The 144179-nt window shown below is 37.9% G+C and overlaps 10 protein-coding genes across 13 annotated transcripts in view; 1 reads left to right on the top strand and 9 right to left on the bottom strand.

Moving 5' to 3' along the window:
• Positions 1-8072: 8072 nt before the first annotated feature.
• LOC115925178 (receptor-type tyrosine-protein phosphatase delta-like) lies at positions 8073-25125 on the bottom strand. Of its 2 annotated transcripts, XR_004064584.1 has the most exons (14): positions 25001-25125; positions 24245-24571; positions 23634-23771; positions 21950-22102; positions 20957-21207; positions 20284-20359; positions 19280-19383; positions 18430-18640; positions 17600-17699; positions 16024-16267; positions 14482-14521; positions 12901-13009; positions 11378-12513; positions 8073-8183 (listed from the first exon to the last, which is right to left on the bottom strand). XR_004064584.1 is itself a non-coding variant. In XM_030988600.1 (13 exons), the coding sequence occupies exons 1-13, from the start codon at positions 25026-25028 to the stop codon at positions 12486-12488; spliced, it is 1809 nt and encodes a 602-aa protein (XP_030844460.1). In that variant the 5' UTR covers positions 25029-25125; the 3' UTR covers positions 11180-12485. The 2 variants fall into 2 exon arrangements, 1 of the variants encoding a protein (XP_030844460.1); XM_030988600.1 differs by lacking the exon at positions 8073-8183 and having other exon boundaries at positions 11180-12513.
• Positions 25067-34201, bottom strand: LOC105438420 (protein sidekick-2-like). Its single transcript, XM_030988202.1, has 9 exons — positions 33628-34201; positions 32867-33181; positions 31158-31225; positions 30508-30739; positions 29836-30138; positions 29049-29366; positions 27976-28281; positions 25116-25285; positions 25067-25084 (listed from the first exon to the last, which is right to left on the bottom strand). The coding sequence occupies exons 2-9, from the start codon at positions 33138-33140 to the stop codon at positions 25067-25069; spliced, it is 1689 nt and encodes a 562-aa protein (XP_030844062.1). The 5' UTR covers positions 33141-33181; positions 33628-34201.
• A 7789-nt stretch (positions 34202-41990) lies between these two features.
• On the bottom strand, positions 41991-44374 carry LOC115925176. Its single transcript, XM_030988595.1, has 5 exons — positions 44300-44374; positions 43970-44050; positions 43656-43733; positions 43384-43509; positions 41991-42595 (listed from the first exon to the last, which is right to left on the bottom strand). The coding sequence occupies exons 4-5, from the start codon at positions 43393-43395 to the stop codon at positions 42008-42010; spliced, it is 600 nt and encodes a 199-aa protein (XP_030844455.1). The 5' UTR covers positions 43396-43509; positions 43656-43733; positions 43970-44050; positions 44300-44374; the 3' UTR covers positions 41991-42007.
• A 10936-nt stretch (positions 44375-55310) lies between these two features.
• On the bottom strand, positions 55311-68390 carry LOC105437861 (adhesion G-protein coupled receptor G6-like). The gene is made up of 12 exons (XM_030988194.1): positions 68355-68390; positions 68000-68075; positions 63943-64064; positions 62993-63139; positions 62165-62350; positions 60280-60708; positions 59904-60068; positions 59233-59348; positions 57713-57996; positions 56902-56968; positions 56182-56440; positions 55311-55995 (listed from the first exon to the last, which is right to left on the bottom strand). Exons 1-12 carry the CDS (start codon positions 68388-68390, stop codon positions 55318-55320), a joined length of 2565 nt encoding a protein of 854 aa, XP_030844054.1. The 3' UTR covers positions 55311-55317.
• A 7019-nt stretch (positions 68391-75409) lies between these two features.
• Positions 75410-76409, bottom strand: LOC115925034. Its single transcript, XM_030988189.1, has 3 exons — positions 76088-76409; positions 75456-75613; positions 75410-75421 (listed from the first exon to the last, which is right to left on the bottom strand). The coding sequence occupies exons 1-3, from the start codon at positions 76362-76364 to the stop codon at positions 75410-75412; spliced, it is 447 nt and encodes a 148-aa protein (XP_030844049.1). The 5' UTR covers positions 76365-76409.
• A 101-nt stretch (positions 76410-76510) lies between these two features.
• On the bottom strand, positions 76511-79616 carry LOC115925029. The gene is made up of 4 exons (XM_030988178.1): positions 79471-79616; positions 77601-77738; positions 76990-77028; positions 76511-76657 (listed from the first exon to the last, which is right to left on the bottom strand). The coding sequence occupies exons 1-4, from the start codon at positions 79597-79599 to the stop codon at positions 76511-76513; spliced, it is 453 nt and encodes a 150-aa protein (XP_030844038.1). The 5' UTR covers positions 79600-79616.
• A 634-nt stretch (positions 79617-80250) lies between these two features.
• LOC115924989 (angiopoietin-1 receptor-like) lies at positions 80251-88410 on the bottom strand. The gene is made up of 4 exons (XM_030988084.1): positions 88071-88410; positions 81881-82195; positions 80711-80953; positions 80251-80431 (listed from the first exon to the last, which is right to left on the bottom strand). The coding sequence occupies exons 1-4, from the start codon at positions 88147-88149 to the stop codon at positions 80253-80255; spliced, it is 816 nt and encodes a 271-aa protein (XP_030843944.1). The 5' UTR covers positions 88150-88410; the 3' UTR covers positions 80251-80252.
• Positions 88411-93268: 4858 nt separating this feature from the next.
• On the bottom strand, positions 93269-101655 carry LOC115925025 (putative tyrosine-protein kinase Wsck). The gene is made up of 6 exons (XM_030988169.1): positions 101419-101655; positions 100636-100735; positions 99903-100146; positions 99002-99104; positions 94614-94722; positions 93269-94227 (listed from the first exon to the last, which is right to left on the bottom strand). The coding sequence occupies exons 1-6, from the start codon at positions 101564-101566 to the stop codon at positions 93945-93947; spliced, it is 987 nt and encodes a 328-aa protein (XP_030844029.1). The 5' UTR covers positions 101567-101655; the 3' UTR covers positions 93269-93944.
• A 3531-nt stretch (positions 101656-105186) lies between these two features.
• LOC115925021 (fibronectin-like) lies at positions 105187-119297 on the bottom strand. Its single transcript, XM_030988162.1, has 13 exons — positions 118821-119297; positions 117583-117897; positions 116867-116934; positions 116255-116486; positions 115610-115918; positions 115000-115140; positions 113971-114156; positions 112336-112641; positions 109396-109689; positions 108272-108598; positions 107458-107595; positions 106211-106363; positions 105187-105467 (listed from the first exon to the last, which is right to left on the bottom strand). Exons 2-13 carry the CDS (start codon positions 117854-117856, stop codon positions 105187-105189), a joined length of 2709 nt encoding a protein of 902 aa, XP_030844022.1. The 5' UTR covers positions 117857-117897; positions 118821-119297.
• A 23183-nt stretch (positions 119298-142480) lies between these two features.
• LOC585728 (phospholipid phosphatase-related protein type 5) overlaps positions 142481-144179 on the top strand; it is a 19766-nt gene continuing 18067 nt past the window's right edge. The window contains exon 1 of one of the 3 annotated variants that reach the window (XM_011683178.2): positions 142481-142773. The gene's annotated coding sequence lies outside the window, so the exon portion shown is untranslated. The remainder of the gene's footprint in view (positions 142774-144179) is intronic. The other 2 variants (XM_785544.5, XM_011683177.2) reach the window with 2 other exon arrangements.

Below are 144179 nucleotides of genomic sequence, written 5' to 3'. Positions count from 1 at the left end.
GAAACAAAAGAATCGGGAGATGAAAGAGAGGAGAGAGAGGAGGAGGTAAGAGCCTGAGAGAGGAGGGGTTGTTCGGTGGAGTCGTCTCGTCGAGGGAGCACGGAAGACACGCATACATATTTTGCTGTGTCGGGTTGGCTGTGTCGGTATTCTTGCTCGATCCTCGTGTAATATATCAATGCAAAAGTTTGAAGTCGGTGGGATGTATAATGTCAGTCGGCCGACAAGTTTTTTTTCCCTACGAACTGTGACGCTTTATCCGCTGTGACGACTTCGAGAGAGACTACAACTAGAATACTAGTTTTTCTCGAAGTTTCACTTTCCTGTAACATCGGCTAAAGAAATCAGAGTTTTAAAATTTTCGGGGAAACTAAATTCAAACAAGGATTACGAGTCAAGAACGGTACAACGAACCGTCTTTTTTCCCCTAATATTTATTGATACGCCAAAGCTTCCGCGCTTTGCGCGAGAGGGGGTAACTGAATTCATACAACGATTGAGAGTCGAGAACGGCACCAAACATTGCCTTCTTTCTATGATAGTTTAATGAAACGTCAAAGCTTCCGCGCTTTGCGCGGGAAGGGGAAAAATGAATTCAGATTATTAGGGTTAAGAGTCGAGAAAACGGTACAACAAATCGTCTTCTTTCTATTATAATTGAATGAAACGTCTGAGCTTTCACGTTTCGCGAGGGAGGGGGCGCGGATTAAGAGTCGAAAACAGTACAACGAATCGTCTGCCTTCGCGCGGGATACGGTTAACTTCATTCAGACAAGAATTAAGGGTCAATATATGCATCTAATAATTTGATGAAACGTCTAAGCTTCGCGCAGGAGGCCCTTCAGCGCCCCCCCCCCCCCCCCCCCCAGGGAGCGCGCTTCGCGCGGAAGGAGGGAATACTGAATTCAGATGTTTAGGATTAAGAGTCGAGAACGGTACAACAAATCGTCTTCTTTATATAATAATTTAATGAAAAGTCAAAACTTCCGCGCTTTGCGTGGGAGAGGGGGGGGGAACCTCATTCAGACAAGGATTAAGAGTCAAGAACGGAACAACGAATCGTCTTGTTTCTCTAATAATATAATGAAACGTCTAAGCTTTCGCGCGGAAGGGGGAACTGAATTCAGACAAGGATTCGAGTCGAGAACAGTATACAACGAATCGTCTGCTTTCTCTCATAATCGGAAAAATAAATTCCGACAATTAGGGTTAAGAGTCGAGAACGGCACTAAAAATCGTCTTCTTTCTAAAATAATTTAATGGAAATTCAATGCTTAAGCGCTTCGCGCGGGGGACCCTTCGCCCACAACCAAGATTTAATTTTTTTTTAAATATAGTGACCTATACCAGTATTACAAATAAGTTATCAAATTAAGCTCATCTGACCGTAATTAAATGCCCAAAACTCCCAAGCTTACGGGGGCTAGCTACGCTCTACGCGATCATAAATAATGTATATACATCGAATTGTCAAACAGTTAAAATGTACTCAGAAATTCAGATATTTCTTTTCAAAAGATGACTTTCACGTCCTTAAATTTTATAATATGCAAACATCACTTTGGTTCAAACTTTGACTTTTGAGTTTTTAACAGTCAAAAGGATTCAAACTTATTAATTCTCTCGTTTTGTCACACTCAGTATAAAGTAACGTTACGCAAAAAATATCGGGGTTAGTATTATGTAATATGTATAGACTTGTATTGACTTTTAAAAGAGGAATTGTTAATGTATTTTCCCTTATTTTTACAGGATATCTAGTTTCTCTCATTCAAGTATACTTTTTGATTAAATGGAGGTTATTTACATGGTAAATCTATTCGTTAAGATAATAAATGGTGAATATTTACTTACCATTACTCGTAACAACCATGTAGAATAATACAAGCATGAGTCCAGAAAAAGAATTGCTCCAACACAGTAAGGATGCCATCATACACTAGCGAAAACACTGAAGACACTGCTTCAAATTGTCAATCTAGGAAGCATCAACGAGGCAAGATGAAATTGTCCAGGCCATATTCAGGAGTAGTGTTTCCTTGTTCACAAAATTTAGTCTTAAATTAAATTTATCATGGATATAATTTATTGTCACTCATAAAAATGGGTTTTTTCCGATGAGAAATTATCCAACAAGAAGGAAGTTTCGGCTGGGCTAAATTTGGCACCACTGGTGAGTTTTGTTCGTATTTCTCTCCTATGGTGCAGACAAAATAGCAAATTTAAGCCAGGTCTATAACTTACCTGGTCGCCCTAGACAGAACGAAACTTTCTGCATACTACTTCAATCATCGACAATAGCCCTTGTCAAGACTCGAGAGTACAAAGTTTCCTCCTTGTCTCACAATTTAAATTCGTCTATCGGGGTTGCGGAAATCTTTTAAAGCATATACTTACAGCGACCTGGTAATCACTCAAATGCGATTCAAACTACGTCATATATCGAGCCAGCTATTTATGGAACAGTCAATAGCGTGCTCCGATAGATTGTGTCTGATCCCCACTTTGCAGCTAGAAGATTTGCCTCATCCAAAGGGGAAAATACCACTACGATTCCGGATATCAAGGCGGAACCTTACAGAAACTGGATGTTTATACTGAAGATATTTGTTCTCCTTATAATAACTCAGCTTGTAGAAGGAACGCACGAAATGATTCCATTAGTTACTTATTTGCCATTTACTCCTTTTTCATGCCATTTTAAAAATGTCGTCTTTAATAGCGGTCGTATATTTTGATATGTAATAGGCCCGCATAATGTGTGGACATAATTATGTGGACCCGTATATTTGGGCTCTGTGTGCGAGAGCGTGTGTGGGTTGGTGTGTATTGTGTAGGTGCGTGGTTGTGTATGTGTGTGTGCGTTGATGATTGTGCGTGTGTGTGGGTGTGTGTGTGTACGCTGATGGTTGTGTATGTGTGTGTGCGTGTGTGTGAACATATGAGACGAGGATTATATGAATAGTGTATTTGATTCACTTCACTTACATTGTTCGAACAAAGCATACATTGATTATAATATACTTCTGCAAAGATTCCCCCCCCCCCCCAAATGTGTTTGAAGACAAATATTGATGAAAGAATACATAAATTGGGTTTTCTGTTGTACGCGGAAAACTTGAATTGTGTTTCTTTCATAAATATGTGTATGATAGTATCACGACATATGTAAGATAGTCAGTGAGGCATTGTCCGTAAACACTGCGTGTAATAGGCATGTTACTTCCCTCTCTCAATCACTCCATTCTGTCTTCAAACATGCCTATTGAGGGCGCCATACACTTCAAGCTGTAACCTTTACTAGTTGTTTGGGGTAGTTGTCCCGGGGGTAGAAGTTCTTAAAGGATTTTTCCCAAATGGAGTAGTTGTCCTAGGGGTTACTTTACTGGGGTGGTTATCCGGGGGTGGATGTAATAATAATAATTCATAATAATAATTCATAATAATTACTTTTACACGGGGGCCTACACCGTACAAACTCTGTTTTTATGTCGGTCCTCCTTCCCTTTCAACTGCATGTGTATTTTGTTGACGTATTGTATTGTGCTAATTGATTTACATGTATATGTGTTAAAATGTACCATCATTGTGAATATGAACAGTTGAAAGAGGAAAAATAAATGAATTGAATTGAATTGAATTGATGTCGGTGTCCCGATACGACATTTTAGATATCGTCTGGGGCATCGTCGTGAAATTCTTCTACACCCTGTACCTGGAACTCCATCTTCATATGTCTGGAAATAATCTACAAAACCTTAATTATGATTTGCTAGATTTCATGTATAGTTATTTCATATCAAAAAAATTATTTTACCGTTTTAAATAAAATGGTATTAAATATGTGTTCATAAGTCTTAATGAATAATTCATCGAGTAATTATTAAATAGTTACAATGAGAACGATGGTTGAGATCCCCCAAAAGCATGATAAATCTTGATTAGCATAGTCATGATGGGGTAATTTCGGTGATTTTTTTTCTTCAATCATCTTCTCCTGATTAATGCATTTCTTTAAATGTAATAATTGTTACCTTAAAGTAATCTGGCTTGTATCTGACTGGCTGTGCCAACAGTCTGCCAGATTTCAAACTGCTTTAATAATCAGACGGATTAATTTTGTTGAGAATCCGTTCAAGTTCCAATTGACGAGCTTACATTAAAAACAAAATAACTTGACTTGTTGCTTGTATTCTTTATTGTTTTTACTTCTTTGATGTTTACATATTGTGCGTTCTATATTTTCATTTATCAGTATTCATATTTAATATGTGCTTAAACATCCCCTGCTAATATGGTAATATATACATGTTGACTTGGATTGCATTATCTTACTCTATTAATTAACTTCTAATTCTACTATATAATGATTCACTACACATCCACCCTCATATAACATAATGCTTTCACTTTAATTTTATGGTGCATATTCTTGGTCTATATTCACAGCTTTTATTTTCATATTTCATCGTTCACATCTTAACACATTATCGTTGACCTATTCATCAACTTAAATTCCACTGTTTAGTAGACGTACAGGTAGCAGTCGTAGTCGTAGTAGTAGTAGTAGTAGTAGTAGTAGTAATGATATTAATAATAACTGGTAATTTATTTATAATTTCCACAAATGTGGAAATAATGCTTTCCACCACATTTCACGTGTACTTTATTGTGCATAGTCTATATCTGTATTCACATCTTATATTTCATATTTCATCGTTAACTTCCTAACACATTATCATTGAACTATTATTCAACTAGAATTGCACTGCTTCGTAGAAGTAGTAGAAGTAGTGGAAGTGGAAGTAGTAATAATAACATTAATAGAAATAATAATAATTATATACCTCACTTAAGAAATCCAGCCATCTGATTGGTCGAAATTGCATTCATAAACTTTACCTATTCCTGTAAAATTCCCGGTAAAATTCCAAACCCATGTAATAGTTCAAAAAAATAGTTCTAAAATCTCAGTAACCATGGTAACTGGGAAAATAGTTCAGTCTTGGTAAAATACCCAAAGGTTTACATGTTAAAAAATGGTTTGAGCGATTGCGGAGACCGTACGTGTGCGAAGAATTGGTCGGCATTTTCATACAAGACAAGACAATTCCAAACAAGACAAAAATGGCTAAAGAAACTCTCCCAAGATTTCAACTTATCAAATGCAAGACTCGCTGACAGCAAGAACAACAAAAAGGGTACGTGAAATTATCCATAAACATGTTCGTTTAGTTGCTGAAAATGGAGTACCAGCATAGACGTAGACGAAAATAGATCTAGGGTCTAGTATCGCGCACCCGATGTTGTGTGCTGAAATTGTTCCCATAGATATTGCACGCAATGCAGTCTCTATGCAGTCTACGTGCATTGCGCGACCATGCAAAAAAAGTCAAGTTTTTTTTTTCAATTCGAGATTCAAACCTTTATCTGTTGTGTTCCTGAAGGTGATACTCAAAGTGAGGTGTCATATGAAAGCGCAGGTTCTTCTCCATATTTCCCACAGGGCCGGCCCACCCCCAAAATTGTAAAAATATCTTGCTTAGACTAGAATCTCTACTCTCAAAGATACATGCACTCATAGAAACAACCGTGCAGATAAACTAGAGAAAGGCGCACCCGATGTTGTGTGCTGAAATTCTTCCCATAGAGATTACACGCAATGCAGTCGCTATGCAGTCTACGTGCATTGCGCGACCATGCAAAAAAAGTAAAGTTTTGTTTTTTCAATTCGAGATTCAAACCTTTATCTGTTGTGATCCTGAAGGTGATACTCAATAAGTGAGGTGTCATATGAAAGCGCAGGTTCTTTTCCATATTTCCCACAGGGCCGGCTCACCCCCAAAATTGTATAAATATCTTGCTTAGACTAGAATCTAGATCTAGTCTACTCTCAAAGATACACTCATAAAAAACAACCGTGCAGATAAACTAGAGAAAGGCCAAGGTGGTGTCATTAGTTGACTCTTTTGTTTTCTGCATATAAAAGTATTAATGACTGCTTTAATATTCGAGAAATAGTTGTTTTTATACGCTCTCGGGAAGGTTACAATTAGGGCTATTGCCCTCGGCACGCCTCGGGAAATAGCACAATTCTAACCTTCCCTTGAGCGTATAAAAACAACTATTTCTCTCAAAGCAGTCATTAATACTATATTTTATAACAGTAATAATAATAATAATAATAATGTATAATTTATTCCCTCTTGTCCAGCAATGGTGTAATGACGCTTTCCAACAGCAACAACAGGCAACAATGATGATACTAATAATGTTGATGATGATAATTAATTATAATAATAATATTAATATTAATATTAATAATAATGATAATAATGATAATAATAATAATGATAATAATAATAATAGTAATAAAAATAATGATAATAATAACAACAATGATAATAATAACGATAATAATAATAATTGATAAGTTTTTCATTCTTGTCCATCGATGTTGTGTTACGTGAGGTTTCCTCTACCCGTTGTCCCTGGGTCCTTTGTTCCACAACAACAGAATACACAACACAAAGTGGTTAGATTTCAAGGGCTGATCTTCATTATTGAGCTTCGTTCTTCAACTCCAAAAACTAGACTAACTCGTCCTGAGGACGGTCCATACAATGCATCTAGATTCGGTAGATACACCCATCACACTCCCCCTCATAAATTAGCACTCATACCAGTAGGAGAAGTGCTATAAAAACATTTCTTTTTCAATGTTGTTTCAGCAACTGCTGTAAGAATACAAAAACCTGAAAGTATTTATAAGTATGAGGTCTTTGTAGATTAAGAAATCTGATAAACAAGTCAGCTTGTAAAACTATACAGTACCAGCATGCAAATGGTATCACAGCGTTGTCTAGTGGTTTCCGTTCATACAATAAAATTGAGTATGAACAGCTATAAGTAAAAACATAAACCATTCTTTTATCATCCTGCTCTATCATCTTCATCGCTGACTTTTGCATATATCAGAAGTCATTTGTACTTAACATAAAACAAAATACAATTCAAATCGCAGAGAAGTTCACCTTAAATGACCTATCAATATTAATATGTCTTCATGCTTCTTCGCAAGTTTGAATCTAAACATATTTCTTTGCATAAAAATAATACTAAACAAACTCCAGCAACATTAAACCTGTCTGAAAGATAATATAATATAGCCTTCACGTCAGTTGTAAAAACATGTTACTATTAATCTGAAATTTTGCATTGTAGTGTAAAACCATATCATCTGTGTTGGTCGAGTATTGAATATTTTCAAGAATAACTTTGATTACTTTATATCCATAACCAAAAATATGGTAAGCCACCAAAATACTTTTTGTTCCAAAGTTCCTTCTTTTAATATATTTATCCTGCTTTGGATAAAACATATAAATCAATTTACTGTTTCTATTTTCATATATAAACATGCACAGACAAAATGATGACTCACTAGGCTTTCTAGTTCCTTGTGTTTGTACCAAAAGGGTTTTAACACAATAATATTATCATGCATGTTCAAATTCGTCAACGAATACGATAAGCATATCACATACATATATACACTGGTTTACAGACATCTGGAAAGCAAACATAAGAAAAATACATTTTTCTGTGAGTCCAATAAACAGTTTCAATGAGTCCAATCAGTCTATGTTCACAATGCTTTGTGATTATTAAAGAAACCATCAAAGTTAAAAGTTCTGGTTTCCTTTTTCACATAGAGTTCCAATGAATTCACCAATGTTCAACTGTTCAAGAATGATGCTTTACTGTAAGTGTTCAACTGTCCAAGAAATATCCTGGCACATGTAGAATGTCCAATTTGTATTCTTGGAGCAGCAAACTCCATAGCGTCAGTCTTTGGTTTTTGTTTTTCATTCTGTTGAGGAATGTCAGGGGATTATGATCAGTTAATACCCTCACTGGATGTTGAGATCCACTGACATACACGTCGAAACGTTCAAGTGCAAGTATCAAAGTCAATGTTTCTTTTTCCACAGTTTCTTTGAGAAGAATGATATGGGTCTGTCGATACCTTCAGCGTCTGCTTGAGTAAGAACTGCACCAGCACCCACATCGCTCGCGTCCACCATCATGCTGAACGGCTGGTTGAAATCCAGAGCCATCAGTACCGGATTGGTAGATAAGAGGGCTTTCGCCTGGTTGAAAGCACTCTCGCAGTCGATTTCCTTTTCAAGATTTTTCAGTTTTGTTGGGTTTGCACGATATGGTGCCTGTTTGATTGGGGTCATATCTCCCACACCTACATCATGCTTAACAACATCAGTTCGAGAGGGAACATCAGCAAATAACTGTGGATATGCACTCAACAGCTCTTTCACGTCGCTCCTCTCCTTCACAGATAAGTGTGTTCGTTTGTTATTGATGTGTGCTAGAACCTCTGAATTTTTCAATTTCACACATGGGTTCTCTCTCTCAATCTTGCACACTTCTTTCTCAACTTCACACTTTGAGTCACATTCAACAGCACTCAACACTGGTTGTGCTTTACTCTCGTCATCTCTTCGGATATATGGCTTAAGCATATTCACATGACACACACGTCTCTTCTTCTGCCTATCTGGAGTATTGACAACGTAGTCGACATCACCAACTCTCTTAGCAATAGTGTACGGCCCAGAAAATCTAGCCTGCAGAGAATGACCAACTATTGGCAGTAAGACCAAGACTTCATCTCCTACCTCGAAATTCCTCTCTCGATTTCCTGTCATACCATGACTTCATCTTCTCCTGAGAATCTGACAAATTCTGTCTGGCAACCTCCCACGCCTCATGCATTCTCTCACGGAAAGTACCCACATACTCCAACACATTTGTTTGTGCATCATCACATAACAGTCTCTCTTTCAGCAACTTCAATGGTCCACGTACTGAGTGACCGTATACCAACTCAAAAGAACTGAAACCAAGCGACTCTTGTACAGCATCCCGCACAGCAAACAATAACAAGGGAACTCCCTCATCCCATTGTTTCTCTGACTCCATACAATAAGTTTTCAACATATTCTTCAAAGTCTGGTGGAATCTCTCCAGTGCTCCCTGGGACTCTGGGTGGTATGCACTCGAAACTACATGTTTTACGCCCAGTTCCGTCAACAGTCAATGCCTCCTCCTCAGAAACAGCTCTCTCATTCAAAGAAATCAACTGAGGATCTGTCTGTTGCTCCTTTAGCAACTTACTCTTTTTCAAAGATAGTGGTTCAGATGTTTCACTATTTCCTACACTACGATCCTTTCTCGCACTCTCATCCACATTGGAATCAGACTCATCTTCAACCAAACGACAAAAGAAAGAATCTCCCAAGTCAACATCTACGTCATTAGACTTCTTCTCCGACTCAACTTTCTTTGCCATTGAACGAGTTACAGCACATGCTGGGAACACAACAGGAAATTCTGCAACCAACTCATCTGTTTCAGAACTTTCACAAGGACTAGAACTCACTACTGGACATGACACGACTCTATCACCGGCGAGATCATTACCTAATATGATGGATACCTCTTCCACAGGAAGTGATGGTCTAACTGCCATCTTCACCATACCAGAAACAAGGTCTGACTTCAAGTCTACCACATGAAGGGGTGCTTCCACAAAGCCGTCTCCAATGCCTTTGAGCAAAACACTAGCACCAACAGAAGAACTATCACAAAAGGGCAACGCACTTTCCAAAATCAAGGACTGAGAAGCACCAGTATCCCGCAAGACTTTCACTTTTCTTGCTACATCACTCTCTGCTACAGATACATATCCTACAGACACAAACGGTTCATACTCTTTCTGAATTTTTTCCATGTTCGCTGGTACAATTCTACTTTGTGAGTTTGATGTAGTTTGTACGAATGCATTAGGATGTGCACTAGATTCCTGTTTCTTAGCCTGAAGTGAAGGACACTTTGACTTTATGTGCCCATACTGTTTGCAAGCATAGCACATTCTTTCCCCTGTTACCTGTCCTTGCTGGGACTGCGGTTTTATTTCATCCTTTTCTTGTGATGAACTAGTTTTCTGGCTTTTGCTCCAGTTACTGTTTTTCTTAGGTTCTAGGCTCACTTTGTGTGAGATTTTGTGTGTGAGCACGTAATCATCCGCGATTCTTGCTGCTTCATCCAGCGAATCGACGCGCTGCTCCTCAAGATGTATACGAACATCCAGTCGCACGCTGCGCTTGAATTCCTCAAGTAGAAGAATTTCACGCAATTTATCATAATCATGATCTACATGGAGAGATGAGCTCCATCTGTCAAACAATTGCTCTTTTTGTTTTGAAAACTCCATATGAGTTTGCGATTCTTCCTTTCGCGCTTTGCGAAATCGCTGCCTGTACGCTTCGGGTACAAGTTTGTAAGCTTTTAGCACGCTCGATTTTACTTTATCGTAATCCGACACGTCGGCCATCGACATTGCTAAGTAGGCATCCCTAACCTTACCGCTAAACTTACTCTGAATCAGGTGAGCCCACATTTCCCTAGGCCACCCCATGCTTTGAGCTAATTTCTCAAAGTGTGGAAAGTACTTTTCCACCCCTTCCTCTTCGAATGGAGGGACCATTCTGACATGCTTTGCAACGTCAAAATGCCTATCAGCATTTCTGCTCTCTTTTCTGTTTAAGGCAACAAGTTTCTCCCTCTCCAACTCTACTCTCGCCCTCTCTAATTCCAACTCCTTTATCCTCACTTCATCCGAAACTGAAGACCTAGCCTGGGAATTTAATTCAGGAGACCGAGACCTAGACCCTGGAGGAGTCACACTGATACCGTCCGCCGCCTCTGAAGACAAAACCTCTTCAGAAACCAGAAACTCGACAATCCTGTTCAAAATGTCCGACTTCAGCATGTAACGTTTAATGCCAACAACCTCATAATGAGCTGCTACATCTAATAATTCAACTTTAGTCAACGAGCTTAATCGCTCCGCAGACGGATCCCTAACAAACTCTCCCAACGAGAACTCGCTAGCCATCATGCAAAAAACCTAGCCTCCTAAATAACCTAGAAAGAGCTAGAGCCTGGCTGTTATAATCCCCAGCCAACCTTACAACACCTAGATTCTACAATATCCGAGAAATCTAGACAACCTGACTGTTATAACCCTCAGTCAAACCCTGCAAATCCATGCAGAAACACGAGAAGACAACAATGTTTTTCTCACCACACATGCTCGAACCTGAAACGGCTACCCCAGCGGTGCCCGACGATATCATCTTAACGAACCGACATCGACAACACACACACAGTACACACCGAACAGTCCGCTCATAAGTAACGTGTATGAAACTCGTCGCACGCAATGTAATGCAACATGCCAGCGCTAATATGATCACAAAAATCACCTGAAAATCATACTTTTCACTTTATATACCTGGCCGAGCCCCCATTTGTTACGTGAGGTTTCCTCTACCCGTTGTCCCTGGGTCCTTTGTTCCACAACAACAGAATACACAACACAAAGTGGTTAGATTTCAAGGGCTGATCTTCATTATTGAGCTTCGTTCTTCAACTCCAAAAACTAGACTAACTCGTCCTGAGGACGGTCCATACAATGTATCTAGATTCGGTAGATACACCCATCACAGTTGTAATAATTCTTTCTACTAGCAACGAGAGGCATTAACACAAGTAATCAATACAATGCCTAAGTGGTGACAGTTGGTCCCCCATGGTCCCCTTTTATCATATTTTAATTGAGAGCTAATTTTATTAGATAACCTGTCAATGACCATACAGGGAGGTCTCATCCCTCCTGGCCAAACTAGTACAGATAGGCTTTAAAGAAACTAATCGCATACCTTTACTTTCATGTAGTGTGGTACCCAAGGTGTGCAACTATTTTTACCCAAATTTGTCAGACCTGTGCGAATCATGATTATTTAGAAAGGTTATATTACAAATGATCCCCAATATTAACAGATTTGGGAGAACGGCGAGTAGAGATGGTGAATGAAAACGAAGCCATGATACTTTTTGACAGCTTTTCGTCATGGTATTCCATTTGGATACTTAGGAGGAGACGCCACAGTCCATCAGCACAGTTTTTATTTCAGTTATTAAGATTCAATTTGATATTTCACGATAAGTGATAAAGCATGGTTTCATCTTCACGAAATTAAACAGACATAGACATATATTTGTAATATATTTCCCCTTAAAATTATAAAACTTTTTTTTTTGATAACTCAAAATCATCTTAATGGACTTTCTTCATCTCTTGTATTCAATTCTTCTTAAGCACGTTGACATAGTCTCTGTTCATGGCGTCAGTTACATCTTCGTATATAGCTTCTTGATCAGGTTTCTTAAGATCTTGGTAGGTATGAGGGTCAGCAAGATTCTGGTAGCTCTGCGCATCGGTATTAACACCTTGGTAGGTGTGGCTGTCAGTGTGCAGGTCTTGATAGGTGTGGACGTCTGTCTTTGACGGATCAAATACAGGGTTCTCATACTCCGGAGACGAATCGGACTCCTTCCCTTTAGACTTTAGTAGGGGCTGATTCATTGCTGAAAGTTAATATTAAAACAAAGATATAAACCGCATTAATGAAATACGTAATTGAAACAATAATTATGTCCCAATAAATAGGTATATATAAACATGTCAACATGACAATTGGTACGGGGGAATGGTATTTAAAAAAAAAAATTACTATTACATACGACTTTCAAACTGGTTGCCATGGTATTAAGAAAGCGTTATGATTTAGAGCATTTACATTGAATAGCATATTTTTAAACAATAAATTAAATTACTATACAGACCCAAACAAAAATACAATCATAATATATCTTGTTGTTTAATGACCATATGGTTTTAGCACCTTGCATGGAACAGTACGATTAGGATGGCCTGATAAGAGGGACAAGTTAAGAATAAGGTATTTCTCTAACCTTCTTCGCTTGTAAAAGATGATGATGAGAATTATAACGATAACAATCACAAGAATAGCACCAACAGCGCTTCCTACGACAGTTGCTATGGAACCTGAAGGAACTCCAGCTGAATTTGATGTTGATAGAGAAGAGACAGTAGGTGAAGAGGATGGTGTGGGAACAAGGATGGTAGTGAAAAGAAATGACAGGAGTTAAAAGTCACGAAGATAGCATCAGAGTTAATAGATAAATACTTAATAAATCAGATACTAGATTAGAAATACTGAGGTAGTATCAGAGTTGATATATATAAATGATAAGTAAATCAGATACACATGTACTAGCAGCATAATTATGATCATAATTGATTGTAATGGCATGCGAAAAGACCAGTCCCAGTAGTTAGCTTACTATCACAGGTAGACATTCACGATTCACGTATGGACATTTGTGTGGGTGCGCGCGTGTGTGTGGGTGTACGATTATTGTTCAATGAATGGAAAAGTGAGGTCAAGACGAAAAAATTATAAAAATTAAATTATAAAAATAATGATAATAATAATAGTAATATAATAGTAATAACAATTTAGTAATACTATCGATTATCAAGGAGCACTAAAACCAAAATCTTATACAAAATCATGCTCTGTGTATACATATAAAAGTTGATATAGTTCTACTTATGCGGACATCCAAGGTTTCCGAAACCAAAACCTTTGTTTTTAGATTCAAAAGATGCAACGATTTCAATAATTCAATACATTTGTCCATTATCGTGAGCATACCTCAAATAGGAATTGCAATTTCAATGTTCAGCAATGGTAGCTCTCAATGTACTTAGCAAAAATATCTGCCGGTCATGATCAAAATCTTACGGTGACACCATATTGTCAAAACCATGGCAGTAATGAGTCGCATTCTGGTATGAGTATTCTGATATGATTTTTTAAAACTCAGAAAATATAAGATTTCTTTCAAATCTTAAACCATTACAAATCACTTCATACGGTTTTGCATTTACCATTTGTCATTTATTTAACAACGGGCTGATAATCATAATAAAATAGGGAGCAAGCAAAGGCATTTGCATTAAAAAAAATCTAGAACCCTTGAGAGAATACTTAATAAAAACTTTATCTTATATTGGGGCGCGAATTTTGGGGGTCTGAAGGAACTATACGCGATGAGCAAAAAAGAAACTTTCGCATTTTAAACCTAGTATAGGTATAGAAGTATTGATATTCATAACTTAGTCAGACCTTGCATCCAAAATTGATGCAAATCACGAATCTTGGGCAAAAGTCATTAACTTCGAGAAATGTGCTCAATGAATTTTGACTGCATTTACCACTTGATTTCCGGATCGTAGAGAACCATTTGTTTTGGTACTAATTAACAATGTTTGCTTACATATTCGTAGTAAGTTAAGCCGCATTGATATTGAACATATTGAAGAGGTTGGTTTGATCTAAAAAGAAGTTACAAGTACAAGCAATGCGAACGTGCCATATCTCTTTAAACGTGGGACAATCGGGACAATTTCCATTCAAAAGCAAAAGCGATTTCAAGCTAAGACTCTCATAAAATAGGCCATCCTACCTGTTTGTACTTCAGACGGATCTCCGAACAGAGTGGATTTCTAAATAAAAGGTACATGTAAACAAGGAATATGAAGGAAAAAAATTGATGAAATGAAATGTTGATGTATTTATCCAGTGGCAGTTTAAATGAAGTTTAGTAGAACCTTTTCTATACCAGGGAAGCGCATGGCATGTGTTAATGCTTCTGCGATATATGGCCAATATTCTGCACTTCCACGTGACTCTGAGTACTAACAGGTACCAAGTACTCAAGTAGTTAGACCACTTTCATCAGAGTTCATAGAGGCGATTAAGTTATAAAAAATGGTATAGGCCTATTTGTAATGGTCCATCAAGTTGTGTAGCACAAATCATTACAAAATACTGAAATTCTTTGAAAGGCTAACCCATATCACTTGAATTATTTGATCCATAATGTGTTATTGTGTTTTTTCCCCACGGAAACTATCCTCTAAATAATACCACACGTTGCGTATTTCTGATAGGGCCTGTATCTAGAAGGAGCTATATTAGACAATGATAACAATTTCAGATACACCCGACAAAAACACTTATTCTTAAGCCACTCATTATTGTCCCTTACCACCAGGGGCGTAGACAACGGGGGGGATGAGGGGGATGCATCCCCCCCACCTCACAAGGTGGGGGGGATGGCATGTACAATCATCCCCCCCCCCCCAGGTTTTGGGGAATGATATTTGCTTACTTAATAAGTTATAATGATGATAATAATAGTAATAATAATAATGATAACAATTATAATATTAATAATAATAATAATTATGATGATGATAATAATAATCCTCATCATTATTGTAATTGTGTTTATTGTTATTAGCCGCATTCACAAGGTGAAAGCCAATTCAGACGGTAAGAAAAAGAAAATCTTACAAGTATTTTGTGGTTATCTTGTGGTTTGGAAACCACAAGATAACCACAAGATTAAACAGGCGCGGATCTACGGGGGAGGTTTAGGGGGTTTAAACCCCCCTTGGGCGGCCCAAAAAACAAACAAAAAAAAAAAGGGGAAAAAAGAAAAAAAAAAAGAAAGAAAAAAGAACGCACGCTGGAGAGAAACCCTTTCAAGTGCAAATATTGTGAGAAGATATTCAACTCATCTGGTAACTTAACCAAACACATGATAACTCTGGATATAACTGTGTATTTAACTGTTACTTGATTTAAAAAGACGTTATCATGCACTGCTTTTTATGGTCTCCATTGTGTTGCCAGGAAAACATCACTTACGGGGTTCAAATAAACACCCCCCAAAAAAATCGGCTCGCCGCTTCGCGGCTCGTGGACGATGCTCTGCATCGTCATTATTTTGGTCACCCCCCCCCCCCTTAGCAAAAAGCTAGATCCGTCCCTGAGTCATCCCCCCCAGGTGTACAAACCTGTCTACGCCACTGCTTACCACCGATATTTGCACTTAATATTACTTCCACAATATAATTCTGTTACGAAACCGTAGGCTCTAACATCGTGTAGGCAGGCCGTCAGTCCCTTGGGACATACATATCCACTATTAATATCTTACCTTTCCTCCAACATTGCTCTCAACACCTGTTCGAATATCATATATCGCCTTGTCTCTGAGGGGTGCATTGTGGTAAATGCCATAAGTCTCATTATCCCCTATAGTTAGCTCTATCGGAAGATCATCTTTGCTGATGCTAGCTGCTATGTATGAGGAAGGATTCTCGGCATAGGATCCATACGCTGCCTGTTGACGTCGGCGCCTTGTTACCGGAAGTCTTTCTTCAACAGCAACAAGTATGTGCCTGAGAGTTCAAAGGGATATTTTTCATGATTATACCCTCTAGACACTATCCTTTATTTTATCATTTTATTCTAAAGCAAGAACGAGGAAAACCTAAATTTATGTAGGACCTTGTGCAAAAAATGTTGATGCTCCAGCTTGTATACATCATCACATGACATCAGACTGACTGGCAGACTTTCTAAAAAAAAAAATCATATTACTTCTTGAAGTAAAAAAGCCTTCATAATTAACGAATTAATGCATTCAAGAATTAATATACCAAGAGCTTGTACGTTAAAAATGTTACGAGAGGGAGTCCATGATGAAAATATAGGAGGAATGTAGATTCACACTGACGTTAGAAATGGCCATTCATCTTGTCTCAAAGACAGTAATGAAACCCGCAGGCTCTTTACAAAAATGAGCAGATGAAGAGCAGTGTGTTAAAAGGACAGACATTGACAACATAATGAACAAATACAAATTATGATGATGGTATTATTGGTGGTAATAATAAATACAATTATGATGATAATAATGATAATAACAATAATAGCATCTATATAGCGATTAATACTACTGTTTATAAGCGCTGGTCTATACCGTGTGAGTAAAAAAAAGGTTACACCTAGACAATTTCAAGTTATTTAAAAAATGATATATGAACAGTAAATCATTTTACATCTTATGAAAGAGTGTTTTATCCCAATTCATTTGGTATTATTATGTGTGGTATGTGTTCATGCTTGGATGAACAGGAAGCATTGTTTGCGAGAGTGCAAAAATCGACTTGCGCCAAAGTCATGCCTACAGTATGTATTATGTGGGGGTTAGCGGAGTGAGAGAATGAATTGAATGTATCAAATGAAATGCATTGCTCATGTTTTTAGCAGAAGCAAAGTCACACACACACGCACAAATGTTTGTTGGCATTTGATATTCGATATTTGATATGTGTGGCATGATTTATTTTGTTATTTGGATCTGCAAAGACTGAATTAATACCCAAATCCCAACTGTTTTATTCAAACATCACATAAGCAACTTTGGCGCCAGTCGATTTTTGCACTCTCGAAAACAATGCCTCCTGTTCATCCAAGCATGAACACATACCACTCAAAATGTTACTAAATGATTTGGAATAAAACACTCTTTCATAAGGTGTATAATTATTTACTGTTCATAGATGACTTTTAAAATAATTAGCAATTTTGTAGGTGTAAACTATTTTTGGACTCACACTGTATATATACATAAATAAGATATGAAGATTGATATTATTTAAGGTCGACAATCATCTTTTGGAATATGTAGCTGGAGAACGCGAGACACGGCTTGCAAGAATACTTACGTTATATATGGAGATTCAAGCGCATCGCTAAACTGAATGGTAGGCGTACCGTCGGGTGAAGACACTATCACGGGTGGGTAGGGCTTTGGAAGCTCGTCAGCTATGGCACATTACAAGAAAGAGATGTCAACATCAAACTTAAACCTCATTGAGCAATAACTTTTATCTAATATTGAAATTAGAAAATCCTGCGAGACTAGTAATTATTTCTAAGTATCAGGTTTTCACTGCCGTACACGTCGGTTATAAGATGGATAGTGATGGTATTCTCTTTTTTCTTATTCGAAAAGAAAAGTAGAAGACGGTCGCACTAAAGTCCTTATATTTATCACATGGGACCTGGGCTTTTTGTCCCTGTTGTAATTCGAACCCCGTCATCTTGATTTATAATGAATAGTGTAAGCACTGTTTTTTATAAAGCCATAGGGGGTGTCATAGAGAATTGAAATGGTTAAACATTAGGGTCTGTGGTCAGCGTTAAACGCCCCTAAAACTTAAGCTAACATGCATGCAAAGACAAACTTAGTGTTGAATGGTTTGTCTATAAATCGCCTTCAACTTCATTGTCAAGATAGAAGGAATACAAAAACCATTCACAATATTATAATCCGTTTTTAAATAATTTTGTTATATTTATTTATTTACTTTAGTAATGTATTCTTTTATTTATCATTCATTCATTCATTTATTTATATGATTATTATTATAAATATATATATATATATATATATATATATATATATATATATATAAATATATATATATATATTTTTTTTGGGGGGGGAGGGGGGGGGGGGGTATTCAAACTTTCTACAAGTCTCTTCCAATACCTGCAGGAGGTTCTGTAAATTCTTCAACATGCTGACTAGACTCTCCCTCCCCTTTGCTAGTGGACGCTACAACGTAGACCTCATAGAGTGTAGCTGGCTCCAGATCATCAAGTACAAAACTCGAAGAGGCTCCCGCTACCTCATTCATTGTAAATGAATCTTCTGGCTGGAATGATCTGTCGTATGGCTTTCCTTTTACTTTGTAGGCCAGCTAGTGAGAGAGAGAGAGAGAGAAAGAAATAACGCAAATGTGGATAATACTATCATCCACTGATGTGTATTAAGGTCACCTTGTGGATATTTGCAATAATTGACCCGGAAACAACTGAAAAGGTCTTTGTCCGTTCATTTGTAAAAGATCGGTAAAATGCATCTGCATACATTTTTTTTTTTTGGGGGGGGGAGGGGCGTTCAAACGAATCTATATTAATGAGACTTCAATAGCCAACTGGTAACCTACACTGGGAAGCTTATTTGACTCATCTAAACAAATCTTGGTTGGACAAAGTCCACAACTGTACCTATACTTCAGCATATGATTCAGTGATTCAGAAATGATTCATTTGGGTCATGAGTTTCCTCCTGCTCGTTGATATATTTATTTTTAAAATATGTTTTCTTTTTCAATGGATTAAGTATATTTGTATATCAATATAATTATCATTCCCATTCAAGCAATCGGATGAATCCTAGTCACCTAGTCTAACCGAAAATACTGGAAACCTCAACTTTGAAAAAATATTACCTGATATAGAAAAGAACTCCAAAGAGAAGGTTAGAAAAAGGATTACAGTTCGGATACATTTTAAGCATTACGAGAACTTTCCTTGAAATTAAGTATAGAGAATACCGTATAGGAGATTATTCTTCCACGGGGGTACCTCGACTCCTTCCAGGTAATCAGTAAAGATTTTGATCTGCTAGAAACAGCCAACGCCTGAGGCTCACTAGGAACTGTAAAGCAGGAAATAAGATTAATACAAACAAGTGCAATAAAAGTCAATATTTGTGTACGATTGTATCATTTAGATTTCGAACCTAAAACAAAATGATCATACAGTTAACTTTTTTTCTCTATGCATTGGTTTGCGTTGTATTTGTGCAGATAATTTCAGTGTTTTAACATCTACTGTAGATTCGTTTTATTTAAATTGAAGGTTAAATTGTAGAGGTGTTGTGGATAAGTCACCCGAATGCAAATCACAAGGTACGGGGTTCAAGTCCCGCCGCAGCACTAATGTCCTTTGACAAGACATTGATCTACATTTGCCACTCTCCACCCAGGTGTAAATGGGTACCTGATAGGCTTGCGCGCTAGTTACTGACCAGGGTAATATGTGTAAAGCGCCATGAGCGTCAAAACCTGACGGATACCGGCGCTATATAAATAACCATATTATTATTAATTATTAAGTCCAAGATCTGGCTGAAGGATTTTCAATATGGTTCTCCAAATTTATGTCTACATCTGTGTCATCTGTGTAATTATTCCCTCTCTTACTCAACTAAAACTGTTTGTCTAAAGTGATATTTTTTTGTGCAATAAGCCTAATATTCCTGAACATATACTCAACAGAATATATCCTTCCGAACACTTCAATGGCGTTCTTACGTATTCTAAAGATGAATTCTACATAGCTAATACTAATACAATATGGTATTGAAATTGTCCTTGAGTTGATTTCTTGAAAGTCTCTGCGATCGTGTTCTATGAACAGGTCATTGTTAGAGCTTTTGTTTCCACGTTCTTTCTTTATTTTCCTTTTCTGAAATGGGGGGGGGAGGGGGTGATAATATGTCCAGAATGATCTATATACTTGGGACATTATAGAAATGAGAAGATAAATATCGTACTTCCTTCTGATGTAATCCTGACAACGGGTGGGACCGGGCTTGAGTCACCAACACCACGAATGGTCTCCGCCATGACCTGTATAGTTGAAAGAAAAACATTGTGATATAAAAGGGAGATGAAGAGCAGAAAAGTACTAATGCAGAGTAAAACAATTTAAGAACAATTTAGAGATTGACCTTGAATGGATGGACGGAAACGTTATGGACCTCCTGACACTGTTTCCATTTAGCATGAATTGTTTATTATAAAAGCATTTCATCAGAAAGAATATATAGATACAAAGATGGTGTAAAAGAAATTCTGCACCATACTCATATATATATATATATATATATATATATATATATATATTTCATTAGAAAAATCAGGAAACTTACAGATTGCTTCTCCTGGTTTGGTCCCACATCATCTATTAAATGTCATCCCTTAAGTTCTATAATGAGCTGTCTTACAACAAACATATCGTGAAACCTTACATCTTTTAGTTATCTTAGCTAGACGCAAGATTGAAGATGCCATCTCTGCAGACATTGTCAACAGAAACTCTTTTTACGGATGAATACTAATTTAAACCATAGGTCCGTTATCACAATACTTATGAAAAAGTATTTTTATATCCCATTTTCAATATACGGAATCCCTTTAGAAAACGCCTTCAGGAATCACACTTGCCTGAACCGAATAATTCGTGTCTGCCTGGAGTTCGAGAATAACTGCGGAAAGCCTGTAGTTAATGTCAGAGCAACGCCCGTCCCGACACGAGATGCTGACGTTTCTGGGCGTGGAACTATTACTAAACGTCTCCCAGTAGAGAATGTAGTAACCTATTATCTTGCCTAGAGGAGGGTTCGGTGACATCCATTCTACTGTGATGCTTTCCTGGTCGGAAGATGGAAGCTTTACTCCGATTGGCGGCGCCGGCTCTGTAATGTAAACATCATGGAGAAAAGTCGTGGGATAATTATTGTCGGAACAACTTAATGGTCTATAACACATCGGAAGTAATATAAAAGAATATCATGTTTCGTTTTCTGTCGGTTATTATCAATTAAAAAAATCCTCATAGTGAACCTAGGTTGGCGGAAGGTAGATTTCAACAAGTAATGTTAACAATTTAGATGATTATTACATTGACTGTGACTTCGAAAGAAGCAACATATTTTGAAGCAATGATATTATCTTATTGTACTCGCACATAGCACATACGCACACCCAGAGACAGTAACCCACCCTGGACAGCTGTCAATAAGGGTTTTGGGTGCACGAAATCTAGAATTCAAGATTACTCTATTACGTCTTATTTATGACTGGAAATAAATCCTTAATTAGGGATCCATTTATTTAAAAGGGAAAGATTCTCTATGCTCTTTTTTCTTTCGTTTGGGGAGGGGATGAAAAAAAGATGAATGATGTAACAACAACAAGAAAATTAAGGGATTGTACATGTTCTCATAACTTTAGTTCCTGTAGATGATCAAGTCTAAATGTTCAAAATCTTTAGTACACCATGATTTTTCGAAGAGATGTATTTCTGGTTCTATACATACACGGTTGACATTGTTACCAAACAGCTATATTTTTAAAAAGATATAATTTTCGTCCTTAACGATTTTTTTCTTCGTCGTTATCAAAATAGAATTGGTAGACATGCATTGTGAGACCTACTTGCTTCATCTGTCTGTGCCCAAATCGCGGGACCATATTCCCCTGCTAGTTCATAGTTCCAAGCTCTGATCCTAATGCTGTAATTCGAATAGGGGATGAGGTCAAATATCTCACGCTCAGGTCCTGACACAATACCATGATAAACCACGTCTCCTGAAAATGAACAACAAGAATAATAATAATGGCTTCTCTTAAAGTGTTCATATGCATCACACAGTGACGCTCATCTTCTTGAGTCGATATCGTCTAGATTTATAGTTGTGATCAATATTTAAGAAAATTATTTGCTATATAGGTCAGCATAATTCTACTCCCGTTTCTCACATCTTTTCATCTGTCTGTCTTGTTTAGTTTTTGTCTGTGCTTCAGTCCTTTTACTCGTAGTATATTCCTGTTCCTGTTGTTTATAGTCATTATTTAGTAGTCAGTAGATTTTATTGTACTTATTTATGTTTAATATTTTATCAGTTGTTTAGTTAGTTTAGTTTTGTAAGCATTTAAATGTACGCATTATTCTCATCTGATGAGTTTGTTCTTTTTGGACATACTCATAAACTACTCATGAGGGACCTTAAATCCACAAGCCTTGCTTTCAACCAAGGTCACCTCATCTTTATATTGTAACGCCATATTCTGTTCACTCTTTTATATTCATGTCATATGTGTAATGTGTTTTATGAAAGAAAGATAAATAAACTTGAAACTTGAAACTTGTCCCTTAGACAGTTATTACCCTACTTATAGCCGAGCATATCATGTACAAATTTATAATTGAGTAGAGTGTGGCAAGTGTAACGTCTTGCTAAATTACATTAGTGTCGTGTTGGAATTTGAATCCCGTACCTTGTGGTCTACAGTCCGGAGACTTATCTATTAGACTACAACACCTTTACAAAACATTATGCGTAAATTTTAATCTGAAATATAAAGCTAGTACATCGGAAACATAGCTAGACTGATTATTTTTTTAAGGAAATCTCGAAATGAGGCCCCTGGAATAGAACAATGCAAACCATTAACTGCCACCGGGTTAACTATTTTTATCCACACATCACTGACAAATACACCCTCTAGCTTACAGCAGTACTTCAGTACATACCATAATTCATCATTAATCGAGATTCTACGTTCAGAATATCCTAAAGGTATATCCACACAAAAACTCATGTTGAATGATTATACTGAGTTAGACAATACCACCTGTGCGTTAAATGAAATTAGTGTCATTATTATTATTATTATTTCCAAAAATAATTGCAAAAAATCTACATTGGTTGGCGCTTAGAATAAACAAAAATATTTATCTATTCGGTGTTATCTAGTGTTATTCGTCGAATCTATCAATTTCATCTACCAGAGAAAAAAAAGCAGGTCAGTTTTTGCCAAGAAATATGACACTAGAACATATTTTCATTCAGCAACAGCAAGCAATTCAGCTAGGAGATCTATGCTGTCAAGGTTTTACCTTGACATTTTATAGATGAAATTATCCTTTATCATTCTAACACACGAAATGAGTACAATTTATATGTATTTAATGAATTGTAGAAGCACTACCAAGGATGATGCCAAGGACAGGTACCCTTTAAGATAGATTTTTAAAATTTAAACTTTACTTTCAAACAAGCAATCTCTGGGATTTCACCATATTTAGTATTCATACCCTATTTCATATTTAGGTTACCTGTATAATTGGAGAGCATAACTTCGTAGCTTGAGATTGGTCCATTCCGATGACCACATTCTGGTTTCTCCCAAGAGAAGACAATACTGCGTTTCTTGGTGGAAGTGGACTGGATATTAGTTGGAGGACCAGTAGGATCTGTAAAATAGGGGAGGAAACCTCATTCTCATTCATTTTTCTTATTCTTCAATTTGTACTCGATCTACATTTCCTTCCTATCAGCTAATCTACATGTTGTCTTCGTAAACATTCTCAAACCCCCTGTAGTATACCTTTTTTAAACTGAAATTCCAGGCCAGCTCACTTCATATAACATATTCTCCACTGATATTTTGCAAGGTCTTATTCAAAGTATATTCGTTCAACTACCAGTTAGAATTATGGTTCCCCTTGTATTCAAATTAGTCAAATAAAGAACTTACTTAAATCTAGCGTCGTATAAAGTAGATCACGAGCTGTAAATTGGTCTAGCAGTACTGTCAACTCACTGTTTTCTCCTACAGCTGATTCAGAGGGACACACACACACACACACACCCTCATACTCACACCATAAACACACACCCCACCCGTCCATACACATACACACATACACCCACACACAATACTAACATGAATATCCTGTAGTAGCTGATTGGGAATCTGAATCGCCATAACCGCTACTGGTTCTGCCTCTCACGAACACCATGTACTCAGAGTTGGGACGCAACTCCAGGACATTGAAGGTGAAAGTTGAACCATTGACGGTCCCTGCTGAAATCATTATACGATCACTCGAGGTATCCTCACACATATCGCCTCGAAGAACATAGTACTTGATTTCATAATGTGTAGGCTGGCATGGAGGTGAGGAAGGAGGTTGCCATGTTACTGTTAGACCAGTAGTGCCACTGTCTTCCTGATGCGGGGTAAGCTCTGTAATAACTGGCATTCCAGGAGCTGATAAGTGTTCAGAAAGGAAGGAATAAACATTTCATACGGGCCAATTCAGGTTCCCAATAATTAATTGATTACACTGTGATTACAATCTAATCTCTATCTTTAGCATATGTATTGACTCCAATTAATTTATTTTTTCTAATTTATGTTAGATTTGTATATTTTATAAGCCTTTACAGCAGCAAAAGCTATTTACCTATCCTGGAGCAACGTTAAGAGATGGCCTGTAGCAAAACCGATATAAATTGGAATTTGAAACATACAGTTCCCCCATACTTTATATTATAAACAATTACTCTTTAATCGCCTAGAGTGCAATGTGTACAACGGAAAAATTGCATAATTCACGTATTTATAACCAATAAAATAATAATATGCCTCATATCACAGTATGCTCTTTGCGCTAGGCCTATATCTAATTTCTCAAACCTGATATATTAGTCATTGCCATTTCCATATGCCAATCGCTCCTTCTCAGCTGGGTAGTAACTACTCTTATTCTGAAGCGATATTCTGTGCAAGCATCAAGACCAGTTATGTGTACAAAGTTCCTTCGTGTGTACAAGATATACCGGGCAGTTCTCTGCCCACCAAAGAGCTCGTAGTCAAAGCCACCAAAGACACCAAGTAGGCTTTCACAAGAGGGTTCCTCCCACACAAAGCGCAAGGAGTGGGCAGTAGAGGTGTACGACACTGACTCGATAGCAGAGGGGTCTGTGAAGAAAATCACAGTGTTGAATTGTCAATTAACAACGTAGCAAATGTTAGTAGATATAAATCCAAATCAGAAATATAAAAAAGGAATTCGGATGTAATTAATTAAACCAGATCAAAAAAATTGAATTAATCATCACGGAAAGTGACAATATTTCTTTCAAATATTTAACAATTCCAAATCACTTTAAATGGTTTTGCAATTGCCCTTAATCTTATATTTTTAAAGGGCTGATGATAATTTGCATTAAAATAAAACTTGAACCCTTAAGAGAAGGGCGCGAAATTTCGGGACCTGAAGGAACATACGCGGCGACCAAGGCGACCAAGCTTTAGAACATTTTGCATTTGAAACTTTAATACGAAAAATATTTCTAATGAAAATTTGTTATGCAAATTAAGACTTTATATTATAATGATATTTATCTCCTCTTTATACCCTTTCTCTTTTGCGTGTTTTGCACTCTCTTCAAGCATAGGCCCTGGAAGTGGGGGGGGGGGGTGCAAAACGCATTCCCCCCCTCCAACACGCCCCCCTCAAAAATAAAAGCAGTAAAGGAGTAAAGATGGTTTGTATTTTTAACCCAAAAGAACATAGCAATAATAAAAACCTGAATTAAATGACGTATAAAATTCCATTCAAAGAAAAGGAAAGTTAACAGGAATTAAATTTCCTAAACATTGCGCATGCTACCTATATTTATCAATGGAGGTTTTTATAATAGCGATACGCGCATATCGTGGACATATTGTGAGAGAATGGGAAAGCGCGTCTGTTTTTTGTTATACATTGTAGTGGTGAGAAGCTCATGAGCCCCTGAACGCTGGCGTACTGATGGGGGGAGGGGGGGGGGCGTTATTTTGTATTCGATACCAGTGATTTACAAATGTTGCTGAAATGACATGATATTCCGGTATTTTTTGTCATTTTTTTTGTAAGTCATACCTTTTTATGCGTTTGTTGGAAAATTAGAAATTCCCAAAATTACAATCGGGTGAAAATTTGCTTATTTAGAAGCCTTTTTGTCAGGGTCTACAAAATTGCCGGACTCGGGGGCTTGAGCCCCCCTCACGTTTTGAAAAAGTTTGTTACAGAGAAAAAGAAAGAAAGAGAGAGAAAACAAATAAGTGACCGGCCAATGTCACAAATGAGGTATCAAAATATGCTCATCTGACCGTAATTAAATGCCTGAAACCCCAGAGCTTACTACCAAATTTACTACAGATTTAACCACAGATTTAACCCCAGATGTAACTACAGATTTTACCACTGATTTTACAACCAAATTTACTACAGACTTAACCCCAGATATGACTACTGATTTTACAACTCAGTTTACAACTGATTTCACTACAGATATGACTACTGATTTTACAACTCAGTTTACAACTGATCTCACTACAGATATGACTACTGATTTTACAACTCAGTTTACAACTGATCTCACTACAGATATGACTACGGATTTCACAACAGATTTTACCACTGATTCTACTACCAAATTTACCACTGATTTTACCACTGATTTTACAACCAAATTTACTACAGATTTAACCACAGATTTAACCCCAGATGTAACTACAGATTTTACCACTGCTTTTACAACCAAATATACTACAGACTTAACCCCAGATATAACTACTGATTTTACAACTCAGTTTACAACTGATTTCACTACAGATATGACTACTGATTTTACAACTCAGTTTACAACTGATCTCACTACAGATATGACTACTGATTTTACAACTCAGTTTACAACTACGGATTTCACAACAGATTTTACCACTGATTCTTCAACCAAATTTACCACTGATTTTACCACTGATTTTACCACCGATTTTACAACCAAATTAACAACAGAGTATATTACAGACTTAACTACAGATGTAACTACAGATTTTACCACTGATTTTACAACAGATTTTACCACAGGTATAACAACCGATCTCACAACAGATTTAACAACCGTTTCCAATGGAAACGTCACAAAAGATTTGACTAAACCTATTACTACAGTCTCTACCACTGACTACACTACAGATCTTACAACTGACGTTTATACCGAAGGAATGACTACAGATCTTGCAACATCAGTCATTAAAACGGATGCTTCAACACCAAGGGCCCTAAGGCGGTACCCTGTATACTTATCTGACCGTAATTAAATACTTAAAACCCCCGGGCTTCCGGGGGCTCTGCCCCCTGGACCCCACCAAGGGCCCTAAGGCGGAGCCCTGGATGCTCATCTGACCGTAATTAAATGCCGAAAACCCTAGAGCTTACGGGGGCTCTGCCCCAGACCCCACCAAGGGCCCTAAGGCGGTTCACTGTATGCTCATCTGACCATAATTTTAATGCCTAAAAAACCCTGAGCTCCTGAAGGCTCAGCCCCTGGACCCCACGGCAATTTACGCTCTGCCTGATCGTTAATAATCCACTTTGAAAAACGTTCCGCGGGTCCTGCATGCAACGCGTAAGAGTGGTGGTGATGCAGATTTTGCTTCTGCCCCCCCCCTTCCAACGTTTTTGCTCGTTACGCCACTGCCTCTGGAAGGTGAGCCCCCTGGAATGTTGCCCCCCCCCCCCCCAATCCCAAACTGCTTCCGGCGCGCCTGCCTTCAAGTGCCACCCGGAGCAAGTGCCCTCCTCATAGTAAACGCTAGTATTAGCATAATTGTTTACATACCTCCATCTTGTGTGTCTCCATTAACATTCATAGGTAGACTCTCTGTTCTCATTATCATAGCTATGATGTAGATGCTATAAGTTGCGTAATATTCCAAGTCTAAAAGGTATTCGGAGACATATGTGGTATTTGATGTGATGTTGAGTTCGTAGACTGGAGCATCTATTACAGGAGCATCTTGACATGCCTTACGTGAGATGAGTTGATATGATAATCTGTAGTAATCCACATTACATTGAGACGGAACACGCCAATTAACTATCAGACCGGGTTGATCCTCAGTTGCATAAGCGGATGCACTTGTGACTATATTCAAAACAAATAGAGAGAATATTTTCATTTTTTAATATTGCGAAATAGCGTAAATCTCAGGAGGGCGGCTTGTATTCTAAAAGGGTAACATTACACCGACCAATAACCATAACATGCATTATGGCTCATGGCATGGGCACACAGATGATTTTTTAATGTTGGAAACCGGGGTAAAATGCAATAAATTATGGAAAATTTATTGCATTTTCTTTGTGTTTTTTTATTTAAGGAAACTGTCCCCTACCCTAGCCCCCGCTGCGTACAGTCATGGTTCAGTGACAAAGCAATGGCCTCGTAACTGTGAGGCCCCAGGATCAAAGCGTGTCTATGTGCTATATTAGTGCCCTTTTGTGGGGCATTAATCCTCGTTACTGTCATTTATGACTTAAGGGCGTAGGTCCCCTAGTTGATAAGCATAGTATCATACACATGCTTTAGCAGTCACGCAAAACACACATTGTCAAATTATTATTCAATAAAATCTGAGAATGTATACTATTATCTAGATCTATTATTTTTAAATCATTTTTGAAATAATTCCATAAATTGGGGTAAAACAAAAATATTCCAACTTTATGAGCGACAGTGTATACTACACCCTAGTTGTAAAGAAACCTTGGTATCACGATAAGAATGTGGATCTTTTACTACGCAGTTTTTGAACGAAATTAATATATTTAGAGTGCGTACACAAAGCAGGGTAATGTGGCATCATAAGGGTGGTTATAACATGTATTATCTTTGTACTTGTTGACACTTACAAGTGACTCCCGTTACACCGATAGCATGAGACAGATTTCCAGGAGTAAACACACCACGGTTGACGGCATTGATATTTAGTTCATACACCGTGCAAGCCTCAAGACCATTGAACTCTACTGATGAGTATGAAATGTCATCATCCAAGTATGTCCTCCCACTCGCTTGATTACTCACATCACCATCCTTGTAGATTCTTGCAAAGTAGTACCAGAAGACTCCATTCACATTTCTACAGTTGAGAGGTTGCCAGGTGAATCCTAATCGTGTTGGAGACGTTCTTTCTGGATTAACCCTGACATTTGTAATGTTGGACGGTGCTAAAGTGAATCAGAGATATAAGTGAACATATGTAAATCAAACTTGACGTGTTGTTTGCTTACGTAGTAAGGCTAGCGTGAGGGGTGAAGGGGATTTACATCGCAACAATTCTGTACCATTCAAAATTGAAATAAAGCAAAATTCGTGAATATTTTATTCTTTAAATCAATGCGTATATATGCATGGAATCTTATACGGATTTTGACTGGTAATGTATATGATATAGTATTATTTGGACTTATATTTTAGCAAGGGGGTATATTTTCATAAGCGGGAGGGAAATATTTTTATTACGATACTCGCAATCGAAAATACGTGACGAGCTTAATTTGGACCAATAACAACTTTGTTCCTTTATATTATATCCAATATGCTTAATTACAACACGGATAACATAATACATCACCTTGTACATTTCTTAAAACTATTATGGGGAAAGGATATTTTGCTTATTAGTTCATAACTTACGTCCTGGCCTGGTATCTGAATAGCCAATCGCGGGTTCACTCTGCCCGGCACCATTTACAGCTGTAACTGTGATCTGGTATCGCGAGTAAGGCTCCAACCCCACTAGATTATTGAATTGTTTGGCGTTGGTGTTCACTTCAAACTCTGTTGGGGTGGTTTCTGGGGATTGGCAGGCAAGCTTCTGATAGAGACTGTAGCGTATGATATAGTAGTCAGGGGAGCATATGCTAGATGATAGTGCCCAGCTTACTTCCATTTGTGTGGTTGAAGCAGACATCTGTAAGGTTTCTACACGTGCGGGTCCTGGAAATGAATTTGAAATATACAGGTATAACGGAACTTGCAATTTGCAAATTGAAAGAAAATGTTAAGAAAAAATTGAATGATGATAGCATTTAGACCATATTTGACTACCATGTACTCCTGAAATTTCCTGTTTTCTTAAAATTTACTAAATGATTCAATGATATACATTTCACTTTAAGCGTAATGATATAGTCTTTCTGGTTAATTTTCTATCATCTGTCAAGGATAAAGAAGGAGTAGAAAACAAACTAACTTGCCATAATGAATAAGCGAATATAAGGTATTGTAAATGTATTTCAGCTCAAGCGTTATCATTGTACAACTCAACGCAAATAAACATATAAATAAGAAAACACATTTTCTTACGTATCAAAGACGTGCTCACTGACAACATTTCTGAATAGATCCCCAGCTCGTCTTTGTTTCTAAATGCTGCGCTGATGTTATACGTACTACAATCCTCAAGCTGTCCAATGTTAGCAGTACCTGCCGTAGTATCAAATGACAAGGTTCGAGGCAAGCCATTTTGTCCATTGGTGCTAACATTGATTGCTAATCCAGAAAGGGCACTGCATCCCCATGATCCCTCTGGTATTACCTGATAGTAATATGAATAGGAAACAATTTAATAGTGCGCCAATTTGACAAATTAGCGAAATGTAAAATTACCACATTTACCGTCAAACCTTAGATTTTCAATATAATCCGGACAAATCTTCATTGATGATTTCTTATGTTTTATATAATTATACAGAGTAAACATACAAAACGCTTTATCCAAACTAATTAATGTAAAAAATGATACTTCGAGAGGACTTTTTGCAATGTGTATCTCTGTGTATTTTAAATTGAAGTATTTAGATCCGTTTATAAGCGCGCATACTGAAAAGTTAAATCCTTTGTTTTTTCTTCCAATTAAGCAAATTTTAATTATTGAATGAAGTAAATTGAACTGAAATGTGCTTCTTGATAGTAATAATAAGAAATTAAATGCATTGAAGTCATTCTTAGCTCACCTCCCAATCCAAAGTGATGGGTGTTTGACCTCTATTTCTCACAGACAAAACAGGCGCCTGAGAAGGTGCTGCAAAAAAAATTACAACAAAACGAAGACAATTAAGTTGTTTTGGTTGTAATTCAGTTGCTGGTTAATACAAATAACTATACAATATTCATGTCACGTGAATATTGTACTGTGTACAAATTATTTTGCCTTTAGGGTGAATTCACTACAGTGAGTCCATATTTACCAGCCTAACATTTGAGAGCGGGAAATTTAACAATAAACAAATTTGAAACCTCAAAGGATCGCTGTTAAGGTCCTAATGGTCAAGAGAAAAGGTAATCATAATATCAAATAAACTAAACTGTTATTTTTATAATATTTATCATTACTTATGGTAATTTCGCCACAATATACTCTCGAGAAATGACAATGGCGGAACCTGCGAGTTAAAGGTTCTATGTCCCTTTTGCAGCCAACCTCAAATTCTGTAGAACTTTGCAGAAGTTATGAATATGTCATGTATGTCCTATCTGTGAAATTGAAACGTTAGCAGTGTCCTAATATTCAAATTATGCAAGGAAACCCGTTTACTTGGTAGACTTCACTGCCAGCCACTATTGAGTGACTGACTGGCTTCTTTTCTTCTTTGGTAATAACATACATAAAATGAGCTGTAAAGGGTACATGAGCATTTGTCTACATCAATAACCCACTTTTTGTGATGGCCAACATTAAACTGATTGAATCTTTGCACAGCATAAAACGTATGACCATTCGGTGCAATGGTCTGAAAATCAAGACTATTACTTATTGACTCTATAGCTCCTAAGTCGATTTGACAACTAATAGTCGTTATTTTCCCAATTGAAGACATTTTCAAGCCCCACTTTTTTTAGGGAAGTTCTAAATTACTATTATCTTTCAAATGCCGTTGGAATTTAACTTTTTCATTTTGTTGGGCCTGCAAATGGGACATAGTACCTTTAACGCTTGGTTGAGTGCTTTTATTTTCAACATCTTTGTACAATTTTTGACAACAGATTAATTTCATAATTTAACTTACTTTACCCACCAACAATTTTCAATGATATAATTGCCCGTAATTTCAAAATTATTGTTACAGAAATTGGATGCTCCACCGATTGCTAGGGAGGTCTGAATTGGGAGACTAGCTTTAATTTGGGCAAGGTTTTGGGGAGTGTGTAAAAGTTTGGAGCTGAGGCCGAGGTACTTTTCGGAGTCGAGTTTGAAGTATTTAGAAGGAGCTGGGAAGATGTTGCTCGGGAGTTTTTAAAGCCAAAAAGGGAAAGAACCAGTATACATGTGAGTAAATAGGTTGTGGCAAGTTAATATATCGGATACCACCTTCATGTTTCTTTTGAATAAACATCATTTACTTAAAAATCAATGTTCGATACTCTTTTCTCGCAGAGACTGTAAGAGTGTAATTGTATGCGTTTGTGACTTGGCCATGGCCTTGCGTGAGCATTAATTTAGGCTAGCCAACATCTATACCCTAGAGTCTTTAAATTCCCCATTTTCTTATTAAAGAATTCCCAAAAATGATTACATTATGTTAGAAGGTGTTAATAATATAAGGTCACGATTGAAAGATGCGAGCGACGTCAACGAGTGAACTCCATCCCGACTGCGCCCGTTAAAATTATGTTGATGATCTACCCATTATTAATTTTCATGATAATAGTATACTGTTCTTACCAGTACACTTTGTCCTAGCACTAGCTACTTGGCTGTACGTCCCTTCACCAGCTGGCCCCTCTCTAGAAGCAGTCATTCTGAAATCATACTCTGTGTCTAGTGTCAAATTAGTGATCGTGAAATGTGTATCTCTGATGAGATCTCCTGAAGCGCTGGCTATGTCATCCTGTCCGGGTGTGTTGTAGTAGACTCGATATCCAATCACAGGCCCATTACCACGATCATTATTCTCAATCCAAGGTGTCCACCTTATGGTGATTGAGTGAGATGTCATGTCTTGGACCAGTATGTTAGCTTCAACAAAGCTTGGAGGTTCTGAAACGAAAATTGAATTTAAAAAAAGGTTCTATGAAGCCATCAAATTTTAAGACTTTGTATTTAGACAAAAATGTAATGGTTGTTACAGAGAAATCATGAATGTTGTGTATGACATAAATGTTATATCTCAACCCCCTATGACACACCTCGCACCAACATCTGGAAATAATCTTCGACAAATAAACAAAAAACAACAACGACAAAAGGAAAACGAAACAGAAAATCATATGCAAGTCTTATTCAAGTTATCCTATGTTTTTGATACAGGAGAAATGTCCACAGGGGCGAATACGAATGAATATAGTTTCTGGCATTTTGTAAGTACATTGTATATCAAAACGTAACAGTTTTCTTACTCTGAGAGTATTTCAGAAAGGTACAAACTTTGATGCTCGTCAATGCATTGCTATTACAAAATGCTATTGAGGTTCAGAATTACTTACCATAAACAGAGACAGCCAGATCTTTCGAGACACTTTCTCCGTCCAGTCTGCGCAAAAGACAATTGAAATTCTGGGGTGCCTCAGCGAGACTCACCCTAACCTGGTACCGGGATGTCCTGGTTGATTCATTGACATTGGTCTCCAGAAGGACAATTCCTTCATCTCCACCGGCTGCATAGGTGACGCTGATGTTTTCAGAGGTCGGTGGAGGTGATCCTGTCACGACACAAACCAATGTTGTAGGGACGTCATTGTTAACCTTGGTGTAGAAGAAGCTCTCTATGGCAGAAGACGGAATCGGCTGAGGGGGGACGGTAGTGGGAGCAGGAGTGGTAGCACTAGTAGTAGCTTCAGTTATAACAGGAGTGGTTTCAATGGTGGGGATGATTGAAGAAGTGGTACCAGAACTTGTCGATTTTGTACCGGGAATCGCTGAATATGTAGATGAGGAGAAGAGGAAACATTTTTATAAATATCTGATGTTAAACCTTACGCACGTACATTCTCTTTACCCACACAAACTTTTACATGTTTAGATAACATAATCAAAGCAATTAGGTATAGGTATTCTGATCCAATAATGGCCAGTAGCAGTTTCGCAGGACAGTTATATTTTTAGTCTTTATTTATATTCCCTTGAAAATATATCAATCTCTTTCTATCACAGCATAGAAGGTCTATGCCTCTCATATTTGTGTACATAACGCGTTCAGATATTTAGCGGTAAACTGCAGTAGTTTTGTTGTCGTTGTGATGACGTTAAGTGTAATGAACTTCACATCTCTGTATCTTAAACGCAGAGCTCCAAATAAGCACAGGCCTCTGTTATTCAGACTCTTATTCTAATCTATTTCTCCTTGTGCACCTCTAAATAGAAGTTCTAAGTTGATGGCGCAGTACAACTGCCTAATATTTGTACTATTATAACTACCATCAGTAGCCGTAGTAGTAGTTGTTGTAGTGGTATTAGTATTAGTAGTAGTAGTCAAGGGTGTCGATTTGTATCCGTGGTTGGGGGGATGATAGGTGCCAAAATATTTTCGGCAATGGATCAAAGCAACCAAGAGGTTGAAGCGTATGGCAGGTTGCACCCCCTCCCTACCAACTATTAACTTTTTATAGTCACCCTCAATAAAGATAAGATTTCAGAGAATATGGGACCCATGTGGGTCGCACATGGGCTTGCTACCTGGGTTATTATCCTCTCAAGCGCGTAGCCAGGATAATATTTTAGGGGGGCGTTAGTGAGCAGGCGAAGCGCGCTCCCGGGGGTGGTTGCAGGGAGGGGGAGTTTCTCCTTTCTCCGCGCGTAGCGCGGAAGCTTTGACGTTTCATTAATTATTAGAGAAAGAAGACGATTCGTTGTACCGTTCTCGACTCTTAATAATTGTTTTAACGACGTTCCCCCTCTTTTCGCGCGTAGCGCGGAAGCTCTGACGTTTCATTAAATTTTTTAAAGAAAAAAGACGATTCGTTGTACCGTTCTTGACTCTTAATAATTTTTTGAATGAAGTTCCCCTTCCTTCGCGCGTAGCGCAGAAGCTCTGACGTTTCATTAAATTATTAAAGAAAGAATCAATTCGTTGTACCATTCTCGACTCTTAATCCTTGTCTGAATTCAGTTCCCCCCCCCCCCCCCCTCTTACCCGCGCGAAGCGCGGAAGCTTTGACGTTTCATTAAATTATTAGAGAAAGAATCAATTCGTTGTACCATTCTCGACTCTTAATCCTTGTCTGAATTCTGTTCCCCCCCCCCCCCTTTCCCGCGCGAAGCGCGGAAGCTTTGACGTTTCATTCAATTATTAGAGAAAGAAGAAGATTCGTTGTACCGTTCTCGACTCTTAATTCTTTTTTTTCCTACGTCCTCTTCCTTTCTTCTTTCTCTCTCCTTTCCTTTTTGGTCGGCTTTTTTTTAGGGGGGGCGCGATCGCCCCCACCACCCTCTGGCTACGCGCCTGTATCCTCTTTGTCTCTCATTATCTCTCTCTTCCACTCTCTTCTTCTTTTTTGCACTTTTGCGCTTCGCGCTTAACATTTACTAAGCTCGTTGCTTTTTAACGCTGCGGCTTTGCATTTGGCGCACTGCATTTCTATGATGCTGTTGATTGAATAAATTGAATAAATGTCTCATGAATGGTCGTCTCATTTACTTCGTTTTCTATTTATATATGTATGTTTTATGAAAATTTGATAGCAAAATGTGTATATTGATGGTCATCTTGTGAGTAATAACCATTAAAGAGAAGGTTGAGTTCTGGGAAGAGGTGAAAAATAATTTGTGAGCATTATCATTCTTATTATGCAAGTGTGGAAGAACATCATATAAGACATGTTCCCTGAAAAGCATGGCTCTTCAAATGCCTTCATATTCGAAATATGTCATGTAACATCGTAAAACTCGGGGGTAGGATTTTTACGCCACGTGTTCGTGTAGTCCCATATACATCTTTCTGTGTACAGTGTTTGAAACTTACCAAGACTTGGCCAAATTTCTTATCATTTTGATGATTCCAGAACCTTGCAATGCACACAAATTCTTATATGCTAGATGATTACCTTTTCTGGTCGATTCCACACCGATGCTTTCACAATGCAATCGCATGACCAGAACTCAACTTCATCTTTAACTACTGTCATTGGGCTCTCCTCATTAATTTTTTTTTTTTTTTTTGATGGTGAATTATTGGGAGGGGGGATGATTGTACAGGCCATCCCCCCCCCCCCCACACCTGAAATATTGGGGGGGGATATATCCCCCCCCCCCCCATCCCCCCCGGGATCGACACCCATGCTCACAACCCTTCATCGAATGACTAATGCAATCAAAATATTCCTATAAGATTTCCTCTCTGTAAGACAGCCTATCCACCCAGGTGTTAAATGGGTACCCGGTAGGATGCGAAAGCTAATGTGCTTAGATTAGCAAGTGTGCGCTTGTAAAAATGATGCACTGGCTGGAATGCTCCCTAGGGAGTGGAAAATGTGAACACATTGTGTACGGGTAAGCCTGAATCCGATGACCGGGGTAATAATAGGATTGCAGGGCCCTCAGAGAGAACAGTATGAATACTGATGAGGCTACCCTGGGTAAACAAGACATATTATTATTATTATTATTACAAACGGACAAATACCCAAGTAAATTGGGGCTTTCACCGTTCAACGTTATGTAAACAAGCAAATGTATCTCGCACGCAATACTATGCCTCATCGGCAACCAATGTAACCTTACTAAAAACATGTGTGATAGGGGAACGTTTTTATGAAATTGGATAAAAGTCTTGTACATGCATTCTGAGCACGCTGTAACTTGATTAATTGTAGATATGGCAAGTCAAACAATAATCCATTACAATAATCAAGCCTACTGCTATTACATGCAAGGACAAGGCTTTCCGTGTTTTCCGGTCTTAGTAGCTACGAATGTGATGGACATTTTATAAAACATAGAAGGCAGATTTGCATGTGTTGGAAACGAGCAGAAATTGGAAATTTCTTTTATTTCACCATGTCCTATTGCCTGCTCGTATTGCCTACAGATCTTCCACTTGAATGTCAAAGTTCATTCAAATCCATTATAATTATGCAAATTAGCGGCGAGGGGTGAGTCCAATTATTTGGCATGTTTGGGGATAGGGGGCTTACTTGGTATACAAAATGTAAAGAAACTAAAACCCGAGTGGGGAAATGTGTCTTCTCACGTTCTTCTTCACAATTATCCAATATATCTTAAAGGTTAAGACCAGTATTGGAAACGCCCCAATTTCAAAAAATGAAATGGAAGCTCTCATTACCAATCATGTGAAAGAATATGTTTTGACTAATACACGATGATAAAAAATTTGCCGGGAAACCGCCTACTAATTCATATATTTGGTAAATTTGTTTCTATCATGGTCTGTGAGAGATATAGGGTAGTCCCATATACATCTTTCTGTGTATAGTGCTTGTAAATTTACCAAGAATGGGCCAAATTTCTTATCATTTTGATGATTCCAGAACCTTGCAGATGCTAGCAGCTAGATGCTAGATGATCAACCTTTTCTGATCGATTCCGCAACGTTTCTTTCACAATGCAATCGCATGACCATAACTGGTCTTTACCTTTAATTAAGTGGCAAACCATAAAACGTATGTCGACGTATGAGTTACCCACCTCTAACGTATTTAACGTGTGTCTAGCGTATGTGTAACGTATGCCTAACGTATGCCTAACCTATGAAGAGGACGATACGCCCCAATTTTTTGAGCATGCTCACAAATTTATCTCGGCCTAAACGTACATAAACGTATGCCAGCTTATACCAGCGTGCCTTTAACGTATACAACAGTATACCAAATGAACCTACCCCTAACTCAACGTGCACTAGCGTGTTGGTGAAAATTCACATACGTCGGCATACCTTACTGCTATATGTTTGGTGTGACCGGGCCATTAACAACGCGTAATGCAAGCAATTTTGCATACTGTCATAGAGTTATTCATGAGTAGGAATAAAATATATCGAGGGAATACAAAGAGATGCATTTTAATACATTACGAAAATGGCTTATTGAGAGAAGCGAGCGACCTGTGTTATAAGAGACGCTTTGGACTTGAACAGTTTCACAACAGTATACTGATGTGAAATTGTTCATAATAATAAGAATAATGATAATACTATTATTATCATTACTATTCTTTAGTTAACAACACTCACACAAGGCTGAAATTTTACCTGAATAGTTTAGAATTTTTTTTCTTTATCAAAATAAAAAAACAATTTTGACATGAAAAACTGTCAAATAGCAAAGTCAATAACTTCACTTGGCCGCCCGCAGTGCCTGCAGTTTACAAAAGCATTTGTCATAATTTTGTCACTGATACTTTACTTCAATTAAGGTAGCTACAAGGGACACAAAATACATAAACTAATAACAAATATAAAGTTTTTAAAAAGTTTAATAAATGAATGTCAATAGCGTCCGATTCATTTTCATTTCTTTAAACCAAAACACGAACAAAGCTTTTCATACGAGTATATCAGGTCGAACAATTTTTTTTTTCTTTTAATATTTCATTTCAATCAAATTATTTTAGGATAAGAATTTCATAAAAATGCCAACAATCTTATCAGAATTTGAATGTATATACAATGAAAAATAATGGTTCATTTGATTACAATTTAGAATTGAAATTTAAAATTTAGAATTTTATTGAATCTTTGACCCCCTCTCGGGGTATTAGAGTACAAACAAACATAAAGGTATAAATAACAATGCATGACTTGTGAATACAATTATTATACATTATACATAGATAATGACACAAAGATACAAACGATAATAGGTATGAAGTGTATGAAAGTACAAACATGAACAATGAACCAACTAGTAAACACAAAGTATATATACATGTATAAGTATAATGCAGTCTATTTACAAGCTAAATAGTAAACAAAGTAGGCCGTTTCACTATCCTACCGCTACGAGTACGTGTAGGTTCAGCTCTAATTGCACTTCCTGAAATGCTTGAACTATCTTCTTTCTCTGTTTTTTGATAAAATTTCAACATAATAAGGCGAGTAAATTCTGCTACGTTCTTCAACTGAGAAGTGCTTCTGGTATTAAAAAGTTCTGTCATGTGCAAGCACTTGGAAGCTTAATACAATTGTAATTTCTTATAAATCTATCACTTTATTATTAACTTTCATTAACAACTTCATCCAAATCTTATATTAAGTATGATTAACTGTAACATTTCCGGAGGAAATCGACAATAGAATTCTATTACAAGGACTTTATATATTACGAAACAATTATTATACACAAATAGTAACTTTGCAATTTATTAATGTTTTCTTTCATTTGGAAATGGTTAAAATTAAATCAGCAGTGACGACACACATGAAATAAATCTCTCATTTTAGAGTACATTGAATCAAGACAGAACCAACAACAACAAAAACCCCCATAAATGAAAGAAAGAAAGAAAGAAAGGAATAAAGGAAGAAAAGTGAATTGTTTGGGGCTTACAGTGGAATAATAATAATATTAATAATAATAATAATGATAATGATAACAATAATAATGATTACATACATATGCCAATAAAATATGAAAACATATTTACAAAGCTGCCATACCTATTTTTCTTTCAGCTATTTCATATCTATAATTATGCAAATATTTATCCTTTTCATATTGCTTGTACTAAATATTTTGATCAAGATCAAATTCTTTATGCATTTCTGATTTAACCTGTAATTTCATTAGGAAAGTATGTTGTTGCACATTATAAATTGTATAATTATCCATAAATATAATATGATTACCAAAACAAGGTATGCAAATTAAACAATAGGAAATGGTGTTTAAATTGACTTTATTTTTCTTCAAGGAAATAGAAGTATACAAGTATCTTTGCCACTGCAGCCCCCTCTCCCCCCCCCCCCCCACCCATTTCTCTGTCAGATTTTGACCTAGGCTCTCTATTCACTCTCTAACAATAATAAGCGCATGATCGCAAAACTGGTTTTGTTTTGTTTGTTTTTTGTATCCAACAACATGAAGCCCTTGTTCTTAAAAGGCCGTTTCCCATTATGTGTAAGCCATTTACAGTCATCAACAGTATTTTCTAAAATATTAGTAAACATCTATTAAACCGCTTTTTTGTTCTTAGTGTCAGATGATTTGACCTTAGTTATTTTTTATACCTTAGAATATTTTTTCTTTTTTATTGAGGTATCAAAGTTTCTGTCATTTCAAGTAGTTGGAGTATGCAGTGTTAGATTTTATATTAATGGTTTATCATTAAGACTAGAACCTGTAAATTAGAGAAGTATAAATTTCATATTGGCTCAGTCGGTAAAGCGTCCGTCTGTCGAACCATAGATCCCGGGTTCGACTCCCACCCAGGCGGATGACTTAAGTCTGCGTTGTGTGTTAACGTGCCCCTTCCCTTGTTCATAGACGCAGGTTATGTCAAGTGGAAAACACTCCGTCCCTCGGATAGGATGTTAAATGGAGGCCCTGTGTACAGGAGAGTCACCACCCTTGCACGTTAAGAACCCATTGCACTATTCGTATAAGAGTCAGGCCGAGTATACGGCATCTGCAAGAATCTTCAGTATTGAAGGAGGCAGATTATCTTGAAGAAGAAGAAGAAAGAAGAAGGATGTTGGTAATCATTTGGCAAGTTTGGTGGATCACACGCATCAGTCCTTACTCTTCTGTTTCCTGGACATCAGGTTCCGGGAGACGCTCCACCTCATCATGTGACGCAAGATTCTTGTAGAAAGAATGGAACACCTCTGGTATAACGTTGAGTACACAGAGACTGACTAGATCCTTCTTCTTCTCTATGCTTACAGGTAGCTGTTCATTGTAGAGCTTTGTTACCTTTAAGCTGGCTACATGATCATAGCCGCGACTTGTCATCCTTACCTTCAATTGGCGAAATTCCTCATTGAAGTTGTACTTGAAGCGAATGATGTTGGGAGATTGTGCATCATACCGGATGACTCTTATCTCCAGCCATTTCACCTTTTCACCTTCTACATCTTTTTTGACGTTTCTGAACAACCTCTCTTCAAGATCCTTCATGTCAATGAAATCATCATGCTCCAATTGAACAACCTTATATGGGTTGCTCCTTCTTGCAAGCTTGATGACGTTCACCCAGTCATTCAGATGGTATACGTCTACTTTTTTCTTAGATGCTTCGATTGCTGAATGAATCGAGTCGACCTCCATTTGCGTGTGCCCAGACTCAAGAAACTTCTGCTCTATAACCTTGATGTGAGACGTTCTAACAACATAACTGAGACATGCGGAAATGTGCCTGTTCCGGTTTTGCCCCCCGCAGCAGTCTGAAAAGAGGGAGACGTGAGTAGTGCTTTTAGGCAAAGACGAAAGTGTTTTCATCAGACATGTACCAATCTCACTGGCACCACGTTTCCCTGCTGTTTCGGGCCATAAGTAACAGGTTCCCGCTCTTGTGTTCTGTTCGTAGGTAGTAAGGTTGTAGCTGCTCAACTTTCTCTTGTAGTAAAAGAGACTTGCATTGGATGATGGGGTCTGCAATGTCTGTTGCAGATCAAACGTAAAAGTCTGAAAACATGGATCTTTTTCACTGCGTTCTTTGTCAGCTCATTTCTCTTGCCGAGCCCTCTCCTTCCTCTCCAGGTGCAACTTGTGCTCCTCTGTAGCATCTACCTTCTCATCACTAGGGAGATTAGAAAAGGCTGCACACTTGTTGCACAGGTCCTTCTTGGGTTTGTGAAAGGACAAGTTGTACCTCTCACAAAACACTTTGCGATACAGGGCAACAGACTTGGGCTTCACATTTTCTTCCACACACTTCTCAGTATATAACCTATACAGGGTTGCAATATTCAGATCAGCAGGGAGGTACTTCCTGCTGCTCTCCTTGCGGCAGTAGTGAGACTCGACAGCTAAAAAAGCTTTTGATGTGGTCGCGAATTAAGTTTGCTTCTGCCACTGCCGTCTTGTTGTAAGGCGTATGCTTCCCACGTTGATCTGCTGATATGAAGTCGCCCTCATTCTTTTCAACCGTGTATCTTACCAATTTCGCACCAATACCAAGGGTATTGAGAAAGAAGGTTCGGCAAACAGGTTTGCGCGAGTTGGGAAGTGGGAAAGTGTAGACCTTTCTCTGTCTTTGACTTTGCTTAGATGAAGGGTGCTTGGTAGAAGACCTATTAATGACATTACGGCGAATAAAATCCCGTTGGCGAACAGCATCTCCAGCACTCCAGTAGTCTAGGAATATCTGATCTCTCATTTCTCTGCTGAAGTTTTCGCTACACTTCAACCAGCAACTGTTTGAACATGATGACCGCATCACCTTTGCAGGAAACTTTTTCCCGGTAGGACTGATATATTCCTTACCTTCATCTTTGTTTCTTTTACGCATATTCTTCTTCCACTGTTGAGGATCACCAGATCTCTTTCTAGTCTTTTGTTTCTGAAAAATAATGAAGAGAAGAAAATGAAGATGTAACATTATGTAATATTGGATATTGTTACATGTACTTTCTCAATACGCCTCTTTGGTTGAATTATTACAAAGCTCGATATGCTAATGGAAACCTAAAAATAATCAAATAATATTCCTCAACAAATTATCTGAAATTATTTTCTTTTGTTTACTCCTTGTTTAAGTAAGTAGATTCAAATCAAATGAAGTTACATGAAAGGAAATCATAGAAAATGAAAATGAAAAAGAAACATATAAGAAATAATAATGATAAGCAACAAAATAAAAATGAATGAAATCATAAAATATCATATCAAAAATGATAAGATAAAGAAAGTACTTAGCTTATTTGAAGACATGATTATGTAAATGCTGTAATTATTCTTGGGCTTGCTGTGGAAATGGGAAAAGGGCAGAGGCATATGATTTAGAATATCTCTTGATAAGGTATTCTTTTGTCAACATACATTGTTACGACATGAAATATATATTTGAATGCTTTTATTGTTATGATATAGTAGCCTCCGTTTGTATTGATCACGGTTTGTATTTTTCAATGGCTGAAATAAATATAAATTTTATGACCTCCACTACTACTGTAATGATGATCCTACGACTGCAGTGATGATACTCATCTGCTGTTGCTATAGTAATATGTTCATGGGAGACAGTCATCCATCCATTATGTGTACATATCCATCCTGGCATCCTGTAACTAATAGAGCATACACTGGGAGATTAATAGACATGGTAAACTTTCTTTCTTGATAAAGTACCTCATTTGACATGTTTGAAGTTGCGTTACATCCATTGTCTGGCACGTCCGGTAAGTCTAGGTTTCCAGAATCAGCTGCAAAATTACTCTCTGTTGCACTATGCAAGGATCCAGGGCTTGTATCATTCTGTTAAAACAAAATTTTAAAAAAAAGTTACACAGAGTTACTTTTCAATGATCATTTCTATTTAGTCCATTTTGAATAAAATATCAATCATAAATTTGTTATTATGATAATGAAAATGAAATCACATTAAGTATGAAAATACAGACCTGCTCTTCATGAATCTGTTCTGATCTTCCTTCATCTTGGGTAAAATGGATAGTCGAGTCCTGCCAGGTCTCATGAATCTATTGATACATAAATAACAAGATTAAACATTTTCCCCTCTCCTTTTTTGACATTATGAATATGTTGACAAAGAAATAACAGGATTGAACATTCCCACCCAATGCCCCTCTCCCATTCTCTCTGCACTTTGAAATTATTTTTACAGTGAACTTTTATCATAACTAATGAACATCTAGAACTGTTTTGAATATATCCTACCATGAATAAATCACATTTTAAGCATGAAAATACAAACCTGCTCTTGTTGAATCTGTTTTGATCCTCCTTCATCTTGGGTAACATGGATAGTTGAGTCCTGCCAAAATGGGATTGTTTTCTGTTGAAAAAATAAATACACAAAACGGTTAGTTGTGTCCTTGGTACCATTGATAAAATTTACTTCTTTTAATTCAATAGCCTGCCTGTTAGATGAATAGTGATATTTTTAAATGAAAGCTATGATATCATAAATGATAATTCTAACTTGAACATGCATTAAGTAGATTATTTGAGTAATGAAAATTGGTCTTCGAGCAACAGCACCGGCAACTTGATACCTTATCTTCACATAGGAATATGATTTTACCTCTTGCCCTTCGCTGCCAACATCGTCAAAGAATGAAGGATCACAATGCTTCAGTATCCAATCTGCAGAAATTGAAAACTGTTGGAAGAAAGAAAAAAATCACGATTTGAATGTATTTATATAATATGTATTAGTTGTGTAATTCTATGTAGCATGTTTCTCCTGGATGGAAATTTATTCTTTTTTTTTTAAAGACAATAAACAATGTTCTATTGTATTCCAACCATGACTTTAACAGTCAATAAGACATTTCACTCAAAATGTAAAAGGACTAAAATTACATATCATTAATGTTAATATATTTTACATTACAAAGCATATTAGAGAAATCATAATTACAACACATTTTGAATACATTATCTTTACCAGAATTGTCATTTTCATCCTTCCCAATGTTTTAAAAAGAAGTATACCTTGGTCAGTCTTTTTATTTTGAATTCAAGGGTTGATCTGGATGACATACAAAACTATAATTTTTTGTTTACAGCTTTAAATCTCAGTCAAATGACTAGAAGCCTGGAACAAAAGAATGATGTAAATTATTCTAACCTTCTCTACATGATGTTTGCACATGTCTTCCTTGAAGTGTTCAAAACATAGCAAGGACAAGCACCGATTACATGCCGAAAAGATTCCTTCCTTGTGGTCGTCATCCTGCTAAGGCAGTTTCGCAAAACTGCCTTAGCAGTATGACAACCAAAAGACCCCCCCCCCTCCTGATAATTGTACTTAATTCCAGAAGGAAAAGAAAAAAAAATAATAGAGTCATTACAATTTCAACCAGTGGAAGAATGGAAAAACAATACAGTATTGTTTTTCCATTCTTCCACTAGTTGAAATTGTAATGACTCTGTTTTGAATATGATTTCCTTAGTGTATCTTATGAAAATAGAAAAATATCTGTGTTTCATTTTTTCAAGTTCTTACCTAAACTCTTCCTTTTCACCTGTGCCAAAGGGATGTCATCATCGTCAATCTCTTCCAGAGGTATATCAGCCCTCTTCAGTTGCGCCAGTGGGATATCTTCGGATGATGAAGAAGATGCGTCATCCGATATCTCTTCTATTGCGACTATCGTTCCTTCCCACTCCTCCCTGTTATATATCATTATAACAGTCGAAGAAACCTTAAGGGGACCCTTACGACAAAGCAAGTCACCCACTCGTACACAGTTTGTTTTTCCATTCCTAGTCCACTTGACAAGGACATCTGTGTCAGGATCCATTTCCCTTAGTATGAAAAAAAAACAAAAAAAACATTACACTTTTCTTAACATTGTTAATCTATCACATGATAAAAGAACTCACCAGGCAAAATTACAATATGTTTCAACCTGATCAATAACAGATTATTTCGTTATTTCTATTGAACTCAATAGATTATCTGAAAAGAATTTCTTTTGTTTACTCCTTGTCAAAGTAAATAGATTCAAATCAATGAAAATACATTGAAATCATAGAAAATGAAAATGAAATAGAAACATATAAGAAATAACAATGATAAGCAACATAATAAAAATGAATGAAATCATAAAAAATCATATAAAAAATGATAAGATAAAGAAAATACTTAGCTTATTTGAAGACATGATTAGGTAAATGCTGTAATTATTCTTGGGCTTGCTGTGGAAATGGGAAAAAGGCAGAGGCATATGATTTAGAATATCTCTTGATAAGGTATTCTTTTCTTAACATACATTGTTACGACATGAAATATATATTTGAATGCTTTTATTGTTATGATATAGTAGCCCCCGTTTGTATTGATCACGGTTTGTATTTTTCAATGGCTGAAATAAATACAACTTTTATGACCTCCACTAGGTCTAGATCTACATTGATGATCCTACAACTGCAAAGATGATCCTACTACTGTAATGATGATACTAAGTGCTGATACTTTAGTCAATTTTGAATAAAATATCAATCATAAATTTGTTATTAGACTTGATCTAGATTAGATAGGCCTGGTCTCTAACTAATAGGCCCTACGTTAATTGTTAATGAAAATGAAATCACATTTTCATGTATGAAAATACAGACCTTCTCCTCACGAAATATCAATAGAAACACCTTTAAAAACATGATTAGTCTACAATAGACACAGTATACTTAGAATAATCACTGAAAGTATATTTCATGAATTTAGCTCATGAATTCTGAGTGAGATCTAAGTTAAATGTGGATGCATGAAATGACACTGACTCATGCAATACGCAGATGTCAACGTATGGGACTGTTATGAAAATAAACAACGAAAAAGGTGTCCTAAATGAACGATTTCTAAAAAATTACTTCACCGAAAGCTGCATTATATTAATACATATTCAGATATCAAAAATACTTACATTTTTGACGAAATTGATGGACGTTAAATCAGTTTTTTTATTAGTTTTCGTGATCCAATAGCCGTAGCAGAGGCTTCCTGGCAAACCAAAAGTGCCGCGAAACAAGAAGCCAGAAGATGCCAGAAGGGCGCTAACTACGATACGGCAGGTTAAGGCCCTTTTGGCATAATGCCGTGTAGGTTAAGGCCCTTTTGGCGTAAGGAAAAGATGAGATTCGCGTTAGGGCCTTTTTGAAATTCATAATTATCTTCATAAATAAATCGAATTTCAACAAGTGAAGCACATCATTTTAAAGAGAATGTTGAAATCTACAAGGTGATGTTAATAACTCAATAACCCCAAAAATCGGGTTAAGGCCCTTTTGGCATAACGCCGACGTTAATATTATTTCTCTATTTTTGTCACACCTAGATCTAGGCTAGCATAACGTAACGGTACGCAACAAATATCCGGATATTATACTGTAATATGTATGGACTTTAAAAAGAGAAATTTGTTATTTTTTGTTTTGTGTGTGTTCCTGATTTTTACAGCATAGCTAATTGTATTTCTCTTATTCAAGTATATTTTTTTGAATGAATGGAGGTTATTTTATAAGGCACATCGTTTCGTAAAGATAATAATGTGTATTTATTTACTTACCATTACTTGTAGCAGCTATGTAGAACAACACAAGTATGAGTCCAGAAAAGGACTTGATCCAACTTAGTAAAGACGCCATAATACGCAGGTGAACACACTAGTAAACAGGGAAAATAAATTTGTCAGAGATTAGTCGAGCCCTCTACTCTATACACCATTCCAAGTCATTTAGGTATTCTCTGTAATGGAAGAAAGGCCTCTAAAATAAGTTTGCAGGCTCCAAAATTAAGATTTTAAACAATCCAGGCGCACCTTTGTACATGTAGCTCTTCAATACCAGTCTTTTTACAACTGTTTGGTTCGCTTGGGTAAGGTACAAGTTCTGCCGTTATTAATTTTGTTTGGTAATTGACAGTGTTTCAGGTGAAACTTACGGTTCTACGTTTGGCTATTTGTGGAATCCTAAACGAGGACCGTATGATATAGGCCTTTCTTCTTTTACGTACAAAAAACTCCAATCATGATACGAAGATGCAATATTAGGTCAGCATCGTCCTTATCTTAATCAAACTGGTGAAGTGAAGATCAGGACCTTGTAAACACTGAATACATATAATAGTTGAGCCAACCGCATCCACAGATGGACAGAAAGGACCGATTGAAATAATCAATCTAGAAAACATCAGCGAGGCAACATGAAATAGTCCAGGTCATACTCAGGAGTAGTGTTTCCTTGTTCACACAATTTAGTCTTAAATTTAATATATCATGGATATAAAATGGGTTTCCCCATATTAAATTATCCAACAAGAAGGAAGTTTCGGTCGAGCTTAATTTTGAACCACTGGTGAATTTTTCGTATTTCTCTCCTAGTGAAGACAAAATACCAAATTTAAGTCAGTTCTATACCTTAGCTGGTCGTCCTAGATAGAAGGAAAACTTTCTGCAAACTACTTCAATCTTTGACAACAGCCCTTGCCAAGACTCGAGAACACAAAGTTTCCTCCTTTTCTCACAATTTAAATTCAGATATGTTCTGATTTCCTTGTGTTGGAAATCCGTCTATCGGGGTCACGGAAATCGTTAAACGCATATACTTATAGCGACCTGGTAATCACTCAAATGCGATTCAAACTACGTCATATATCGAGTCAGCTATGTATGGAACAACCAATAACGTGCTCTGAGAGATTGTGTCTGATCCCCACTTTGCAGCTAGAAGATTTGCCTCATCCAAAGAGGGAAATACCACTACTATTCCGGATATCAAGGCGGAACCTTACAGAAACTTGTTCTCCTTATAATAATTTAGCTTGTAAAAGGAACGCACAAAATGATTCCATGGGTTACTTATTTGCCATCTTCTCCTTTGTTATGCCTTTTTAAAACTGGTGGTATATTTTGATATGTAATAGGCCCGCATAATGTGTGGGCATATGTGGACCCGTATATGTGGGCTCTGTGTGCGAGAGGTTGGTGTGTGTGTGTGTGGGTGTGTGTGTGTGCGTTGATGGTGGTGTGTGTGTGTGTGTGTGCGTGTGTGTGTGTGTGAGCATTTGAGACGAGGATTATATGAATAGTGTATTTGATTCACTTCACTTACATTGTTCGAACAAAGCATACATTGATTATAATATACTTCTGCAAAGATCCCCCCCCCCAAATATGTTTGAAGACAAATATTGATAAAAGAATACATAAATTGGGATTTCTGTTGTACGCGGAACACTTGAATTGTGTTTATTTCATAAATATTTGTATGATAGTATCACTACATAATTATGTAAGAGAGTCAGTGAGGCATTGTCCGTAAACACTGCGTGTAATAGGCATGTTACTTCCCTCTCTCAGTCACTCCATTCTGTCTTCAAACATGCAAATTGAGGGCGCCATACACTTCAAGCTGTAACCTTTACTATAAAGTTGTCCGGGGTAGTTGTCCTGGGGATAGTCGTCCTAGAGGGTGTTTCAAAATGAAGATAAATGAAGATAAATTTATCTTCGTTAACACAGCTAAATAAAGATAAATTTATCTTCATTTAACAGCTAAATGAAGATAAATTTATCTTCATTAACACAGTTTAATGAGGATAAATTTATCTTCATTTAACAGCAAAATGAGGAAGAACTCGGAAAAAGACGAGTTCACTGTTGTCGCTTTCACTTTCCGGTATCTTCGTTAACACAGTTTAATGAGGATAAATTTATCTTCATTTAACAGCTAAATGAGGATAAATTTATCTTCATTTAACAGCTAAATGAAGATAAATTTATCTTCATTTAACAGCTAAATGAGGATAAATTTATCTTCATTAAACAGCTAAATGAGGATAAATTTATCTTCATTTAACAGCTAAATGAAGATAAATTTATCTTCATTAAACTGTTAAACGAAGATAAATTTATCCTCATTAAGCTGTTAAATGGCGGGCTGGTCACTGTCCGGCCCCTGGATCCGCCAAACTTCTTCATGTTTCCCCGAGTCCATGTGATCGCCGCCCCCGCACTGCGCCCCTGGTTGACCTTTTTGTGAATTTGTATTCATCTCTGCTTCAGTGTGGGTTTATAATTAATATTTTCAGAGTTAAAGAGCTAAAGAGAGAGAGAGAGAGAGAGAGAGAGTTAAAGAGTTGGGTTGGGTTTTGCGGCCTCAGCGGCCGGTACATCCCCGTCTTTACCAAATCTGAGTCCCCCCCCCCCCCCCAGGCCGGCCCCGGCCCCTCCGGGTCCCCAGCACGGAACCTCATGAGTTACATCTCTTAGGTCAATAGGCTGTATATAATAGTGGAGGTACTATGGGAATTGGAATAGCACCCGACGGGGTCTGATCAAAGATTTCCCAACAATAATAATTATGAATAAGACGCCTTGAAATTTAAAAATCACGCAAATTCCAGGGATTCCCAATTATTATTATTATTGTTATTATTATTATAATCATTAGAAGGGGTCTAGTAGTAGTATTTTAATAGTAGTAGTAGTCCGAAGGGGCGGCGGTCCGGGGGGACAACGTACCCCTCAATTTTCTTTTAGAGGTGGGGAGGGGGGGGGGGTCGTTCCCGCCGGCAATTTTGAAAAAAGTGCACACAAGAAGCTCTGGAGGGCCCAAAAAATGCAGCGTTTAGACTCAGAATGCAGCGTTTAGACTTATTTGCTATAATAGCAAATACTGAGTCTAAATGCTGCATTCTTGGGCCCTCAAGAGCCTAAAAGTGTGTTGCAGTCTTTAGTCAGTATTTGCTTTACATTTCTTGTGTGCACTTTTTTAAAATTTCCGACGGGAACGACCCCCCCCCCCTCCCCCTCTAAAAGAAAATTGAGAGGAAACGTGCCACCCCCCGGATCGCCGCCCCTCGGACTACTACTACTACACCCCTACTAACGATAATGATGATAATAATAACAATAATAATAATCGGGGGCCGGAGGGGAGGGGGTGGCTCTGTAAATGGAAATAATAATTCGGGCTAACTCGGACTTATATAGGGACAACTCAGCCCGACGACTCCTACATGGGCATGCATGATGTATAAAGGTGAGCACATTTTGTTGGGGAACCCTCTAAACTTTGAAAATTTGCACCCCCCTTGAGCCCCTTTAGCGGGGGGGGGGGGGGCCATCTCCCCAAAAAGGTAAAATTAACGTGTTTTTACAAGATTTTTCCCCGGGGGGGGGGGGGGCGGGGGAGGCGTGCCCCCCTTGATCCGCCACTGGCGAGTTAGTGGATGTACACACCCTGATAGCTGGAGTATTACTGTTTATGATTATTGTCACTTAATTCTGCTTTGGAAGCGGCCGCTCGCGCAAATTGATGGGAATCCCTGGAATTTGCGTGACTTTCACATTTCAGGGCGTCTTATTCATAATTATTATTGTTGGGAAATCTTTGATCAGGCCCCGTCGGGTGCTATTCCAATTTTCATAGTACCTCCATTATTATATACAGCCTATATTGACCTAAGAAATGCTCATGAGGTTCCGTGATGGGGACCCGGAGGGGGGGGGGGGGTACTCAGATTTGGTTTATACTTTCTATTAAATATAGGCATGGTTGCCCGAAAGATTTAGTTGCACTTCCTATGGGGTATCGATCATATCAAAAAAGAAACACAGTGTTTCTTTTTATTCACAGATTAAATTCTTATAAACGCCTGATCTGCAAGACTACGAAAAAAGTAGTTTCAATTTTGATTATTTCAATTTATAAAACGAAATTTCTATTCCTTAAACATTTTAAACGACTGATGTGAAAGACTAAGTCGACGCACCCTTTCGAGAAAAGACCCCCCCCCCCCCTCTTTTCTCGAAAGGGTGTGCTAAGACGGTCCTCCGTTCTCAACGCACCCTTTCGAGAAAAGCGGGGGGGGGGGCTTTTATCAAATGGGTGCGTTGAACTCACCACACCGCGCCGCACCGCACTGCACCCTTTCGATGTAAGCCCAATTGTTCGTTGATATTTGATATGTGTGGCATGATTAATTTTGTTAGGGATGTTATTTGGATCTGCATAGACCCAATTAATACCCAAATCCCAATTGTTTAATTCAAATATCACATAAGCAACTTTGGCGCAAGTCGATTTTTGCACTCTCGCAAACAATGCCTCCTGTTCATCCAATCGTGAACACATACCACACAAAAATGATACCAACAGATGTTACGATCCAGCTCAATTCGTACACTTATTTATTAAGTTTCTGTTCTCACCTTCGTATTTTAAAGTCCGAACTGAGAGAGTTCACCTCTTCGAATGGCTGTTCCTTGATGTTTAAAACTTGCCCGAAGCAGAACAATCCGATAGTTAAATGGTGATTTGCGTTCGCCTTGTGCAAATAAAGATGGCGTCTGAGTGCATCCAACTACATACACCGATGATTCTACTTTGCACGTATGCCTGCATATCGTACATCAATAGGCAAGTAGAGGAGAACATGTGTGTCATGTACCATGATGTGTGCATTGAGGCCGCGACACTCATTAGTATACTATCCAACAGTGTGGCCAGGAATTTTTAAAGGGAGGTATTTGTTTTCCCAATTTGTGAGAAAATATTTAGTGGCGAATCAGCCAGCCTGTGAATAAGCGGAGGAGAGGGGGGATGGGGGAGGGGGGGGGGGAGCTAAGGAGCACTATTGTTTTCCCTTCCAATTCGTGAGAAAATATTTAGCGGCGAACCAGCCAGCCGGTGAAAAAGCGGCGGGGGGGGGGGGGGTAAGGAGCACAATCTGTTTTCGGTCAAATATGTGATAAAGTATTTAGCGGCGAAAAGCCAGCCGGCAAATAAGCGGGGGTGGTGTGGGGATAGCAGGAGGTGGGGGGTATAAAGCACTAATTTGTTTTGCTTCAATGGGAGATTGGGGAAAAATATTACTTTTACCCCCTCAACATCCACCCCATACACATAGATGAAACGCAGATAAAGGGTGTCTTTAAAATTCTAACCCAACCCCCCCCCCCCCTTTTTTCATTATATTCCGTTGAGAGCCAGAAGGGTGTAAACTCTTTGTTTAAGCATATGAGTTAACGCCCTTATGGCTCCAAACAGAATCACCGTACGTACTCTCTCTCTCTCTCGTTTACTCTCTCTTTCTCTCTCGCTCTCTCTCTCTCCCCCTCGCCCCCTCTCGCTCTCTCCTTTCTCGTTCACTTTAGTAGTACACATCTTTATCTATTCACACTGCCACCCCTCCCCCCCCCCCTCTCTCTCTCTTTCTCTCACTCTCTCTATCTCTCTCTCTCTCCTCCCGGAAAATTACCTTCGAAGTTAACCACTCTCTAAGGACAACTACCCCTATTATAAAAGCAAACTTATTATAAGGGTAAATTTACCAGTGGTGGGGGTAACTGTCCTCGAGGGGGGGGGGGGCAAGCGCGTACGCAGGATTTATTCAAGGGGGGGTTCAAATTAAAAAATTCGCCGAAAATTTCGCAACGGCTCAGCCAGCCTCTGAATTAGCGGGAGGGGGGGGGGGGGGGGGGGTAACAGGAATTGTGTGTGTGGGTGTGTGTGTGTCACAAAATTTGAAAATTTGACCGATCGGTCTTGGGGAGGGGGGGGGGGGGGGGGAAGGAGCACAATTTGTTTTCGGTCAAATATGTGATAAAATATTTAGCGGCGAAAAGCCAGCCGGCAAATAAGCGGGGATGGGGTGGGGGTAGGAGGGGGTGGGGGGGGGGGTATGAAGCACTAATCTGTTTTTGTTTTGGTTCAATGGGAGGGCGAGGGAAAATATTACTTTCCCCCTCAACATCCACCCCCATACACATAGACAAAACACAGATAAAGGGTGTCTTTAAAATTCTAACCCAACCCCCCTTTTTATCATTATATTCCGTTGAGAGCCAGAAGGGGGTAAACTCTTTGTTTAAGCATTTGAGTTAACGCCTTTCTGGCTCCAAACGGAATTACCGTACGTACTCTCTCTCTCTCTCATCTAGTACTTTCTCATTATCATTCATTTATGTGTAGGTACAATATCACTAGCATGACATAAAGTTGCACGAAAGGGCAGCATTTTTTCATCATTTGAACGCATTTATTTCAAAAAGATTGATATATTTCATTCAACCTATTAACATTTAGAAAGCGTTACAAACACAACAGCAGATGCAGATTAAGTGTTGGTAACTAAGAAGAAATTTTTTCCCAGCATAAAATCAAATGCTGCTGACTTATATATTACATGTATATTCATGTAATCAACAGATAAGAAATTTATATGTCGAGATGCTAGGCCTCTAATTAGTCAAAATTATAATTATATTATAATTCTTATATAGCGCATATTACAAAATTGTCTCTATGCGCTTAGATACGAGAGAGAGAGAGAGAGAGAGAAAGAGAAGAGAGAAAAGACATAATTTAATAAAAGTAGAAGAAAGAAATGAAAGAGAAGTGACTACTCAACAATTGATATCATACTTTGAAAAATCCTTTTTTTTTGGTACATCGATTTAAATCTGTTAATTGTAAAACTTGATCTTAGGCCATGATTCAATCAATTCCATAAACATATATATATATATATATATATATATACAAACAATACGTAGACAAACACATAAATTCTTTTACATGAATAATTTTGTCCAAGAGAGTCGCCAAAGCGGTTGTATAGGTTATTTCCTTACATCTGTTTACAATTATTCTAAGTTATACGTGAATCTGAGAACATTCGCTTGGAGCGAACTGAGTCACGCGGCTTTTTATTTTGTTCATAACTCGCCTCCCCAACAAAGGAATTAGTAAATGAAGGTTAGAGATTGGTCTATCTGTCTGTCAATTGAATCTGTGTGTATCCGAAGCCACTGGCCCGTTCCTGTGGTATATTGGTTAAGACATTGGCGTTCTCCGCCAGTGACCCGGTTCTATTCACAATGGAAACAGTTTTCAACCTTTGCACATACGTCAGAAAAGTGGACAGAAATTTGGGAACCTCGATTTAAGCTACGCAACCTTTATTTTCTAGTATCCCTTTCGCAATACCTATATTTATCAAGTCATGTTTAAAAATGACTAAACAAAACAAAAAAACATCACACCATCATTTTAGCATATTCTCCCAGAAAATTACAAAAACACTCTTTTCTGAGTAATACACCACAACATATCTTCAAAACAAATGTATATGATCATTAATACTTTGATAAACTACCATATAGGTAGAGATATGATTTCGTCATGGAAATACAATGAAGATATTAACATATAACAAATTGATCACCTATTTCCCGAATATGTGGTGACGGAATATTGGTAATTACCAGATGCTCGGGGAAAGAGGAGATTCAGCTGACGCCCATCCCACCCCTTCCCTGCCTAGTATGCTAATATACGATCATGCTCTCTTAATACGACATTCTTGTGGCTAAAAAATAAGCATAATCGTTTTTAATCAGTAAAAATGAATGCATCGCTATAGTCAAAAACTCAACTGAGACAGTGGCCCTTGAAAAATTGATGGTGCCACTGGAATATATCGTCCCTATTTTCACGAAGTGACGGTAGTAAGGAAAATCGTAACGCAAAGTGAATGCAATTTTTTTCACTACCGTCACTTCGTGAAAACAGCGACGATATGTTTCTGCTCTAATTTCCTTTGCTGGCGTCTGTTAAATCCATTGGAAGATTGACGGCTGCATCACTTGTTGCAGAAGCAACATCATCACTCCTCTCATTGTGGATGGTGCCATCCGCAGCATCCTTAGGGAGACTAACAGGAGCATCATTGTTGGTGGAAGCAAAATCATCGTTGCCCTTAGTAGCTTTTCTGACATCAGTTAAATCCAGAGTAACACTGACCGTGTCAGCATTCGTGGTGCAGGAAACATCGTCACCTCTGACAGATGCATTAAGAGGGAGACTTACCGTCACGACACCAGTGCTTGTTGCATCACGATCCGTGTCCCTTTTCTGTTTCTCGGGGGAACCTTGGATATCTGTGTTCATAGGTGGTGTGACCCCTTCCTCAACCTGGCTAGCATCATAGGCCGGATTAAATATCCACATAGGATCGGGATTGTCGTCTTTGGTAGGCAACAAGGAATTACCCGAGGTTACAGGGCGCAATTTGCTTACCATGCCAGCTGACGTGGATGGCGCCGACAAGCTCACCACACCGCTTGAAGAGCTTGCTTCTTTCCTTGGGAAGTTGTCGAAACAAGTTAACCCCCATTTCTTACGGATGTGAGGCTTCCGGACGCAGTAGAGTAGAAAGATGAAAAATCCTTGAAAGGAGTTAAGGATGACGAAGATTGGCTGAGCCACCTGTTAAACGCAAATATTTCAGAAATGATAAATTAGGTATGTGGCATTCTCTCCCATGTTCTTCAGATACTAAACATCTAAATGGGTATTACTGGTGTATTTAATAATTATAACTGAGCTTTCAAGATACTTCTAAGAAGAGATATATACCGCAAAGGAGTTATTCTTGAAGCTAGTTTGCTTTACCTGACTAAAAAACGGGATCAAGAGAAGATATCCGGCAACCCAGGTCAGACCGAGCAGGAGCAAGATGCAGATTGCGTTCTGGACGCGTTGGACAGTCTCTCGACGTTCTACCTTAGCCTCTCTTTTCACCCGACCAGTGATGTTGGCTGACCGGAGCAATTGTCGAACCACCAGAATGAAAATGACAATGTTGATGAGGAGGATGATGGCCATGGGAATCAGGAGACCACCGATTTGAGCCCAGAATTGTAGAAAGCAGCTGTTGATAGTAAATTTGCATTTTGTAAAGTGACTGAATTAAATCAACAAGTACTGGCTTGCATAGTTAAACAAAATGTCCATGGTCCTTAAATCATTTCAACTGAAGAATTGTCATGTTCATTATTTCCCATTGTATAATTTGGCAAGTCCAAGCTGTATTGTCCCATCCATTACCAAAAGCATCTGATATTGTAGTATGTGTGGTCACTGAATTCAGTTGGTGGCCTTTATAGAGCTTGGATTACACCACATACCCGCGAAAGCGATACTTAGATACAAATTCTAGATCATAAATGATTGCATACTTGCTAACTCATGAGATACCAAACGGCCAAATGCCTATAAAGTTACAGAAACGTGATTTTTGCTGAATCTGAAATTTGAAGATCATATATATTAGGTATACCATATGCTATGAAATCCAATATTCTAGCTCAACTTTCAAGTATTACCACTTACAAATCATCATGAGCATAAGAGCCTCTAGCAATAGCTCCGGTAAGAACCACGATGAAAGCAGGAATCCCTGAAATGACATACGTGTATGAGAAAAATACATTTTCATAAGTCATTCATCATACGCCTACATTGGACATGGGCCTAACTTATTCCTTTCCTAGTTTCTTAAATATTTGAACATGATATCGTTGTGCTGTCCAGCTCACAAGTTTTTTTTCCGTCAGTTATGGCGACACTATTTGTTGTGTGTAATGAATTAGATATCGCGATTATAATACTTTCTGGGGTTTAGAGTCATCTTTTGAACACATCACATGCCATGCCGATTGTCGTTCAATAATAATAAGGAAGAAATTACACATAAATGGCAAAATTGACTAATTCATGTGCATTATTAGTTGATACCTGTTGAACTATAGTCCGCCCTAATGTGATCTTTCCATAATTAATGACCATTCAGTCAGCATGGAGAAATTAATGCATCCTGCTAGAGTTTTTGATTTATTTTGTTCATTAATAAACAGAGAAAAATAAACATTTCCTTGTTATATTGATATAAAAATAATTTCCTTTGATCGTCCATTCATCATTATTTTGATTGCAGAAGGTTGATCGCAGCGGAGCAGGCTGTCGCACCTTGCCAAACTCATGTTTCTATGGACACTTTTAGTCCCTACATGTATAAGTTCAAACAAGTCGGTCGAAGGTTTCTGATATATAGACATCTATATGTATGGAGAAGAAAACAAACAATTCATGTCATAAGCAGCACTATTCCTAGAAAAAATACTGAAATAAACAAATATCCTACCCCATGCAGCTAAGAAAGCCTTGGTCATGAAATTCTGGATGTAGGTGTTAAAGATCTTCACAAGGATGAGGTAGGTATTGTATCCTTCCACACCCATCCATGCAATGGAAGACAAAACAAAGTAGTGAACTAGGGCCGTCAGGAACCCACAGGGTCCAGCTTGGACCTCACGATAATCTCTGATGGTATCCAGAGAGATCATGATGACAAATGTCGTGTATAGACACAGCAAGGTCAGGCACAGACATATGAAGATTTGGTTAGTCTGTCTTGTCCTCAAATCCCTATCAAGATTGAAACATTAAAATTTGGTTAGGAAAGCGTCGAAGAAATACTGTACCATGCATGTACAAGCTTACCATCACTTCATCAGCAACACAGACGAATAGAAAGGTCACACAACAAGAACAACCAAGAAAAATAGGTGGAAAATGTGTGTGAAATGAAGCAGATCACGTGATTTTGCTCTACTCCCCCCATCATTTATTAATCAAATGATACGTACATAAGAAACACAATCATAAGTATATTGATTACAAAGAAAAACATATGAATTATACTTATATCACAAAATTAATTATAATTTTTTCCAGAGGTGATACTTTTCAACATTTGCCCTCCATAATATTTCCTTCAAATAAATACCGAATATGTTTGTATAATTAAATTTTCTTTTTGGCGTTTATAAAACATAAGAAGCTAAATAATCAATAGATTTAAAGAAAAACTACTCAATTTGAGTTCACATAATCACACAGCTTGCCTACAATTATATCACTGTATTCAATGTTTTCCATTATCAAACAATACTTTTATTTTTTGAGAAAATTTAAGACCTTGTTCCAAAATATTTTTTGCTCTACTTATATATCTCTTCTATTACTGGGCACAAACCCTCAGAATAATGACTCGTGTTGAATAAAATCTGGGTGTAACTATTCACGATCATGTCAAATTACAAAAATATGTTCACCAAAGCTGTTCGAAATGAATATGATTCCTATTTTAATACAAACTGCACACCATGAAGCAAAAGATTTGATCTACGAATTTGATATGATATTAACAAATTAATATTGTATCCTATTTATTACCCTCGTCACACAACCCTTACATCACTAAGCAAGTAAACATATTATGTCTGTTTCTCTTTATCTTTTTCTTTTTCTTCTTCTTCTCCTCCCCTTCCCCTTTCTATCATGAACTGTACATTGTTAATAGTAGTTCGCAAGAGCCCTGCTAGTTCTAACAGAAGTGATACCAAACAGAACTGTGCAGCAAGTTTACACATATTTCACAAATCATTTGATTACGAGATAATTTGTACAAAAGGGTGCATCTTTTAAATTTGCATGATTACTTAATAAAAATTCTCAGAATGCATCTCTTTCATAGTCTATGTAAACATCCCTTGTTCAAAAGTTTTCAACTAAAATCGAAGATAGAAGGGCCAGAGAATAATTACATATTTTGTCTTCTTTGTATCACATTAATAATTGCATTTTTTTTAATGAGCTCACTTGTTCCACAGGTAGGTTGCCAATGTGATAAGAAGACTGAAGATAGAAATACAGCATCCGATGTAAGTCATGATGTTGTATGCCTCGATTAATGAATCCTCCTGTCTATGGATATCCTGTAACATGAAATAAATTTGGGCCCAAACTGAAACATCTTCTTCTAAATGAAACTTAATTTTTGAAATGAGCTCTCATAAAGTTTCTGTGTAGTTAATTGAAAACTGAGAAAATGGGGGGGGGGGGGTTATTTTAACAGAATGGGGTGAACATTCATATATCTGTTGGTAAAAAGAAAAGGATATAAGTTTACTTCTTTTCACACAAGAGTCCATACCTTCAAACTTTATTTGATCTCAAGAGTGAGATTATGATTCATACCCAATTGAAGACCAACTTTATACTATATTTTTTCGGAAGTTAAAGGGTTACTGTTAGAGGTCGAATAATGACAAGTCGTCCCCAAACACCTGTTACGTGTATTTTTTCACCAGTCTGGAAGGAAACTAGGAGCCGTATCCATTCGCATTACCGCTGGCGTAATATATACTGCTTATAGCTCTAGTAACCAACTGCGTTTAGTTAGTCGGGTTATAGTTGTCCGGGGGAAATTGTTCGGGGAGTAGTTGACCGGTTCAACGGATATAATAACTGCCTAATTGCTTTTCACTGACCATTATAACAGCGAAGTTGGTAAGATGATCACATGCACAGCGCACGCTCTCCTCATCATAGCGCTCATCAGATGATGTGATTTCAGAAACAAGAACACACCCATCTTGGGACCAATCTTCCTGCTCCTCATCCCAGAATGAACACATGGGATTCACGTATCCAGACTATACAACAGCAGAAAGAAAAAAAAAAGAAAAAAATGCATAGACCCAGAATCAAAAGAAAGATCAACAATTTTGATTGGTATAGTTTAAAAGCCCACTTATGAAGGAATCAGACACATATTATCTATAAATATTGCTAAAGGTAGATTACAAGTACGTATAATACATGAACAAAAACGCTTTCCTGCTATTTTATAGTTAAATGTCTTACCTTTATTGTAGTGAAGGTAAAATTGATGAATTCGGTCAAGCTTGCTACTTTTCCTTGACCAATACTGAGAGAAATCACGGGCGAGTTAGCCGATCGCTTGAAGCGTTTATTATCTGCACTGATATTGCGCAATGACTTAGAAATGAACAGGGCAGGTGTCGAAAAAACGTAAAAGCTGACCCGGACGTAATCACCGCTGCCATTTGACGGCGATCCTCGGAGTGGGGCCGTGGACGAAATGACGGATAAAACTGAAGGTGGAATGTTGACCTGAGCGATGATGTCTGGTCTGGTAGAAATGACGTCATTGCGGTCATCTTTGGTCGGCACATTGATGGTAATATTGGACTTGGTCAGGTCTGAAAGACTGGATCCAGCTAGCGAAAGCACGATACCACGCATTACGTCGTCAGCAGGTACTCTCTGGACCTGTTATGTGAATTAAACTTCAATACTTGATTTGTTTTCAATTCGATTTGCCCATGGCTCGGCCTTACAGTACAATTCTTCCCTCTAGATATTTACGCTCTAAAAAAAAGTTGGACTACTTGTTCTTCAAACTAAATATAAGTGAGGGAAGGGAACCTCGGGCAGGGCCTTCTCTGCGGAATGCCTCGAAAGACTAGTGATAGCAGATTAGTTGACATGTTCAAAAATAATCTATACAATAATTATTTGCGCTATATAAAGTTGATTTGGCACTCCACAAATCTTGTATTATTATTATCATAATTATTATTATAATTATTGTTATTATCATTATCATTGTTATTATTATCATAATTATTATTATAATTATTGTTATTATCATTATCATTGTTATTATTATCATTATTATTATTATTATTATTAATTAGCTACACATAGGAAGTGGGGGAGGGATTCTTCGCTGTGGAATATTCCACCTTGACAGATTCGTAGTAGCAGATGAGTTGAGGTGTCAACAAATTATCTAAATACGTTTCTCTTTGAATTGGCATATAATAATTGTTCCCTCTCATTTACGTATGTTCAATCTTCTGAAGTTTTTTGTGTTTAATGCAGATGATTTAAAGTGATTTCTCCTTTGCACTAGTTCACCTTAATTATTTGATTTCAAGTAGGTTTGGTGCCTTGCAAATCTTGTAATAGTGAACATTCATAATGCGCTATGCCTGTCAAAATGACACTCCTCGCGCAGTTGTGTGAAAATTGTATAATTGTGGGCATACGGCTATCAAGTGATTCAATAAAGAAAGTAAAATACACGTAAGTTAAAGTTTAACATACTTCAGGAGTCAGGACATAACTTTGCAATAATAGAATTACAATAAAAACATTTTTAAACAAGTAGTATCAGTAGTATCATCATTCTAAACAATAATATAATTATTAATTTTGTATGTAATCAATATTATTTATTTGAAGTATTATTGACAGCTTTATTATTATTGTTGTTGTTATTATTATTATTATTACTCTTATCATTGTTTTAATTTTTTGTTACTGTTATTATTATTTTTTTTAATTATTACTTTTATTATTGATGACGAAGATTGAAAAAGAGGCGATTAGCATCATGCACAACCGCATACAAGCCATCCCCAAAATAAAAAATGTGATGTTACCCGCACACATAAATGCACATTATAATGGTGATGGTTGGGTAGATCTTATTTAAACTGTAAAGAAAAATGGTGGGAGTGTTTCGCCTCGTTGGATAGAACGAGACCACAAATGGATAAATGGCAGTGTCGATTTTGTTGTTGTTGTTTTTGTTGTTCTTGGAAATCCATGCATACAATTACATAACTTATAACATAAACTTGGACATGACTCTATATTCTAGAGTCGTGGTTATAATCACATTATTTTTTTCAAAGCCTGTAATATAAATTGAAATCACCTGTACGGCTACATTTGGCTGCTGAATGTTGAGCATCCCACCATCGGCAACCTCAACACGACTGATTTGTTCCTCAAAAGCCTGGACAAATTTACTTATTGCCCCACTTTCTTCCTCAGCGGCTTCAAGATCCTCTGTTTCTACCTGAGCTATATTGCTCGCAATACTTGTTATAGACTCTGTTATCTGTCAAATTAAACACAAACTATGCAAATTATTTAAGACTATAGTAGGGAAAAGTTGGCAAATCTCGGAATAGTGTATATACAGTGCGACCCAGAAAAAAACGAAACCGAGAGTTATCGATCTTTTATCATAACTTAATCACAATTATAATTAATAAATGACACATATTTGTAAAGCTTATAAGCCTCTTCTTTCATTTGATGCAACTCATGTGATGCATATTTCACGCATGAGTGATTAAAAGCAATTTGAAGGAAGGAAACCAAAAAGTCATTTGGCGGGCGGTATCTGAATTTCGAAGACAAATTCACATTTCTAGAAAGTTCAGTTTCTGCCTTTTTATATGACATCTCAAGCAGGAAAAATGAGCAAGGAATAACAAAATTTTGTTTGTTTAAAGTGATGCTTGCATTTCCATAATTTGATTTTAAAAGTTCGTTTTCACTGGCTGCCTGCCGTAGCAACAAGCAGAATTGACAAAACACTTAACTCCGTTTCATTGACAACCAGCCATGCATGAAGTCTTTCGTCTATGTCTGACTCCAATTTTCTTCCCTTTAGATAATCATCGGAACAAAATAAAATTCATCATCCATCGCAACTTCATGTTTAATAGGATAAGTCTGGTAACTTGCAGAATACCTTTTCACTTGTAAGATTTTGCTGCACAATTTTTGATAATATCTCTGCCACAAACGTGATGTCATCTGATGTGATATTTTCGATGTTGGAAGTAACAGATGATACTTGCTGGCTCACTTCACCTGCGTTTTCTTCACTTACGATTACCTAAAATTGGATGGAAAAAATCTTACAGCATGTAAATTTTAAGTGACCGACTTTCCCTCATTAAGGTAATACAAAAGTTGCGAACATGTTTCCCTTTGAATATTGAAATGATACATGTTAGGTTCATTATGTATACCATCTTTATTATTTAAAAAAAACAGTGTCCCATAATATCTAATTTCACAACTCATGAACCGGTAGATAATTTCCGAGTGAATTTGGCGGTTATAATCGCCTACTGTTTTCAAAGGATTCTAAACAGACCAACATCTTATAATAATGCAATCAATCCGTTAAACTCTACCATTTCAACCTGTTTTTTCTGTTTTTTGTAATGCCTTATAAAGAGTTAAAGAGTGAAGATGAGTAGGCTTTTTGCAAATGCTCTTATTTAAGTATTGTCAATTAATATTTCACTGAATATGTTGGCGCCTGGACTAAAAATCGTCCAATACTTTGTGAATGGAATGACATTAAAACAACCAGTAGAATTGATGGATTGGAGCTATGCATTACCTATTATCCATGATTGTATGGTTTACAGTAGAGGTACACTAACACCAACAAAAACAGTTGATTAAGAAGGGAACATGAAATGGTTTTGTGTAAAATAATAAACCAAAATGGGTAAAATCTACCCAATGAAAGGTCATTTTATATTTATCCATCAAAAAAAAAAATGTAGGTTGTAAAGATAAGCGGTGCCTATAATATACTAAACACAATTGCGGTACATACTATATGAAGATTACAAACAAAGTCTCTTTTCGATGACCAAATTTTAAAAGAATAATTAACAAAACCTGTGCAATTTCGGTGAGAATATCTGTCACATTTCTAAATGGTCCGCAATTATCCACGTGTTGCCATTGGCTCTGGTTAATACCATCGCTGATACACAGAGCCCGTCTAATGGGTTCATTGGCTGTTCGGTATAAAACAAAATAACATATATATCAAAAACACTGGCAAACAATTGTTACCATATAAGAAGAAACGAGGAGACATAAATCAAGTAAAGAAGTACTGTTTCTAATTGAAATTTTCTCAAGTAATTCATGATTCTGGAACTACACAACACATTCAACAACATGCGCGGATCTAGAAAATTAATTTGGGTCGGAGGGCTGGGGGTTCCTGTATTCATTTTCTACGTGTGCCTCGCTTAAATTCAGTTTTATTCAAGTAACAGTTTGGGGGCTTGAATATCTATAGAGAAGGGCTTTGAGCCTCCAAGCCCCCATCTTGATTCGCTAGTGTTCAATACTGAAGTGGATAACAACTTTATCGGTTGAACATCATGATATCAAGGCTATTTTTGCTTTTCATGCATGTGCTCCGCGACTCTGGAATGAGCTTCCACGTTTTATTCGATTAGCACCATTGCTGGATGTCTGGATGTCGAAAATGTCTAAAAACTCTCCTCTTTGACCATGATCAACAATAGATTCTTTGATAACTTTTTATGTAAAGCGCTGTGAAACAACAGGTAGTTTGTAAGAGCGCTATAGAAATGACTTTATTGTATTGTATTGTATTGTATTTTAGAAATAATATCGCGAGTAAATAAGTCGTTTTCCACTCAACAGTCATCACAGTCTAAACGGAATTTGCGTCATAGCTTCAAATGTCGTTCATAATCTCGAGCTACTTTTGCAGGCCTTTAGGCATCCATGGTAATACGCTTATATTTTGACACAGAGAATACGCCCAAGACAATTGCTCCGCGTAGTAACCATTCACACGTTACCAAAAATAAACCCTGTTGTCGCTTTTTTGCGGCGGTGTGCCGCGTCATATCTGAAAAACCCTTTATGCCCGCGTCACACTGTCCCGAAGTTGACATAAGATGGACACACGATGAAGGAAATTTGAACTTCGCACGAAGATGGCCCCCAAGTTGGTCAACAGCCAACCAACAGCCGAAGCAAGTACGATGCCTACCGAGGGTCACACGATGGCACCCAAACCACTCACGAAGGCAACACGAAGATGTGAATTTGTAATAAGAAGTGAACCCGCAGGCCACACGAAGGTCGTATTGAGAGTACGATACGTTCCAAACTAGGTCACGAAGGCGTCACGTGACCTCCCGATGGTATAAAACCTTCGAACGACGGTGGGAAATTCAATTGCTGATCGGAAATTAATGATGCTCAGAGCAGGGGCGTCGGAGCGACTTCCAAATTGGGGGATGGGACCAACAAAAAAGGGCACTTTCAGGACAAAAACGGGGAAAAAAGAAGGGAAAAAAAAGTTGAAAAGAGAGAGAGAGAGAGAAGGAAAAGAGGAGAGAAAGGGAAAAAAAGAAGAGGAAGAAGAAAATAAAAAGTGGAAGGAGATCGGGAGGGGGCGAAAAGGGCCTCGCCTCCCAGGCTGTTGCCTCCCCCCCCCCCCCCCCCAACAAAAAAAAATAAGAGAGAAGGAAGGAAATGGAAAGAAAAAAGGAAAAGAGGAGATAAGGGGAAGGAAACTTAAGGAAGAAAAAAGAAAAGAAGGGGGTATCAGTTGCAATTTTCCCGCCAACAAGTTGTGGATCGGATTGAGGGCGGGGCAAAAGGCCCCTGCCTCCCCCGCCCCCACTAAAAAAGGATAGAAGAAAGGAAAAGGAAAAAAGGAGAGCTAAAAGGGACCGAAAAAGAGGAACAAGAAAAAAAAGGGTGAAAAGAAGGGCAAATAGATTATTTGCGGTTAATCCCGCCAACAACGTGTGGAGAAGGGTGGGAGCCGAAAGGACCTTGCCCCCCCCCCCACCCCCCCCCCCCCCCCCCCCCTCCAGCAAACCTAAAAGAGAGAGAAGGAAGGGAAGGGAAAGGGAAAGAGGAGAGAAAGGGAAAGAAAAACAGAGAAAGAAGAAGAAAGGTAGGGGAGATCAGTTGCGATTTTTCCGCCAACAAAGTGTAGATCAGGGGGGGGGGGGCGGGGCGGGGCACTGGCGTAATGATCGGGGAGGGGGCTTGGGGGAAATAAAATTTAGACGTGGTTTATTTCTAATACCATATCGGTGGTTTACACATAATGCTGAAATGACATAATTTTCATAGAATTTTCCTTATTTTTTAGTAACTTATACTTTTTTATGCGCTTGTTGTAAAATGACAAATTCCTAAATTTACAGCGAGGCAAGAAAAATGCTTCTTGAGATGCCTAATTGTCAGGGCCCGCGGAACAGCGGGGATCGGCAGCCTCCAGCCCCCCCCCCCCCCCCCCCCCCCCACACTTTTTTGAAAAATAATATTAAAGAGAAAGAGAAAGAAAGAGAGCAAGAGAGAAAGAATAGTTAACTGCCAGTGTCACAACAAAATAAGGTATCAACAAAAATTATCTGACCGTAATTAACCGCCTAAAACCCCTGAGCTTCCGGAGGGGCTCCGGCCCCGGGACCCAACCAAGGGCCCTTAGGCGGGCCCCTTGATGCTAATCTGACGGTAATGTAATGCCTAAAACTCCTGAGCTTCTGGGGGCTCCGTCCGCTGGACCTCACGCTAATCAGTGTCCTGCCAGTGTCACATATAAGGTATAAAAATATGTTCATCTGACCGTAATCAAATGCCAAAAACCCCTAAACTCCTGGGGTTTCCGCACCCTCGACCCCACCAGGTGCCCTAAGGCGGGCCCCTGAATGCTTATCTGACCGTAATTAATTGCCTTAAACCCCTGAGTTTCCGGGAGCGGACAAGGTACCAAAATATGTTTATCTGACCGCAGGCGCAGGCGCCACCCAAAAAAAGAGAGGAGAGAAAAGGAAAAGGACGTAAGAAGAAAAAGGAGCCGACAATTTTTTTTTTTGAAATTCAGACAAGGATTGAGAGTCGAAAACGGTACAACCCATCGTCTTCTTTCTCTAATAATTTAATGAATTGTCGAAGCTTCCACGCTTCGCGCAGGAGGGGGGGGGACTGAATTGAGACAAGGATTAAGAGACGAGAATGGTACAGCGAATCGTCTTCTTCCTTAAATAATTTTAATGAAACGTCATAGCTTTCGCGCTTCGCGCGGCAGGGGGGGGGGGTACCTGAATTGAGACAAGGATTAAGAGTCGAGAATGGTACAACAAATCGTCTTCTTTCTAATGATTTAATGAAACGTCAAAGCTTCCGCGCTTTGCACGGGAGGGGGGAAATAGAATATAAACGAGGATAAAAATGCGAGAACGGCACAATAAATCGCCTTCTTTTTCTAATGATTTCATGTAACGTAAAAGCTTCCGCGCTTCGCGCGGGGGGGGGGGAATGGGGAACTGAATTCAGACGAGGATTTTTTCGAGAACGGTACAACGAATCATCTTCTTTCTCTAATGATTTAATAAAACGTAAAAGCTTCGCGCGGGAGAGGGAAAACTGTATTCAGACGAGGATTATTTTCGAGAACGGTACAACGAATCGTCTTCTTTTTCTAATAATTTAATAAAACGTCAAAGCTTCGGCGCTTTGCAGAGGAGGAAGGGGAAAATCGCCCCTCCCTGCACCCCCATTACGTCAATGTTGGTTACCATTACGTACCAATATTTGGATCGCATAATTTCAAATTTGGCCCCCCCCCCCCCTAAGAAATTCTGGATCCGCGGCAGTGGCAGATCCAGAGGGCCGGCCCGCCCCCCCCCCTTTCCTGGGAAAAAAACGTGTAAATACGTGATTTCTACCTTTTTGGGGGATGGGCCCCCCTGGCGCCCAAGGGCACATTTTAAAATTTTCGATGGCCCCCTCCCAAAAAAAATGTGCTCAATACCTCTCCCCCTATATATTTCCCTGTGTCTGAACGTTTTTTTCTTTCCCTTTCTGAATGGGGATGAGTATATTTCTACAATAATTACTTTGATCTACATGGGACATTAAAGAAATGAGAAGATAAATATCATACTTCCTTCTGATGTAATCCTGACAACGGGTGGGTCCGGGCTTGGGCTACCAACACCACGAATGGTCTCCGCCTTGACCTGTATAGTTGAAAGAAAAACATTGTGATAGAAAAGGAAGATTTAGAGCGGGAAATTACTTACAGATTAGAACATTTTCAGGAAATTTAGAGATTGACCTTGAATGGATGGACGGAAAAGTTATGAACCTCCTGACACTTTTTCAGTTTAGCATGAATTGTTTATCATAAAAGCATTTCATCAAAAAGAATATAGATACGAAGATGGTGTAACAGAAATTCTTCACCATACTCATAAATATATTTTTTCTTTTTTGATTAGAAAAACCAGGAAACCTACAGATTGCTTCTCCTGGTTAGGTCCTGCGTCATCCATTAAATGTCATCCCTTCAGTTCTATAATGAGCTGTCTTACAAAAAACATATCGTGAAATATCTTTTACTTATATTAGCTAAACGCAAGATTGAAGATGCCATCTATGCAGACATTGTCGACAGAAACTCTTTTTACGGATTGATACTAATTTAAACCACGAGTCCGTTATTACAAGTATTTTTATATCCCATTTTCAATATACAGAATCCCTTTAGAAAACGCCCTCAGGAATCACGCTTGCCTGAACGGAATAATTCATGTCCGGCCGGAGATCGAGAATAACTGCGGAAAACCTGTAGTTAATGTCAGAGCAAAGCCCGTCCCGACACGGGATGCTGACGTTTCTGGGCGTGGAACTATTACCAAACGTCTCCCAGTAGAGAATGTAGTAACCTATTATCCTGCCTAGAGGAGGGTTCGGTGACATCCATTCTACTGTGATGCTTTCCAGGTCAGAAGATGGAAGTTTTACTCCGATTGGTGGCGCTGGCTCTGTAATGTACACATCATGGAGAAGAGTCGTAGGATAGTTATGGTCGAAACAACTTGATGATTTATCATACGTTGAAGATAGTATAAAATGGTATCACGTTTCGTTTTCTGTCCATTCGTATCAATAAAAGAAATTGTCATAGAATTCTACTGACTGGAAATGTTGGCGGAAGATGGATTTCAACAAGCAATGTTAACAATTTAGATGATTATTACATTGACTATGACTTCGAAAGAAGCAAAATATTTTGAAGCAATGATATTATCTTATTTTCCTCGCACATAGCACATACGCACACCCAGACACAGTAAACAACCCTGATCCATTTATTTAAAAGGGAAACATTCTCTATGCCCTTTCTTTCGTTTTGGGAGGGGATGAATAAAGGGTGAATAATGTAACCCCCCCCCCCCCCCAATTTTTTTTTTTTAATTTTTTTTAATTTTTTTTATTAAGGAATTGTACAAGTACATGTTCTCATAACATTAGTTCCTGTAGATGATCAAGTTTTAATGTTCAAATATTTTAGTACAACATGATGTTTCTCAGAGTTGTATTTCTGGTTCTATAAATACACGGTTGACATTGTTACCGAACAGCTATATTTTGAACAAGATTTAATTTTCGTTCTTAACGATTTTTTTCCCTTCATCGTTCCCTTCAAAATTGGTAGACATGCATTGTGAGACCTACTTGCTTCATCTGTCTGTGCCCAAATCGCGGGACCAAATTCCCCTGCTAGTTCATAGTTCCGAGCTCTGATCATAATGCTGTAATTCGAATAGGGGATGAGGTCAAATATCACATGCCCGGGTCCTGTTCTAGCTGACACATTACCATGATAAACCACGTCACCTGAAATTGAAAAAAAAGGAATGTGTTCACTTGCATCACACAGCGACGCTCATGTCCCTAAGATATTATTACCTTGCTTATAAAGCCGAGCCGCCAAAGTTACTATTCATGCATATCAGGTACACATTTATAATTGAGTAGAGAGTGGCAAATGAAACGTCTTCTAAAGTACGTTAGAGCCGTGTTGGGATTTGAATCCCGAGTATAAAGGTAGTACATAGGAAACATAGCTAGACTGATTGTTTTTTTTTAAAGAAATCTCGAAATGATGCCCCTGGAATAGAACAATGGAAACCATTAATTTGAAAATGTGGCGCAGATTTTTCTACATCTATGATTGACGGACTAAATTAAAACATAATCATGATGCAAGACAATATTAAATACTACATCTTATTTGCTTATGCCGGTCGTGATCATTTGATCAATGTTTGAACTTAAGTCAATATTTTTTCTAACTATTTTTATCCACATCACCGACAAAAACATCCTCTAGCTTACAGCAATACTTCAATACTCATTAATCGAGATTCTGCGTTCAGAATATCCTAACGGTATCCAAAAGAAAACGGTGGGCATAATTATTTCATACTTTAAAAATTGCAAAATATTAGTCCGTAATATGACCTATCCGCTTAGGTTGAATGATTATACTGAGTTAGACAATGCGCTTAGAAACGCACGTATAAGGCGCCCTATAAATGTAATTAGTATCATTATTATTATTATTATTATTATTTCCAAAAATAATTGCAAATAAATAAATTGATTGGCGCTTATAATAAACAAATATATTTATCTATTTGGTGTTATTCATTGTTAGAACATATTTTCATTCAGCAATAGCAAGCTAGGAGATCCATGCTGTCAAGGTTTTACCTTGAAATTCTTTATCATTCTTACACGCGAAATGAGTACAATTTATATGTATTTAATGAATTGTAGAAGCACTACCAGGAATGATGTCAAGGGCAGATACCCTTTTAGATAGAATTTTAAACTTTACTTTCAAACAAGCAATCTCTGGGATTCCACCTTATTTCACCCTATTTCATCTTTAGGTTACCTGTAGAATTGGAGAGAATAACTTCGTAGCTTGAAATTGGTCCATTCCGATAACCGCATTCTGGTTTTTCCCAATAGAAGACAATACTGCGTTTCTTCGTGTAAGCTGACTGGCTTCTAGTTGGAGGACCAGTAGGATCTGTAAAATAGAGGAGGAAAACTCATACTCATTCATATTTCTTATTCTTCAATTTGTACTTCATCTACATTTCCTTACAGCTAATCTACATTTTGTCTTCGTAAACATTCTCTAATCCCCCCTGTAGTATACCTTTTCATAACTGAACTTCCAGGCCAGCTCATTTCATATAACATATTCTCCAATGATATTTTGCAAGGTCTTATTCAAAGTATATTCGTTCAACTGAGTTAGGATTATGGTTCCCCTTGTATTCAAACTAGTCAGATAAATAATAATAATGATAATAATAATGCATTTATAGAGCGCAGAAACTATCCAACATTAAGTATGTATTCTACTGCGCTACGAGAGCTCCTGATATGCTTCGATTTACAGTTAATTAAAAAGATGTGTTTAAGAAGTACTGACTTAAAGTCTAGCGTCATATAAAGTAGATCATGAGCTGTAAATTGGTCTAGCAGTACTGTCAGCTCTCTGTTTTCTCCTACAGCTGATTCAGAGGGACACCCACACACACCCTCATACTCACATCATAAACACACACCCCACCCGTCCATACACATACACACACATACACCCACACACAATACTAACATGAATATCCTGTAGTAGCTGAGTGGGAATCCGAATCGCCATAACCGCTACTGGTTCTGCCTCTCACGAACACCCTGTACTCAGAGTTAGGACGCAACTCCAGGACATTGAAGGTGAAAGTTGAACCATTGACGGTCCCTGCTGAAGTCATTATACGATCACTCGGGGTATCCTCACACATATCGCCTCGAAGCACATAATACTTGATTTCATAATGTGTAGGCTGGCATGGAGGTGAGGAAGGAGGTTGCCATGATACTGTTAGACCAGTAGTGCCACTGTCTTCCTGATGCGGGGTAAGCTCTGTAATAACTGGCATTCCAGGAGCTGATATATGTACAGAAAGGAAGGAATTAACATTTCATTCGGGCTAATCCAAGTTCCCATTAACTAATTGATTACACTGTGATTACACTAAATCTAATCTCTATCTTTTGACTACAATTAATTTATTTTTTCTAATTTATGTTAGATTTGTATTTTTTATAAGCCTTTACAGCAGTAAAAGCTATTTACCTATTCTGGAGCAACGTCAAGAAATGGACTATATAAAAACCGATTTAAAATGGAATTTGAAACATACAGTTCCCCCATACTATCTATTATTAACAATAACTCTTCAATCGCCTATAGTGCAATGTGTATAACGGAATTAAAATTAAAATTATTATACCGCATATCACAGTATGTCTCTATGCGCTAGGCCTATACCTCATTTAGCAAACCTGATATATTAGTCATTGCCATTTCCATATGCCATTCACTCCTTCTCAGTGGGGTAGTAACTACTCTTATCCTGAAGCGATATTCTGTGCAAGCATCAAGACCAGTTATTTGAACATTGTTTCCTCGTATGGGCGTTCGATCCTGGACAGTTCTCCCTCCACCAGTAGTATCATAGAGTTCGTATTCGTAGCGATTAAAAACACCGTGTAGGCTTTCACAAGAAGGTTCCTCCCACACTAAGTGCAAGGCGCTGGCAGTAGAGGTGTAAGACACTGATTCGATAGCAGAGGGGTCTGTGAAGAAAATCAGTGTTGAATAGTTAATTAACAACATAGCAAATGTAAGTAGATATAAATCCAAAGCATAAATAGAAAACAGGAAAATTGGATGTAATTAACTTTACCAAATAAAAAAATATAATTAATCATCACGGAAAGTGACAATATTTCTTTCAAATGTTTAACAATTACAAATCACTTTTAATGGTTTTGCATTTGCCCTTTGTCTTATATTTTTAAAAGGGGCTGATGATAATTTGCATTAAAATAAAACTTGAACCCTTAAGAGAAGAGCGCGAAATTCCGGGACCTGAAGGAACATACGCGGTGAGCAAGGCGACCAAGCTTTAGAACATTTTGCATTTGAAACCTTAATACGAAAAATATTTATTATGAAAATTTGTTATGCAAATTAAGACTTTATATTATAATGATATTTATCTCCTCTTTATACCCTTTCTCTTTCTCTTGTGCGTGTTTTGCACTCCCTTCAAGCATAGGCGCTGGAAGTGGGGGGGGGTGCAAAACGCATTTTTGCCCCCCCCCCCAACACGCCCCCACCCCCCCCCTAAAAAAAAAAGCAGTAAAGGAGTAAAGATGGTTTGTATTTTTAACCCAAAAGGACATAACAATAATAAAAACCTGAATTAAATGACGTATAAAATTCCATTCAAAGAAAAGGAAAGTTAACAGGAATTAAATTTCCTAAACATTGCGCATGCTACCTATATTTATCAATGGAGGTTTTTATAATAGCGATACGCGCATATCGTGGACATATTGTGAGAGAATGGGAAAGCGTGTCTGTTTTTGGTTATAGGGGTGAGAAGCTCATGAGCCCCTGATCGCTGGCGTACTGATGGGGGGGGCGTTATTTTGTATTCGATACCAGTGATTTACAAATGTTGCTGAAATTACATGATTTTCCGGTATTTTTTCTCAATTTGTTTGTAAGTCATACCTTTTCATGCGTTTGTTGGAAAATTAGAAATTCCCAAAATTACAATCGAGTGAAAAATATGCTTATTTAGAAGCCTTTATGTCAGGGTCTGCAGAATTGCCGGGCTCGGGGGCTCGAGCCCCCATCACTTTTTAAAAAAGTTTGTTACAGAGAAAAAGAAAGAAAGAGAGAGAGAAAATATAAGTGACCTGCCCATGTCACAAATTAAGGTTATCAAAATAGCTCATCTGACCGTAATAAAATGCCTGAAACCCCAGAGCTTATGGGGGCTCCGCTCCCGGACCCCACCAAGGGCCCTAAGGCGGTACCCTGTATATTCATCTGACCGTAATTAAATACCTAAAACCCCCGAGCTTCCGGGGGCTCTGCCCTCTGGACCCCACCAAGGGCCCTAAGGCGGGGCCCTGGATGCTCATCTGACCGTAATTAAATGCCGAAAACCCCAGAGCTTACGGGGGCTCTGCCCCGGACCCCACCAAGGGCCCTAAGGCGGTCCCCTGTATGCTCATCTGACCATAATTTTAATGCCTAAAAAACCCTGAGCTCCTGGAGGCTCAGCCCTTGGACCTCACGCCAATTTACGCTCTGCCTGATCGTTAATAATCCACTTTGAAAAACGTTCGACGGGGCCTGCATGCAACGCGTAAGAGTGGTGGTGATGCAGATTTTTCTTCTGCCCCCCCCCCCTCCCCTCCCAATCCCAAACTGCTTCCGGCGCGCCTGCCAACGCTAGTATTAGCAAAATTGTTTACATACCTCCATTTCGTGTGTCTCCGCTAACATTCATAGGTAGACTCTCCGCTCTCCTTATCACAGCTATGATGGAGATGCTATAAGTTGCGTAATATTCCAAGTCTGAAAGGTATTCAGAGACATATGTGGTACTTGATGTGACGTTGAGTTCGTAGACTGGAGCATCTATTACAGGAACATCTTGACATGCCTTACGTGACATGAGTTGATATGATACCCTGTAGTAATCCACATGGCATTGAGACGGAACACTCCAAAGAACTCTCAGTTGATTCCCAGTTGCATAAGCGGATGCACTTGTGACTATATTCAAAACAAATAGAGAGAATATTTTCATTTTTTAATCTTGCGAAATAGCGTAAATCTTAGGAGAGCGGCTTGTATTCTAAAAGAGTAACATTACACCGACCAATAAACATAACATGCATTATGGCTCAAGGCATGGGCACACAGATGATTTTTTTATGTTGGGAACCGGGGTAAAATGCAATAAATTATGGAAAATTTATTGCATTTGGAAACTGTCCCCTACCCTAGCCCCCGCTGCGTACAGTCATGGTTCAGTGACAAAGCAACTGTGAGGCCCCGGGATCAAAACCGTGCCGATGTGCTATATTAGTGCCCTTTTGTGGGGCATTAATCCTCGTTACTGTCATTTATGACTTAAGGGCGTAGGTCCCCTAGTTGATAAGCATAGTAGCATACACATGCTTTAGCAGTCATGCAAAACACACATTGTCAAATTATTATTCAATAAAATCTGAGAATGTATACTATTATCTAGATCTATTATTTTTAAATCATTTTTGAAATAATTCCATAAATTGGGGTAAAACAAAAAAATATTCCAACTTTATGAGCGACAGTGTATACTATACCCTAGTTGTAAAGAAACCTTGGTATCACGATAAAAATGTCGATCTTTCACTACGCAGTTTTTGAACGAAATTCATATATTTAGAGTGCGTACACAAACCAGGGTAATATGGAATACGGGTGGTTATAACATGTATTTACTTCGTATTATTTGACACTTACAAGTAACTCCTGTTACACCGATAGCATAAGACGCATTTCCAAGAGTTGACACATCACGGTTTCCGGCATTGATACTCAGTTCATACACCGTGCATGCTTCAAGAGCATTGAACTCTATTGATGTGTCTGAAAAGTCACCTTCCAAGTATGTAGTCTCAGCCGGTGTATTACTTCTATCACCATCCTTGTAGATTCTTGTAAAGTAGTACCAGAAGACTCCATTCACATTTCTACAGTTGAAAGGTTGCCAGGTGAATCCTAATCGTGTTGGAGACGTTCTTTCTGGATTAACCCTGACATTTGTAATGTTGGACGGTGCTAAAGTGAAGCAGAAATATAAGAGAAGGTCTGTACCTAATCCGTTTAAACTTGACGTGTTATTCGCTAAAATAGTAAGGCTAGCGTGAAGGGTGAAGGGGATTTACATCGCAACAATTCTGTACCATTCAAAATTTAAATAAAGCAAAATTCGTGAATATTTTATTCTTCAAATCAATGCGTATAATATGCATGGAATCTTATACGGATTTTGACTGGTAAGGTATATGATATAGTATTATTTGGACTTATATTTTAGCAAGGGGGTATATTTTCATGAGCGGGAGGGAAATATTTTTATTACGATACTCGCAATCGAAAATACGTGACGAGCTTTGGACCAATAACAACTTTGTTCCTTTATATTATATCCAATATGCTTAATGACAACACGGATAACATAATACATCACCTTGTACATTTCTTAAAACTGTTATGGGGAAAGGATATTTTGCTTATTAGTTCATTACTTACGTCCTGGCCTGGTATCTGAATAGCCGATCGTGAGTTCACTCTGCCCGGCACCATTTACAGCTGTAACTGTGATCTTGTATCGCGAGTAAGGCTCCAACTCCACTAGATTATTGAATTGTTTGGCGTTGGTGTTCACTTCAAACTCTGTTGGGGTGGTTTCTGGTGATTGGCAGGCAAGCTTCTGATAGAGACTGTAGCGTATGATATAGTAGTCAGGGGAGCATAGACTAGATGACAGTTCCCAGCTCACTTCAATTTGTGTGGTTAAAGATGACATTTGTAAGGCACCTACACTTGCGGGTCCTGGAAATAAGTTTGAAATAACGGAACTTGTAATATGCAAATTAGGTAGACGTGTTTTGAGTATAAAAAGAATTGGAAGAAAGTTGAATTTAAAAAAAGTTCTATGAGGCCATCAACATTTTAAGACCTTGTATTTACAAATATGATGGTGATGTTATAAGATGCGTAATATTTCAAGTTTGAAAGGTTTTTGGAGACATCTGTGGAAACTGATGCGACGTTGAGTTCGTAGACTGGAGCATCTATTACAGGAACATCTTGACTTGCCTTACGTGAGATTAGGAAAGTTCGGATGTTTGATAGAAGGGCGCCTCAGAATAGAAGTTATAGATAGATGGCGCAGTACAAATGCCTATTAGTTTTACTATTAGTTTTACTATCACTATCAGTAATATCAGTAGAGGAAGTAATAGTCGTAGTAGTATTAGAAGTAGTATTTACAAATATATATTATTTGTATTATTAATAATATTTGTTTCTCGCAAACGAGATTCATTTACACGTTATATAAAACAATCAAGGCGCTGATGTTTTCTGCTTCATATCTTAACACGCCTTTATTCTTATGTTAATCTATGATCCCATGTTTAATATCTTACGTGTATCACCGTCAACGTCCTGAATGGGGGAACTTCGAACTGTAAAGAAAAGTAAATCGATAATAAAGAAGGAAACTATTAAGCATTGTATACAAATACACTCGTCCTATCATCCAATCAACACATCTTGCCTACACACGGCAGGGTTCAAATTTACCACTATGGGAAAAATCAATAAGTGTTCAAAATATTATGATGCTTTTGAAATATAGCTTTTAACTGGAGAGCCCGTACTTGAGAATATCATAGAACTACTTGCAGTTCGTCTAACAATTAATGTGCGGAAATCTTAATCGTTATACTAGATAGGAGAACTAATTTTATTGTTCAACTCAGCATAATAGACAAAAGCAGGGAATGCATTTCAAACGATAACTAACTGCAAATCTAGCCACAAATTAGCTAAAACTAATAATCTGTTTAATCAAAAAAATGCGCTTATGTGTCTTTACCCCTTGCTTTGACAAGTGCAATAAATGAATTTTGGCTCTTCAATCGTGATATGTTTATTCTGTGATAATATTGTATATTAAATAAATCAAAATTTAAAAAAAAAATACTATGAAAACTGAGAAGAAAAAAAATTAAAAATTCGGAAAAATAAAAATCACCTTGACAGTTGACACCAGTCCAGCCTTCATGACACGCAGTCCCATCAATGCATTCTCCTGTATCCTTGGTACAGATGTTACGTGGAGAGCAGTGGCACTCTTGCAAACAATTTGCTCCATACGTTCCTGGGTTACATTCTTTAACAAAATCATGGGAATTGATAAGTAATAGAACATAAGGAACATCATTATGAGGTAGGCCAAATGTGCTTTTGAAACATCACAATTTCACATTGAGGAGCAGGACCAAGAACCCAATCCTACATTAATGCAATTGTTGCCTTCATATCAAATTTCGAGAATGAATTCAAACAAATCCGAAATAAATGAGTCAATGAGGTATCTAGGGTGCGTTTTGAATTCTTGGTAGATTTGTATCAGCTGGTTCGGGGTATTTTTTTCTCGATACGCTCCCACCCACAAGTGCATTAGAACGTCTTTGATAGTTCGATATATGTAGTGATAATTATAGAAAGATCGATTTCAATCATTTTTAAATAAACACTTAAATTCGGTACAGTTTCGAATAAAGTACCTAAATATTTTTGATATGCAAGTTTCTACTTGTTATTGTAGAATAGGCTTTTTTTAAATACCTATTTAATTGAAATGGGGCCGCTTTGAAGGATTTAAATAGAATCAATAAAGTTTATAGTACATGGGTTTTAAAGCAAAGAACTTTTGTACATGTATGTTGTTTTAGTAATGCAACATTGTGCCTTTACAGAACTTGGCTAGGAAAATGCTTATATTGAACAGATTTTTGTGGCTCCTTGCCAGAAAGTTGGATGAGGAAGCGTCATCCTTTATAATGTGGAAAATTGTCAATTCAGTTTTCGTTCCTTCTTATCGAGCACATTTTTAAAGGGCTACGTGCTTGCACATTAATGGCTACTTCAAAATCTTTCTACGGAAAAGAGTCCATGGCTTTCCAGCTCTTCCTTATTTATAGAAGAAAGGTACAACCATTTTGACTATACGATAAAACGTCATTTTATTTTCGCTTTTCAAAACACGGATAAAGGAATTAATATCCCTTGGAAAAGAATATAAATATTTGTTTTCAGTTTCATGATGACAGAATAATAAAAACTAAAACACTTTCACTTTCAACCCAAGCACCACTCGTTAAAAGATAACAAATCTCATGTTTCCAATGGCAGAGTATATCCCATTGTGGAATCTCTGTCCACCTCAAAGAGGTATCTAGTTCATGGTTATATGTAACCATGCTCCTTGATACACACTTAACATTACTATTGAATTACATTGTTCAGGATATACTGTGCTTATTTTAAGTTCAGGTATCCAAAATTCAAAAGCGGAACAAATTGAACCGTGCTGAAATGTCATGATAAGAACACTAATTGTCATTTGAAAAGCATTTCTATGTAGACAAATACTTCTTCCCTTCACACGAGTTGCAAGCTCGCACATAGGCCAGCCTCTCTTTCAGTCTTGAAAATCGTATGGTTTAACCCATTCAATACTGCAAATATAGATATACCTTCTTCTTCACTCATATCTTTCGTATTTTAATTTTGCCGGCACTAAAAATGAAAGCTGCGTCAGGGTTGATTTTGTTTCTTTAATATCTTTTCTCGTTACCTTCACTTACGCCAGAGAATATCTAATATTTTAAGCGTTGTAGTGTAAAAACCCCTCTCATGAAAGACACAATTATTTGCCGGAAGAGACATGTGAAGAACTTTTGTAGTATACATGTACATGTACATTTATGAGTAATCCATATTTACACACGTATGTTATATCACATTCTCCTTTAAGATTATGTATTTTTGAGCTCTCTTATAATATACATATTCGCTCAGGAATGATTCTATAATTTGATTTACATGATTATAAGTACCTGTTGTACAATTGATTCCCATGAATCCTGCTGCACAGGTGCATCCAAAGGGGTCTGGTAGGCAAAAAAGTTTACCCCGACATCCTGGACTGTGATCATCTCCTGAGGAATCACAAGAAAAGCTGCCATCCTGTCCGAACCGGTTGCTGCCCAGTACTTATGATAAAGAGATATGGATAGAAATGCTTTCACGATAGAGTTTCTAGTATTATTCTATCGACATTGAGTTGATTTGATTCTGATTCGAGAGATAGCTTTATTGAAAAGAGTTTTAGGTATTGAAAGATAAAAATGTACGAACTTGCCGATGAAACAATGCTGTTTTCTTAACCAAGGGTTTCATCGATTGAATCTGATCAATGAAAGATGATGTTGTTATGTTCATTACTATATATTAGAAGAGTATTACAGATTGAACCTTATTTCAAGCATGTATTTTACATGAAATCATTGTTTTCATTCACATCAAACAAATATTGAGCTGAATCCAAGACAAAAAAAAATAGTTTGGCATGTGTACAAATAAATTGTGTAAACTAAAAAATGATATAACATTTCGCTTCGGAAGCTTGGTGTCGAGACATATGGGTAGTCAGGGTGTGTGTGTGTGGGGGGAATTCATTCATCCACTTTGAAAAAAGGGTCATCCATGGAACTTATACTCTTTATGAGTGCGCTTGTGTGTGCACGCGTGTGTGTGTGTGTTTGTAAGTATGTGACTCTTTGCTTGTTGTGTCCGTCTGTCCCCCCCCCCCTCGCCCCAACTTGTTCAACAAGTATGTCTATGCCAGTGTCTCGACGCGCAGAGGACCCAAAGTGTAAAACCTACCGTGTTCACATGTTGTCCCGTTGAAACCAGGAGGACATACACACTCTCCTGAGTCTACATCGCACTTGCCTCCATTGAGACACTCATTACAGGTATGTTCACATTCGGATCCCCAACGATAAGCTGGGCATTCTGTTTGAAGTAAACAGTATTAGTATTTCAAAGTGGATAAGAATCCAGCATCTAAACAATATCAGAAGTAAATAACCGATATGCCAATATGCATTGACATGCCTGCATTCTAACTTTCTATCTATACATCCCCCTAACACAATAAAAAGATAACCATTGTCAATATTCAATTTTCATTTCACTGATATTTTGCTGGCAACAGAATTATAGACAATTTCAACGATGTTTGAATATAAAGATGCTTTAGATACATGTACGGATAGTAAACTGTCAACTTACTGACGACATGAAGAAGGAGTATTGCATTTCCTGCATCCCATCGGTTTCCAACTACAAAACACTTATATACCCCAGCTTGGTTTAGCTGCACGTTCTCCAAGGTAAGACTCTGCTTTCTTCTACTGTCCGGTACAACATCTCCATTAAACCGCCACCGGAAGTCATCTACATTGGTGACAACATCGAGTGTAACATCTTCCCCCTCATGGACAGTCAACGTTGTCTGTTCAGGCAAGATTGTCGCTGTAAAGTAAATGGGAATAATATGCCAGTACAAAAAATGGTCATGAAGTGCAAAAGCAGCTTTGGGGAAAATTTCTTCTGAAAAAAGTTAATCATTGTATGGGAAAATTCTGAAGTCAGTGAAAGATCTGTTTGATCTGTATAGGCCTACCAATTTGTAAGCATACGAGTGGGGTCTTTTATACATATGCAGATATACGCTTGCTCGAGTATTATTTAAAATGTCTGTATAGACTTACATGTACATTTGGCGATTATTTAAGTCAATCATTATATTGAAGATGTCGTATTCTACTAATAAAGTAACTGAAGTACATGGTATGGATTCGAATCTCTGTTACGGCAATACTTTCCTTTGGCAAGATATTAATCTACATTAGCCACTCTCCCCACTATGAAACAAATGGGTATCAAACCGGACCGGTGAGAATTAATCCTTCAATGCTTCTGGCCCTTATTACGATGGTTGCCCGGCTAAAGTGTGTGTGTGTGATTACAGGCCATCGGGAAAAACAATATCACAATTAACAAGGCTACCCTAAGACATGGAAGACCATATCACATGAAGTCAGGAAATGAGGAAAATTGCTCAGAAAATGCATCTCGTGTTCATTTTAAAAGTTCAAAGGTCTTCTTGAAATTATTTCCAGTTTTAGAGAATGTGTTTTTCTTTAGACTGGTACTACCAGTTTTATGTTTCAAAATAATAAGGAACGTCCAGAGGTAAATAAATCTGGTCCCTGTGTTAATTTTTTTCTGAAAAAGGTGGCCCTCAGTTGGCTGCGCATGCTGATATTACGTTCCAAGAAACTCAAAATAACGACACCAACGAGATATATACAAGGCCGACTACAGACCCAGTAAACAAGTTACATAATACCTCCAGTGGCCCAAAACTGGACGGATTTCACAAATATGTGTACTCACCATTGTGCATCAAGACAACAGTTGAAGTATTACGTGTGGTTCCTTCATATTCGAAAGCTGTATGGAATGCTCCTGATGCCTTGGTTTGATTGGACTGTTCGAATATTAGCTTTCTTATACGTTGACCTTCGTTTACTATGTTGATATAGTTTGGGAGATTTGTAGTATCGCCGGTCCGGATAATTCGATGAAACGTAATACAGTCTCTGATGCTTGCATCTTTCTGACCTAGGTAAGCACCGATATATTGATCACGTGTGTTGGGAGGATCCAGGAGGGGGTGATTGGTCACTAATGTCAGGTCTACGATGTATCCTAGAAAAACATTACAATAGTCAATAATAGATTTAATAGCATGCACATCTCAGTGGACTACATAGACTATAATTTAGGCTTCCGGCCCTGAATGAGGGGAGTAATCTTTAACAGCATTCACCATAGGGCCTAAGCTAAACGTGAAATTACCTAGGAGCTAGTCTGAATCTTTCATTAAAATGCTCACAGAAAGATGCTTTAACCCACAGTGGACGTATCAGAGTTTAGTATATAAAAAGTAAAGACATCCCCCTCCCCACCAAAAACAAAGTGTATTTTTAAATATATTTTTAAAAATGGTGAACCAATGCTTCGACCAGGGGTTCTTAAGGGGCCGTCACATATTCAAAACGGAGTCCGCCCGACTTTTCTGCGAGCTCAAAAGGGCATTTCCGCCAGAAATACGGCCAGTGACTGCTCGATCTCTGCTCGATCACTGCGGGCTCCGCCGCTTTTCTTTAGGGGTTGGCCGACGCTCGCAAGGCACCGACACCTGCTCCTTATTCAGCAATTGCCCAATGGCGAATGTTGAGGTCGCAGAGCTCGTAAACAGGTCGCGCGTACATCACTCGGGCATCGGCAAATAGACGATCGATATTCGGGCGGGAATCCGACTATTTTAAACCATTATGAAATTTAAAATTCGTGCGGAGGTCGGCAGAGCGTCGCGGCCGCCGCAATGGCTCCCTCCGATACTTGAACGTCACCTTTCCGTATCCCGCCCCCGACTTGTACAAAGTCGGGCGTGCTTCTAGCACGCTCCATGATGGTTTTGGGCCGCTGCCGGGCGGCTTCTACGGACCCCGGCCGGGCTCCTCCTGTGGATTCTGGCCACTGGGGTATATATATCCCTTGAACAAGGAACAATGATAAACATATGATAATATGAGCAAAGATAATAATGTGACATAATTATTCTAACAAATTTTGCTAATTTCTTTAGCTGGAAAGCATGAACTGTATTCAAAACCTTGTCAATACGCAACGCACTTCTTAGCATGGTCTTAGGCTACTATCACACAAGTTTTTTGGTATACACATTTTGTCTCATTTTGAAAAAATGGACGTACACAAATATAATGGAATTCATCACCAATATATATGAGGTACAAAGTAGATATTGAAAATCATGTACTATTCTTTGCATCAAATCAACCTTTATTAACTTGTAATATATGTGATCTACATCTAAATTTACTTAAAGATAGTGCTTTCTTCTGACATAGTAAACTATGTGCAGGTACTTTTGATAAACAAACCTATTCCTAAACATCCTATAGTTCGAGCAAATACGATTTGACCAGGTAGCTGTGCTCCATTCCTGAATAGACATGACAGAAAGCCTGGTTTTCATAGTATTCATAATCCAGGCAGCACTATATCCTTCTCCTTGAGCTCGCCAAACGTTCGAAAGTCCTGCATGATAAAACTGTCTGCATGAAACTCAACCCATTGCGACTTGATATTAATTGACCTCTGTGCTTCAATTTGAGACTGCTATAAAAAAAAAATTGAAAGAATCAATGAATACTTGATTGCTTCCCTTTAACTAGTCTAACCTAGTATCCAATCATTCTACGCTTAGTTTTATCTAATATTTTACCACGTCCAGTTTCACGGTAAACCATACAGTGGGGTGTGCACTTATTCTTAAACAATTTCTTTGGAAAACTTCAAGTTGAACTATACACTCATAGCCCCATAAATCAGCACCATATAATAGAATTGGCAAAACTAAGTGATCAAATTAATGACAACAGATGAATGCAACGTTTTTGCCTTTACTAGCATATCATACATTGCCTTTCTAGCTTGTATGACCATTTTAGCAGAAACAAAAATCAATTTCAATTATAATTAAACGCCACTCCTAAATATACAAAGTCATACCCAACTTCCAATACACCACCATCATAAACAAATTCTAGAATTCTTCTAACTTTCCCGCGTAAATTTTTTTTTTCTCCTTTTGCTGGATGACGAGCGAATATTTTTGTTTCGAAAGAGAATTTTATTGTTCATTTAATGATATAATTGAAAAACATGATACAATTTCGCATTTTTACATTTTTTCATCTCGTCTTCAAGCTTACAAAATAATGCATAACAAAGCATAAATACGTTCAGTCACCAATTACCACAGAAACATAACAAAATCATATACAGTTGAAAGATATTACTCATTTATAACAATATAACATGTTGTGAACTGAATGAACAATATTTCAAAAAAGAGCCTCACGCGCACACGCACACACGCAAACACACAAACGCACATACACATACACACACACACACGCGCATACAATCTTACGTATCCACTTTCCCCGTCCGTACCCATTCCTAAACTCCGCAAGTTCCCCTCCCTTCACGAACACAGCCACATCTACACAATCGTTGGAAATCCATCTTTCATGTCCCACTGAGCAAATTATATAACAATTTCGAGTTTGAAATAGAAATACTTGCCTCTATCCCCCGCTAACTCCCTTTCTTCTTGTCTATTTTCTCAAATTCTTTTTTTATTATTTCTTGAGGAGTTGGGGTATTTTTGAAGTCCTGTACATAAACATCATATGTTTTATTTAAAAAATAATGTGATTTTACAGTTCTTCTTCTCCTGCATTGGATCCTTGATTATGCCGATATTGATTTCTTGCCAGTATACACTGTTGGTTATTCATAAAGGTCACCGCAGTCCCTGCAAATACTTGCTACCTTCTCACAGGGTTAAACGATACAGATGTTCATAAGACTCTCCGTGTTTATTGCAAAAGGAGCAAAGATTTTACAATTTTTACCTTCAATTTGATATTCTATTGGTTATGTTTTAAATAGATATATATATATATTTTTTTTTTTTTTTTGATTAAATATTTTTTTTATTGTGTTTTATTGTTTTTTTTTTAAATAGTTTTTTAAACACGATAAATATTATACCCATCCTCTTATTCCTGTCTTGTGTTTTTTTTTCTTCTTATGTTTACATTGATGTTTTTTGTGTTATGTTATCGGTTTTACAGTTTTACTCGCATGCTTGTTGTCGTCCTAGTTGAATATCTGCAATCAACTGTCTTATTGCTTGTTTGTTTTGTACTTTAATCTGTTAGATATTTATTTGTTTGACTATACATGTACATATTCATTGCCTTACTTCTTGCATTTGCAACGTTTTACATATTATTGTATAATTCACTGTATATTTATTGTTATTTTTATGTTTGTGGACCCCTTTGAAAATCAGCTGTGCTGAAAGGGCCATCCACCCTATGAGAGGAAATGAATAAATAAATAAATAAATAAATAAATAAATAAAAATTGCTCACTGCATGTTCGACAGTGTATAGATGCTTATTTGTATAAATTAAATTATATAACATTTTATATTGAAATTCCCTCAGCTTTCTGTCCAAATTAGATTTTCGGGGGCTTAGGAGAATTGTTCTCGTGTCATTTTCAACCAAATCATATGTACGTTCTAAGTTGCATGTAGCATGACATTTTAACTATGTCCTATAGATTATCTTTGATGTTATGCCTTGCAAAGAGTGGGGGTTTCCGTTAAAAATAAATTCTAAACTCAATTCGGTATCCTTACAAAGATGTTTATATATATTTCAAAAAAGTTTTCAAGGAGAACGGAATGCCTTCATTTAACTGTTTTATCATATTTATGTCCATGTTGTTTAAACCCATTTTCTGAAATTTTTTGATAGATTTTAATTGACCTCTCCTATATGATGTATTTAAAAAACATTTTTAGAAATAAGTCTTCATGCCCCTGAATGTGGATACATCTATTATTGTATATAATCTGATTTCTTTTTAAAATTTCTTTCTTTACCAAAAACGCTTTTGTCCCAACCGAAGCCTGAAACTTGCTACAAAAAAGTCTGGTAATGACAGTTCAAGTAAATATGAGGATATATTACTGAACAATATCAAGAGGCTGCCGAATTTTCTGGTCAGGTATTTAAAAAAGCGTTTCCCAATCAAATTTGAATTTTTTGTTATAAGTTTCTTCATCCACATGATTATTTGTGTTCGAATGAATAATCCAAAGTCTGTCGATTTAAGACCTCCGTTATCGTTATCTAAAACACATAGTACTCCGTTTGATGTTATCTTTTCCATTCCATAAAGAGTCGTTAACATTCCGATTTCACTAGTAAATAATGTTCTCAATACGAAAATATCCAGTTGATACGTCTACATTGAATAACCCAACGCCGAGCCGTGCTATAAATTGTTTTCACCCATTTACAAAATGACGGTCCAAAACCAAAAGCTACTAAGACCTTTTGCAAAAACATTTATGAACCGAGTCAAAAGCCTTTTTATAATCTATTGCCAACAAATAAACAGGTATTTTATTTTGAGTTGTATGAAAAATCATGTCATTAGTTAACCGAACTGCCTCATTTACATTTCTGCCTTTTAGATATCCCACCTGATCAATCCAAATATACATTCCCTCTCTGTAGCTTTCCCTTCACAATTAACATTATTGTCTTGACTTAGGTCCGGGAGATCTGTAAAAAAAAAAGACCGCGGAATGTGCATACAGTTTGCTTTAAAAAATGTGTATTTCTTGAATTATATCTCTCTGATCAAAACGTTATTTTCCCTTCATTTATCATTAGTTTTCTTAAAGCCCCACTATTCTACTTGTAGCTACTTGCTCCCTCTATATAGAAAACTTCCCCAATTGCTAGGGGAAGAACATTCTGATAGGGGCAGCAAATTTAGAGAATCAAACTAGCTTTAAAATATTCCTTAAATACGAAAAGTGAATTATATCTACTAAATAATTATATTGGGTAGAATAATTTATGATAAAACCATAGACCTGAGTCATAATAGGATAAATGAAATAATATTATAATGAGCCAATTCCTTTCGACATGCATCAACAGAACAAATAATTACTTTTTTATATCTTTAATTTGTTGGTTTACATTAAAAAAAAAACATTATGTTTTAACCACGTTTACTATTTTTAAATTCAACTGTATTGACATAAGGCCTATTAGCATTTAATTACTGTCATTATACTTAATACATGAAACTGAGTTTTGAATAGGAAGTACCTTGCCCTTTCCGCCTGTTCATACCATGTTTTTCATCGCTTGTCGAAAATGACATGTGTTGTATATGCGCTTCTTCATGTTTAAACGAGAATCAAGCCATAAATAAACCCTACCTAACGACGCATAATGCATGCAATTTTGCATACTCAGCAAAAACTTATTCAGGTGCATGAATAATATCTATCGAGGAAATACAAAAAGATGTATTTGAATACATTACGAAAATGGCCTATTGAGAGGATCGACCTCTGTCCGCATTACCCTGTGTTATAAGAGACGCTTTGGACCTGTACAATTTCAAAACAGCACTGCTGTGTTCTTAATTGAATACCGGCACCGATTTTATGTCCTCGAATTGTCAAACAGTTAAAATGTAATAAGAAATTCAGATATTTCTATTCAAAGGAAATGTCACAAACTTGACTCTTAATGACTTTCACATCCTTAAATTTGATACTATAAAAACATCACTCGGGTTCGAGCTTTAACTTTTGAGCTTTCAACAGTCAACAGTTTCTAAGCTTAGTATTTCAATCTCTTTTTGTCACACCGAGGTTAGTATAAATTAATGTTACGCAACAAATATCCGGATACATATACTGTAATATGTATGGACTTACATTGACTTTAAAAAGAGAAATTTGTTATGTTTTTGTTTTGTGTGTGTCTTTTCCTTATTTTTACAGCATAGCTAATTGTATTTCTCTTATTCAAGTATATTTGTTGAATGAATGGATGGGGGCACATCGTTTCGTAAAGATGATAATGTGTATTTATTTACTTACCATTACTTGTAGCAGCTATGTAGAACAACACAAGTATGAGTCCAGAAAAGGATTTGATCCAACTTAGTAAGGACGCCATAATACGTAGGTGAACACACTTTTAAACAGGTATAATATGTTTGTCAGTGATTAGTGGAGCCCTGTGCTCTATACACCATTCCAAATCCTTAAGGAATTCTCTGTAATGGAGTGTGTTCAATACTAAATCCAGGCCAGAATGGCCTCTAAAATAAGTTGCAGCTCCAAAAATAATCTTTTAGACAATCCAAGCGCACCTTTGTACACGGAGCTCTTCAATACCAGACTTTTTACAAATGTTTGTTCGCTTTGGTAAGGTACAGGTTCTGCCGTTATTAGTTTTGTTTGGTAATTGACAGTGTTTCAGGTGAAACTTACGGTTCTACGTTTGGCTATTTGTGGAATCCTAAACGAGGACCGTATGATATAGGCCTCTCTTCTTTTACGTACAAAAAACTTCAATCATGATACGAAGATGCAATATTAGGTCAGCATCGTGCTTCCCTTAATCTAGCTGGTGAAGTGAAGATCAGGACTTTGTAAACATTGAAGACATATAATAGTTGAGCCAACCGCATCCACAGATGGACAGAAAGGATTGATTGAAATAATCAATCTAGAAAACATCAGCGAGGCAACATGAAATAGTCCAGGTCATAGTCAGGAGTAGTGTTTCCTTGTTCACACAATTTAGCTTTAAATTTAATATATCATGGATATAAAATGGGTTTCCCCATATTAAATTATCCAACAAGAAGAAAGTTTCGGCCGAGCTTAATTTTGAACCACTGGTGATTTTTTCGTATTTCTCTCCTAGTGAAGACAAAATACCAAATTTAAGTCAGTTCTATACCTCAGCTGGTCGTCCTAGACAGAAGGAAAACTTTCTGCAAACTACTTCAATCTTTGACAACAGCCCTTGCCAAGACTCGAGAACACATAGTTTCCTCCTTTTCTCACAATTAAAATTCAGATATGTTCTGATTTCCTTGCGTTGGAAATCCGTCTATCGGGGTCACGGATATCTTTTGAAGCATATAGCGACCTGGTAATCCCTCAAATGCGATTCAAACTACGTCATATCGCGCCAGTTATGTATGGAACAGCCAATAGCGTGCTCCGATAGATTGTGTCTGATCCCCGCTTTGCAGCTACAAGATTTGCCTCATCCAAAAGGGAAAATACCACTTCGATTCCGGATATCAAGGCGGAACCTTACAGAAACTGGATGTTTATATTGAAAATATTTGTTCTTCTTATAATAATTCAGCTTGTAGAAGGAACGCACGAAATGATCCATTTGTTACTTAGTTGCCGTCTATTCCTTTTTTATGCCTTTATAAAACTGTCGTCTTTAATAGCGGTCGTATATTTTGATATGTAATAGGGCCACATAATGTGTGGGCATATGTGGACCCGTATATTTGGGCTCTGTGTGCTAGAGCGTGTGTGGGTTCATGTGTATTTTGTAGGTGGGTGTTGTGTATGCGTGTGTGTGTGTGTGTGAACATTTGAGACGAGGAGTATATGAATGGTGTATTTAATTCACTTCACTTTTTACATTGTTCGAACAAAGCATACATTCATTATAATATACTTCTCCAATGTGTTTGAAGACAAATATTGATAACAGAATACATAGTTTGGGTGTTCTGTTGTACGCGGAAAACTTGACGTGTGTTTCTTTCATAAACATTTGTATGATAATATCACTATAGGTGTTAAAGAGTCAAGGAGGCATTGTCCGCAACAATACAGTGTGAGTCAAATAAAAGTTTACACCTAGAAAATTTCTAATTATTTTAAAAATCATCTATGCACAGTAAATTATTATACATCTTCTGAAAGCGTGTTTTATCACTAATCACTTGGTACCATTTTTGTGTGGTATTTGTTTACGCTTGGATGAACAGGAGGCATTGTTTGCGAGAGTGCAAAAATCGACTTGCGCCAAAGTTGCTTATGTGATGTTTGAATAAAACAATTGGGCTTTGGATATTAATTCGGTCTTTGCAGATCCAAATAACATCCTTAACAAAAGTAATCATGCCACACATATCAAATATCGAATATCAAATATCAACGAAAATTTGTGCGCGTGTGTGTGGGTGTGTGTGACTTTGCCCTTTGTAAAAAGCATACGCAATGCATTTCATCCGCTAATCCCAACATAATACACACTGTAGGAATTAATTTGGCGCAAGTTGACTTTTGCACTCTCGCAAACAATGCCACCTGTACATCCAAGCGCAAACACATACCACACAAAAATGATACCAAATGATTTGGGATAAAACACTCTTTCACAAGATATATAATAATTTACCGTTCATAGATGATTTTAAAAATAATTAGCAATTTTCTAGGTGTAAACTTTTTTTTGACTCACACGGTACATGTAATAGGCATGGTACTTCCCTCTCTCAGTCTCAGTCACTCCATTCTGTTTTTAAACATGTAAATTGAGGGCGACATACACTTCAAGCTGTAAGCTTTACTATGTCCTTCCCAGTAGTCAGCTATGTGCATGATTGTAAATATTTCATTTTGTATTGCTGTTGATTCCATAATATCAAATTGAAGGTGAAGATTATTTCCTTTCAGAATGAGAAAGTCTAGTGGAAGAAGAAAAAAAAATCACAAATCTGTTATAAAAATCACACTTTGTGTCCTTTTGAAGCCAGAAGGGCGTTTACTCATAGCATTTTATACGGTTTCAATTTCCCTCAGTACATTGTAAACTCAACCACAAAAAAAAAATTACAAAACAATACGAAAATGGAAAAGTGACTGGCCATTTTATCAAAACCGTTTTTGAACTACATATCCAGTATAGAATATAAAATATTTTAATTGTATTAAAAAAAACCAGTGAACCTTACTGAAAATGCATGTAGTTACAAAACTATACCCAGCCTCTGTGTATAGAGAATGAAACAAAATCTACATGTAAAGAGAAGGTTTAGATAAATACTACCAAATAAATTATAGTTGAAGTGAAGTCGTCACAGTCTATGCATATATAGAACTGAATACTACTTTGGTTTGATTTGATTAATGGTTTGTTTTGGTTATGTTTGTATCGTAGGAACCAGGAAACCAACAGCTTTAAGTGCTCTCTGAGGGTCTTGGTGATGAGGATTAATATTTTTATTATTATTGTTAAAATTATTATCATTATTATTATTATTGAGGTTCTTTATTAATGCGCCCAATTTAAGGATATTTTGTTGCTTCACGGCCTCGATCAGGGGGCAGAATCCGACACCTACCCGGCTGTGAAATTGCATATTAAAATAATACGGTCTTTTTGGGGTTAAATTAATTAATATTCACACATACATTTTAGAGTACTAGGACACCTACCCCCTACACACCCACATCCCGGATAATCACCCCCAGTCAACTACCCCCTAGGACAACTACCCCCTAGGGCAACCACCCTCTAGGACGACTACCCCCGGGACAACTACCCTCGGACAACTACCCCGAACAACTACCCCCTAGGACAACTACCCTCCGGACAACTACCCCCGGACAAGTACCCCAGGAAAACTACCCCCAGACAACTACCCCCTACACAACCATCCTCTATGACAACTACCCCCCAGACAGGGGGTAGTTGTCCGGGGGTAGTTTTCCTAGGGGGTAGTGGTCCTAGATGTTGGTTGCCATAGTGGTTCATAATAATAATCCATAATAAGTAATTTTACAGGGGGGGGGGCTACGCCCTACAAGCTTTGCTTTTAGGTCGGCCCTCCTTCCCTTTTAACTGCATGTTTATTTGTTTGATGTATTTTATTGTGCAAATTGATTTACATGTATATGTATATTAATATGTGAATATGTTAAAACGTACCCTTATTGTAAATATGAACAGTTGAAAGAGGAAAAATAAATGAATTGAATTGAATTGATGTCCAGTGGGTAAGTGTCCGGATACGACATTTTAGATATCGTCTGGGGCATCGTCGTGAAATTCTTCTACACCATGTACCTGTAATTATGTCTGGCAATAAGCCACAAAACCTTAATTATGATTTGCTGAATTACATGTCTAATTATTACATATTAAAAATTTATTTCACCGTTTTCAATAAAATGGTATTAAATATGTGTTCATAAGTCTTATTGAATAATTAATCGAGTTATTATTAAATAGTTACAATGAGAACGATGGTTGGGATCCCACTAAAAGCATGATAAATCTTCTCTTTTTTTGCATAATGGGGTAATTTAGGTGATTTTTTGTTGTAATCATCTTCTCCTGATTAATGCATTTTTAAATGTAATAATTGTTACCGCAAAGTAATCTGGCTTGTATCTGACTGGCTGTGCTAACAGTCTGCCAAATTCCAAACTATTAATAATCAGACGGATTAATGTTGAGAACCGTTTAAAGTGCCAAATGACGAGCTGAAACAAAATAACTAGATTTGCTTTTGTATTCTTTATTGTTCTTACTTCTTTCATGTTTACATATTGTGCGTTCTACACTTTCATTTATCAGTGTTCATATTTAATATGTTCCTAAACATCCCCTGCTCATATGGTATATATACATGTTGACTTGGATTACATTATCTTACTCTATTAATTAACTACTAATTCTACTATATAATGATTCGCTAAACATCCACCCTTATATAACATAATGCTTTCACGTTAATTTCATGGTGCATATTCTTGGTCTATATTCACAGCTTTTATTTTCATATTTCATCGTTCACATCCTAACAAATTATCGTTTACCTATTCATCAACTTAAATTCCACTATTTAGTAGACGTAGAGGTAGCAGTCGTAGTAGTAGAAGTAGTAGTAGTAGTAGTAGTAGTAGTAGTAGTAGTAATAATATTAATAATAACTGATAATTTATTTATAATTTCCACAAATGTGGAAATAATGCTTTCCACCACATTTCACGTGTACTTTATTGTGCATAGTCTATATCTATACTCACATCTTATATTTCATATTTCATCGTTCACATCCTAACACATTATCATTGCACTATTAATCAACTTGAATTCCACTGCTTCGTAGAAGTAGTAGAAGTAGTCGAGGTGGAAGTAGTAATAATAACATTCATAGTAATGATGATAATGATAATAATATCAATAATGTTTATGATAATTATAATAATAATGATAATAATATTAATGTTGATAATAACAAGTATAATAATAATAATTGATAATTTATTCATTCTTGTTCATCGATGCTGTAATAATGCTTTCCACCAGCAACGAGAGGCATTAACACAAGTAATCAATAGAATGCCTAAGTGGTGACCATTGGTGCCCCCACGGTACCCTTTTTCATATGTTAATTGCGAGCTGATTTCATGAGATAATCACCTGTCAGTGACCATACAGGGAGGTCTAATCCCTCCTGGCCAAACTAGTACAGATAGGCTTTAAAGAAACTAATCGCATACCTTTACTTTCATGTAGTGTGGTACCCAAGGTGTGCAACTATTTTTACCCAAATTCGTCCGACCTGTGCGAATCATTATTATTTTAAAAGGTTGTATTTCAACTGATCCCCGATATTAACAGATTTGGTAGTAAGGCGAGTAGAGATGGTGAATGAAAACGAAGCCATGAGACAGCTTTTCGTCATGGTATTCCATTTGGATACTTAAGAGGAGACGCCACAGTCCATCAGCACAGTTTTTCTTTCAGTTTTAAAGATTAAATTTGATATTTTACGATAAGTGATGAAGCATGGTTTCATCTTCCGGAAATTATAAAGACATAGACATATATTTGTAATATATTTCCCCTTAAAATTATAAAAACTATTTTTTTGATAACTCAAAATCATCTTAATGGACTTTCTTCATCTCGTGTATTCAATTCTTCTTCACTACGTTGACATAGTCTCTGTTCATGGCGTCAGTTACATCTTCGTATATAGCTTCTTGATCAGGTTTCTTGAGATCTTGGTAGGTATGAGGGTCAGCAAGATTCTGGTAGCTCTGCTCATCGGTATTAACACCTTGGTAGGTGTGGCTGTCAGTGTGCAGGTCTTGATAGGTGTGGGCGTCTGTCTTTGACGGATCAAATACAGGGTTCTCATACTGCGGAGACGAATCGGACTCCTTCCCTTTAGACTTAGCAGGGGCTGATTCATTGCTGAAAGTTAATATTAAAACAAAGATATAAACCGCATTAATGAAATACGTAATTGAAACAATAATTATGTCCCATTAAATAGGTATGTATAAACATGTCAACATGACAATTGGTATGGGGGAATGGTATTTAAAAAAAAACTTACTATTACATACGACTTTCAAACTGGTTGCCATGGTATTAAGAAAGCGTTATGATTTAGAACATTTACATTGAATAGCATATTTTTAAACAATAAATTAAATTACTATACAGACCCAAACAAAAATACAATCATAATTTATCTTGTTGTTTAATGACCATATGGTTTTAGCATCTTGCATGGAACAGTACGATCAGGATGGACTGATAAGAGGGACAAGTTAAGAATAAGGTATTTCTCTAACCTTCTTCGCTTGTAAAAGATGATGATGAGAATTATAACGATAACAATCACAAAAAAAGCACCAACAGCGCCTCCTACGACAGTTGCTATGAAACCTGAAGGAACTCCAGCTGAATTTGATGTTGATGAAGAAGATACAGTAGGTGAAGAGGATGGTGTGGGAACAAGGATGGTAGTGAAAAGAAATGACATGAGTTAAAAGTCACGAAGATAGCATCAGAGTTAATAAATAAATACTTAATAAATCAGATACTAGATTAGAAATACCGAGGTAGCATCAGAGTTGATATAGATAGATGATAAGTAAATCAGCTACACATTTACTAGCAGTATAATTATGATCGTAATTGATTGTAATTGCATGCGAAAAGACCAGTCCCAGTAGTTAGCTTACTATCACAGCTAGACATTCACGGTTCAAGTATCGTGGGTGTACGATTATTGTTCAATGAATGGAAAAGTGAGGTCAAGACAAACAAATTATAAAATTAAATGATAATAATAATAGTAATATAATAGTAATAACAATATAAAAATACAAATATCGATCATTAAGGAGCACTAAAAACAACAATTACAAAATTATGCTCTATGTATACATGTAAGTATCATTATAGTTCTACTAATGCGGACATCCAATTTTTCCAAAACCAGAAACCAAAACCTTTGTTTTTAGATTAGAAATATGCAACGATTTCAATAACTCAATACATTTGTCCATCATTTTGAACGTACTTTAAATAGGAATCGCAATTTCGATGTTCAGCAATGGTAGCTTTCAATGTACTTATCAAAAATATCTGCTGTTCATGATCAAAATCTTATAGTGACACTATATTGTAAAAAACATGGCAGTAATATAGTCGCATTCCGACTGATGAACGCCTAAACAAATGTCATTAAGAATGTGGTCTTGAATCCAGCATTGCGACATCTTCATTCTCATAATGTTACATTTATAAAGCACCTTTTTATTACATACAAAGCGCATAAAAAGAAATACTGACTTACAAACCAAAAGAGAGAACATTACCGTACGAAACTTACATAAATTACAAACGGACACCTCTTGAAAGTTGTGAGAGTAGGGACATTTTTTAGTACAGGGGGTAAGTTCAAGGTTTTGGGGACGATACCGGGGAAAACCTATCATCTATCTGTTTACTGGTTCGAGAGACGGTAACTGTTTTACTACTGGCTGATGATGTAGTATACATGGATGTGTGCGAATGGAGTAGATCACCTCGGTATGATGCGGCCTGATTATTGAGACACTTGTAAGTGAGAGTTAAGGTGTCTATATAAGTAATACGCTAAGGCTCCGCGGGGGGGGGGGGGGCGCGACGTCTCCGCGAGTCTTTGTATTCTATGGTTTTTTTAATGAGATCGCCGACCCAAGTTGGTGCGGCTATCTCCTCCTGAACCCTGCCCTCGGGGTACCCGTGCCCGGTGCCATCGTCCGCGGGAGAGTCTACTCTGTGGAATTGGCTATACTCCGCCCGAGGTCCTCCTCCGTGTCGACGTCCAGGGCGAAAACAGACGCGATATGCATAATGCAGGATATGCGTGACGACAGAGATACCTCATGGATATTCAACATTGCATCCGTAGACACACGACCGATGACTATCCACTCACATTAAGTTGCGTATTAAATGTACCATGCACAGGATCGGGATTACCCGAGTAAAGCATCTTTCTATAGGATATCCTTTGTAGTAGCGCTGCACAAGCCAGAGAGATACACGGGGCTTCCCGTCGACGTCCAAACTTAGAGACCTATTTCCATCATGATTGCCGCGATTTGTATATAGTTTTCGTGAATCGAAGTATGATATCAAAGCTTATTTTGTGATTATTACGGCCATGCTTACTGAATTTTGATTGTCATTTTCTAAAGGAAAGTTTTCACAAGAAAACCATTGGACTGACAGTTCAGTCGCAAGCTGCCTTCAGTCTACACACAAATACATACAGTACACACAGTGCTGCTGCGCTGTGTCGGCCGTGGGTAGCGTACGAAGGTGCGAAGTAACGCTAGGCTAGCGGCCTCATGAATAAACATGAGTACTAATTGGCTGAGTGAGGTAGAGTCGAAGAGTATGGGGGCCAAGCAGGCCAATAATCGTACAACTATACAATTACACATACGTCTATCCATCCATCGAAGAACCCGTCAACACAACAGCGTGCGGGCCGAAGTGCCATAATTTTGTACACCTATACAACTATACGACTCTCAGCTATACAACTATACGACTCTACGTCTACTCAGCCATCGGAGACTAATATTGTCTTATATCTACAGTTAATTAAAAGAAAATTTAAACAAGGTTATGAATTGTACATTTACATATTAATAGTTCAATATCAACCAGACAGAAGTATGTGACTTCATGCATTGCAAAACAGTCAGTTGTGTAATGAGTAAAATCGTTTGAGTGGGGGGGGGGGGAGTGCTGAAAAAAAAATATCTGCATCACCTGCCTTGCACCATTCTTACATATTACATGCAGACTCCAAGAAACGTTTTTCAAAGTGGGGGGGGGGTGGGATCAGTTAGATCGCAGCGAGTTGAGTATATTTATAGGCGTGGGTCCACAGGTTTCAAGGGGCCATAAACCCCCGAAAGCTCACGGGTTTTAGACATTTAATTAGGGTTAGATCGCAGCGAGTTGAGTGTTTATAGGCGTGGGTCCACGGGTTTCAAGGGGCCATAAACCCCCGAAAGCTCACAGCTAGGTTTTAGGCATTTAATTAGGGTCAGACGAGCATATTTAATACTTTATTCAGTGACACTGGCAGGTCACTAATTGGCGTGGGGTCCATACGTAGATTTGCGTAGTGTTGCGTACCAACTACGCTGGCCTACGTTACTACATGCTGATGGACGCAAACAATTCAACATGCTTAATTTTTTCCGCGTACTTTCGGCGTAGAAATTGACGCAGAAAGTACGCCTTTTCACGCAACACTACGCTACTGTACGCCATGCCTACGCAACACTACGCTACGCCAGATCGACAAAGCAGTAAAAGCTTTCCACACAGTAAGCAACCGTAAGCAACCATAAGCAAACCTGTACGCCAGCCTACACGTAACCTACGCAAAGACTACAGTGAAGCAACACTTTTCCATTAATACGCAGCCTAATTTATGCGTAGTCGGTACGCCACACTACGCAACTCTACGCAGTTCCAGTCTGAAAGAGGCTTAAAGAATAACTACCGGTAGAGTTTTTTTTTTTTTTTGAATGGCAAATAAAGTTCTAGGTGGTTTTAATTTAGAGAGTCTATCTAGAATCCCGCGGATTTCCGCGGGTCCTGCTAGTTATATTATGATACGATTATTAACGCGGAGCCAGTAAAGATCAGTGATGAGAGGGGAGACGTGGACAAATTTTGTTTACAATGAATGAGAGGGCTCCCCCCCCCCCCCCCCCACACACAAAGTGCAATGAATGGGGTGTACAGGTGTACGACACTGAATTAAAGGGCAGGGTTATGTTAAGAAAATCAAAGCGTTGAATAATAATTGGAAAAAAGCAAATATTAGTACTTGTAAGAGGTAATTTGCAAACAAGTGTACTTAACCCCCCCCCCCCAAAAAAAAAAAAGATACATGTATCATCATTACGGAAACTGAAAAGATTTGTCTTATAATTTAGAATCTCATCGTAAGGCTCATGTAAGGCTCTCCGTTATAACAATCAAAACAACAAAAATAGTAGGTCATTGGTCTTCCTGGGCCTACAGAACACCACAGAGGGTAGGCGAATACCAGGACAAACTCTTGATTCGATACTTGTTTTATGAAGTGGACTTGCTTTCATATCATGCATTAACAAATCTAGTATTCCGTGGCGTATCGAGGGAATATGGTTTTTAAAAACTCGGAAAATATAAGATTTCTTTCAAATCTTAATCTTTCCATACTGTTCTACTTAACAACGGGCTGATAATCATTATAAAATAGGGAGCAAGCAAAGGCATTTGCATTTAAAATAATCTAGAACCTTTGAGAGAATACTGAATAAAAACTATATCTTATATTGGGGCGCGAAATTTCGGGGTCTGTATGAACATTCGCGATGAGCAAAAAAGAAACTTTCGCATTTAAAACGTAGTATAGCTACTGGGCAAAAGTCATTAATTTCGAGAAATCTGCTCAATGAAATTTTGAATCATGCATTCACCACTTTGATTTCCGTATCGTAGAGGACAATTTTAGTTTAGGTACTAATTAACAATGTATGCTTACTTATTCGTAGTTAGTTAAGCAGTAATATTGAACATATCGAAGATGTCCGTTTGTTCTAAGTAACAAGTAAGTAACAAGTACAGGTAATTGGAATGTGCCATATCTCTTTAAACGTGGGCCAATCGAGACAATTTCCATTCAAAAGCAAAAGCGATTTCAACTGCAAGACTCTCATAAAATAGGCCATCCTACCTGTTTGTACTTCAGACGAATCTCCGAACAGAGTGGATTTCTAAATAAAAGGTAAACAAGGAATATGAAAAACATTTTTACTGAAATGAAATGTTGATGTATTTATCCAGTGGCAGTTTTAATAAAGTTTAGTCGAACCTTTTCTATACTAGGGAAGCGCATAACATGTGTTAATGCCTCTGCGATAAAACATACAATGGCCAATATCCTGCACTTAATAATAATAATAATCCGTTTTTTTTATATAGCGCTCAATACACCGATCCAACGATGTGCCTAAGCGCTTTACAGATATATTATTACCCCGGTCATAGGATTCAGGCTTACCCGCACACAATGTGTGCACATTTTCCACTCCCTGGGGAGCATTCCAGCCAGTCGCCATTTTACAAGCGCACACTTGCTCGTCCAACCACATGAACGTTTGCATCCTACCGGGTCACATCACTTCCAAGTGACTTTGGGTAATAACAGGTACCAAGTACTCAAGTAGTTAGACCACTTTCATCGGAGTTAATAACGGCGGTTAAGTTTTAAAAAATGAATTCTCTAAAAGGCTAACCCATAACACTTGAATTCTTTGATCCATAATGTGTTATTGTGTTTTTTCCCCACGAAAACTGTCCTCTAAAAAATGCCACACGTTGCGTATTTCAATTTCAGATACACCCGACGAAAACACACATTCTTAAGCCACTCATTGTTGTCCCTTATCACCGGTATTTGCACCTAAATATTACTTCCACAGTATAATTCTGCTACAAAACCGTAGGCTCTTACATCGTGAAGGCAGGCCGTCAGTACCTTGGGACATACATATCCACCCTTAATATCTTACCTGTCCTCCAACATTGCTCTCAACACCTGTTCGTACATCATATATCGCCTTGTCTCTGAGGGGTGCATTGTGGTAATTTCCATAGGTCTCATTATCCCCTATAGTTAGCTCTATCGGAAGATCATCTTTGCTGATGTTAGCTGCTATGTATGAGGAGGGATTCTCGGCATAGGATCCATACGCTGCCTGTTGACGTCGGCGCCTTGCTAACGGACGTCTCTCTTCAACAGCAACAAGTATGTGCCTGAGAGTTTAAAGAGATATTTGTCATGATTATACCCTCTAGACACTATCCTTAATTTTAATAATCATCATTTTATTCTAAAGCAAGGACGAGGAAAACCTAAATTTATGTAGGCCCTTGTCAGCCCTTGTGTAAATAATGTTGATGCCACAGCTTGTATACATCATTACATGACTAGCAGACTTTCTTTAAAAAATCATATTACTTCTTGAGGTAAAGTAGCCTTCACAATTACTAAATTAATGCATTCAAGAATTAATATAACAAAAGCTTGTACATTAGAAAAGTTATGAGAGGTAGTCTATGATGAAAATATAGCAGGAATGTCGATTTATATTACTGTTTATAAGCGCTGGTCTATATATATATATATATATATATATATATATACATAAACAAGAAACAAAGATTTATATAATTTAAGGTCGACAAACATCGTTTTGAATATGTAGCTGGCGAACGCGAGACACGGCTTGCAAGAATACTTACGTTATATATGGAGATTCAAGCACATCGCTAAACTGAATGGTAGACGAACCGTCAGGGGAAGACACTATCACTGGTGGGTTGGGCTTTGGAAGCTCGTCAGCTATGGCACATTACAAAAAAGAGATGTCAACATCAAACTTAAACCTCATTGAGCAATTACCTTTATCCAATATTGAAATTAGAAATATCCTCAGAGACTAGTAATTAATTCTAAGTATCAGTTTTCCACTGCTGTACACATCGGTTATAAACCTGTAGTCTGGTAGAAATAAAAGCTGGATGGTGATGGTATTCTCTTGTTTCTTATTCGAAAAGAAAAGTAGAAGACGGTTGCACTAAAGTCCTCATATTTACCACTTGGGACCTGGGCTTATTATCCCTGCTGTAATTTGAACCCCGTCATCTTGATTTATAATGAATAGTGTAAGCAGTGTTTTTTTTATAAAGCGATATGAGGTGTCATGGAGATTTGAAATGGTTAAATATTGAGGTCTATGGTTAGAGTTAAACGCCCCTAAAACCTATGCTAACATGCATGCAAAGACAAACTTAGTGTTGAATGGTTTGTCTAATCGCCTTCATTGTCAAGATAGATGGAATACAAAAACCATTCACAATATTATAATCTGTTTTAAAATAATTTTGTATTTATTTGTTTACTTAATTAGTCATGTATTCTTTTATTTTTATTCATTAATTTAAATTATTTATATGATTATTATTATCCTTTTTTTTTGGTGGGGGGGGGGGAGGTTCCAACTTTCTTCAAGTCTCGTCCAATACCTGCAGGAGGTTCCGTGAATCCTTCAACATGCTGACTAGACTCTCCCTTCCCTTTGCTTGTGGACGCTACAACGTAGACCTCATAGAGTGTAGCTGGCTCCAGATCATCAAGTACAAAGCTCGAAGAGGCTCCCGCTACCTCTCTCATTGTAAATGAATCTTCTGGCTGGAATGATCTGTCGTATGGCTTTCCTTTTACTTTGTAAGCCAGCTAGAGAGAGAGAGAGAGAGAGAGAGAAAGAGATAGAGACCCGAAAACGTAATGATGGATAATACTATCATACACTGATGTGTATTAAGGTCTCCTTATGGATATTTGCATTTGACCCGATAACAAACTGGAAAAGTCTTTGTCCGTCCGTTTTTTAAAGATCGGTAAAATTCATCTGCATCCCTTTTTTCGAGGGGGAGGGGCGTTTAAATCAAAGACGTTTAAATATAAATTATTCCTGCTCGTTGATTTATCTATCTAAACAACGCATTTCCTTTTCATAAATTGGATTAAATATATTTGTTTATCAAAATATCATTCTTATTCAAGCAATCGGATGAAACCTATAGTCACGCCAGTCTAACCGAAATACTGGAAACTTCAACTAAGAAAAAAATATTAGCTAATATAGAGGAGAACTCTAAAGAGAGGGTTAGAAAAGGGATTACAGTTCGGATACACATAAATCATTATGAGATCTTTCCTTGAAATATAGTTTTGAGGTTACCATATAGGAGATAATTCTTCCACGGGGGTACCTCGGCTCCTTCCAGGAAATCAGCAAAGATTTTGATCTGCTGGAAACCGCCGCCTCCTGGGGCTCACTTGGAACTATAAAGCAGGAAATAAGATCATTTTAAATAGTTTAATACAAGTCAATATTTGTGTACAATTGTCTAATTTAGATTTTGAACCCAAAACAAGACAATTATACGGTGAACAACTTTTTTCTCTATTCATCATTTAACGCTGTATTTATGCAGAGAATTTCAGGGATTTAACATCTAATAATAATAATAATAAACAATATTTATAAGGCGCTTAATACTGGTGTCTCTAAGCGCACCATATTCTGACTTAACAATTATTTACCAAAACTTATAATAAACACACAACTTATACATCTGTTCTTTATTCAATAAATCATGCATATATAATAATAAAAATAAGATAAGAGTGAGATCAAACAAACATACATACAAGAGGTCAAACATAGGATCAAACATAGGATCGAACAAACAAAAAATAAGACGGTGTGCACCTCCTTTGACCGACTCACAACTGCAGAATATTATTTATGAATTAAAAAGGTGCGTTTTCAGCAAGGACTTGAATTGGTCGAGAGAATGAATATTATGAAAGTGTAATGTAGATCAGTGTCTACTCTACTGTAGATCAGTGTCATTTGAATGGGAGGTTCAGTTCAAGATCTGGCTGAAAGATTTTCAATATTACATTATTGATTACTTTCTTAATACCTGGGGGTTGGATGCATCATCATGTGTTTTGGGTGCCCACGCGGTCACTCTTTGCATGCACTGAACATTACACCTGATAATCCTCGGGGATTGTGGGATCTCACACTATCGAAACAAACACCCATGGATAACTACATCATGTACATGTACACTTCCATACCACGAGTCCCGCCGCGGCACTAAAGTCTTCTGGGGAGATATTAATATACATTTGCCACATTGCACCCAGGTGAGGTAAATGGGTACCCTGTAGGAATGAATTTCTAGAATGCTTGAGCAGCTTTTCATGGTAGCCGGGGTAATGACATAATAACATGGCCCTCAGGGTGGAGAGTATGAATACTGATGAGGCTACCTTGGGTAAACAAGACATATTATTATTATCAATGCAACATCTTTTAAACATCAGCATAAGGCAATTTCAATAGCCTTGCTCGTCATCTATTGAAATGTGCGAAGATTTGAATGACGGCTTTACGTAATATGACGATGTCTTCTACATAGCAAATACAATACGATATTGAAATTGTCCTTGAGTTGATTTCTTGAAAGTCTCTGCGATCGTGTTCTATGAACATGTGATGTTTGCATAGCTTATGTTTCCATATGTCTGAACATTTCTTTCTTTCTTTCCCGTTCTGAATGGGGGTGAGTATAGTTCTACAATAATTACTTTGATCTACATGTGACATCATAGAAATGAGAAGATAAATATCGTACTTCCTTCTGATGTAATCCTGTCAACGGGTGGGTCCGGGCTTGGGCTACCAACACCACGAATAGTCTCTGCCATGACCTGTATAGTGAAAGGAAAACATGGTAATAGAAAAGGGAGATGAAGAGCGGAAAAGTACTAATGCAGAGTAGAACAATTTAAGGACAATTTAGAGATTGACCTTGAATGGATGGACGGAAAAGTTGTGGACCTCCTGACACTTTTTCTATTTAGCATGAATTGTTTATTATCAACAAAAAAATAATCAGAAAGAATATTGATACAAAGATGGTGTAAAAGAAATTCTTCACCATACTCATATATTTTTTTTTTTCATTAGAAAAATCAGGAAACCTACAGATTGCATGAAGAAAACTCGTCGTTTAAAATTGAAACTCCCCTTTGACTTAAAGTTTTAACGAGAGAAACCAAACTGGGGTAGTGGCACCCCACCAAATCACATTGACTGCTGTGTTATAGTGGTGGGGTATAGTTTTAACGAGAGCTTTTCGTAAAGTTTCTCCTGGTTTTGTCCCGCGTCATTCATTGAATGTCATCCCTAAAGCTATGGTCACAAATCAGAGCGGCGACCGACCGATTAGTAGCCTGCTCGGTCGCCGCTGGAATTTAGGCATCGCCCAGCGATTTTTGGAGAAGTCTAGCAGGATGTAGAGCCCCAGCGATACCTGGGCGGTGCCCTGTCGATTTCCCGTCGGTCGCCGGTCGATTTTAGGTCAAAACTGGGCGAAATCGCGGAGCTTTTCCGCGTGGTGTTCCGGCAGTGACCGACCGGTGACTTACCGATTCCCGAGCAGTCTCCCACCGGCCGCTGGCTGATTTTAAAGATATTGCTCGGCGGCCGGCCAGTGATCGGCGGGGCTCCCAAATACGCTCGGTGCCCGGCCGTTCGCCGCCCGGGCACCGAACTAATCGAGCGTTCGCTGCCGAGCGATTTAGGTCAAAAATCGAAACAGCTAGGTCAAAGGCTGCCGACCGATTTTGGACTCGCCGCCCAGTGACCGACTGATCTCCCAGCGGCGACTGGGCATCGACCGGGCGGCGACTGCTCGACAGCCGTTGACCTAGCGGCTTCGATTTTTGACCTAAATCGCTCGACGGTGAAAGCTCGATTAGGTCGGCGCCCGGGCGGCGACCGCCTGGTCACCGAGCGTAGGTTGGGCGGCGAGTGGAAGTGAGCAGGCGCCGCCCGAATTTTAACTCCGCGCTAAAACTTCAGCAGGGACCGAGCGATGCCTTAAAAACAAGCGGTGCCTGGGCGGCCCCCGCTCGGTGGCCGGGCAAAATTGGCTAAAAACTCGCCGCTCGGCCACCGAGCAGGCTAGTTTGGGGGTAATGTGACCATAGCATTACGTTCTATAATGAGCTGTCTTACAACAAACATATCGTATAAACCTTACATCTTTTAGTTATCTTAGCTTGACGCAAGATTGAAGATGCCATCTCTGATGACATTGTCGACAGAAATTCTTTTTACGGATGGATACTAATTTAAATCATGGGTCCGTTTTCACAATATTATGAACAAGTATTTTTATATCCCATTTTCAATATACAGAATCCCTTTAGAAAATGCCTTCAGGAATCACACTTGCCTGAACGGAATAATTCATGTCCTGCTGGAGATCGGGAATAACTGTGGAAAACCTGTAGTTAATGTCAGAGCACAGCCCGTCCCGACACGGGATGCTGACGTTTCTGGGCGTGGAACTATTACCAAACGTCTCCCAGTATTGAATGTAGTAACCTATTATCCTGCCCAGAGGAGGGTTCGGTGACATCCATTCTACTGTGATGCTCTCCTGGTCGGAAGATGGAAGCTTTACTCCGATTGGTGGCGCTGGTTCTGTAATGTACACATCATGGAGACAAGTCGTAGGATAATTATGGTCAAAACAACTTAATGGTCTATCACACATTGGAAGTAGTATAAAATAGTATCACGTTACGTTTTCTGTCGGTTAGTTTAAATTAAAAGATCCTCACCTATTGACTCGGAATGTTGGCGGAAGATAGATTTCAACAAGCAATGTAAAAATTTGAATGATTATTACATTGACTGTGACTTCGAAAGAAGCAAAATATTTTGAAGCAATAATATTGTCTTACTGTACTCCTAAATTGCACAAACGCACACTCGGAATCACTAACCCGTTCTGGACAGCTGTCAATAAGGGTTTTGGGTGCACGAAATCTAGAATTCAAGATTACTCCATTACGTCTTATTTGTAACTGGAAATAAATACTTAATTAGGGATCCATTTATTTAAAAGGGAAACTTCTCTATGCTCTTTTTGTTTTCGTTTGAGGGGTGGACGAAAAAAGAATGAATAATGTAACAACAAAACAAATTAAGGAATTGTACATGTTCTCATAACATTAGTTCCTGTAGATGATTAAGTCTAAATTTTCACAACTTTGAGTATAACGTAATTTTTATCAGAGTTATATTCCTGGTTCTATAGATACACGGTTGACATTGTTAACGAACAGCTATATTTTAAAAGATATAATTTTCGTCCTTAACGCTATTTTGTCTTCTTCATCGTTATCAAAATAGAACTAAAAGACATGCATTTTGAGACCTACTTGCTTCATCTGTCTGTGCCCAAATCGCTGGACCATACTCCCCTGCAAGTTCATAATTCCAAGCCCTGATCCTAATGCTGTAATTTGAATAGGGGATGAGGCCAAATATCTCGTGCTCATGTCCCGACACATTACCATGATAAACCACGTTTCCTGGAAATGAACAACAGGAATAATAAAATTAATAATAATGGCTTCTCATAAAGTGCTCTTTTGACGCTCATGGCCTTTAGACATTATTACCCTGCTTATAGCCGAGCCGCCAAAGTAGCTAGCGCGTAAGCATATCAGGTATCCATTTACAATTGAGTGGAGAGTGCAAATGCAACGTCTTGCTAAAGTACTTTAGTGCCGTGCTGGGATTTGAACCCCGTACCTTGTGGTCTACAGTCCGGAGACTTATCCATTAGACTATAAAAACCTTTACAAGACATCATGCGTAAATTTTACTTTGGAGTATAAAGCTAGTATATTGGAAACAAAGCTAGACTAATTGTTTGTTTAAGGAAATCTCGAAATGAGGCCGCGGAATGGAACAATGGAAACCATTAAATAAAAATTGTTGCGCAGATTTGTCTACATGTATGATTGATGGACTAAATCAGAAGAATCATATCATGATGCAATACTTGCCTTTGCCGATTGTGATTTTTGCTATCAATTTTTTGAACTTTAGTCGATCTTTTTCTTATTATTTTTACCCCCTAGCTTACAGCAATACTTCAGTACTGACTATAATTCATTATTGATCGAGATTCTGCATTCAGACAATCTTAGATATATTAAAGAAAACGGAGGGCATAATCATTTAATGCATTAAAATGGCAAAACAATATTCCGCAATATGACCTATCCGCTCATCCCCAAAAATAATTGTAAAAAATAAATTGATTCGCGTTTCTTATATAAACAAAAATATTTATCTATTCAGTGCTATAAGCGGTAAAACATCTATCAGAGGAAGATAAAAAGCAGATAATTTTTTGCAAAGAAATATGACACTAGATCATATTTTTATTCAGTAACAGCAAGCAAGTCAGCTACTTAGATCCAACCTGTCAAGGTGTTGCCTTGCACATTTTGTAGATGAAGTTATCCCTCAACGAAACAGTACAATATATAGATTTAATCAATTGAAGAAGCACCACCTGGGATGATGTCAAGGGCAGATGTCAAGGACATTTTTGGGATTCCATCTCATTTAGGACTCGACCAGGTATTCATTCCCTCTTTTATATTAAGGTTACCTGTAGAATTGGAGAGCATAACTTCGTATCTTGTGATTGGTCCATTCCGATGACCGCATTCTGGCTTCTCCCAAGAGAAGAAAATACTGCGTTTCTTGATGGGAACGGACTGAATATTAGTTGGGGAACCAGTAGGATCTGTAAAATAAAGGAGGAAAACTCATTCTCATTCATTTTCCCAAGTCTTTATTTATTTTTACCTCATCTACATGACCTTACTAACAGCTAATCTACATTTTCGGTGACTTCATAATCTTTTTCTTTGTATTCTTGACCATTCTCTAACCCCTGTAGAATAATTTATTTATTTTCTAAACTGAACTTTTAGGCACGCTTATTTCATTGAACATACTCTCCAAAGAATCTTGCCAAGTCTTATTCAAAGTATATTCGTATACGAATATACTTACAGCTGCCAGTTTAGATTATGGTTCTCCTACTGTTCAGATTTGTCAGATAAAGGCCTAGTTATTCTAGCGTCGTATAAAGTAGATATTGAGATTTACATTGGTCTAGCGGTACTGTCAGCTTTCTGTCTTCTCCTTCAATTGACTCAGACGGACCCCAGTTCGGAAGGGATTTCATTTTATTGTATGGTGGCGGTAAAGGTCTGCCCCCAGACGTAGGTAATACATCTGATTGATACATACCCGCACACACAGCCTCATACTCACATCATAAACACACACCCTCACCCGCCCCCACACACACCCTCGCCCGCCCCCACACACACCCTCACCCGCCTTCACACACACCCTCACCCGCCCAAACACACCCTCACCCTCTCCTACGTACATGAACACACAATACTAACATGAATATCCTGTAATAGCTGATTGGGAATCCGAATCACCATAACCGCTACTGGTTCTGCCTCTCACGAACACCATGTACTCAGAGTTGGGACGCAACTCCAGGACATTGAAGGTAAACGTTGAACCATTGACGGTCCCTGCTGAAGTCATTATGCGATCCCTCGAGTTATCCTCACACATATCGCCTTGAAGAACATAGTACTTGATTTCATAATGCGTAGGCTGGCATGGAGGTGAGGAAGGAGGTTGCCATGATACTATCAGGCCAATAGTGCCACTGTCTTCCTGATGCGGGGTAAGCTCTGTAATAACTGGTATCCCAGGAGCTGATAAGTGTATAGAAAGGAAGGAATAAACATTTCATACGGGCTAATTTAGGTTCCCAATAATGATTTGCACTGTAATTACACTGTTGATGTTGTTGGTAATAGTTTAATGGCGTACATTCAGTATAAAATAAATACGCCATATCTTTACTTTTAAAAGAAAAACAATTATCCATAAAGAAAACTCAAAATAAAAATTTGTAATTATATAATTAGTTAACCAGTATCGCAATTTAATAGGAGTCCCTGGGTGGTTGCAACTTCTTATTTCTGCTTTTTTTATACGTTTAATCTGGTCAGCTCGGTTTCGATTGGATAGAAATCTAGCTTTGCTCGATGTGAAATAGGCTTCTCGGCTACTCGCCTTGCGTGCGCAGTGATCTTTGTATTTTAACGCACGGTGCCTAGACCATTCAGAAACACAGAAATACTAAAATTGATACACATCATATAGGGGCGCTCCTAATTACACTTAATCTAATATCTATCTTTATTTGTATTGACTTCAATTAATTCAGTTTTCTGTGATGTATGTTATATTTGTATTGTTCATGAGCCTTTACTAGGCTAGCATTAAAACTAAAAGCTATCTACCTATCTTGGAGCAACGTCACTAGATGGACTGTATTAAAACCGATTTGAATTGGAATTCGAAACGTGCAGTTCCCCATACTATCCATTATAAATAATTACTCTTTAGTCGCTAATAGTTCAATGTGTACAATGGACAAATTGCATAATTCATATCTCTATAACTAATACAAATGTACGGTAGACCTATACCTCATTTCGCAAACCTGATATATTAGTCATTGCCATTTTCATATGCCATTCACTCCTTCTCGACTGGGTAGTAACTACTCTTATTCTGAAGCGATATTCTGTGCAAGCACCAAGACCAGTTATGTTTACAAAGTTCATTCGGGTGGACGATGAATACCGAGCATATCTACCCCCATCAGTAGGATCATAGAGATCGTATTCGTAGCTATCAAAAACACCATGTAGGCTTTCACAAGAGAGTTCCTGCCACACAAAGCGCAAGGAGTGGGCAGTAGAGGTGTATGACACTGATTCGATAGCAGAGGGGTCTGTGAAGAAAATCACAGAGTTGAATAGTCAATTAACAATATAGCAGATGTAACAAGATATAAGGGGTAAATCTTGGGTAAATTTTGGGTGTACTTACTTACACAAGAAATAAAGTAAATCACTACGTTAAGTTACAGTCCCATATACGTCCCGGACCGTCCCGGACCGTCCCGGACCATCCCGGACCCCATCCGGGGTGATCCGGGATTCGGTCCGTATTGACACCGTGTTGGCACCGGGGTGGTCCTGGATGGTCCTGGATGGTCCTGGGCGGTCCGGGAGTCGACCCCGGATGTTTTTGACGGTCAAAAACTGCCGGGGTGGTCCGGGACGGTCCGGGACAATAGTTTGATCCGGGGTGATCCGTGTAGCCACCGTGCTGGGTCCGGGGTCATCCGTAGTGGCGCCGGGGCGGTCCGTGTTGATCCGTGGCAGTCCGGGAGTGAGTTATTGACCCCGGATCACCCCGGCGCTCCTACGGATGATCCCGGACCCAGCACGGTGGCTACACGGATCACCCCGGATGATCCGTGTTGGCACCGGGATGGTCCGGTGTCATCCGTGTTGGCACCGGGGTGGCACCGGGGTGGTCCGGGACGGTCCGTGGCGGCTCCGTGCTGGGTCTGGAATGATCTGTACTGCTGCCGGGGCTATGCCCGGACGGTCCGGGGCGGTCCGTAGTCGTACCGTGTTGGGTCCGGGGAGACGGTCGTCGGTTGCGATTTTTTTAACAAAACATCCCGGACCATCCCGGATCACCCCAGACCATGGTCCGAGATGGTCCGGAGTGGTCCGTGCTCGTCCGTGCTGGTCCGGCTTTATATGGGACTGGGGCTTAAAGTGACAATATTTCTCTTATAACCAAAAAGAGCAGTCCTAAATGTAACTTGAAACTGAAAGAACAGATTATTAAACAAGTCTCCTCATTTAACTACCTCGGCAGCATGATCAACGAGGATGCCAGGTGTGAGACAGAGATCAAGAGAAGGATAGCTCTCGCTAAATCTGCATTTTCAAAGTTAGTCAACATTCTGACAAATCGAACAATGAGTATGATGACCAGAATAAGAGTATTTTATCGTTACATCTACCCAGTACTTATGTATGGTAGTGAAACATGGACTTTAGCCTCTGATACTAAAAAGCGTTTGGAAAGTTGCGAAATGTGTTTTTTAAGAAGAATGATGAAAATCCCCTGGACTGACAAAGTTATTAATGAGGAATTTCTTACACGAGCTGGAGTGCAAAGGAAAATGATACATGAGATGTTGATTAGGCAGTTGAAGTTCATGGGTCACATTACTCGTAAAGAAGGCCTAGATAATCTTGCTTTGACAGGGAAAATTGTGGGAAGAAGGAGAAGGGGAAGAAAGAGGATACTTTGGATGGACAGTCTGCAAAAATTGTTAGTAGAGAGAGGAGTGAAAGAACTGGGAGTGGTGCTAATACAGAAGGCTAGGAGCCGAGGGTTGTGGAAGAGCATGATCGCCAAAGTCAAACGATATGGCACTTAGAGAGAGATAACTTATAATCTCATCGTAAGGGTCATGCAAGAATCTCTGTTATAACGACCAATACAACACAAATAGTAGGTCCTTTGTCTTTCCAGGCCTACAGAACACCACAGAAGATAGACATATACCAGAACAAGCGATTGATTCGACACGTGAATTATTAAGTGGACTTGCTTGTCATGTCATGCGTTACAAAATCGTGTTTTTCGTGGAGTATCTAGCATTATGGTGCTCGGTGCAAACAAAAAATCCGGAAAAGATTGAGATTTCTTTCAATTGATGAACCGTTGCAAATAACTGAAATAATAAATAACTATAATGAGACGTGAGATTTCAGGATCCTGACAGAACATATTACGCGATGAGCAAAGCGACCGAGCTTCATAACTTTCGCATTTAAATACCTGAATTAAAAAAAAAGCCTTATATTCATTGTAATTCAATCTGAAAATTTAAGGTTCATATTAGAATCTATTTGTCTTTCCTTTATCCCCTTTCTATTTTTGGTTTGAGTTTTCTTTTCCTGCGCCCCTCTCTGTCGCGTGTTTTTGTTTGTTTGGCGCTCCCTTCAAGAGCCACCCGTAGCTAGTGCCCCTGTGCCCCCTCCCCTTGGTAGATACGTAAAAGCTAGTATAATCATATTTGTTTTTATACAACTCACTCCCAGATCCTAATCAAATGATTGGTCATGCGCGGTCACGTGTGATTCATTTACTAAGCCCATTGCACTCGTTTTCATGAAAAGGAGTGCAATATTTTCCAGTACTATTGAACTCGTTTTCAGAGCGCAGTAGTGCGTGTAGAGGTTAGAGCGCTTAGTACTAAATTAGTACTTTGCACTAAATTAAGCCTTATTAAACTTGAGATTTATTTGTCAGCCATATACTGTCACGAAACAATCTTGAATGAATTCTTTTTACATCAAATAACAAGGATCTAGGAGTTTCGTTGTATAAAACAAATGATGCATGTTTGCAGATGTTCATTATACGATCTATCCGCCCTCGTTGATGCTGTGTGTATCTATCGCACTCAGCCTAACGGCTTCGTGCAATAGACACACAGCCTCAACTCGAGTGCGGATAGATCGTATAATGAACTCATGCACATGCATCATTTTGTATACTATACCTCCATCTAGTGTGTCTCCATTAACAATCATGGGTAGGCTCTCTGCTCTCCTTTTCACAGCTATGATGGAGATGTTATAAGTGGCGTAATATTCCAAGTTTGAAATGATTTTGGAGACATATGAGGTACCTGATGTGACGTTGAGTTCGTAGACTAGAGCATCTATTACAGGAACATCTTGACATGCGTTACGTGAGATGAGTTGATATGATACCCTGTAGTAATCCACATCGCATTGAGACGGAACACTCCACTGAACTGTCAGACTGGGTTGATTCCCAGTTGCAAATGCGGATGCACTTGTGACTATATTCAACAATAGGAGAGCGGTTTGTATTCTATAAAGGTATTACACCAACCAATCAACATAACAAAGAGACCCGCCTCTTAGTCGTATAACTGCATCGTATTACATAGTCATGGACTTCCGAACTTAATTTTCTCTGTAGCAAAAGATGAAGCTGAGTGTTTCTACCTGTGTAAACATTGAACATGTTTTTTTTACCTATTTCTTTTTTTAAGTTAAAGAATGTGATAACCGCTTTCCAACAGACAGGATTTCCTTGATTTAGAGTAAGTCTAAGAATTGGAAGCCTGTCTATAGAGCGCCAGGAGTGTCAAGTCTGACAGACATGAGCGCTATACAAGAAACCACTATTAATATAATTATTATTATAGCTGGGTTATTTGTATTCGCGCGCCTTTAAGATATCATAATGCGAAGGACAAAAGCATGATACAAGAAACAGATTTTATCTGTTTTTTATTTTCTAATCATTTTACCTGGACCCTTTGTTATGATAATCATACGCTCCCTTGTCAATACAGGGTCGATTTGTGAACCAAAGTTGATTGTAACAATTATTAATACAATTATAATGCATGACGTATCTAAATATTGAATAAAAAGAGGATTACATATTCAGTTAAGAATCCCCGCCCCGTACTATTCTTTATGAAAATTCCTAGAAAATAGGTAAAATGCTAAAAAAATATATTAGAAAATCTGTAAACATTGTAAAAACGACACTGTGTAACGGGGACAATTTAGTAATCTCTACCTGAAAACCCTTCAATGTCTCAAACACATGATCCTTGAATGTGCAATATTATGTCGTACATGTGTATGGACTTAATGATAAATAAACCTTGGTATCACTTAAAGAATGTGGGCGTACCAGGGGCGTACGCAGGATTTTTTCAAGTGGGGGGGGGGGGTGGTTAACATGTGAAAATCGCGCCGAAAATTTCGCAACGACTTAACCAGCCGCTGAACAAGCGAGGGGGGGGGTGAGGCGTAAGGGCAAACATATTTATTTTTTGTTCCAGGATTTGAGGAAAAATTTCGCAACGACTCAATCAGACGGTGAATAAGCGGAGGGGGGGGGAGGGTAAGAGCACATTTTTATTTTTTTTAAAAATCGATGGGGGGGGTTTCCTCCAAAACAAACACATACAAAAAATTGAGGGGGGTTCGACCCCCCCCCCCCCCCCCCCCCCCCCTGCGTACGTGCCTGGATTTAACTATGCAGTTTTGGAACGGAATACTTGGAATATGTTCACAAAATAGGGCAATGTGACTTCCCGAAGGTGATTCTAAAAATGGAATTTCTTGGTACTTTTTTGTACACTTACAAGTTACTTCTGTTACACCGATAGCATAAGACACATTTCCAGAATTCCACGGAGCCTGGTTGACGGCATTGATATTCAGTGCATACATGGTGCATGCCTCAAGACCATTGAACTCTATTGATGAGTATGACATGTCATCATCCAAGTATATCCTCTGATCATATCCATCACAGCACACATATCCAACTAGGAGAAAGAAAGTGGCTTACTCTATCAACCAAAATGTAAGACAACGCGAGGGCAATTTTATATTTCGTTTGTAGGAACAAGGCTGTGGAATGATCTCCCAGATGAAATTAGATTAAAAACATCGAGGTTATCTTTTCGGAGACATCTTTCCACCTACCTTCTATGTAAATGACGTGGGCTCAATCCCTACCCCTTCGTTTTTCCTTTTATTTTACTTGTCTTCCTTTTATATATGTGTACACTTGCTTGTTAACGATTATAGGTGCCTTAAGCTTTTGCAGGATTTGTGCATGTACATGTACGCACATCTATATGATATTATTTTCATTAATACATCCTTTGCATTTTTATGAACACATTGATGATTTTATTTGTTCAAAGATTTGTTTCCTTTCATTATAATGCTTTAACACTTAAACTTTTTTCTTTTTCTTTTTTCATTTTAGTATTTACAAAAAAGTTACATGATACTGTATTATTTTGTTGTATATATGTAAATACAGAACAAACAAGTTTTACATTCACATGTATAAACAAATTAACAGAAAAAAATCTTGCCGAAGAATGGAACTAGGCTCGACTAGCACTTGTGCTAACTTCTAGTTCCCATTAACAACTTCACCTAAATATAGTAATACACATGTTTACGTAATAGTATGTAGATGCATGTCTAAATATCGTTTTTAAACCATTACTGTTCAATCGACATTACTCTTATATTATGTATACATGTATCAGTATTATTTTTTGCATTGTATGATTGTTCATATGTACTGTCATTATTGTGATGTGTTGTTGTTGATAAATTCAAATTCAAATTCAAATTCAAATTATTTCTACCACTATTCTTGTAGATTCTTGCATGGTAGTACCAGAACACTCCATTCACATTTCTGCAGTTGAAAGGTTGCCAAGTGAATCCTAATCGTGTTGGAGACGTCCTTTCTGGATTAACCCTGACATTTGTAATGTTGGACGGTGCTAAAGCGAAGCAGAAATATAAGAGAAGGTACCTAAATCAGTTAAAACTTGACGTGTAATTCGTTTACGTAGTAAGCTTAGGCTAGCGTGACGATTGAAGGAAACATACATCGCAACCAAACTGTACCATTCATAATTAGTTAAAGCAAAATTATTGAAAACTATATTTTTTAGATCAATGCGTATGTTATATGCAGGGAATCTAATAGAGATTTGACTGGTAAGGTGTATGATACATACAAAGGAGTTATATTTTTCAAGGGGTTATCTTTTCATGACTGGGAGTATATCTTTATTACGATCCTTACAATCGATATCACGTGACGAGCTTTGGACATATAGCAACTTTGTTTCTGTATATTATATCCCATATTCATAATCATAACACGGATAACAAAATGTATCACCTTGTACATTTCTTGATACTGTTATGGGGGAAAGATATTTTGCTTATGTGTTCATTACTCACGTCCTGGCCCGGTATCTGAATAGCCGATCGTGGGTTCACTCTGCATGGCACCATTTACAGCTGTAACTGAGATCTTGTATCGCGAGTAAGGCTCCAACCCCACTAGATTATGATTATTGAGTTGTGTAGAGGTGGTGTTAACTTCAAACTCTGTTGGGATGGATTCTGGTGATTGGCAGGCAAGCTTTTGAAGGAGACTGTAGCGCATGATATAGTAGTCAGGGGAGCATTGACTAGATGACGGTTCCCAGCTCACTTCAATTTGTGTGGTTGAAGGTGACATCTGTAAGGCTTCTACACCTGCGGGTCCTAGAAATAAAAGTGAAATATAACTGAACTTGCAATTTGCAAACTGAAAGAATATTTAAGAACATATTTAAGATCGGTAAACGTACCAGTAATGATGCCATCTAGTCCATATTTGGCTACCATGTACTCCTGAAATTCCCTCGCATGACAGACCTGGGTTCATTGAATCAATGACTATACATTTCACTTTTAGCGTTGTGATATAGTCTTTATGGTAAATTTTCTTTCATCCGTCAAGATATAAGATATGAGGTATTGTGAATGTAATACAACCAAAGGGTCAATATTGTAAAACTCAACGCACTAAACATACAATTAGAAAACAGATATTCTTACGTATCAAATACGTGCTCACTGACAATATTTCTGAAGAGATCCCTAACTCGTCTTTGTTTCTAAATGCTGCGTTGATGTTATACGTAGTACAATCCACTAGCTGTTCAATGTTAGCAGTACTCGGCGTAGTATTGAATGACAAGGTTCGAGGAAAGCCATTCTGTCCATTGGTGCTAACATTGATTTCTAATCCAGAAAGGGCACTGCATCCCCATGATTCCTCTGGTATTACCTATTATTAGTATAAATATGACAAACGAGAAGAATTCACCCATTTTACTAATGTGCAAATATTAAGTTCGCCATATTCACCGTCAAACCTAACATTTTCAATATATTTATACGGAGTAAACATACGAAACGCTTTATCCAAACTAATTAACGTACAAAATGATACTTCGAGTGGACTTTTAGTAATGTGTACCATTGTGTATTTTAAATTGCGGTAGTTGGGTCTGTTTATAAGCGCTCATACTGAAAATTCAAACCCTTTGTAGTTCATCTCCCAACTTAGCGAACTGTTATTATTGATATTAAGTTAATTGAACTGAACTGTGTTTCTTAATAGTTAATAATAATAAAATCAAATGCAATGAAATCCTTTTAGCTCACCTCCCAATCCAAAGTGATGGTTGTTAGACCTTTGTTTCTCACAGACAGAACAGGCGCCTCAGAAGGTGCTGAAAAAGGGAATTACAAAAAAAATGAAGACTATTAAGTTGTTTTGGTTGTAATTGAGTTGGTGGTTAAAACAACTACCAATATAATATTCACATTAGGTGAATAGTGTATGTCTACAAATTATTTTGCCTACAATGTGAATTTACTACGGTGAGTCCATATTTACCAGCCTCACATTTGAGAGCGGGAAATTTAAAAATAGAATTTTTTAAAGAATGCAATGCAATATATACGTCTTTGGGACGTCAAATGATTACTGTTTATGTCCTAATGGTCAGGAGAAGAAAAGCAATCATAATTTTTAATTAACTATACTCTTACTTTTATCAGATTTATCATTAATTATGATAATATCGTGACTATATTTGCTATTATTTATAAATCTTCAGCTCGAGGATTAAAAATGGGCGGAACCTGTAAGGTACATGTTTGGTTAAGTGCTTTTGTTTTCAACAACGGTAAAAAAAAATGACAACAGATAAATTAAACTCATTTAACTTACTTTAGCCACCAACAATTTTAAATGATATAAATTCCCTTAATCTCAATCTTCAGTTAGAAAGCGTTAATACTCCATCCCGACTGCGGCCGTTAAAATGACGTTGATGATCCACCCCTATTAGTTGTCATGATTAAAGTCTACTTACCAGTACACTTTGTCCTAGCTCTTTCTGCTGAGCTGTACATCCCCTCTCCCGCTCGCCCCTCTCTAGAAGCAGTCACTCTGAAATCATACTCTGTGTCCCGTGTCAAATTAGTGACGGCGAAAGTTGTTTCTCTGAGGAGATCTCTTGAAGCCCTAGCTATGTCATCCTGTCCGGGTGTGTTGTAGTAGACTCGATATCCAATCACTGGCCCATCACCATGATCATAAGTCTCATTCCAAGGTGTCCAGCGTAAGGTGATCGAGTGAGATGTCATCTCTTGGACCAGTATGTTACATTCAACAAAGCTTAGAGGTTCTGAACGAAAATGTAATTGTAGACGAAGTTCTATGAAACCATCAACAAAAATTGACATTAAGAACAATTAATGGTTGTTACTGGGAAATTGTATTACTGACATAGGTTTTTTATATCTCAACACACCTCGCACCAACATATGGAAATGATCTTTAAACAAAAAACAAAAAACAATAATGACAAAAGAAAAATGAAACAGATAAATTGTTTCCAAGTCTTATTCAAGTTTCTGACATTTTGTATCTACATGGTATATCAAAAAGTGATTTTTTTTTTTTAATTTCTCTTTTTCTCTGGGAGTATTTCAGAAAGGTACAAACTGTCAAGTTCATCCATACTAGGCCCACGGACTTTTTCCCTATACATATTGCGATGTGAGATATCACTGAGTATTGATTGAAAATTACGTCACTAAACGCTTCACAGACATTTACCCATCATCTGATACATGGAGGAGCGTGAGCATGGCGAAGGGAATTTAGCATTAGGGGTAACTTGTTTTTCGTCGTTCCACTAGGTCCGTATTTCTTTCTGCAATGGGTACGGAGTGGTTTTGCTTCAATTCGGTGCTGTGCCTGCGATCGAACGCAAGGCCTCCGCACATGGTTTTTTTTTTAAAGGCATCCCAAAAAAAATTACACTTCCACATATAGATCTATCATAATAACATATGGAAGCCCTGCAATAGACTTTGATAGACAAAAAAGGCAATATAAAAAAGTAACAAATCGTATTAATTATCTGTATTCATTATTTGTGATATTCATATAGATGTACAAGGCACTTATACTTAAATGCAATTAAAAAAAAATAAACTACTAAGATTCTAATCGCATTAACATAGAATGTTCATAAAGGACGCGTAGCTCTTGTCAGTTTATCGTCTTAAAAAAAAAGTGCTATTGTGGTTCAGAATTACTTACCATAAACAGAGACAGTCAGATCTTTCGAGACACTTTCCCCGTCCGGTCTGCGCAAAAGACACGTGAAGTTCTGAGGTATCTCATCCAGACTCACCCTAACCCGATACGCGGATGTCCTGGTTGATTCAGTGACATTGGTCTCCACAAGGACAATCCCTTCATGTGCACCGGCTGCATCGGTGACTGTGATGTTTTCAGAGGTCGGTAGAGGTGATCCTGTCACGACACAAACCAATGTTGTAGGTTCGCCATTGTTAACCTTGGTGTAGTTGAAGCTTGATATGGCGTAAGAAGGAACAAGCTGAGGAGGGATGGGAGGGGTGGCAGGAGTGGTAGCACTGGTAGAAGCTTGAGTTGTAGCTTCAACAATGGGGATGGTTGAAGAAGTAAAACCAGAACTTGCCGATTTCGTACCAGGAATCGCTGAATATGTAGATAAGGAGAAGAGAAAACATTGTTAACATATGAGATTGTACGCCTCACACGCGCACGCACGCACATAACACTAACTCACACAGGCTTATACTTGTTTATATAATATAATCATAGAGATCTTGGTATTCTAATGGCAAGTAGGAATTCCGCAGGGCAGTTATATTTTTAGTTTCCATTTAAATCCCCTTAAAAACGTATCAATCTATTTCTATCACAACAGAGATGGTAATGCCTCATATATATATTTGTTTAAATAATTCATTCAGATATTTAGCGGTAAACTGCTGCAATTTTTTTTTTGTGATGACGTAAAGTGTAATACAATTCCCAGAGAGCTCAGTATGCGCAGTGCATCTGTTATTCAGACACTTATTCTTATCTATTTATCCTTGTGGTGGTTATGTGGTGGTTATTTTAACTGTGCGCCTCAGAATAGAAGTTCTATAGATAGATGGCGCAATACAAATGCCAGATATTGTTACTATTATTATTACTATCAGTTGCAGTAGTAGTGGTACTACTTCTACTACTTCTAGTAGTAGTAGTAGTAGTGGTGTTTTTAATCTATATATTTCTTTTTATTATTATTATCAATATTATTATTATTATTTGTTGCTCGCAAATGAGAGCCATTTACACGTTGTAACCGTTGAGGTTTTATGCCTCATATCTTAACACGCCTTTATTCTTATGTTGAACTATAAGCCCATGTGAGCTTACGTGTATCACCATCAACCTCCTCAATGGGGGAAGTTCGAACTGTAAAAAGATTAGGAAAACAATAATAAACAGGGTTCAAATTTACCACTATAGGAAAAACAATAACTTTTCAAAATATAGTGCTTTTAAAATATAGCTTTTAACTGGAGAGCACGTACTTCATAATATTATAGAAGTACTTCCAGTTTGTTTAACAATTGATGTGCGGAAATCTTAATCTTAATACTAAATATCCGGCTCTCAAAGGTTCACCTTCAAGTGTAGTTACGATTAAATATCAAGACACACGAGAGCAGACTATTTGATCGTATTAGCAATATTATTCTACACATTATATAGCACCATTCCGAGCGAGGCGATATCTTGTTTTTCAATTACTGTTGTGCAAAAACAATCTATAACACCAAGAACGCTTCGATTGCATGGGCATTAACATACAAAATATTTCACAAGACAATAAGATGGTTCTCTATAAATGATGTACTGAATGTACATAGCTGAGTTTAAGAGGAACTGCTAATGATCATATGTGACCTTTGGGGCACCTATGTTCATGTTTGATATAAATGACAAAATCAAATTTGATCGAGATTAAAGTCTGCATGGATTGGAGAACGAACTCCATTGGTCAACTCAGCATAATAGACAAAAGCAGGGAATGCGTGTCAAATGATAACTAACTGCAAATCTAGCCACAAATTGGCTAAAACTAGTAATATGTTTAATGTAACTTTTTCCCCCTAGTTCTTGTTGTGTTTTGCCTTTTGCTTTGACAAGCCCAAGAAATAATGAACTACGAAATGGATTTCGGCTTTTTATCGTGATGTGTTTATTATATGATAATAATGTATGGTAAAAATTTAAAAAAACCTTTCTATGAAAACTGACTGTTTAAAACAAAATATCACCTTGACAGTTGACACCAGTCCAGCCTTCTTGACACACAGTCCCATCAATGCATTCTCCTGTATCCTTGGTACAGATGTTACTTGGAGAGCAGTGGCACTCTTGCAAACAATTGGCTCCATACGTCCCTGGGTTACATTCTTTAAAAAAATGTCATGGGGATTGATAAAGTAATAGAAGACAAGGAACAGCATTATAAGGTAGGCCTAATGCGCTTTTTAAACATCAATATTTCACACTAAGGGGCAGGAACATAGGCGCCGGAAGTGGGGGGGCAGGGGGGCAGTTGCCCCCCCCAGTCAAAAAAGTGGGGGGGGCAAAACGCATTTTTGCCCCCCCAAAACGCCCCCCCCCCCCTCCAAAAAAAAAAAAAAAGCAGTAAAGGAATAAACATGGTTTGTATTTTTAACCCAAAAGAACATAACAATAATAAAAACCTGAATTAAAGCACATATACCATTCCATTCAAAGAAAAGGAAAGTTCACAGGCTGGAATTAAATTTTATAAACATTGCGCATGCTACCTATACGGTTTATAATAGCGATACGCGCATATCGTGGACATATTGTGCGAGAATGGGAAAACGTGTCTGTTTTTTTGGTTTTGTTATAGGGGTGAGAAGACATGAGCCCCTGAACGCTGGCGTACTGATGGGGGGGGGTATATCTATACGATACCAGTGATTTACAAATGTTGCTGTTATGACATGATTTTCCGGTATTTTTTCTCCATTTTTTTTAAAGTCATACCTTTTTATGCGTTTGTTGGAAAATAAGAAATTCCCAAATTACAGTCGGGCGAAAAATACGCTTATTTAGAAGCCTTTATGTCATGGTCTGCAAAGTGGCTGGGCTCGAGCCCCTCCCCCCTCACTTTTTGAAAAAGTATGTTAAAGAGAAAAAGAAAGAAAGACGGAGAGAAAAAATAAGTGACCTGCCAATGTCACAAATAAGATATAAAAAATGCTCATCTGAACGTAATTAAATGCCTAAAACCCAGAGCTTACGGGTGCTCCGCCCCCGGACCCCACCAAGGGCCCTAAGGCGGGCCCCTGGATGCTCATCTGACCGTAATTAAATACCTAAAACCCCTGAGCTTCCGGGGGCTCTGCCCCCTGGACCCCACCAAGGGCTCTAAGGGGGGCCCCTGGATGCTCATCTGACCGTAATTAAATACCTAAAACCTCTGAGCTTCCGGGGCTCTGCCCCCTGGACCCCACCAAGGGCCCTATAAGGCGGGCCCCTGGATGCTCATCTGACCATTATTAAATACCTAAAACCCCTGAGCTTCCGGGGGCCCTGCCCCCTGGACCCCACCAAGGGCCCTAGGGCGGCCCCTGGTTGCTCATCTGACCGTAGTTAAATATTAAAACCTCTGAGCTTCTGGGGGCTCCCCCCCCCCCCCTCTGGAACACGTCAATGGCCTTAAAGAGGCCCCTGGATGCTCATCTAACCGTAATTAAATACCTAAAATCCCTGAGCTTCCGGGGCTCAGCCCCTTGACACCCTGCCGAGGCTGGACCCCACGCCAATTTACGCTCTACCTGATCGTTAATACTTCACTTTGAAAAACGTTCCGCGGGACCTGCATGTAACGTGTAAGACTGGTGGTGATGCAGATTTTTCGTCTGCCCCCCCCCCCCTTCCGAACGTTTTTTCTCATTACGTCACTGCCCTCGGAAGGTGAGCCCCCTGGAATGTTTGCCCCCCCAATCCCAAACTGCTTCCGGCGCGCCTGGGCAGGAACAAGAACCCAAGGTATGTCGATGTAATCGTTGCCTTGATATTAAGTTTCGAGAATGAATTCAAACAAATCTTAAATAAATGAGTCAATGAGGTATCCAGGGTGCGTTTTGAATGCTTAATAGATTTGGTTCCGCTAATCCGTTTTTTCAATTAGCTCCCATTAGAACGTCTTTTATACGTTTTAGTTAGATGTATCTGATGTGAATATACTAACGAGTACATTTATTTTTGTATCATCTGTTCAATTGAAGTACACTGTCGAATAAATTACCCAGTTACCCAGTTCTAATAAGGTGGTTTCTACATACATCCGTTTGTAAATCCCTCTTTTTTCATCAATTTAATCCAAGCGGGACCGCTTCGAAGGATTTTAATGTAATTATTATAGTACATGGATTTTAAAGCGAAGAACTGTTGTACATGCCCTAACATTTTTCCCTAACATGATTCGGCTAGGCAAATGCTTACGTAGGACAAATTTGTGTAGCTCCTAACTAGAAAGTAGCATGGGGAAGCACCATCCTTCATAATGTGGAATATTACGAATTTGGTATTCCTTCCTTCTGATCGAGCACAATGTTTAGGGGCTACGTGCTTGCACATTAATGATATCTTAAATAAATTGATACGGAAAAGAGTCGCTGGCTTTCCAGCTCTTCCTCATAATTAGAATACATGTACAAAAATGTTGACTATTAAAAAACCCAATTATTTTTCGCTTGTTTGTTTGTGTGCGTCTTTTCGAAACACGGATGAAGGAAATACTGCCCCTCGGAAAAGAATATCATTATTTTTGTTCATCTACGTGATGACAGAATATAAAAAACTAAAATACCTTCACCTTCAATCAAGCACCACTTGTTAAAAGATGACAAAAGTGATATTTTAAGTGGCAGAGTATTTCCCATTTTGGAATCTCTTTCATCCTCATAGAGGTTTCTAATTCATAGTATTATTATGTTACCATGTTTCTTGATACGCACTCATAACATTATTCTCGAATTCTCTATTCAAGATATACTTATTTTAAGTTCAGGTTTCAAGAAATATAAGGCAGACCAAATTAAATCGCGAGGAAATGCCATAATCGAGGTCCCTCTTAACGCCTAAGTAGGTACTTGACAAGAAGACTAATTGTCCTTTGCAAAGCACTTCTTTGTAAACGAATACCTGTTCTCATCACATGAGTTGCAAGGTCACACATGGAGCAACCTCTATTTTAGTCTTGAGAATCAAATGGTTTAACCCTTTCATTACTACACATATAAATATGCCTTCTCCGTCACTCATGTCTTTCGTATTCAGTTTTTGCCGTGGCTAATAATGAAAGCTGCGTCAAGGTTGATTTGTTTTCTTTCATCTCTTTTCTCGTAACCTTCACTTACGCAAGAGAATATAAAATATGTCAAGTGTTGGAGAGTAAAAACCCCGTCCATGAAAAATAAATGTATCTGCCGAAATAGACATGTGAAGAACTGTTGAAATATACGATAACATGTAAATTTATGAGTAATCCGTTTTTAAACGAATATGTTTTATACATTTTTCTTTCAAGATGATGTATTTTGGGGGTCTCTCTTAGTTAAAATATTCGCTTATGAATGATTCCAGAATGTTATTCACATGAACAAAAGTACCTGTTGTACAATTGATTCCCATGAATCCTGCTGCACAGGTGCATCCAAAGGGGTCTGGTAGGCAGAAGAGTTTACCTCGACACCCTAGACTGTGATCATCTCCTGAGGAATCACAAGAAAAGCTGCCATCCTGCCCAAATCGGTTGCTGCCCAGGACTTAGGATGAAGTGACGGTAAAGAGATAAGGATACAATTGCCTTCATAATAGAGTTTCAAACCAGCTTACGCGAACAGATTAGTAATACGGTATCGACATTGAGTTAACTTGATTTTGATTCGCGTGATAACTATATTGAAAAGAGTTTTAGGTATTGAACGATCAAAATGTACGAAAATGCCAATGAAACAATGCTATTTTCTTATACCAGGGTTTCATCGATTGAATTTTATTAATGAAAGCTTTGTTAATTGTATCACTATACGCATTACGTATATTATAGAGTATTACAGATTGAACTTTATTTCAAGCATGTAATTTACATAAAATCATTGTATTTATTCACATAAAAAAAAATATTGAGCTTAATCCAGAACATGTAAAAAAAAAAATATTTAAAAAGAGGGGGGGGGTATTAACTAAAAGTTACAATATAATTGGACATTTCTATTTGGAAGCTTGTTGTTGAAGCATATGAGTAGTCAGTTAGGTGGGGGGAGGGGGCACAAATTCATCCACTTTGAAAAAAAGAGTCAGGCCACAGAACTGAAATGTATGCGTGCGTGTGTGTGCGTGTGCATGCGTGTGTGCATATGTGTGTGTGTAAGTATGCGACTCTTTAATTTTGTGTGCCCCCACCCCCGTCTTTGCCAGTGTCTCGAAGCGCAGAGGACCCAATAAAGTGTAAAAACCTACCGTGTTCACATGTTGTTCCGTTGAAACCAGGAGGACATACACACTCTCCTGAGTCTGCATCGCACTTGCCTCCATTGAGACACTCGGTACAGGTATGTTCACATTCAGATCCCCAACGATAAGCTGGGCATCCTGTTTGAAGTAAACAGGTTTAGTATTTCAAAGTGGATAAGAATCCAGCATCAAAACAATATCAAAAGTAGATAACCGATACCCCAATATGCATCGACATACCTGCATTCTAACTTTCTATCTGCAAATCCCCCCCCCCCCCGAACACATACAAACATATACAAATTGTCAATATCAAATTTTCATTATGCTGATATCATTGCTTTTTTATTTTTAAAGGGAAAAGGAATCTATACAAAAAATACCATGTTAGTATGGGAACAGCCGTGAAAAAACGCTGAAATACACAGAACATAGATACATTTTGTAGGACCTTTCGGATGAATTTCACTGATATTTCGCAGCAATCATGTAGTTCAACGATCATGTTGGAAATGAAAGGTGCTCAACTTACTAATGACATGAAGAAGGAATATTGCATTTTCTGCATCCCATCGTTTTCCAGCAAAACACTTATATACCCCAGTAAGGTTTAGTTGCACGTTCTCCAAAGTTAGACTCTGCTTTCCATTATTGTCAGATAACTTTTCACCATTAAACCGCCACTTGAGGTCATCTTTCGTTTTGTTGGTGACAACTGCGATTGTTACAGTTTCCCCGGCATGCACAGTCAAAGTTGTCCGTTCAGCCAAGACTGTCGCTGTAAAGTAATTGGGAGCATGATGGGAGTCATATACCAGGGAGAGAAAAAGAATACGAATGGTAAAAGCAGCTTTTGGGGAAATGTCTTCAAATTAAAGAGATTTATTGTATAGGCTGCTTCTAAAGTCGCTGATCGACTGTATGATCTGTATAAACTTTTAAGCATATGAATGGGGTTGTTCTTTCCAATCATAACCACATTAACGCTTGATGTTTAGTACTGGAAGTATAGAAGTCATCAAATGTAAAAGTCAAAACGGGGTATCCATTTGGATGTATGAATAGGCTTATGAAATTATGTACATATTTTGACGACTTTTTGGGACAATCATTGTATTGAAGGTGTCGTGGTCTAGCAGTAAAATCGCTGAAGTACACGGTACTGAGTCAAATACCTGTCACGCCAATACTTTCCTTTGGTAATACATTTCTCTACATTTGCCATTCCCCCCCCCCCACTATGTAATGAATAGGTACCCGGTGGGCAGGCGCGTACGCAGGGGGGGGGGGTTGGGGGTTAAAACCTCCACTTGAGTTTTTGTATGTGTATATTTTGTGTATGTTTTTTCCAAACCCCCCCCCCCCTTTAGATTTTTTTTTTTTTTTTAAATAATTAACAAAAATAATTATGCCAATGGCTGACCTAAAAAAAAGTACCCTCTTACCCCCCCCCCCCTTCCCTTATTCAGCGGCCGGCTGAGTCGTTGCAAAATTTTGGGCCCGATTATACCCCCCCCCCCCCTTGAAAAAATCCTGCGTACGCCACTGCCAGTGGGGATATATCCTTCAATGCTTGGGGGCCTCATCATGGTCGCCCGGCAGAAGTGGGGGAGAAATATTGAAGGCCTGCGATAAGAACAATATTAAAATTGACGAGGCTACCCGAAGACAGGGAAGACCATATTATTATTATTATTATATATTACACCAGTTCAGAGAATGAGGGAAAATGATCAGTAAGTGCAATTTTGAACACGTTTTCTAGTGATACTAAATGTGTTTTTTTAGCCGTTGATTTTTGTTTTCTTCAGTGTTCTCGTACTGTATTTAGTAGATTTGTTTCTTTACAAATTCAAGAAATATGATTGTGTTAATACATGAAATTGCTGTTACCCTAATTTCGTTTTTAAAAGTTCTAAAATCATCTTAATATTATTTTTCAGTTTTGGAGAATGTGTTTTCCTTTAGACTTGAGCTAGTTGTATGAATCTCCTAAATCAAATTATTTGGCAACCTCCAGAGGTCAATAATCAGGTCCCTGAGTTTCACTATTTTCCGAAAAATGGTGGCTCCCAGTTGACTGTGCACGCTTTTATATATTCCAAGAAACTGAAGTATCGTACGAGCATTATTCTTCAGTCACACCAACGAGGCCGATAAGAGACCGACTATAGACCCAGTAAACAAGTTATATTACCTCCAGAGTCCCAAAACTGGTCGGTTTGGCGTTGTGACCGACGTATTAAAAGCTCTCTATTTAACAAATATGTATACTCACCATTGTGCATTAAGACAACAGTTGAAGTCATATGTGTGATTCCATCATATTCGAAAGATGCACGGAATGCTCCTAATGCCTCGGTTTGGTTAGACTGCTCGAATATTAGCTTTCTTATACGTCGATCTTTATTGACTGTGTCGCTATAGTTTGGGAGACTTGCTGTTTCAACGGTCCAGATAATTCGGCCAAACGTGATATTGTCTCTGATGCTTGCATCTTTCTGTCCTAGGTAGGCGCCGATATATTGATCACGTGTGTTGGGAGGATCCAGGAGGGGGTGATTGGTCACTAATGTCAGGTCTACGATGTATCCTAGAAAGATAAAACAACAGTCAATAATAGATTTAATAGCATGCACATCTCAGTAGACTACGTAGACCAGAATTTGTTATTATTATTTTTTTTTTTTTATTGCAACCAAAACTTGAAATTGGATTTCAAATAAAAATTCAAATACAAAGAGATAGATAACAGTTGTACAAATATTGTACACAGTTAGAAAAAAAACTATAAATTCTGAAACATAAATATATGATAATGTGCTACAATCGAAATATTACACATTATAAATTAAATTAAAGTAAGCTCATGAGTACAATATTTAATAATTATTTTATATAACATCAGAATTTTTAAGGACATGTGTGTTTCACAATTGAGCCTTGTTTGTTTTGCGTGACTGCACATGCTTTAGCAGTCACGCAAAACAAACACTCACAAATTATTATTCAATAAAATCTGAAAATGTATACTATTATCTAGATCAATAGGAGTAAATCGTTGTCAAAATCATTCCATAATTTGGGATAAAAATAATTTGTCCACCATTATGACCAACAGTGTAGTATTTTTAACTTCCATGTTTGTTTGTTTTTTCCCGTAAGGTTAGTTGTTGCAATGTTCTCCATCACAGTGTTAAACTTTTAATATACATAGGGTTCATATACAAGGGCAGAAAAACCGAGTATGGGGGTCCCCAAGCAAATATTAAGGGTCCCAACCAACAGGCGCGGATTCAGGATTTCTTAAGGGGGGGCCCAAATTTGAAATTATGCGAGCCAAATATTGGTACGTAATGGTGACCAACAGTGACGTAATGCGGGGGGTCGGGGCAGGGAGGGGCGAGTTTCCCCCTCCCTCCTCCACGAAACGCGGAAGCTTTGACGTTTCATTAAATTATTAGAGAAAGAAGACGGTTCGTTGTACCGTTCTCGAAAAAAATAATTCTCGTCTGAATTTATTTTTTCCCCTCCCGCGCGAAGCGCGGAAAATTTTAGGATTTATTAAATTAGTAGAGAAAGAAGACGATTCATTGTAGAGTTCTCGACTCTTAATCCTCGTCTGAATTCAGGTTTCCCCCCCCCCCTCCCGCGCGAAGCGCGGAAGCTTTTAATTTTCCTTAAATCATTAGAGAAAAAAAAACAATCGTTGTACCGTTTTCGAAAATAATCCTCGTCTGAATTTAGATTCTCCCCCTCCCGCGCGAAGCGCGGAAGCTTTTACGTTTCATAAAATCATTAGAGAAACAAGGCGATTCGTTGTATAGTTCTCGACTCGTAATCCTCGTCTGAATTCAGTTTACCCCTTTCGCGCGAAGTGTGGAAGCTTTTACGATTCATTAAATCATTAGAGAAAGAAGACGATTCGTTGTACCGTTCTCGAAAATAATCCTCGTCGGAATTTAGTTCCCCCCCCCCCCCCTCCCCCTCCATCACCCGCGAAGCGCGGAAGCTTTTACATTTCATTAAATCATTAAAGATTCGTATTACCGTTCTCGCCTCTGAATCCTTGTCTGAATTCAGATTCCCCCCTCCCGCGCGAAGCGCGGAAGCTTGACGTTTCATAAGATTATGAGAGAAAGAAGGCGATTCGTTGTACCGTTCTTCACTCTTAATCCTAGTCTGAATTCAGGTTCCCCCCTCCCGCGCGAAGCGCGGAAGCTTTTAATTTTCATTAAATCATTAGAGAAAGAAGATGATTCGTTGTACCGTTCTCAAAAATAATCCTCGTCGGAATTTAGTCCCCCCCCCCTCCCCCTCCATCACCCGCGAAGCGCGGAAGCTTTTACGTTTCATTTAATCATTAAAGATTCGTATTACCGTTCTCGCCTCTGAATCCTTGTCTGAATTCAGATTTCCCCCCTCCCGCGCGAAGCGCGGAAGCTTGACGTTTCATAAGATTATGAGAGAAAGAAGACGATTCGCTGTACCGTTCTCGATTGTTAATCCTTGTCTGGGGCGGCGGCGAAGCCGGCCCCGGAAGCTCAGAGGTTTTAGGCGTGTAATTAAGGTCAGATGAGCATTTTTTAATTTTTATACCTTATTATTTTGTGACACTGGTAGGTCACTATTTGGCGTGGGGTCCAGGGGGCGGAGCCCCCCCCCCCCCCCCCAAATCAGGGGTTTTAGGCATTAAATTACCGTCAGATGAGCATCTAAGGGCCCGCCGTAGGGCCCTAGGTGGAATCCAGGGGAATCCAGGCTTTTAATCACGGTCAGATGAGCATATTTTGATGCCTCATTATTTTTTAACACTGACAGTTAACTATTCTTTCTTTCTTGCTCTCATTCTATTTTTGTTCTCTTTAATATACTTTTTCAAAAAAAGTGGGGGGGGGGGCTCGAGGCTCCCGATCCCCGGCATACCTCGGGCCCTGACATGTAGGAATCTCAAGAATCATATTTCTTGCCTGGCTGCATATTTAGGAATTTGTCATTTTCCAACAAACACATACAAACGTATAATTTATTAAAAAGTGAGGAAAAATCTCGGAAATGATGTCATTTCAGCATTATTTGTAATCCACCGTTGTGGAATTAGAAATAAACCACATTTGAATTTGATTTCTCCCAAGCCCCCCCCCCCCCCTAATCAGTACGCCCGTATCTCCGCTTTTCCTTTTTTCTTTCCCTTTCCTTCCTTCTCTTTTATTTTTTTGATGGGGGGGGGGGGGGTCAACAGCCTGGGAGGCAAGGCCCTTCGGCCCCCCGATCTCCTTCTTCCCCCTTTTCTTTTCTTCTTCCTCTTCTTTTCTTTTCTTCTTCCTCTTCTTTCTTTCCCTTTCTTTCCTCTTTCCCTTTCCCTTCTTTTCCTTTCTTCTCTCTTTTTTTTTTTTTTTTTTTTTTTTGCAGGGGGGGGGGGGGGCAAGTCCCGCTCGGCCCCCCCCCCCCTGGATCCGCGCCTGCCAACCAAACCCTCAAATTTGTTCCTGCAAACTGCGAGACCACATTTACCTAAAAGTGCGATTTAGCGAACCTAATTCAGCAAAAAAAATAGCAAATAAGAGAAGTAAAAACACGGAGGCATCGTCAAGCATGTCGGCAAAGCTTACGAATTCATTAGTTTGTGGATTCATAAAAATTAGTTCCGTAAAAGCCCAATGCGTTCAGGAAATTACACACTCTTATCACCAGAATCTAGCTAAAAATACACCATTTATTTATACAGGAAACGAACTGTCAGTCAATTTTTTGTTCTTCAATCTGCGCATATTATATGCAAATTATACCGAACAAAACTAGTCTCATGCACATCGTTTATTAATGTCACAAATGGGTTGTTACTGTTACACTATACGGACAGGTTGGATAGATGTGTGAATCATTAAAATTGTAATCAGTGTACGATGCGAAAATAATTCTTCTCCAGCTTCCGAAAAGCATCCTGGAAATTCAAATAAATGACAATTCGTTGTACCGTTCTTGACTCGTAATCCGAGTCAAGAACGGTACAACGAATCATCTTTTTCCCCTAATATTTAATGAAACGCCAAAGCTTCCGCGCTTTGCGCGGGAGGGGCGAACTAAATTCAGACAATGATTAAGAGTCAAGAACAGGATAAGGAATAATTTGCTTTCTCTCATAATTTCATTAAACGTCAAAGCTTCCGCGCTTCGCGCGAGAGGGGGAAACTGATTTCAGACAATTAGGGCCAATTAAGAGTCGAAAACGGTACAACGAATCGTCTTCTTTCTGTTATAATTTAATAAAACGTCTAAGCTTTCGCGTTTTGCGCGGGAGGGGGGAACTGAATTCAGATAAGGATTAAGAGTCGAAAACAGTACAACGAATCGTCCGCCTTCGCGCAGGATGGGGGAAACTTCATTCAGACAAGGATTATTAGTCTAATAATTTATTGAAACTTCGAAGCTTCCGCGCTTTGCGCAGGAGGCACTTCATCCTCACCCCCCCCCCCCCCCCCCCCCCCCCACTTAGGAAGCAATGGAGGAGGGAATACTGAATCCAGCTAATCTAGAGTTAAGAGTCGAGAACGGTACAACAAATCGTCTTCTTTATATAATAATTTAATGAAAGTTCAAAGCTTCCGCGCTTCGCGGAAGTGGGGGGGGTGGGGGTGGGGGCGGGGGGGGGCTTGATCCACACAAGGATTAAGAGTCAAGAACGGTACAACGAATCGACTTCTTTCTCTGATAATATAATGAAACGTCTAAGCTTTCGCGCTTCGCGCGGGAGGGGGGGAACTGAATTCAGACAAGAATTAAGAGTCGAGAACCGTATACAACGAATCGTCTGCTTTCTCTCATAATCTAATGAAATGTCAAAGCTTCCCAGCTTCGAGCGGGCGGGGGGAAACTAATTCAGACAATTAGGGTAAGGAGTCAAGAACGGCACCAAAAATCGTTTTCTTTCCCTAATAATTTAATGAAACGTTCTAGCTTAAGCGCTTCGCGCGGGAGACCCGCGGGCGACGCCCCTGTTCAGACCATGATTTACGTCATTAACCAAAAATATAGTGATCTATGCCAGTGTCACAAATGAGGTATCAAATTATGCTCATCTGACCGCAATTAAATGCCTAAAACTCCCAAGCTTACGGGGGCTCGTTACGCTCTACGCGATCATAAATAATGTATATACATGTCCTCGAATTATCACAATCAGCAAACATCACTTTGGTTCAAGCTTTAACTTATGAGATTTTAACAGTCAAAAGGATCCAAACTTTTGTCACACTCATGCAGTATAAAGTAACGTTACGCAACAAATATCGGGATATAAATTATATTATATGTATAGACTTGTATTGACTTTTAAAAGAAGAATTTTCCCCCCTTACTTTTACAGCATAACTAATTGTTTTTCTCTCATTCAAGTATACCTTTTGATTGAATGGAGGTTATTTACATGTTAAATCTATTCGTTAAGATAATAAATGGTGAATATTTACTTACCATTACTTGTAGAAACCAGGTAGAACAATACAAGCATGAGTCCAGAAAAAGAATTGCTCCAACATAGTAAGGGCGCCATCACACACTAGTGAAAACACTGAAGACACTGCTAAAAATTGTCAATCTAGGAAGCATCAACGAGGCAAGATGAAATTGTCCAGGTCATATTCAGGAGCAGTGTTTCCTTGTTCACAAAATTTAGTCTTAAATTTGATTTATCATGGATATAATTTTATTGTCACTCATAAAATGGGTTTTTTCCCATAAGAAATTATCCAACATGAAGAAAATTTCGGCTGGGCTCAATTTGGCACCACTGGTGATTTTTGTTCGTATTTCTCTCCTATGGTGCAGACAAAATAGCAAATTTAAGCCAGGTCTATACCTTGGCTGGTGGTCTGAGACGGAAAAAAGTTTCTGCATACTATTTCAATCATCTACAATAGCCCTTGCCAAGACTTGAGAGCACAAAGTTTCCTCCTAGTCTCACAACTTAAATTCAGATATGTTCTGATTTCCTTGTGTTGAAATTCTGTCTATTTAGGGGTCACGGAAATCTTTTAAGCATTATAACGTCGTGGTAGTGGCGTAATGGGCAAAAACGTTTGGGGTCAGAAACAAACTCCGCATCACCCTTGTTGGGGTTCCGGGGGTGGAGCCCCCTGAAGCTCAGGGGTTTAAGGCATTTAATTATTATATTCTTTTTCATGTGATGTTAACTCCAATGAATTGTGAAATTGTGAACATACATGCATGCATGCATAAATAAATAATTAACTAACGATCAGATGACCGATATTGTGATTCCTCATTTTTTGACACTGGCAGGTCACCTTTCTTTCTTTCTATTACTCTGTAACATACTTTTTCAGAAAAGTGAGTGTGTGGGGGGGGGTCGAGCCCTGTCATGTAAGCTTCTAAACAGGCATACGAACGCATTAAAAAGTGAGAAAAAATCCCGAAAAATCCCATCATTACATCAACATTTGTAAATAATCACTGGTATCGAATTAGAAATAAACGTTTTAATTGTATGTGGGGGAGGGAGAACCGCTCCCACCAACCCCCCTCCCCCATCAGTACGCCAGTGCGACATGGCAATCACACAAATGCGATTCAAACTACATCATATGTCCTGACAATAGATTGTGTCTGATCCTCACTTTGCAGCTAGAAGATTTGCCTCATCCAAAGGGGAAAATACCACTACGATTCCGGATATCAAGGCGGAACCTTACAGAAGAATGATTCCATTGGTTACTTATTTGCCTTCTACTCCTTTTTCATACTTGTTTTTAAACAGTTCTCTTACCGATTTTATATTTATAAGTAATGTGTGGGTATACTATAGGATTTCCCGGCCAAATTCGCGTGTTTGTCATTTGAATTCATTTACTTTGCATTTAAGTTAGCGCAGATTGGCTTTGCCATGCCAATTATCATTCAATTTTCCAGTTTTTGTATTTAATTTAGGATTTTGGTTGAAGGTTTAATAGATCTGTCATTCAATTTAGAAACTGCTCAACTAGCATTCAAATTAATATTCACTTGACGAAGCGTAATTTTTATCATTCAAATTAACACCTGTCATTCGTATTCGAAATATTTTTATTCATGTTAGGAATGTTAGGGGGAAGAATTGCAACAAACTTTTACAGTTTTTAAATAATGCAGTTAAAATGCATGATATGCCATTGGGGTCTAAGCTGTTATTCCATTTATTTATTTTCAGGATAATGCAGATGGGTGTAGTCAGACATAAAGTAAAGAAGGGGCGAAATGAAGGGATATGGCATTTCTGCACGGACATGTTCATATACCCGGGAAAGGTGGGGGTACTCTCAATCGCCCCTTTTTACTACAGACTCGGAATTTTACAAAAAGTAATTCACATCGTCTCTTATACCGAGCACACCCCTCTGTTTTTCTTAAAGAGTTTCATAGTTTACTTGCCCGCCAGCAGATCGATGGCTAAAGACATGGCTAAATAATGAATCGTGTTTAAATTGTTGACTCTAGTCCCTACCCCAGTCAACAATATTGTACCCTTCTTCCACAATGAAATTATGATGAAATTATGATAAATTTATGATGAAACATAAGACAAACAACTTCCTTACATGAACATTTACAAAAATATTGAGACCATCAGGTCTGTAGATGGAAGTCGCTTTTTTCTTCTTAACAATCAAACTTAAATGCTGATAAATATCAGCTTTCTAATAAGTTTAAGTGTATAAATGCAAGAAAATGAAATATGATGAAATACACATGAAAAAAAAATCTTGAAAGAAAAAGAATGAGCTATAAAAAGTGTGTAGTAAACGAGAAATGTATATTGACCATCAATTTAAGTGCACAAAGTACTAATTTGAATGCTACAAATGAATTAGAATGCTATAGAATTACACCGTCGCGTTGTCAGAAAATCATGTTTCGCCAAATCGAATGACCAAATAGCGAAAGAAGCACATTGTTCATTAATTTGAATGAAAAATACGTAGATTCTAACTAAAATTCCATAGATTTGAAAACTAGAAAAGGGAATATAAACCCGAGATATACCTGACTGCACTAAAACCGTCGAATTTGCACGCAAGACAAATTAATTTGAATGACAAACTCGCGAATTTGGCCGGGAAATCCTATATGTGGGCTCTGTGTGCGAGAGCGCTGTAGGGTTGTCGTGCATTCATGCGTGTAGGTGGGTGGGTGTGTGTGTGTGGATGTTTTTTGTGCAGGGGATAGTCCGTAATATTGTCTTTGGGTGGGTTTCAAAAAGAACTGCTGGAATTTAGGGAAGAAGAAAATAATATATTGCAGGGAGGGCAGGTAAATTAGCCTTACATTTACAGAAGTGAGAGCAAGTGAAATTTTCAACAACTTGTAACACTGGGCTATTGGAGCCTCGTTTAATTTTTAATTTTTGTTAAAAAGATTATTTATATTTTTCTGTCGCTCCACTTTGGGGTATTCTGAGGAGGTTAGGAACAGTGTGTGGTATATGTTTGGAAGTGTGGTTGGGTGGTGTGTGCGCGTGTGTGCGTGTGTGTGTATGTGTGTGTCGCATGGTGGGGGTGTAGTAGTGTGTTTGGTTGGATAGGGTTATTTATTTTTAGTTAACTGGTTTCATTTTTTTTCTCATCAATCGTACACTATAATGAAAATGTTTTGAATTCATGTCAAGATGAAAAACAACTGTATTTTATTTCTAAGATTGATTTGTAAAGTTTGGAATCAATACAAAAAAGTGTGTGTGCTCTTGTAGTGGGTGTAAATCGGGGATATTTGGTAAATCGGGGATAGCCCCAATTTCCAAATCGTTTGAAATGCTTTTAGAAACGCTTTCAAATAAATAAATGATACCGCCATCTTTCTGGTGTTTTGAAAAATTCCCCCATTTCTATTTTTGATACGCATTGACTTTAAATGTTTGTGTAAGGGTACCTTTGCTGAAAAATAACACACAGATTTGATATCCCCGATTACGCGGTAAAAATCTTGCACGTGTTTGATATCCCCGAATTTCTCACACATAATAGATATCCCAGTTTCCACCGTAAAATCTTCGCACAATATTTTGATATCCCCAACTGTACGGGGAAATACTTGGCAACTTAGGGTTTATGTTACATCACCTGGGCGGTACTACAGGGGAGGGGCAGGGTGCGACCGTCCCTTATATGTGCTCAAACAATTTTTAAAGAATATAGAGGAGAAAAGAAGAAAAGATGAGGAAGAAGGAAAAAGAGTATGGGAAAAGAGATGACTGGGACATACAACTATACAATACACCTAGATTTTTTTTAATTCAATTTAGATCGAATGCAAATAATAGGTCATCTTGCCCCCCCCCCCCCTCCCCCTGTGTGTGTGGGGGGGATGTTCAAGACTGAAGGGTAAGCCTGTAATAAAGGTTTCAAGACTTCTAGGCTTCTTTATTTTCCACATCATACACATAAACAAATGAGCATGTAATAAATATACAGGTTGAATAAATAAATATTTAACTCATTTGGGGTAAGAAATAAATAGATTTGACAAATGATTATACAAATAATTTAAGTAAAAATTTTACAGTTGTCGGAAAACAAGTGGAGGAATTCAATTTTAAAAACGTAGCTTCAAGATTCAAGATTCAAGATTCAAGATTATTTTATTGGTCCATGCATGCAAACATTACATAGAAATTTTGCTTCCAATGGCTTTTTTGACAGTGAAAATACAAATGATAGAAAATACAATATAACATTTAACAATAGAAAACTATGTACATAAATATGGATAACTGTTTATAGTGTGCATATGCCCCTCAATTTCCTATTGCCTACATTTAGCATGCGTCATAAATTAAAATGTCTCATAATATAATATAGTATTTCTCGTCACCACCCCCCCCCCCCCCCCCCATCCGCTAGCTCCCGATCCACAGATGGTTTGGATTTGCAGAAAAATAACAGTAATAAATACATTTACATTCAGATTTCATAATTATAAATACGTGATATAATTACGCAACACTTTTACAGTAAAATGAACTCTTAACGATTGAAAAAGTTAAGTTAACAATTTACCGGCACAGTCGTATAAATAAATAACATGCGTCATAAATTAAATGTATATATATGATATTTCATTTCCCGTCAGCTCCCCCCCCCCCCCCCCCCCCCCCATCCGCTAGCTCCCGATCCATAGTCTCCAGCTATCCGTCTAATTGCACTTCAATATCAGCTATTGAAGTGCAATCAAACGGACAGCTTTCAAAATCAACAATAGCAATTTCAAATCTAGTAGGAAATATATTTCGAATCCAGTAGGAAATATACGATTATAAGGATAGGTAGGTAGGTAGCCTTATGTATACATTTATCGCGTCACAGTTGAATTATACACATGTATGGAATTAGCGATGAATGAATTACGAGAGCGTGAAAGGCGAGTACGGGGAGGGCACAGTCTTATTCCAGAACGGTTGAACCTGAAACAATCATTGAGAGGATGAGTATTGTCTGTCATTATAACTTTAACTTTTGCAAGTAAGCGTTTTTCATAAAGTGCTGGAACAGGGGGCAGATCTGATCCTATAACCCTCTGTGCGACTCTTCGAGTTCGGTCTACTCTTCCCTTTTGCTCGTTTGACATGTTACCAAAAGTGCAGATCAGATTGAATGTCATTACGCTTTGGATGATCGATTGGTAGAAGAGCTTCAGGATGGTTCTATCGATATGAAAGCTCTTTAGTTTCCGTAAGAAAAACATCCTTGTGTTCGTTTTCTTTTGAACAGACAGACAGTTTTGCTTCCAAGAAAGCTTATCATCAATGATTGTTCCCAGGTATTTGTACTCATGTACCTGCTCAATGACGTCTCCATGAATACGGAGTGGCTCATGTATTGTATTGCCTTTCCGGAAGTCAACGACAATTTCTTTGGTTTTACTAGTATTCAGTGATAGGTAATGGTTGTCACACCAAAGGACAAAGTCTTCAACTTGGGAGATGTATTCATGAGGGTCATTGAACAGGTAGCCTGTTATCACAGTATCATCAGCATATTTAACTAAACTGCAAGAGGGTTTGGTGCTCGTGCAATTACTTGTGTACAACGAGAAAAGAACGGGAGATAAAACGCAACCTTGTGGAGCACCTATGTGGGTCATCATTTCATTTGACCGATGATTCCCAGCTTTGACTGACTGGATTCTTGAACTGAGGAAATTTTGGATGCATAGAATAAGTCTCGGATTCACATTCATATCAATTAACATTCGTACCAGACAGTGAGGAGCGATCGTGTTGAACGCACTCGAGAAGTCCGCAAAAAGTGAACGAGTGTACGATTTAGCATGATCAAGATGCTCATATATCTTGTGGAGAAAAACAAGGGTAGCATCTTCAACACTTCTATTTGACCGATATGCAAACTGATATGGATCTATTAGACCCTGTGATTCTTTTAACAATTCGACGAGAAAGAGCCTTTCAAAGCATTTCATGATGTTTGAGGTTAACGCCACCGGCCGGAAATCATTTGGTTCCTGAGCTTTGTTTTTCTTAGGGATAGGTATAATTGTGGAAGTCTTCCACAGTTTGGGGATAACCCCTGTATCCATAGACCCCGTTTTATTAAAAAAAAAAGTCATGAATGCTCTTGATTCAAATAAATATTTAAAAAATATGCCTACATTATCCTACCCCCCCCCCCCCCCAACGCTACGAAACAAAACAGGTTGTGGTTGGCATATATTGGTGTATATAAAATAATAACAAGTGATGAATTTATTAGAAGAAGAGAAAGAGAGAGAGAGAGATGGAAGTGATGAAGGATGAAAGATTAAGGATGAAGATGATGCAGATGAGGAATGAAAGATGAGAGGGTGGGAGTTTGGACGCTTTGGCTGAGTGTTCAACCGATTAATATTATCCTCACCATTTTCATCATGATCATATAATATTTTGTAAACGTGTAGCATGCATGGTTCTACCTAGGTCCTCTGTTCCCCCAGAGTTTTCATGATTGATACACTTTGTTTATCCACTCGGCCAAATTTCTACCGATATTAATAACCATTGAAATCATATCATGGGAAACTAAAATTTATTCGAAACTACAATGAGATGTATTCTTTGCAATTTGTATGACAAGTACAGCCTAGGATCGAGTCAAACATGCCTTGCATTTTCCTAAAAACTCGTGGGGGTACAAATTAATATACTGTGGACCGCTGCCGCTCTGGGTTGCCTGTTCATGACTCATTATAGGCATGAGACTTTAGGAATGATATATGCATATATCTGCATCTATGCATGTGTTTGCCTATATAAAATGAAGAGCCGGGAACAACATGAACTTTGTTGATTTGACCTTTAATTATTTTTGAGGTGGCAAGAATTAAATATGTTTTATTTTGTAAATATTTTGTTTTCATAACATCATATTCCGTGTGTAATCTGAAGGTCTTTTCAACTTTATTTCCCCCGTCCGTCACGCCCAGGTTCCAGGATTTGAAAGTAGTGGATGGGAGCGCAGACGGCTAATATGAAATAGGGGAGGGGTGGGGGCAGACGACAATTTCTTTTCTCATAAAATGTTATAATAATAAGTATATTTTTAACGATGATTCTACAAGGTATAATTTCAAAAAACTGTGATTTGATTTGATTTGTATGTAGGCTACAATTTGTATTTTCCCACAAAAAGACATTTTCAAGCCCTTTCGGCAATATTCGAATATATTTAAGTAACAACCTACTTAGCTCTTTCTGACATGGCATCAATTAATAAATAGAATTAAAAAAACGAACCTCCCTTCATCAAATGAATATTTTTGTCATTGCGAGGATTATGCAAAGAGGTAACAATAGCATTGCAACAATGACCGCATTATTTTGATGTATTGTCCCTAAAGGAACTAAAAAGGCCCTTTCTCCTTGTCTGGGAGGACAAGCGCTTTATATCCATACAGGAAAAGAATAGGCTTTTTCGTTTTTTTAAATGGCAGCTTGGTACATTTTCTTTCAGACTTATTTTCTATTTGGCCTCAAAAAGTCTTTTATTTTTGATTAAAAACAGGGGGACGCTTTATATAGACTGGAATGTAATAGATCCTTTGTATAACGTCGTTTCGGGCGCTTTTATATGAGAAGTAAAACCCTGTCCACCATTGTGTTCATGTTGCAAAGTTGTTTACAGACTGGATAGGATGGAACTGTAGAGAGTGAATAAAACGAAAAAAGTAAAACTGAAAATGTAAAAAAAAAACGTTTTAAACCTGATAATGAGGGACTCTTGAATGTAGTTATAAAATGGGACATGGCTTTGTGGCAAAAACTGCCGGCCGCAGGCTAGGCGCGGATCGAGGATTTCTTAGGGGTGGGGGCCCAATTTTTTTCTTCTTTTTGCTCCCGAAAATTTGAAAATCGCGCCGGCCGAAAAATCGCTCAGTGGGGGGGGGGGGGGGGGGGGGAGGGGGGGGGGGGTTATGAGCACTAATTTTTTTTTTTTTTACTCTCAAAAATGTGAAAATGGCGCCGGCCGAAAATTCGTTCATTTTCTTTTTGGGCCCTCGAAAATTTGAAAATTTTCACCCCCCCCCCTCCTTGAGCGCCAGGGGGGGGGGGGAGGGGGCCCAACTCCCCCCAAAAGGTAAAATTAACGTGTTTTTTTAAAGAGATATATTCAGCCATTTTTTCCAACCTGTTTAAATATAAGTGTTCAGATTGCCTTTTCTCTCTCATTCACTCCCTACAGCCCCTTCCAAGCATTTTCCAGTCCGTACATTTCTTTTCAATATGCAAACAATGATAGCCAGGCATTTACTTGTCATTTAAGGGGGCCTTACAACTTGGATCGGAAAATACAAAGGTCTTTCACATTCAAGTCTATTGAAAGCATCCCACCATATTTAAACAAAATAGGAGACATTCTAATAGGGACTTAATGACATCTAGCTGGTCAGGATGCCCGAAAAAATCACCAAGTGGTGATTTGAAATATTAATTTAAATAGTCAGAATGCAAAATAATTGTTGGTAGGTAGGACAAACATTATTGCTTGTCCTATTCAACAACACGTAATTGATGCAATTCGAATTCTGGCTACTGACATACGTAACGGGTGAATACTATTCTTCAGGAAGTACGTGGAAAATCGTGGTTCCCCTATATTGTATTTCTTTGATTCGTAGATGGCAGCAGGCATAACAAAGTGTCGAAAATGACCATGACGTACAAATGCTATGTGTGAACAGTCTCTCATAACACTGGTATTATGTTATTCAAATTTGCTTTCGGTATTGGAGTTCTCTTTCTTATCCGAAGAGCCACTATGTGTACAACAATATTGACCTCGTTAATAACTATTAGATGACTGCGCTATGATATATATGCGTAGCTTTCAGTTTCTGGTACCGGATTAGGCGAGAACATGAGGATAAAATGCTGATATAAGCCATGAACAGTATTTCATCCCGGAACATATACATAATATTCTATTGTACAGGTGGCAATTTTTTACGCAAAATGAGATTTTTTTTTTCTTCCTAAGTTCGGAAGCACTACATTCTTTTGACAATATCTCATGGAAACCTACGACACCGATGTGTAAAAAAACAAAAACAAATCAAACAAAACAATCAAAATGGAGTTAAGTTATCGGGAAAGGGGGTATTTTTTCTGTATAGTTTATAGTCGTGTCTAGATAATGAAATTCTAATCTTACCGTTTTGGTACATGATGACAAAAACTTAATCATTTGTTTATACAATTACAAATTTGGTAAGATTCAGTTGAAATAGGAACTAGCGTTTATCAGGGTCATTTTAAAAAGCATTGTACCATATCTAATAGCAATGCTTGACAATTAAAATCTTCGTGACCATTGAAGTTTTTTTTGTTAACCTTGACACTTCTTTTCCTCTTCTTTGTCCGGTTTTATTTAGCAATTAGTCTAAATTTTCTATTTTTACCACACAATCTTTTCATGGTTATGTATCTTTACCAGGTAAGTATTACATGTAGGCGGAATTTTTTTCTGTGACCCAGTTTATAGATAAAACTTTCAGGGTAGAGTCGATTCTGATGTCATAAAAATACCAGCCTTATATATCAGAGCAAACTATCCTTCCTATACTTTTGTTGAATTCTAACAAACCATTCAAATACCTCATTGGAATGGTAAATATTCATACAAAAGAACGGTGTGTCCTCGAAAATGAAGACAGAGTTCGTTTGATAAGGTTCACTACACACGCAATTCCAGAACGAAACAGAACTGACTATTCAGCGCATAAAAGTTGTAAACGCCTTTTCTATTCTTGTATGCGATAGCCCAGCTACACGGTTTACGTGAGGCTGGAGTTCCATGTATAATACACACCCATACACTATCCCATCACGCGCACACACAATCTTACACGCACACACCGTACAGTTTAACACACATGGTGTGTTGGGTGTGGCGGTAAATAAGAGGCGACGACAAAAGCTGGCAAGCCAATATAGCAAGGGTGTGTGTATTGTTATTTTCCTAAGTAAATCAATCGCTTGAATAATACACTATCAAGACCGTCTTCCCAAAGAGGTATTTACAAGAGCGAGAAGGTGTAGTGTTCATGCGTAGAACTATTATACACTTTCATATCGGAACCATAACTTCAGCTTCCCGTTGCCTACCATCAACTGTGGCTATAGGTAAGTTACATTGCCATCCTATTTTTAGTGGTGTTTTCAGGCGTCGCAAAGTGAAAATGTTAACAGGTGCAACGTATATTAAGTGAAAACTTAAATGAATACGTTGCTTTATAACTCAGGGAAGTATAGAAGCCATGTTATTACATTGACGGAGGAGGGCCCACAAAGCCATGTTTAAGATGTATTGTTGTCGCTGGTATTCAATTAGACGGTGGATCAATGATAACCTTATCAGGGTCGTGTCGATATATACTAGAGATAGTTTGTGCGACTTTTCCAATTTGACATATAGTACAATATGCTGATTTGTTGGTATTGGAGCAACAGTTGCTTTCAAATGTTCATGTGATCGCTGTCATTTCATTTCAATATTTTAAAAATTGTTTTTAAACGAATCAACTGGTCGAGTGTATAATCGAATTAATTACAATGGTACACAGATATACACAATTCACTGTCTTCTCTTCCATGCATAGATTGAATAGCAAATTTATTATCTGGAAACTGTTATCATAGTCGTGTTGATGACCATTGCAGAAATAATACCAGATCTTCAATGTATATGAGTAACCCGGTCTGGATCTGAAATTAATACAATGAAATTCAAGAAATATAAATTAATGTTGAATATTAATTATACGAATGTAACATGACAACCAATGAGAGTGTGTGAGTGCGCAATGGACACAAAAATATCAAATTCAGTTCATGATCATCGATATGTCACTGATATCATTGTCTCTCCTGATTACCACTTAATAGTTAATAAAATGGTATTAATCATCTTTATTATACACGTTTGATTATCTTATTACGACAGAATATTAATTGATGTCAACTCGACTTTATTATTTCACCAGATTGCATCAATAATATAATGGGTATAATCTCATGTGATACGGCATCTAGTTGAAAAACAACAAATATCAATTCAGAAAATGTCATACATTCATTAACAATAATTAAAAGCGTGTCAAAATAACAGTCTTTTTAAAAAAACATCCCGTAAAACCACATTGTGATATAGAATTCAGCATTCCAACTTCTTAGTAAGAGAATAAAATATTTCGTTAAAAAACTGAAATATGAATTTCACAAAGGGGATTATTTTTGACGAAACATCTTAAGAAAAACATGTGAAGTATATATTTCCAGAAATACGTAATAAGTACATTCATTAACAATAATTAAAAGCGTTTACAAATAACTGTCTTTGAAGAAAAAAATCCCATAAAACCACATTGTGATATAGATTTCAGAATTCCAACTTCTTAGTAAGAGGATAAAATATTTCGTTAAAAACTGAAATATGAATTTCACCAAGGGGATAATTTCTGACGAAACATTTAAAGAATAACATGTGAAGTATATACTTCCAAAAATACGTAATAAGGAGTTTATTGGTA

Source organism: Strongylocentrotus purpuratus, unplaced genomic scaffold (assembly GCF_000002235.5).
Source record: "Strongylocentrotus purpuratus isolate Spur 01 unplaced genomic scaffold, Spur_5.0 spur5_contig_840, whole genome shotgun sequence".
Classification (NCBI taxonomy): domain Eukaryota; kingdom Metazoa; phylum Echinodermata; class Echinoidea; order Camarodonta; family Strongylocentrotidae; genus Strongylocentrotus; species Strongylocentrotus purpuratus.
This window is presented reverse-complemented; position numbering and strand designations above follow the sequence as displayed.

Coding starts and splice junctions, on each gene's coding strand:
- LOC115925178 (XM_030988600.1), bottom strand. CDS start 25,028: ATGGAAATGGCAATGACTAATATATCAG. Junction 18,641..19,279: donor GAAGAATAATCTCCTATACG/GTATTCTCTATA, acceptor CTCTCTCACTAG/CTGGCCTACAAAGTAAAAGG. Junction 14,522..16,023: donor AGAGCAATGTTGGAGGAAAG/GTAAGATATTAA, acceptor CCTTTTATTTAG/AAATCCACTCTGTTCGGAGA.
- LOC115925025 (XM_030988169.1), bottom strand. CDS start 101,566: ATGAGAGAGGTAGCGGGAGCCTCTTCGAGCTTTGTACTTGATGATCTG. Junction 100,736..101,418: donor ATTCACGGAACCTCCTGCAG/GTATTGGACGAG, acceptor AATGTGCCATAG/CTGACGAGCTTCCAAAGCCC. Junction 99,105..99,902: donor AGAGCAATGTTGGAGGACAG/GTAAGATATTAA, acceptor CCTTTTATTTAG/AAATCCACTCTGTTCGGAGA.
- LOC115925021 (XM_030988162.1), bottom strand. CDS start 117,856: ATGACATCTCACTCGATCACCTTACGCTGGACACCTTGGAATGAGACT. Junction 115,141..115,609: donor TTCAGATACCGGGCCAGGAC/GTGAGTAATGAA, acceptor GCTTCGCTTTAG/CACCGTCCAACATTACAAAT. Junction 108,599..109,395: donor GGCAATGACTAATATATCAG/GTTTGCGAAATG, acceptor TACACTTATCAG/CTCCTGGGATACCAGTTATT.
- LOC115925034 (XM_030988189.1), bottom strand. CDS start 76,364: ATGTCATCTTTAACCACACAAATTGAAGTGAGCTGGGAACTGTCATCT. Junction 75,614..76,087: donor TTCAGATACCAGGCCAGGAC/GTAAGTAATGAA, acceptor GCTTCACTTTAG/CACCGTCCAACATTACAAAT.
- LOC105438420 (XM_030988202.1), bottom strand. CDS start 33,140: ATGACATCTCACTCAATCACCATAAGGTGGACACCTTGGATTGAGAAT. Junction 30,740..31,157: donor CCATCACTTTGGATTGGGAG/GTGAGCTAAGAA, acceptor TATTACTATCAG/GTAATACCAGAGGGATCATG. Junction 28,282..29,048: donor CGGTGTAACGGGAGTCACTT/GTAAGTGTCAAC, acceptor TTTTGAATATAG/TCACAAGTGCATCCGCTTAT.
- LOC115924989 (XM_030988084.1), bottom strand. CDS start 88,149: ATGGCGTCCTTACTAAGTTGGATCAAATCCTTTTCTGGACTCATACTT. Junction 82,196..88,070: donor CATAGCTGCTACAAGTAATG/GTAAGTAAATAA, acceptor ATGTTTTTCTAG/GATACATCGTAGACCTGACA. Junction 80,954..81,880: donor TGTTGTCTTGATGCACAATG/GTGAGTACACAT, acceptor TTTACTTTACAG/CGACAATCTTGCCTGAACAG.
- LOC115925029 (XM_030988178.1), bottom strand. CDS start 79,599: ATGGCAGCTTTTCTTGTGATTCCTCAGGAGATGATCACAGTCCAGGAT. Junction 77,739..79,470: donor GGGAATCAATTGTACAACAG/GTACTTATAATC, acceptor ATTTTGTTAAAG/AATGTAACCCAGGAACGTAT. Junction 77,029..77,600: donor GACTGGTGTCAACTGTCAAG/GTGATTTTTATT, acceptor TTTTCTTTACAG/TTCGAAGTTCCCCCATTCAG.
- LOC105437861 (XM_030988194.1), bottom strand. CDS start 68,390: ATGGATGACGCAGGACCTAACCAGGAGAAGCAATCT. Junction 59,349..59,903: donor CCAACTTCGCTGTTATAATG/GTCAGTGAAAAG, acceptor TTCATGTTACAG/GATATCCATAGACAGGAGGA. Junction 55,996..56,181: donor TGATCCCGTTTTTTAGTCAG/GTAAAGCAAACT, acceptor TGCGTTTAACAG/GTGGCTCAGCCAATCTTCGT.